At 37.4% G+C, this 126,172-nt stretch overlaps 4 protein-coding genes across 4 annotated transcripts; all 4 read left to right on the top strand.

Annotated features, from left to right (window-relative positions):
- Positions 1-5,192: 5,192 nt before the first annotated feature.
- Positions 5,193-19,064, top strand: LOC754160 (deleted in malignant brain tumors 1 protein). The gene is made up of 9 exons (XM_030991907.1): positions 5,193-5,399; positions 7,772-8,083; positions 9,134-9,445; positions 10,379-10,693; positions 11,639-11,950; positions 12,892-13,206; positions 14,775-15,089; positions 16,927-17,236; positions 18,044-19,064. The coding sequence occupies exons 1-8, from the start codon at positions 5,339-5,341 to the stop codon at positions 17,232-17,234; spliced, it is 2,250 nt and encodes a 749-aa protein (XP_030847767.1). The 5' UTR covers positions 5,193-5,338; the 3' UTR covers positions 17,235-17,236; positions 18,044-19,064.
- A 13,248-nt stretch (positions 19,065-32,312) lies between these two features.
- LOC373214 (scavenger receptor cysteine-rich protein) lies at positions 32,313-48,008 on the top strand. Its single transcript, XM_030991909.1, has 9 exons — positions 32,313-32,490; positions 33,827-34,138; positions 35,086-35,400; positions 36,381-36,692; positions 37,677-37,991; positions 39,121-39,444; positions 42,226-42,549; positions 46,041-46,350; positions 46,964-48,008. The coding sequence occupies exons 1-8, from the start codon at positions 32,430-32,432 to the stop codon at positions 46,346-46,348; spliced, it is 2,271 nt and encodes a 756-aa protein (XP_030847769.1). The 5' UTR covers positions 32,313-32,429; the 3' UTR covers positions 46,349-46,350; positions 46,964-48,008.
- A 12,628-nt stretch (positions 48,009-60,636) lies between these two features.
- Positions 60,637-72,326, top strand: LOC756727 (deleted in malignant brain tumors 1 protein-like). Its single transcript, XM_030991911.1, has 9 exons — positions 60,637-60,806; positions 63,175-63,489; positions 64,805-65,116; positions 66,041-66,358; positions 67,632-67,943; positions 68,873-69,175; positions 70,235-70,567; positions 71,159-71,468; positions 72,277-72,326. The coding sequence occupies exons 1-8, from the start codon at positions 60,746-60,748 to the stop codon at positions 71,464-71,466; spliced, it is 2,262 nt and encodes a 753-aa protein (XP_030847771.1). The 5' UTR covers positions 60,637-60,745; the 3' UTR covers positions 71,467-71,468; positions 72,277-72,326.
- Positions 72,327-87,153: 14,827 nt separating this feature from the next.
- On the top strand, positions 87,154-94,806 carry LOC582689 (deleted in malignant brain tumors 1 protein). Its single transcript, XM_030991910.1, has 4 exons — positions 87,154-87,376; positions 91,150-91,476; positions 92,819-93,134; positions 93,821-94,806. The coding sequence occupies exons 1-3, from the start codon at positions 87,316-87,318 to the stop codon at positions 93,130-93,132; spliced, it is 702 nt and encodes a 233-aa protein (XP_030847770.1). The 5' UTR covers positions 87,154-87,315; the 3' UTR covers positions 93,133-93,134; positions 93,821-94,806.
- Positions 94,807-126,172: the final 31,366 nt, after the last annotated feature.

Genomic DNA, 126,172 nt, shown 5'->3' on the forward strand with positions numbered 1-126,172 from the left:
GAGCATTATATAATAGGCTTCTTTAAAACAAATCGGGTTCTCCAATCTAGCCCTTCAAGTGCGTCATGTTGAAAGTTAAACCCTCAACTTAACCAACCCTGCATTCGTTATAGTTAATTTGTTAATCCCCCAAAGAATTGACTTCAATGAATGCGACACTGTAGAGCTTTCGGATGTTTCCTTAAACAACCGATAGCTGGAAACTCAAGACAGACTTCTTCTTTTTTGTAATAGGGCACGCGCACTTAAAAGTATCGATTCAGGGTTTAGAAGAAGAAAAAAAGATAATACATGGCTGAATAAATGCATTCGTAAAGTGACCTCGATCAACTACTGCTAAAACATACAGATTTTTAGCCTTTAAAATCAGCAATTTATTGATTAAAATAATTTTTGGTTAATCCACTTTCCAAAGTAATCAATACCACAATCGCATGATCTGTTCAAGGTTATAAACCTGCATCCGATATCCTTCCGGGGGCTCTTCAATTGGTTAAGATCATCATTCCTAATTATCTGCTGGTTCTTTCGCTTCCGAAGAGGTGATTCGTGTCCTCTCGAAAGCGTCCCGGAACTAAGCCGTCGACCGTTGATAGTTCACCTTCTACGCGGTGTAGAAGGTCAACTATATAGGGATAGGCCTAATAATTGGCGGAGCTATGGGCTTCATGGGACATGGCCCTAAAATCGGAAGGCAAATGGTGGGGAGGCGGGGGGGGGGGGGGGGAAAGAGGGAAAGAAAGTGAGGGGGAATGTAATTAAAGGATAGAAAAGAGGATATGGCCCTCTTATATAATTATATAAAACTCCTTCACGACGAGGTAGCCTCGTCCGCCTCCATGTACAGGCCTACCGACTTCATTCGAGCTCTTTGCCACGTAGAGAGATGACGCAAGATCGATGACGGAACTTTGGGCTGACCTGGGAACATCAGGAAAGACTGGAAAAAGAGAAAATTAGAAAGAGAGAGAGAGAGAGAGAGATATATATATACAGACAGAGACAAGCAGAGACAGAGAGAGGGAAAATAAGCGAATAAGAGGAAGAGCGAGGTAATTAAAACATTAGTACGAATGTACATGCCTAAGATAGTTTGACATGGGATACATATTAATAAGGAGTAAACAAATATTTAAAGAGAGAGAGAGAAAGAGAGAGAGACAGAGAAACAGACAGACAGACACAGATATATAGATAATGAGAGAGAGAGAGATAGAGAGAGAGAGAGAGAGAGAGAGACAAAGAAATTCGGACACATTTCCTTACGTATCTTACATGAAGCATTTCTTTAAGCTTAAATTTAAAGAAAATATCTTTTTGCTCATGGTCATATAACTATGATTAAAATACAAAATAAAGAAATACACACATATTAAACTGTAGATGCGTATGTCTATTTCTAAATTTGAAGGAATGCTGTTCGATACATTTTGTTTGCGATTTAGATGCATTTTGAAACACTTTAAGTCTTTGACAGAATTGCATATGTATCTGCGTGATCTTTGATGACTAATAATTTTAACTTTATTGATGTTACATGTTCTCTAAAATGAGTTTAATATTATTTTGATGTTTCTCAACATCTGGCTGATCTAATTCGTAATAATCTAAGATATATATGATCCAATGATACTAGTGGTGACTTCTGATCCAACGCTCATGTTCGTCACGCCGTGATGCTCTTGGCGCTCACACATTATTACCCCAAGAGTTTTGTCATCTTGGTTACAGTAAAGTCACAGTTTCATCACAGTTTCACATTTCTTTTACTCTGTGCTAGCCCCAACCATGGACCCTACTACAGATGGACTAATAATGAGAGTCTTTCTTTGATCACATCATGACCACCGCCACCTGATAATCATGTTGATGAGGACATTCATTTGACGCGACAACGCTGATTATGTAATCCCGCATCATCACTTCCAAAGGAACCTTTTACATTTCTTCAGATTCTTTTCGCTGGGCCAGGGCCAAGAGTGCCCATAGGAAAGAAATGAGCCTGCCGCATACTCCTGCGGCAGACTTGCCGCAGATCTGCAGCAGACCTGCCGCAGACAGTCATCTTTTTCACATGCAAATTAGTTTTGCCGCAGACTTGCCGCAGACTTGCCGCATACTCTTTCAGTATGATGAAGAGTCTGCGGCAGGTCTGCCGCAGACTTGCTGCAGACTTGCCGCATACTCTTTCAGTATGATGAAGAGTCTGCGGCAGGTCTGCCGCAGACTTGCTGCAGACCTGCCGCATACTCTTTCAGTATGATGAAGAGTCTGCGGCAGGTCTGCCGCAGACTTGCTGCAGACTTGCCGCATACTCTTTCAGTATGATGAAGAGTCTGCCGCATACTCTTTCAGTATGATGAAGAGTCTGCGGCAAGTCTGCAGCATACTCTTTCAGTATGATGAAGAGTCTGCGGCAGGTCTGCCGCAGACTTGCTGCAGACCTGCCGCAGACTCTTCGTCATGAATATTCATATCTCATATAGACCTGCTGCAGACCTGCCGCATACTCTTTCATTTCAAGAACCAGTGATAAACTGACTGATACTTCATAATCGATATTGGCAATATCGATATTACCAATTAGGTAATACCAATATATATATATATATATATATATATTACCAATTAGGTATATTCTATTCTCAATTGTATTAACTTCATCACATTGATCATATGAAGTGTATTCAAGAGTAACATTTAAAGTGACACAGGCTCGTACACATATATATATACTAAATATGTATATTGTTTCTTGGTTAGTAATCATAGTTTCTTGGTTAGTAATCAATATATCTATTGCTTAAACGTGAATGTAATTGTAACATGATCAGACAAAATAATCTATTGGTTAATAATGGCAAAAGGAAAATAGAAATCACAAAAATGATGTGAATTGTCTTAATTTGCTTAACAAATCATGATAAATGTATTTTTCTGTCACACGTGTAAAGTAATAATGAATATGCATGAGATGATTGGTTTCAATTGGCCCTATTAGACTTTAATGGGATTTCCTGTGGCAGACCTGCCGCAGACTGTTCCTGTGGCGTACTGGTATGCGGCAAGTCTGGAGCAAAGTTTCGCCCTGCCGCAGATCTGCCGCAGACTGTTCCTGTGGCATACTAGTATGCGGCAAGTCTGGAGCAAAGTTTCATCCTGCCGCAGATCTGCCGCAGACTGTTCCTGTGGCATACTAGTATGCGGCAAGTCTGCAGCAAAATTTCATCCTGCCGCAGATCTGCCGCAGACTGTTCCTGTGGCATACTAGTATGCGGCAAGTCTGGAGCAAAGTTTCATCCTGCCGCAGATCTGCCGCAGACTGTTCCTGTGGCATACTAGTATGCGGCAAGTCTGCAGCAAAATTTCATCCTGCCGCAGATCTGCCGCAGACTGTTCCTGTGGCATACTAGTATGCGGCAAGTCTGCAGCAAAATTTCATCCTGCCGCAGATCTGCCGCAGACTGTTCCTGTGGCATACTGGTATGCGGCAAGTCTGCAGCAAAATTTCTTTCTGCCGCATACTTCGGCAGGTCTGCTGCAGATCTGCGGCAGGTCTGCGGCAGGTCTGCGGCATACTTTTCACGTTCCTATGGGTGTAGTTTCAGGAAAAGCACCGTGATTTAAGACCCGTTAGAGGAGCAGTGAACCCCAAATTAGGAAAATGTGTGTGGTATTAGATTGCTTATTAAAGAAGTGGACACTGGTGGACATACATTTGGACTTGCCAAAGTTAGAAAAATACCTATACTTTACTGCCCTATTATACCTTCTTTTCTGGGAAATGGATAGGATAAGTTTTTTTAAAGGAAGCCTTTAAAATCATTGAATTACAGCCAAATTTACAGGTATCTCTTGTAAACTACTTCTAATTTTCTATTGAAAACGTCAATATTCACATGTACGCCACAACTGCACATGCATTTCCGTGATTTTAAGCGATTCAGTTTCTTTTGCGCAGGCATTTTGTTGATTCATAAAGGCACAGTTTGGGTTTTTATGGCTGACTGGCGTGGTCGTGATGTGATCAAAGCTTGGAAACATGTTTGGCATGTCATTATGATACTTTTGCCAGAGTCAGGTGCATGAATGTATTATGGTACCGATCAGTGTCCATTTGTAGTAGGTCCATGCCCCAACAAAGCGGTATTCGCCATATAAGGGAGTTTACAGATACAATCTGCGCATGGGCAGATAAAGGTCATTTGTACCAAAAAGGTAAAACCCACAGAGATGAATACTGGATATGCGCTCATGAAAGTTATGTAACATTATTCATTTATGCACCAACGGTACATTCTATGATACGCAGGTGGAAGTATTCTTTTCAAGAGGGCAAACAAAAGGTATTCATGAAGCACATCTAGGACTTTGGCAGTTATTATTCTAATATGCTCAAAGTGGAACTTCTCCATGACTTGTGTAAAAAATCTGTGGATATTTGGGGTCATGTGTACCATGTGCTATCTGTAAACTCCCTTATTGTGCCCAACTCGAACTGGATTGGCCAAATAATCAAATGGCTCTGATGGCTCCGGTCATTATAGTCGAGTGGCCAAATAGGTAGGACTTTAGCACACCGGGTACCCATTTACACCTGGGTGGTTTTAGTGGCAAATGTGGATAAATGTCTCACCGAAGGAAGTCAGTGCTGGTCTGGGATTCGAACTCTCAACATTTTATTTGAAGTCAAGTGAATGAACCGCTATAATACCACATCACCTCCATTTAATCAATAAATAATCCAGGGCCCTAGCTCATAGAACAGAATCAAAAAATAAAAAGTTCTTTGTCGTATTCTTTATGTTTTAGAGCATGGGTGTCGATACTTACGTAATACCTATTCATCAGGGGGGGATGAATGAATAGATCATCCCCCCTGATGAATAGGTATCAGTTACGGATCGACACCCATGTTTTAGAGGCTTCCTTGGTTATGTCAGTGAATGGAAAATCCCACCATATGCTCTTAGATACTTGAACTTAAAGCGCAAAATTAAGTGGTGTGTTTGTCGATTTCCTAAGGGCGCTTGATATATCCTGTTCTCGAAAGGTGATCCTTGTTAATCCTCTTACAAACATCAGCCTGCTGGTGGCTTTTGACCTTCAGATTTGTCTCAGAAAAAGTGTTCTAGCGGAGTCTGCTTCCCAAGTCTAACCGAAAAATCCCAAAGAAGATAAAATGGCGAGAACCGCGAGTGAAATCGGCACAGTACATCTGGAACGGGTCGAAGGTGTTAGCTAAAGTATCAGCGAAGAGCTTATCATCAACCGACTTTGAATTGGCGACTTCATCTTTCCAGCAGCGTGTATCACCCATCGCCATCTTAACATCATAATGATGTTCGTGGGTTATCTAGTAGTGTGCTTCTTAGCAACAGCGGTGAACGCTCAGACTAGTAAGTCAGAAGATAATATTGATTCAATTATCCTTATGATCAAAATGGTGTATCTATAAATTGTATTTCTTCTTTTGTTTCAAGTAAGGGTGTAGATTTGTCCTCGGCAATAATCGAGAGAAAGGAGCTGAAGCATCTTGTCTGAATATCAAATAGTTTGAGCAGAGGAGGATATTTTGAATGTATGTGTGTATGTATATGTGTGAGCGTGCATGTGTGTTTGTATCATGTTATTTTAAAGTTTTTAAACTGAATAATTTATGTGTAGTTTGTTTTTCTTTTTAAGGCCCCACCACAAGCAATTTGCTTCTAAGGGTGTCCTTTACCGTATTATGTTTACTATGTTACTCATTTGTATGTACATGTTTCATTTTATGGTTAAATAAACTTTACTCTACTTACTATCCTGTTTCTAAATTTGAGAGGGAGCAAAGCGAGCAAGAAAAGAACACACGCTTAACTACGCTAAAAAAGTTATGTAGTACTGAATCCATTGTTTTAATTTACAATGGCGCGATAACATACAATGGTTACATTATTCTGACATTTTGCTTCAATATGAGGATATCCGAGCACCTCAACGTCTGAAACCATTCTGTTTTCTTAATTATGTGAGTGAGCGAAGCGAGTGAGCCAAATGAAACGATACTTCATTATCTTTTCAATCTTATTTTATCACCCAAAACACGTTAAATAAAATGATTATGAAATTGTTTATTTTCTTGCACCTTGCTGCCCTTATAATTTAGAGCATGTTCCGGCACCTAGCAGAGGTGACGATTGCCCAAATATCGGAAATGTTAATGTCCGGGGGGGGGGGGGGGGGTTCTAAGCGAAGAAATGGTGCATTTTAATGAATGAAAATCTTCGCGGATTCGAGGATAATTTAGATTTGGCTTTTATACCAAGGTTTGAAAAACGACAAGTAGCTGGAATGTTCCCAAGGTGTGCAGAATGTGCGCGGTAATGTATAGAATTGTGTAATTGAATCAAAATGTGTCAAAGATAATGTTGGGTGTCCGGACACATAAAATCTTCTCCTTTGCCTTCGGATGTAACGGAAATATTCATCAAATAGCACTAACCATCATGAATATATTTTGTCCTTTCATGATATTGTCCAACATAAGTCTCAGAAGATTTATTAAATATTGCATGTGTTCTAAATTCATCAGAATGCTGTTTTAATTCAACTGTCCGGATACACAATCTGTCGGGAAAGCGCTTTGGTTGGTTAACTTACAAAGTGCTGAACTCAACTGCGATTAATCACCATCATTATTGTAATCATTATTATTATCGTAGTCGAGTGGTTTAAGCACTTGACTTGAAATTTAAAGGTCGTGGTTCGATCCCCGACACGCGCTAATGTCCTTTGGCAAGGCATTAATCTTTATTTGCCACACTCGAACCAGGTGAGGTAAATGGGTACCTTGCAGGAATCAATTCCTTCAAATGTTTGAACAAATGGGAAATTTGTCCGGGGCTATATCAGAGACATTACCGATTCATCATATTTTGAAATCCCCATACGTATAGTATTTCAACTTTCAAAAATTAAGCACTCTCTTAATTTTTTTGTTCGATTTCGTTTAAACTTTCACCAGTCTGCTTTAATAAAAAATTATAGTCTGCTTTCTTTTATAGTTGTTTGCTATTTATGTTGGATTTCCCCTTAATTGCCGTTTATTGCATATTACATAACGTCTCTATCCGATTCCAATGGAGTTGAATAATTACCCCAGCTTAATTTATAGACCAGTTCTGGTCATGCGATTGCATTGTGAAAGAAACGGTGTGGAATTGATCAAAACAGGTCGATCATCTAGCATATAAGTATTGGTGTGTACTACAAGGTTCTAGAATCATCAAAATGATTAAAAAAACTGGCCCAGTCTTGGTAAAGTTACAAGCACTGTACACAGAAAGATGATTATGGGACTACGCGATATCTATCCAGGCCGGATCGATATGATAATTTACCAAATATATTAATTAGTAGGCGGTTTCCCGGCAAAATTTGTATCATCATGATCATGTATTAGTCAAAACATATTCTTTCACACGATTGGTAATAAGAGCTTTCATTTCATTTTTTTTAAAGGGGGGCGTTTCCAAAACGGGTCTATACCTTTAAGCTTATAAGCATTATCGTCACCATCATCATGATAATTATTATTATTATGATTGATATTATTGTTCATGATAATGCATTATTATTAATGCTACTATACTATTATCATTATTATTATTATCATTATTTTTATTACTATTATTAATATTATTATTATTATTGTTATTGTTATCATCATTATTATTATTTTTGTTATCATTCTTGTTCATATTATTACTATTACTCTTTCGCATATTAGCTTTAGAAGTAAGACTAGTTGATGGAAGCGTTGCAAACGAAGGCAGAGTTGAGGTTTATTACGATGGAGCCTGGGGAACTGTCTGTGATGACTCGTGGGATGACACCGATGCTGGAGTTGTCTGCCGAAGTCTTGGATTCGCTTCTGGAACTGGGGTAGGAAACGCTGAATTCGGACAAGGTTCAGGGGATATCATCCTGGATGATGTATCATGTACCGGAACCGAAACAAGTCTTGGTGATTGTGATAATGCTGGTCTCGGTGTCCATAACTGTGGGCACTCTGAGGATGCTGGAGTACGCTGTTCAACAGGTAGAATGTTTGTCTAGACCTCCCATTTATTAATACTATATTCCTATAGCGCCGTACTCGAAAATAGTGATGTAAGATTTTACCATGGAGTTAGTAAAACTCCATGATTTTACAGCCCGTTGGAAAAATTTTAATGATTGGTTACAAATCTCCTTATTTTCGAGAATCACACAACGTACGGCATTAACAATATACTTTAAAATGTCTGTGATTTTTACTTTCTCTGCTCATGTATAATGTGTAAACCCTAGCATTCTAAATCAAACTATATCGCAAAACGTCACTGAAAGGAGACATCAATAAATTGTACAGCTGTGCAGTGTCAAACCTTGGCATCTTAACGGACAATTCAACCATTGTAACAAGTTCATTTGTTTGAAAGCAGAAAATTAAGAGAAACGGGAGGGCGAAAGATTGAATTAATCCCAGGTCATACATTAATAATTAAAAAAAAAAAATTAGTCATTTTTTGTGTTGGAACAAATGGAAAAGTTGTCCGGCGCTATATCAGTGAAATTACCGATTCATAATATTTCAAAGTTCCAATTCCTATAGTATTACCACTAACAAACATTCGCAACTCGCTTTATTTTTTGGTTCGATTTCGTTCAAACTTTGACCAGTCTTTTTCTTTAATTTTAGTCTGCTTTCTTCTATATTTCCAAATAAATGCCGTATATAGCATAATAAATAATGCTAACACGTCTCTATGCGATTCCAAAGGAGTTGGATAATTACCCCATCTTAAGCTTATAATCATCATCATCATAATGATCACCATCATCATTATCATTGTTATTACTTTTTTTTATTATTGCTACTACTAATGTAGCACAATGACCACTTAAACAACAGGTCGATAAAACTATGGTGTAGTTTAGGAAAGGATTTGTAAGATTTTCGATTGATTTATAAGGGGATTTGTTTATTTTTCAAAAGAAATTTCAGCACATATTAAATTATAAACAATAACAAATATTTGTGTGTGAAGTAGTTCGACTGCCTTACTAACACCGATTTCATCAAATGCGCTGTACTGTTCTGTTTCAGGTGTTCGTCTTTTCGATGGTATCACGCTAGGAGAAGGTAGGGTTGAGGTACTTTACAATGGAGAATGGGGAACTGTCTGTGATGACGGGTGGGACTTGACTGATGCCAACGTAGTCTGTGAGTCCCTTGGACTTGGTGCTGCAACAGATGCTTTCCAGTCGGCTTTCTTTGGTCAAGGCACAGGAACCATCGTTTTGGATGACGTCTCCTGCTCCGGTGACGAAACGAGTATCTTTGACTGTGGGAATGCGGGTCTTGGAATCCACAACTGTGGTCATTCAGAAGACGCAAGTGTACGATGTGAAAACGGAGGTATGAACATGGGCGTGTGCGGATTTCGCGATGAGGGGGGGGGGGGGGGGGGGGTGAAACATAAGGTTTTTGTTCCAAGAAGGTCAGAACCCTTCCAACCTTTGGGGCCTCCACCTCGAATGGACTTTCGACGGTTTCGTTGTAGCTCCAAAATGTAGCTACGTTAACTACCTGCATATACCCCAAACCACCAATTTAGTTTTTCGTTTTTGTTCTCATAAATATTTCATAATATTTCCAAAGGAAATGTTGAATAATTATTTTGTTAATTTCAGATCCACAGTTATTTTCACGACTTATTAAGCTTAAAATGGTAGCAGGGTAGGGTGATATTAGAGGGAACAGATCGATCAATTAAGAAGCTTAGAGATATACTGTAAAATTGTGGCAATGTAGATCATGGACGAGGCAAAAACGACTTATCAGCCCCCTTAATGATGGCTGGAAATGATATGGTTTCCACAGTTTTAAGTAAATCCGCATCAAAAAAGTGGCATGGGTGCGTAGCGAACTAATGACAAAATCTAGATTTTTTAATTTAGATTTGTTTGCATCTGCTTTTTTTGTTGATAGGGGCTCCAGAGCCCCCTCACATTTTTACCGTTTTAATACAGACAAGTCTGCTCTAATCCGATCAAATGAAACAATTTCAGTAGCTTATAACTGTAAGCTGTTATTGATAATAATTTCTATGATACAGGGCCCTCCATAGTTACGTCGTTGTTCTCTGCCGGTTTTCCTTGTCCTGTTTCTCTCCGTTTCATTTTTTTGTGAGTGTTTTTTTTATTACCTCCCTGTAACGATTTTTTCTTTTCTAATAATGACGTTAATAGAACACTGATGCTCTCCCTCATCTATCATTCTCTCTCTCTCTCTCTCTCCCTCCCTTCTCATTTTCTCTCCTCCTCTCTCTCTTTCACGAATAATGTATAGTACGACTGGTTGCTGGAAGCGATGCAAGCGAAGGAAGAGTTGAGGTTTATTACAATGGAGCCTGGGGAACTGTCTGTGATGATTCGTGGGATGACACCGATGCTGGAGTTGTCTGCCGAAGTCTTGGATTCGATTCTGGAACTGGGGTAGGAAGCGCTGAATTCGGACAAGGTTCAGGGGATATCCTCCTGGATGATGTATCATGTACCGGAACCGAAACAAGTCTTGGTGATTGTGATAATGCTGGTCTCGGTGTCCATAACTGTGTGCACTTTGAAGATGCCGGAGTCCGCTGTTCTCAGACAAATTTTGATGGTAAAATGTTCGTCTAAACATCCCATTTATTCTTAGAACTATCCACTCCAATTCACAGAGTATTTGGTGTAGCGCTCTTTACTTCCTTGTCTTGGAAACAACAACTGTGGAAACACGCGCGCCTAAGAATTCTGTGATTGGGGGTAATGGGGGGGGGGGGGGGTGGGAGGGGGCAAACATTCGAGAGGGCTCTCCTTTCAGGGGCAGTGTCGTAATGAGCAAAAATGTTTGGGGAGGCAGAAGAAAAATCTGCATCACCACCACTCTTATTTGTTACATACAAGTATTAACGATCAGGTAGAGCGTAGCGAGCGTAAATTGGCGTGGGGTCCAGAGGCTTTGCACCGTTGGGGCTCAAGGGGCGAGCCCCGAAAGCTCAGGTGTTTTAGGCATTTAATTATGGTCAGATAAGCGTATTTAGATCCCTTATTTGTGATACTGGCAGGTCACTTATTGGCATGGGGTCCAGAGGGACTAAGCCATATGAAGCTCAGGGATTGAGGTATTTAAATGCGGTCAGATGAGCATCCAGGGGCCCGCCTTAGGGCCTTGGTTGGGTCCAGGAGGAGGAGCCCCCGTATTATGCCACTGGCAGGTCACTGTTTTTTTTTCTTTCTCTCCTTCTTTCTTTTTCTCTTTAACGTACTTTTTTATAAGTGAAGGGGCTCGAGCCCGCCGTACCCCGCCGTTCTGCAGTCCCTGACCTGAAGATTAGTCATATTTGATTTTTTTAAAAAAGTAGTCTCTTTATTTTTTTTTGGATTTCGTTCAAACTTTCACCAGTCTGCTTTCTTATATAGTTGTTTGCTATTAATGTTGGATTTTCTTTGAATGCAATAATATCACATGCCATTCCAAAGGAGTTGGTTAATATTTGTGTGTGAAGTAGTTCGACTGCCTTACTAACACCGATTTCATCAAATGCGCTGTACTGTTCTGTTTCAGATGTTCGTCTTGTCGATGGTATCACTCTAGGAGAAGGTAGGGTTGAGGTACTCTTCGATGGAGAATGGGGAACTGTCTGTGATGACGGGTGGGACTTGACTGATGCCAACGTAGTCTGTGAGTCCCTTGGGCTTGGTGCTGCAACAGATGCTATCCAGTCTGCTTTCTTTGGTCAAGGCACAGGAACCATCGTTTTGGATGACGTCTCCTGCTCCGGTGACGAAACGAGTATCTTTGACTGTGGGAATGCGGGTCTTGGAATCCACAACTGTGGTCATTCAGAAGACTCAAGTGTAGTATGTGAAAACGGAGGTATGAACATGGGCGTGTGCGGATTTCGCGTTGAGGGGGGGGGGGGGGGGGGTGAAACATAAGGTTTTTGTTCCAAGAAGGTCAGAACCCTTCCAACCTTTGGGGCCTCCACCTCGAATGGACTTTCGACGGTTTCGTTGTAGCTCCAAAATGTAGCTACGTTAACTACCTGCATATACCCCAAACCACAAATTTAGTTTTTCCCTTTTGTTCTCATAAATATTTCATAATATTTCCCCCAAAAATGTTGAATAATTATTTTGTTAATTTCAGATCCACAGTTATTTTCACGACGTATTAAGCTTGAAATGGTAGCAGGTTAGGGTGATATTAGAGGGTACAGATCGATCAATTAAGAAGCTTAGAGATATACTGCAAAATTGTGGCAATGTAGATCATGGACGAGGCAAAAACGACTTATCCGCCCCCTTAATGATGGCTGGAAATAATATGGTTTCCACAGTTTTAAGTAAATCCGCATCAAAAAAGTGGCATGGGTGCGTAGCGAACTAATGACAAAATCTAGATTTTTTAATTTAGATTTTTTTTGCTTCTGCTTTTGTTGTTGATTGGGGCTCCAGGGCCCCCTTACATTTTTACCGTTTTAATACTGTCAAGTCTGATATTATCCGATCAAATGAAACGATTTCAGTAACTTATAACTGTAAGCTGTTATTGATAATAATTTCTATGATACAGGGCCCTCCATAGTTACGTCGTTGTTCTCTGCCGGTTTTCCTTGTCCTGTTTCTCTCCGTTTCAATTTTTTTGTGAGTGTTTTTTCTATTACCTCCCGGTAACAATTTTGTCTTCTCTAATGATGGCGTTAATAGAACTCTCTCTCTCTCTCCCTCATCTATCATTCTCTCTCTCTCTCTCTCTCTCTCTCCCTCCCTTCTCATTTTCTCTCCTCCTCTCTCTCTTTCACGAATAATGTATAGTACGACTGGTTGATGGAAGCGATGCAAGCGAAGGCAGAGTTGAGGTTTATTACAATGGAACCTGGGGAACTGTCTGTGATGACTCGTGGGATGACACCGATGCTGGAGTTGTCTGCCGAAGTCTCGGATTCGGTTCTGGAACTGGGGTAGGAAGGGCTGAATTCGGAGAAGGTTCAGGGGATATCCTCCTGGATGACGTATCATGTACTGGAACCGAACCCAATCTTGGTGATTGTGATAATGCTGGTTTCGGCGTCCATAACTGTGGGCACTTTGAAGATGCCGGAGTCCGATGTTCTGGGACAAATTTTGACGGTATAATATTTGTCTAAACATTCCATTTATTCTTAAAACTATCAACGCCAATTCACAGAGTATTTGGTGAAGCGCCCTTTACGTGCTGGTCTTAGAAACAACAACTGTGGAAACAGGCGCGCCGGAAGCAGTTTGGGATAGGGGGCTATGGGGGGGGGGGGGGAGGCAAACATTCCAGGGGCACAACTTTCAGGGGCAGTGTCGTAATGAGCAAACACATTTTTTTTTTTTTTTTTTTTTTTTTGGGGGGGGGGGGCAAAGTCTGCATCACCACCACTCTTATTTGTTACATGCAGGCCCCGCGGAACGTTTTTCAAAGTGAAGTATTATTATTGACGATCATGTAGAACGTAAATTAGCGTGGGGTCCAGAGGCTTTGCCCCGCTGGGGGTCAAGGCGCGGAGCCCCCGGAAGTTTAGGTGTTTTAGGCATTTAATTATGGTCAGATAAGCGTATTTAGATCCCTTATTTGTGATACTGGCAGGTCACTAATTGGCATGGGGTCCATGTGGACTAAGCCCTATGAAGCTCAGGGGTTTGAGGTATTTATATTTATATTTGTATTTGTATTGTGCAAATTGATCTATATGTATATAAATATGTGAATATGTTAAAATGTACCATCATACATTGTAAATATGAACGATTGAAAAAGGAAAAATAAATGAATTGACTTGAATTGAATTGAAAATTGAATTTAAATACGGTCAGATGAGCATCCAGGGGCCCGCGCTAGGGCCCTTTTTGGGGTCCAGGAGGAGGAGCCCCCGTATTATGCCACTGGCAGGTCACTGTTTTTTGTCTTACTTTCTCTCTTTCTTTCTTATGCTCTTAACAAACTTTTTTTAAAGTGAGGGGTGTTCGAGCCCCCAGAGCGCCGCCGTTCTACAGGTCCTGACATGAAGATTCTTCATATTTGTAGTTTCCAAAAACTCTGACTCTCTTTATTTTTGGATTTCGTTTAAACTTTCACCAGTCCGCTTCATCTTTGATTTTAGTCTGCTTTCTTATATTTGTTGTTTGCTATGAATGCTGGATTTCCCTTTGAATGCCATACATCGCACATTACATTATGATATAACGTCTCTATGCGATTCCAAAGGAGTTGGGTAATAACCACCACAAGGTCAGCGATTCGAGTCCTGTCGCGGCACTAATGTCCTTTGGCAAGACATTGATCTACATTTGCCACACTTAACCAAGGTGAGGTAAATGGGTACCTGGCAGGAATTAATTCTTTGAAATGCTAGAGCGCCGCAATGGCAGCACAGCTAAAGGAGGGGTAATAATCTCCAAGTTTGGAAGCGCTTAGTGATTCTAATAGGCGCTATATAACAACTGAGTATTATTATAATTATCATCATAATCATCACCATCGTCATTATTATTATTATTATTATTATTATTATTATGACTATTTTATTATTATAATTATTGCTATTATTATTATTATTATTATTATTATTATCATTGTTGTCATCATCATCATCATCATTATTATAATTATTTTAGTTAACATTTTTGTTCATTTTCTCTCCTCCTCTCTCTCTTTCACGAATAATGTGTAGTACGACTGGTTGATGGAAGCGATGCAAGCGAAGGCAGAGTTGAGGTTTATTACAATGGAGCCTGGGGAACTGTCTGTGATGACTCGTGGGATGACACCGATGCTGGAGTTGTCTGCCGAAGTCTTGGATTCGATTCTGGAACTGGGGTAGGAAGCGCTGAATTCGGAGAAGGTTCAGGGGATATCCTCCTGGATGATGTATCATGTACTGGAACCGAAACCAGTCTTGGTGATTGTGATAATGCTGGTTTCGGCGTCCATAACTGTTTCCACTTTGAAGATGCCGGAGTCCGCTGTTCTCAGGCAGTATCAGCAGGTATGTTGTTGATTTAATACTTTCCTATCTATTATTCACAGAATATTTGGTGAAGCACCTTTTCTTTGCTGGTTTCGGAAACAATCACTGTGGACATCATGAAGATACAAGCATGTGATGCCAAACTGGATGGATTCATATCCACTCCCAACGTGCACTGCCTGGAAAAAAATATTATCTAAAGATCATAACTGAGAGACCACGGGTGTGAGCAACCAGTGGCATGAATGGCCTGCCATAGTTAAGTCTAACTTAAATTCGATCTTAGTCTGTGTGAAACACTCTCCTGGACTGTTTGTCCATTCGTCATAGCGACGTTCCCGACCGATCACACATGCACCAGAGAATTACGCACGCAAGAGGATCATAATTATAGCACATTGAGAGAGGCAGTTGTGACTACGCGTATACAAGCGAGTGCGGTCATATATAGTTTAATCCATAGCATCTCAGAGTGTTGTTAATTTGTAAATGTATCAGTTTCCCTCCTCTAGTTAGCAACTCTCAACGTTATGTTTAACTCCTTCATAATTAGAAAAAGAATATGTTTATTAAATGAACCATAGTGAAAGGAGATTGAAAAATTAAATCCCAAAATTGCAAATTTGTAAGCACGAAAATAATGATTTTAGATTTTACACTTTACAAACTTTAGCGACTTGAATGATTAGTTACAATAAAATCGCTCTTATTCGAGAACCTCACTTCGTACTATTTTGAAAATGGCGGACTTTAAAATGTCTGTGATGTTTTGCTTTCTTTGCTCGTGTATAATGTGTAGATCCTAGCTTTCCAAATTTAAGGACATCGCAAAACGTCACTAAAAGGAGACATTAATGATACGGCTGTGGGTCAAATATTGACATCTTAAACTTAGGGCAATCCAACCCTCGTAATACCTTCATTTGTTTGAATGAAGAAAAATAAAAGAAACGGGATAGCGAAAGTTTGAAATAAATCTGTAATAAGAGAATTATGAATATTTGATATTTGAAATATGAGATCACTAAAGCTATGCGAATTGGCAATTTTATTGGTAAATAATTGACGTCGTGGACAGCTCTCTCGTTTATCGTGTATAAAAATATCACTCATTTATGTTTTTCTTCAAAGTAAATTCTTCTTTTATTTTCTTTGAAAAAGTAAATTCTTCTTTGGGGGCACTACTCAAAATATATTATCGATAGCTAATTGTAGGTCATCTAAGGAGAAAAGACCACCTCGAGTCATGCATTTTGAAAAAGATGTAATTTTAGTCATTCATTTTTGTGTGTTGGAACAAATGGGAAAGTTGTTCGGCGCTATATCACAGTGACATTATCGATTCATCCTATTTGAAGTTCCAATACGTATAGTCTTACAACTTTCAGAAATGTCTAATTTTCTTTTTGTTGTTGTTCGATTTCGTTCAAACTTTCACCAGTGTGTTTCTCTGATTTTAGTCTGCTTTCTTCTATAGTTGTTTGCTCTTAATGTTGGATTTCCCTTTAAATGCCGTATATCGCATTATGATATAACGTCCCAATGTGATTCCAAAGGAGCTGTAGAATTACCCTAGCTTAAGTTGATAATACTGATCATCATCATCATTATCACCATCATCGCTGTTATTTTAATATTATCACTATTGATAGTATTAATTATTATTAATATTATTTTTATTATCAGTATTGTCAATGAAAATATTATTATTATTGCTACTACTACAATTATTATCATTATTATCGTTATTATTATTATTGTTACCACTATTGTCGTCATCGTATCAACAATATCATTATTTATTGTTATTTTTTCGTATCATTAATATTATCTCTCTTTCGCATTATAACTGTAGAATTACGACTGGTTGATGGAACCTGCAACAGCGAAGGCAGAGTTGAGATTCTCTACGACGGAGTCTGGGGAACGATTTGTGATGACTTCTGGGATGACACCGATGCTGGAGTTGTCTGCAGAAGTCTTGGATACAGCTCGGGAACTGCGGTAGGAAGCGCTGAATTCGGACAAGGTTCAGGGCCTATCATATTCGACGATGTCGAGTGTACCGCTGGAGATACCGCTCTGGAGTATTGTCAGAGCAATGCTCCCTTCGAAAATAACTGCTCGCACTTCGAAGATGCCGGTGTCAGATGCACTGAGTGAAGGTAAATATACTAAGCATGACCGGGCACGATTCATAAAACCTATCATTAATACCAAGTTAAGATAACTGTTACAAGCTACATAAAGAACTATATCAGGGACCCGTTTCACAAAGCCTTTTTTCAATGACAAATTACAGAAATCAGTGACAAATCTGCTTATAACCAATCAGAAGCTAGGATTTCAGTAGCGTATAACAAAAACTGTCATTTGTCACTGATGACAAGTTTGTGAAATAGGGCCCTGATTGGCTGTCAGCGAATTTTTCATTGAAATTTGACACTTGTTATTGACGGTAAGTTTAATGAAACGAGGGGATAGGGGGAGGGGGCACAGCAGAGGGTACATTCCAATTCATCCAAATGTTAGGGTATATGTAGATATTAAATTCATAATTTAGACCTATTATTATTACTTTTTCTAGTTGTTGTTGTTGTTGTTGTTGTTGTCAGGGAATGCTTCAACCCAAACCAAACCTGGTTCCATTTTAGGGCCTTTTCATAGAACTTTCGGACTTACTTGTGCCGCCCCTTCTACTTCTCTATGATAAATCAGCGTAATCCATTCTTCTCATTCTCTGGTAGTTCTTTTCATCCATGACGTCATGGTGTGTGAAGGATGATAACAGTTTTTTTAGGACGTCTTGAAGTATATATCGCTAAAACCAAAAATATTTCTCATCATATGTCATTTTTATCATGCATTTTAACTTTTAAAATGGTAAATGAGTTATGTGAATGTTTTTAGAATCATTAACACCTGAAAATCATAGTAGCTTCTATTTCATTTGTATTCTTTTTAATTTTCAGACGATGCTGAGAGAACGTGTACACCTCGAGCGTTCCAGTGACCCGATAAAAAAAAAATTGCCACTCTCTTCCATCTGTACTCTTCTTCATGTTATCTATTATCAACGATTAACTCTTATATATCTATATTGCATTTGGTCAGCTGGTATTATAAAAACACATTGAGGTATAATGTTCACCATAGGTTTTAAAAATGCTAAAGTTGGCTTTGTGTAGTGCACAGCTGTCTCGTTTATTACCGGTTGCTCGTGCTTCTTATAATAATTGAAAAGTCACTATTCATAGAAGGTGTATGTTACGAAAGACGAAAAGATAGTACCTAGATAATTCCATAAACTGAATAAATATCAAGAAGTACAGAATGAAAACGAAATACGTCATATCACAATGATATTTTATAGGTATCACTCCAAGTAAAAATAAATAAATAAAAAAAAACCCAAACCAATCGAAATAACATATACATTGCTAAAATCAATGATAGTGATTAGTGGTAATGAAAGTCACATTTTCAAAGCCGATTTATTTCTGCCAAAAAATATACAGTCATTCTGTATTATAATGTCTTCAAGACACATATTATACAGAACTACGTATTATATGATGACATTTTTAAGTGTTTTCTTTAAAAGAAAATCCTAATCAAATCTAAAGTGGATGTAAATTAATTCTAATATTTCCCTACATTTATTAGATATTCAATCATCTTGGGGACGGAAATTTCGATATTGATCACCATGTATTTCAAATCGTAATTTTCTTGTATGATTTTGATAGATAATCAAAATTGGTGGGATAATGTGAAATAAAACTATTTAAATCGTAAAATCTGGGGGTCGTTCGTCGATATGCAAATGTTTTGTGTAAAACTGTTGGTGTTTTGGGTACAAAGAATTTGATAGTCAAATTGTTTTCACACCTCCCTTCAATTTGATTATGATTGGTGGTAGGGGTCTACTAACTGGATCCAAATTGAAATTATTCTCTGGTATCTTTGGGATTAAAATCTTTCTGCATTGCACGTTGTTTGTATCGTATGTTCCTTTGTCTACTGTCTCAAAGAATTTCAAGAATTCTACTCAAAGGCAATTTCAATACCCTATATATCATATTCAGACAACGTAATATGTCACCAGGTGATGGACAATGCGTTGAAATTGCCCGAGGTTGAATTTTTTGATAAATGTTGATAAATTATAATTATAGTTGATGGGGGTGGATTAAAAAACTCTTCGCTAAACTCAGGGAATTTATTACATAGGGAGTGAATGAGGCACAAGTGGGAAATAGAATGGAGAGAGAGAGAGAGAGAGAGATCATGTCTATGTATGAAAAGGAGAGAGATGTATGAGAACGAGAAGAGGAGGAAGAAATCAGGAAAAGAAAAAGAGATAGGGAAAGAAAGATGGAGACTGAATGAGATAGGGGAAGAGAGAAGGAGAGATTGAGACTGGAACTTATCAAGATATAAATAATTGTGAGATAGAGTGAAGTCTGGACGAGTCAGAGACAGAAATATACCCATTAATTGGTTACGCATAGAGTATACATGTACGTACATACGCGCACACCCAACATGGACCCAACCTTTTATAACTAAATTATTTATATCCTGCATCAAAAATTTGTTGGCTTTTGATTGGTTGAGAGCTCGTCACATGACCAGAAATATTTGACCTATTTTTAGAAAGTACTATATGAGAGTACTATTTTGGTTTACTATTTGGGAGTTGAGTTTTTTTTTTTTTAATTGAATCAATTTTTTTTCTTCAAATCTTAATTTAATGAAAACATTTTTTTAAAAATCTTCTGAGATAAAAATTGACATTTTGTTTGTTCTAAAAAAAAATTCCCCCCATTTAAAAAAAAAAAAAAAAAAAAAAAAAAAAAATGTTTGATGCAGGATATAAAACAAATATACCATGCCTTCTATTCGAGGTACTGGTTAAACTATGGGCCTCGGTGACTCCAAAAGTACCATTTGCTTCGGGGCTGCGCCCCTAAGCAAATAGTATAGGATTTCCCGGCCAAATTCGCGAGTTTGTCATTCAAATTAATTTGTCTTGCGTTCAAATTCGACGGTTTTAGTGCAGTCAGGTATATCTCGGGTTTATATTCCCTTTTCTAGTTTTCAAATCTATGGAATTTTCGTTAGAATCTACGTATGTTTCATTCCAATTAATGAAAAATGTGCTTCTTTCGCTATTTGGTCATTCGATTTGGCGCAACACGATTTTCTGACAACGCGACGGTGTACTTCTAGCATTCTAATTCATTTGTAGCATTCAAATAAGCACTTTGTGCACTTAAATTGATGGTCAATATACATTTCTCGTTTATTACACACTGTTTATAGCTCATTTTTTTTCTTTCAAGATTGTTTTTTCATGTGTATTTCATCATATTTCATTTTCTTGCATTTATACACTTATACTTATTAGATTTATCTCATATTCATCAGCATTTAAGTTTGATTGTTAAGAAGAAAAAAACGACTTGCATCTATGGACCTGATGGTCTCAGTATATTTGTAAATGTTCATGTAAGGAAGTTGTTTATCTTATGTTTCATCATAAATTTATCATAATTTCATCATAATTTCATTATGGAAGAAGGGTACAATATTGTGACTGGGGTAGGGACTAGAGTCAACAATTTGAACATTATTCATTATTTAGCCCTGTCTTTAGCCATCGATCTGCTGGTGGACAAGTGAACTATGAAACTTTTAAAGAAAAACAGAGGGGTGTGCTGGGTATAAGAGACGATGTGAATTACGTTTGTAAAATTCTGAGTCTGTAGTAAAAAGAGGCGATTGAGGGTACCCCCACCTTTCCCGGGTATATGAACATGTCCGTGCAGAAATGCCATATCCCTTGATTTCGCCCCTTCTTTACTTTATGTCTGACTACACCCATCTGCATTGTCCTGAAAATAAATAAATGGAATAACAGCTTAGACCCCAATGGCAAATCATGCATTTTAACTTGCTGCATTATTTAAAACTGTAAAAGTTTGTTGCAATTCTTCCCCCTAACATTCCTAACTTGAATAAAAATATTACGAATACGAATGACAGGTGTTAATTTGAATGATAACAATTACGCTTCGACAAGTGAATATTAATTTGAATGCTAGTTGAGCAGTTTCTAAATTGAATGACAGATCTATGAAACCCTTTGACCAAAATCCTAAATTAAATACAAAAACTGGAAAATTGAATGATAATTGGCATGGCAAAGCCAATCTGCGCTAACTTAAATGCAAAGTAAATGAATTCGAATGACAAACACGCGAATTTGGCCGGGAAATCCTATACTATTGGAGTCACCTCTTGCGCATAGTTTTAACCAGAACCTCTCAAGGCAGTGTATATTTGTATAATATGAACCAACAAATTCAAGATTTCCCGAATGATGTTTCATCGAGGCGGCACCTTCTTCTTTTCTTCTGTTGTTCTTCTTTTAGTTCTTCTTCTTCTTTTTTCCTCTTCCTTTTCGACTTTTGATTAATATGTGTGTGTGTGTTTGTTTGTGTGGGTGTGTGTGTATGTGCGTGCGTGTTTGCGTGTGCGTGTGCTTGTGCGTGTGTGTGTGTGTGTGTTTATGAGCGTGGGGGGTGGGGGGGGGTATCCCGCTCCTTGCCACTGTAGCTACCCCACTCAAACAGATATGTAATTTTTTCTTAAGAGTCTGTTTTAATTGATTTGCAATGATTGCAAATATATGCTCGATTGCAGATTATCTGCAATCGAGCATATATGCATTTTACAACACTAGGAGTAGGTATAGCACACCAAAAATAATTACAACAAACACAAGTTATTTGATGGTTGCAAATGATCAAGCTTCATAAAAGCTTCAAAAAAACAAAAAACAGAATTGAAATCGGTCAATGCGTTGTGATTTTATACCATTTTTTTGATATCGCAAAATTACCGAAAAACCTGCCAGAAATGGTCAAATTGTCAAAAATGGCATAATTCGACAAAGTTGACAACTTAATTATCACTTTCTTGGACTAAAATATATCATCTTTGTGGTAAAAAATACAAAAAAGATAATTCATATATCTATCACCGTTTTGAAAACAGAAGCCAACAAAATAAGTAATTTTTGCCATTTTTACGAATCTGCAGATATAAAAAAGTTGTGAAAATAACTAAGTCCGCCTAATTAATATGCGCATATGTAATCAAATCAAAACCGAACATGATACATCAGTGTAACCTATGTACATCAGACAGGTATGGAAATATATTTCATTTGTAATAAAATAAAACCATGAATATTCATCAAATATGCAAATTAGGTCATTTCAGCTAATTATATATTCGCGCACTCATTATGCAAATTAGGAAAGTCAAACTGTTCATTTTTGGGGCATTTTTTAAATCATATATTCATAGATCATATTTACACCAAATATTGACCTTAAATTCCTTATATTTTTGTAATGCCAATACAAAATAGCGGTGGAAATTACTTGGATCACCGTCACAGCTATTTCTTCATGTGTTTCACAAATAATTAAGAATTTGTAGACTTTCAGCTACATCACAGTATATCTGCCTTTTTCAAAGATGTCAGATTTGAGGATTTATGACGATTTTCCGAGATACCATTCAACAGGCCATAACATTCCACAGCGACTGAATTTCAGAGTGGCAGAAACTTTAGTGACCCCAGTACAGTTGTGGCTACCTTGAGTGTAAATAACAAATTAATTCAATGAGTGAAACACATGACGATATTGCATTTTTATAGGGGAGTTTTATACATTGAGGTGCATTTTTTTCACCACGCCGAATAGCAGCGCGAGTCAATGGGCGATCATGGGGCCATGTCACACATGGCTGAAAGACAATTTTCTAATTCAATAATTAACATATTTCCCACATGCCTATAACAATGAAACTACACAGAATTGTAGTTAAAGGTATGCGTGAAATGTATGTGAAATAAAAATTCAAAAATATTGGTTAGTTTTGTTTAAATACATTTACAAAAATTGCTATTTCTACCAACTGACTGCTGTTGTGTGTGTATGTTCGCGGGGCAGACTGTTTGCACAGGCAGTGTGATAACCCTATTAGGAGTATAACACAGATGAAAATCGTGCAAACAGTATAGCAGAACATAAGAAATAATTTGCAATAAATAATATGTAATGCTTAAGGTTTTTAAAATATTTGAATAACAGGTGGAGATACATCTAAAATGAACTGTCTCTATTTTTCTTTGATAGAAAATGCAATTGCAAAAAAGTCATACTCTGTGGTGCAATTAAAGAGCATTAACAGACTTCTTTAAAAAATTGGGTTCTCACATCCAGCCATTTAAGTGGGTCATGCTTAAAGTTAAACCCTCAATTTAACCAACCCTGACTTCGTTATGGTTATTTTTTTGACCCCCCCAAGGAATTGATTTTCATGAATGCGACACTATGCTTTGGGATGTTTCATTAAACAACCGATAGCTGGAAAGTCAAGACAGACTGTTTAAAAAATTTGTTTATAGAGCATGCGCACTTGAAAGTACCGATTCAGGGTTTAGAAGAAGAAAAAAAAGTTATTACATGGCTAATGCATTCTTCTTTTCTTCTTTTTCCCCTATCATTTATTAATTGAATAATACTTACATAAAAATCACATAATTATTATGATTAGAAAGAAAAATACATGACTTATATCACTAAATTAATTATACTTTTTTTCAACATAATTAATATTTTTTCCAGAAGTAATATTTTTCAACATTTGCCCTCCATAATATTTCGTTTAAAAATTCGAATATGTTTGTAAAATTACATTTTCTTTTTTTGTGTATATAAAACATAAGAAGCTAAATTATTTAATAGATTTTTAAAACCAGCATATTTTGAATGTAAATAATCACATTGCTTGCCTACAATTATATCACTGTAATCAATGTTTTCATTATCAAACAATACTTCTGTTTTTCTGAGAAAAATTAGGACCTTGTACCAAAATATGTTTGAGTAATCACAATAATAAAATGAATGATAATGATTTTCTGTGCATTTGCACTTCAAACAATAATCATGATCAGATTTTTTGAAACGATATAGATATTCTTGACATCTTAATAACATGTAAAATAATTTGAAATTAAACTGTTTTAAATCGCATTTCCTAAAGTATGCCAAACCCAGTTTCTATAGAATGGCCCAGGATAACTTTTTTCAAAAAAAATATTCCCAATAAATTTGAACATTCGGATTTATAAAAGTATATTTTTGTAACTGATATATCATGACATATTTTTGGTGTCAATTCAAAATAAAGAAGACGTGTGTCTTCATATGAACAAAAAAAAAACAACAGTTTCACATTTTAATTTTTTTCTTCCAGTCACGAGGTAGGCCTATACACTTCTTAAGTATTTTAACCTTACATAAATAATTATGTTTAATACAAAGTAATTATTTTGCCCGATCTATATCCACATCCCCTTTGGCGTCTATGATATCTCCAATAAATAATATTCCAGATTTTAGCCAATGTTTGCACCATAAACATAATTTGTTGTCTTGTATGTGTATGTATTTCCCCATAACAGCTGTATTCTAATATTAGTGACCTCATTGCATGACTTGTTTACACGTTGACATTTGTTTCCATGCTGAAATACTTTGTTGATAAAATAAAGGTATATCTCTTAGAAATTTAAATTCTTCGTCTTTTAAGAAACTCATCTTGAGCACTAAAAAGTTGGGACCAAGATAGTTTAAATAATAATGTGGGAGAATCTTTCATCTAAAATTGTGATCTTTATTTTCCATTAACTTATAAAGCCAATTTACTTTGAGAGCTAAACTTTGCAAAACAGATCTGGCATATTCAAACCTCCTTTTTCAGTTGACCCGATTATAGTTTTTTCTTTTTAATCTATCTAAACCATTCCATACAAAATTGTAAAGGAGTTTTTCAATATGCTTATTTATTTATAAAATCAATATTTGGAAAAACTGACATAATATAAGTTTTATTTGACAATACAAGTGATTTCAACACAGTTATCTTACCAAAGTATGTCAACTGTTTACATTTCCATTGTTTAATTTGGTTTCCAATTTGTTTTACCTTTTCCTTCCATGTTTTCTCATTCGCGAATTTCATGTTTCTACTAAAGTAAACCCCGAGTGTTTTTACAAACTGATTAGACCATGTGATTTCTTTTTACTGTTCTACATTAAATTTACCACAATGAAAACCTTATGGTTTTATTATATTTAAAGTAGGTCCTGCTACACAACCAAACGTTTTTTTCATTATACACATGCCATTTTTCACAGAAGTTTCTTTTGCAACAAAAATAGTTGTGTTAAATGCTAACAAGCTTATTTTCACTTGATTACCAGGCATACTTACTAACCCCGGTAATGCCTAGGTCACATATAAACTGGGCCCCGTACGATTTTCCCTACCCGGCGGCTTACCGTGGATTTAGAGACCGTACGGGAACCTTCCGATTTTCATTTCTACGGCATGTGTGGTCACATATTCTGCGGCGCCCGGGAGGTGCCTGGAGAAAATTGGTCGAGTGAAATGCAAGGCACCCGTAAGGGTGCCGGCCGAGTGCCGGCCGGTAACCTTACGGGCCCCGTCCGATGAGCAGGTGCACCAATGGCTCCCGGAAGGTACCCGGCCGGGTGCCGTACGGTGCACTGAACTACAGAGTGAGTCAGAAAAAAATTCCCACTTTTTAAAAGTTGTATTGTTTGAAGTATGAATATTGAATCATGGGTTTCATGATATATCTTGATAGAGTTATCCTCCCAGTACATTTAGGTATCATTTTCATATGAATCTCTGCATGCATGACTGAATATCAGACATTCTTTACACGACTGCCAGATCTCACTTGCGCCAAGTTACTGGGTGAGGAATAAAACAGTGCAATTGAACAAAGAAAGTCAGACACACACACAAACACACACAACACACACACAGTAACATTATTGTTTCATAATTAATAACCCCAACAATCTTCCCTTTAGTACACATTCACTACCACCATCATGTCATCATCATCATTATCGTCATCATCTTAATCTTCATCATCATCATCATTATCATCATCATGATCATCATCATCATCATGAAGCACAACATCCGCCAATAGGCACCAAGAGGACAGCGGCCACTCAACTTTTCGTACGATAAGAAGAATTCCCGACAAAAAGTAACAGTTTGGTTGGGCCTTGTCGGGAATGGAACGCTCATTGGTGTGCGTGTGCCTGCGCATGTGCGTGTGCATTTATTTGTGTGTGTGTGCGCTTGTTTGTATGTTTTTGTCTGTCTGGCTGATTGGATAATTTATCTTTGTTCAAAACATTATTTTATTACTCACCTAGCAACTTGGCGCTAGTGGGATCTGGCAGTCTTGTAGATTGTCTGATGTTCAGTCATGCATGCAGAGATTCATATGAAAATGGTACCAAAATGTACTGGGAGGATAACTCTATCAAAACATATCATTAAAGTCATCATTAAATATTCATACTTCAAACAATACAACTTTTAAAAAGTGGGACATTTTTTCTGCGTCACTCTGTATGTGTCCTCTGGCATCCGCACCTCCTGTAATTAAAGCTGCGTTGTACATTTCAAAATGCCGCAGTGAGGGACCCGCACGGGCAATATTCATTTTAAATAGCCCCTGGACGGCAGACGCCCGTTGTTGTGCATATCATCCAAGGCTCTTGAGGGGCCATGGGGGAGCCGTAGAGTACACGTACGCAACCCTTGAGCACCGCAAGGCGCCCGTAAAGATTTTCAGGAGAATTGACCCCCCAAAATCGTGAGGGGCCCGTCCGGGCACCGTCCGGAGCAAGCACGGGACCCGTAAGGTGCATTACGGGCCCTTTACGGGCTTTCTACGGCCTAACGGTCAGATAAAAACGCCGGGGGAATTGGGAGCAGCCAACTCACCACCACGGCGCCCGTACGGCTTAAAAAACTGTCCCGGCGCCCGTAGGAACTTTACGGCAACCGGCCGGACAACGGCCGAAAATTCCCAAAATGTCTGTTTTTACTCGCCGTACGGGCCCCGGAGTGTATATGTGAAAGCCCCATAATTGAACACCTTGAATAGATTCATCTGCTATCAATTGCTAATATTTCTATGAAAACTAAAAAACAACAGAGCGGACACTGGGCAACCTTGCCGTAGACCTCTTTGCAGAGAAAAAAATTATGATTGCCAATTATTATTATTTATTTTTTTATTCAAAATAGCATATTACATCATCGATCAAACGAATATTGTTCCCAATAAACATCCTTTAAAGGGACCTTTCAACATTGTTCAGATGAGAGAAAATGGTGCTAAGGAAGTGACTTTAATGCTTTGTGTACAATTAAAGATAATCTGAAAGTTTGAGTGAAAACAGACCATTATTAATGATAACAATTGGGAAAAATGATCTGATCGATTCCTTAATTCTCCCAACTATATAATTATAATTTAATTTAATTTTAGGTGAATGTAAATCGTCACAAAGCAATGAATTGGCTCCATATACCATCTTTGCATGTTAGAGAGTTAGAACAGTATAAATAATATTATAAGTAACATTTCATTAAAAAATAACGCATTTTTTTCATCAACCTTTCACAATGTTACCGGTTCACTTTAAGATATGCATTTTGATCTGAATCAATACAGATATTTTAAACACTTTTTTCAACCATCCTGCTTAAACAGATGCTATTATTTTATAGTCAGTATTTAGGAGACTCCAATTTGAAATATTTTCTTTGTCGCTTTTCTTATGTAGAAGGGTTATTACTTTAGCAAACTCATTTAACCATGCGGATAACAGGAAGAAGTAAATTCGAGACTGTACAACTACAAAGCATGGATAAGATTGTTGATGTGTAAATTCCCCTACCTTCAGGTTTTTTTTTAACTCTCTATATATAAATTTAGTTTTTTTTAAAGAGATTTGGTTACGCAAATAAAAAGCACCATTTCCATCTTTAATCATTCCTCCATTTTTGTCCTTTTTACAAGTCAGGACCGTGTTAAAGTCACCGGCTAAAACAACCCGATCTCCTGGAAGTACATGTTCATGAAATAAATGAAAAAAAATCCTTTTTGATGCTTAATACATTTGGTGAATATAAATTAATAAACCAGATAGATTAACCTGCAAAAGATACTTCTATTCCATTCAACCTCCCATTTTCAAAAGCAATCTTTTCCTGAACGTCGATAGCCTTGTTCCGCAGCTTTGCAAAGTGCCCACTGAATGAAAAGCACGACCTGACCAATCATATTTACCATGTTTCTTTACAATGTCATCTGTGAAATGGGTCTCCTGAAGAAATATGATATGCGCATCAATATCCTTATTCCATCTGTATATTTTCAATCGTTTTAGCGATAGTCTAGCGACACTATGCTAAGATACATCGAGCTCATGCATTCGTAAGTAAAGTGACCTCGATTAACTACTGCTCAACACACACTTCGGGTCATGTCAATGGCACTGCCAAAGCGGATGCAGTTTTTTAAAACCTTTAAAAGAAGCCATTTATTAATTAAAATAATTTTGGTTAATTTACTTTCTATGGTAAACTATAGCACAATCGCGTGATCTGTTCAAGGTGGTAAACCTGCATCCGATATCCTTCCGTGGGCTCTTCAATTGGTTACGATCATCATTCGTAATTATCTGCTGGTTCTTTTCGCTTCCGAAGTGGTGATTCGTGTCCATTCGAAAGCGTCCGGGAACTAGACCGTTGATAGTTGACCTTTTACGCGGTGTAGAAGGTCAACTATATAGGGATAGGCCTACTAATTGGCGGAGCTATGGGCTTCATGGGACATGGCCCTAAAATCAGAAGGCGAATTGGTGTGGAGGGAGGGGGGGGGGATTGCAGAAAGAGGGAAAGAAAGTGAGGGGAAAGGTAAATAAAAGAAAGAAAAGAGGATATGGCCCTCTTATATAACCCCTCCACTTGGTGGCCTCATCACACATTTATTTAGTCGTAAGATCATGCCCTATCCATGACTCCAGCTCGTCCTTCCCTCAATGACTGGACCCGAGCTGGGTTTAGGCCTACCGACTTCATCCGAGCTCTTTGCCACGTAGAGAGATGACGCAAGAACACGATGAAGAGAGAGGTAATTAAACACGTTAGAGAGAGAAACGGAGAGAGACAGACAAAGACTTGTGGACACAATGTCCTTTATCTTACATGATGCATTTTCTTTAAGCTTAAATTAATATATAATATTAATAATAATTAATATTAATTTTGCTTATGGTCATATATTAAGATTCATATAACAATATGGAAAGACACACATAATTAAACTGTTTTGAGGTGCATGTCTATTTCTTGATTTGGAGAATGCTGTACGATACATTTCGTGCACGATTTTGATGTATTTTGAAACGCTTAAAATCTTTGATAGAATTTCATATGTATCTGCGTGAGGTCCGATGAACAATACATTTCAATTTTCTTCATGTTACACGTCCTCTAAGTTCAGTTTAACACTTGACGTTTCTCAACATTAGACTGATCAATTATTGTTTAAAATACTTATTATTACTACGTAATCATCTACTATACCTTTGTATAAATTTACATTACTTTCCAAGATATATATGTTCCAAAAATAACAGTGGTGACTTCTTGAATAGCGCTCATGTTCGTTACGCCGTGACGCTCTTGGCGCTCACACATTATTACCCTAAGAGACATCTATGAACAGAGTTTTGTCATCTTGGTTTCAAGTCACAATTTCCAATTTCCTTTGCATTGCGCTAGCCCAACAAAGCGGTATTCGCCATATTGTTCCAAACTCGAACTGGATTGGCCAAACTCTCCTAATCAAATGGCTCTGATGGCTCCGGCCATTTATAGTCGAGTGGCTAAAAAGGTAGGGCTTTAGCACATCGGGTATCTATTTACACCTGGGTGATTTTAGTGGCAAGTGTGGATAAATGTCTAGCCGAAGGAAGTCAGTGATGGTCTGGGATTCGACCTCTCAACATTTTCATTTGGAGTCAAGTGAATGAACCACTATAATACCACAACACCTCCATTTAATCAATAAATAATACAGGGCCCTAGCTCATAGAACAGTTAACTGCTGACGAGGCCACCTGGCTAAAAAAAGACTCCATAAATACATTCGTGGAAGAAAAAAAAATATTGGGCCTACGTTGCGTTTATGGTCGTGCACATGAATTATCAATATACATATGACTTTTACTGAATGGTTGATTATTAATTTTGTAAATAGGAATAATACTGTATTGATTAACTAGATAAAAGGAAATAATTATCAGACGTGCCGAATCTTGCTTAACACAAGACACATATTTGAGGATATGAAACTACTACTTGGTCATGACATTTCATAACTTTAAGTCATATTCATAATCTGACAGATATTCAAGAGAAATATTTATCAGTGACTTACATGCATGGCAGTTGTTTAAACAAAGAGGGTAAGCTCAGGAGTCATCTGTTGCTTTTAGTATGGAAGATAAGAAGTTTGTATAAAGTACATCTTTAACACGATCACAACAATTTTCGAAAAATCTACTCAAGGGCAATTTCAATACTCTATGAAAATCATGTTCAGATTATGTAATACCTCATTTTCATGTTTGCACATTTTGATAGGTGACGCACAGGGCATTTAAAATAGCTTTTTATTGATATTTTGTTATTTACAGGAGTCTGCTGACAGTATAAATGGAGATGATAAAAAGGTAGCCAATATGTTGTTGTTGTTGTTTGGTATTATCGGCGTTTCATTCTTTTTTAGAATATTTACGCCTTTCACTTTATTTCTTTCTTTTTTTCTTCTATATTTTGGTACTATTTGTAAATTCATACTCATCTCTTTTTTTTTTTTGGATAATATAATCTCAGATCTACTGGTCCATGAAAACCCCTCACCGCAATTGGCACCTTCCTGCCAGACCGGCGCGGTACATTGCGCAATCTTCTCGGCCATCATTGGCCTAGGCAACTCTGGTGCCGGTGAGAGGATTCTGGGGTAGATCTCCAGAGTCTCTTGTTTGGGGTTTACCGTCCTCAATCCGTCTTTACTCTTTCTTACCTTTTCTCTTCTAGTATTTTTCCATTTTGTAAAACCTTATTTTTCTATCAAAGTAGGTATCAATATCTTAGGGCATTTGGTTGTCGTGCGATATGTGCAAAAAAAAAAAAAAAAAAAAAAAAAAAAAAAAAAAAAAAAAAAAAAATTAGGAACACTCAAAACGCCTCGTTCTACGAACGAAGCGGATCAGTGCTCTAGATAATCTCTCTTAGGAGTTTCATAATTTCGTTTGGGCTCGTTATATCACTTTCCATTATCAGCATTGCTCTTTCTATTGTATATGTTGGACATTCCATCAGATAGTGTGTTATTGTTTCAGGGGTGTTACAGTATTTACAGTTTTTGTTGGCTTGGCCAGGTTGGGTTGTTTGGGATACCCATACTTTTGAGGGGTCTGCGTTTAGTCCAATATGACTCGTATTTCCGTTCAGTAATAATAATCGTCATCTCGATTTATATTGCGCTTAATTAATACGATGTACCGTTTCTAAGCGCTTTACAAGATTGCAGATAATCATCATTCCCGGTCATCGAATTCATTCACGCACAATGTGCACCATCTCCACTCTCTGGTGTGTTTTCTTACCATAATAGTCACCGTGAGGGTATATGGCAATAACTAACACAAAGGTTTTCGTCATCTTATCATGTACCCATTTCTCTCCTGGATATGGAGTGGCGAATATAGATTAATACCTTGCCGAATAACTTTAGTGATGTGTCGAGGATCGAACCCACGACATTTGCATTTTAATTCAAGTGCTTTAAACCACTCGACTACACATGGACACAAATTAGTGGAGTCAAACAACATTTCTTGTTTGTAAAATCAAAATTTCTTCGTCGTATTCTTTATGTTTTAAAGGCTTCCTTGGTTATTTCAGTGAATGGAAAATCCCACCATATGCTCTTAGATACTTTAACTTGAAGTGCAAAATTAAGTGGTTTGTTTGTCGATTTCCTAAGGGCGCTTGATATACCCTGTCTCGAAAGTTGATCCTATCTTCTTACAAACACCAACATGCTGGTGGCTTTTGATCTTCAGATTTGTCTCAGAAAAAAGTGTTCTATCGGAGTCTGCTTCTTAAATCTAACCGCAAAATACTCAAGAAGATAAAATAGCGAGAACAGCGAGTTAAGTCGTCACAGTACATCTGGAACGGGTCGACGGTTTTACCTAAAGTATCAGCGAAGAGCCTATCATCAACCGACTTTGAATTGGTGACTTCATCTTTCCAGCGTGTATCACCCTTCGCCATCTCAACATCAAAATGATGTTCGTGGCTTATCTAGTAGTGTGCTTCTTAGCAACAGCGGCGAACGCTCAGAGTAGTAAGTCAGAAAAATTGATTTAATTATCCTTATGATCAAAATGATGCATCTGTAAATTGTATTTCTTCTTTTGTTTCAAGTAAGGGTGTAGATTTGTCCTCGGCAAAAATCGGGAGAAAGGAACTGATGCATCTTGTCCGAATTTCAACTATCCTGTTTCTAAATTTGCGAGTGAGCATAGCGAGCGAGAAAAATAAGAGCTTTTCTATGCTAAAACAGTTATGTAGTAGTCATTGAAAAAAATACAATTGCGAGATTATGGCGTTACATTATTCCGACACCTCGCTAAAATAGGAGGATATCCGAACACCTCACCGCCTGAAACCATCCTCTTTTCTTAATTTTGTGAGTGAGCGAAGCGAGTGAGCCAAATAAACGATACTTCCTATCTTTACAATCTTATATCATCACCAAAAACACGGTAAATAAAAAGATTATTAGAATGTTTATTTTCTTGCACCTACCGTAAGTCTGTAATAAGAGAATCATGAATTTTTGACCTAAAAGATCACTTAATCTTTGCGAATCTGATATTGACATTTTTTCAGTAAATTGAGACGTTATCATGGACAACTCTCTCGTTTGTCGGATACAAAAAAAAATCACTCATTTATGTTTTTCTCCCAATCGTTTCGCCCTTGGGGCCTCTCCTCAAAATATATTATTGATAACATATTATTGTTGGTCCTCTAAAGAGAAAAGACCATCCCGGGTCATACATTAACCGAAATAAAGATGAAAATAGTCATTTTGTGTGTTGGAACAAATGGAAAAGTTGTCCGGCGCTATATCAGTGAAATGACCGATTCATATTATTTTAAAGTTCCAATTCCTATAGTTTTACCACCATAAAACATTCGCAACTCTCTCATTTTTTGGTTCGATTTCGTTCAAACTTTGACCAGTCTTTTTCTTTAATTTTAGTCTGCTTTCTTCTATATTTCCAAATAAATGCCGTATTAGCATAATAAATTATGCTAACACGTCTCTATGCGATTCCAAAGGAGTTGGATAATTACCCCATCTTAAGCTTATAATCATCATCATCATAATGATCACCATCATCATTATCATTGTTATTACTTTTTTTAAAAATATTATTGCTACTACTAATGTAGCACAATGACCACTTAAACAACAGGTCGATAAAACTATGGTGTAGTTTAGGAAAAGATTTGTAAGATTTTCGATTGATTTATAAGGGGTTTTGTTTATTTTTCAAAAGAAATTTCAGCACATATTAAATTATAAACAATAACAAATATTTGTGTGTGAAGTAGTTCGACTGCCTTACTAACACCGATTTCATCAAATGCGCTGTACTGTTCTGTTTCAGGTGTTCGTCTTGTCGAAGGTATCACGCTAGGAGAAGGTAGGGTTGAGGTACTTTACAATGAAGAATGGGGAACTGTCTGTGATGACGGGTGGGACTTGACTGATGCCAACGTAGTCTGTGAGTCCCTTGGACTTGGTGCTGCAACAGATGCTTTCCAGTCTGCTTTCTTTGGTCAAGGCACAGGAACCATCGTTTTGGATGACGTCTCCTGCTCCGGTGACGAAACGAGTATCTTTGACTGTGGGAATGCGGGTCTTGGAATCCACAACTGTGGTCATTCAGAAGACGCAAGTGTAGTATGTGAAAACGGAGGTATGAACATGGGCGTGTGCGGATTTCGCGATGAGGGGGGGGGGGGGGGGGGGTGAAACATAAGGTTTTTGTTCCAAGAAGGTCAGAACCCTTCCAACCTTTGGGGCCTCCACCTCGAATGGACTTTCGACGGTTTCGTTGTAGCTCCAAAATGTAGCTACGTTAACTACCTGCATATACCCCCAAACCACCAATTTAGTTTTTCGTTTTTGTTCTCATAAATATTTCATAATATTTCCAAAAGAAATGTTGAATAATTATTTTGTTAATTTCAGATCCACAGTTATTTTCACGACTTATTAAGCTTGAAATGGTAGCAGGGTAGGGTGATATTAGAGGGAACAGATCGATCAATTAAGAAGCTTAGAGATATACTGCAAAATTGTGGCAATGTAGATCATGGACGAGGCAAAAACGACTTATCCGCCCCCTTAATGATGGCTGGAAATAATATGGTTTCCACAGTTTTAAGTAAATCCGCATTAAAAAAGTGGCATGGGTGCGTAGCGAACTAATGACAAAATCTAGATTTTTTAATTTAGATTTATTTGCTTCTGCTTTTTTTTGTTGATAGGGGCTCCAGAGCCCCCTCACATTTTTACCGTTTTAATACAGACAAGTCTGCTCTTATCCGATCAAAGGAAACAATTTCAGTAGCTTATAACTGTAAGCTGTTATTGATAATAATTTCCATGATACAGGGCCCTCCATAGTTACGTCGTTGTTTCTCTGCCGGTTTTTCTTGTCCTGTTTCTCTCCGTTTCATTTTTTTGTGAGTGTTTTTTCTATTACCTCCCGGTAACAATTTTTTATTTTCTAATGATGGCGTTAATAGAACACTGATGCTCTCCCTCATCTATCATTCTCTCTCTCTCTCTCTCTCTCTCTCGCTCTCCCTCCCTTCTCATTTTCTCTCCTCCTCTCTCTCTTTCACGAATAATGTATAGTACGACTGGTTGCTGGAAGCGATGCAAGCGAAGGCAGAGTTGAGGTTTATCACAATGGAGCCTGGGGAACTGTCTGTGATGATTCGTGGGATGACACCGATGCTGGAGTTGTCTGCCGAAATCTTGGATTCGATTCTGGAACTGGGGTAGGAAGCGCTGAATTCGGACAAGGTTCAGGGGATATCCTCCTGGATGACGTATCATGTACCGGAACCGAAACAAGTCTTGGTGATTGTGATAATGCTGGTCTCGGTGTCCATAACTGTGTGCACTTTGAAGATGCCGGAGTCCGCTGTTCTCAGACAAATTTGGATGGTAAAATGTTTGTCTAAACATCCCATTTATTCTTAGAACTATCCACTCCAATTCACAGAGTATTTGGTGTAGCGCTCTTTACTTCCTTGTCTTGAAAACAACAACTGTGGAAACACGCGCGCCTAAGGATTCTGTGATTGGGGGTAATGGGGGGGGGGGGGGTGGGGGTGGGAGGGGGGCAAACATTCGAGAGGGCTCTCCTTTCAGGGGCAGTGTCGTAATGAGCAAAAATGTTTGGGGGGGGGGAGGCAGAAGAAAAATCTGCATCACCACCACTCTTATTTGTTACATACAAGTATTAACGATCAGGTAGAGCGTAGCGAGCGTAAATTGGCGTGGGGTCCAGAGGCTTTGCACCGTTGGGGCTCAAGGGGCGAGCCCTGAAAGCTCAGGTGTTTTAGGCATTTAATTATGGTCAGAAAAGCGTATTTAGATACCTTATTTGTGATACTGGCAGGTCACTTATTGGCATGGGGTCCAGAGGGACTAAGCCATATGAAGCTCAGGGATTGAGGTATTTAAATGCGGTCAGATGAGCATCCAGGGGCCCGCCTTAGGGCCTTGGTTGGGTCCAGGAGGAGGAGCCCCCGTATTATGCCACTGGCAGGTCACTGTTTTTTTTCTTTCTCTCCTTCTTTCTTTTTCTCTTTAACGTACTTTTTTTTATAAGTGAAGGGGCTCGAGCCCGCCGTACCCCGCCGTTCTGCAGTCCCTGACCTGAAGATTAGTCATATTTGATTTTTTTTAAAAAGTAGTCTCTTTATTTTTTTTTGGATTTCGTTCAAACTTTCACCAGTCTGCTTTATCTTTGATTTTAGTCTGCTTTCTTATATAGTTGTTTGCTATTAATGTTGGATTTTCTTTGAATGCAATAATATCACATGCGATTCCAAAGGAGTTGGTTAATATTTGTGTGTGAAGTAGTTCGACTGCCTTACTAACACCGATTTCATCAAATGCGCTGTACTGTTCTGTTTCAGATGTTCATCTTGTCGATGGTATCACTCTAGGAGAAGGTAGGGTTGAGGTACTCTTCGATGGAGAATGGGGAACTGTCTGTGATGACGGGTGGGACTTGACTGATGCCAACGTAGTTTGCGAGTCCCTTGGACTTGGTGCTGCAACAGATGCTTTCCAGACTGCTTTCTTTGGTCAAGGCACAGGAACCATCGTTTTGGATGACGTCTCCTGCTCCGGTGACGAAACGAGTATCTTTGACTGTGGGAATGCGGGTCTTGGAATCCACAACTGTGGTCATTCAGAAGACGCAAGTGTACGATGTGAAAACGGAGGTATGAACATAGGCGTGTGCAGGATTTCGCGATGAGGGGGGGGGGGGGGTTGAAACATAAGGTTTTTGTTCAAGTAGGTCAGAACCCTTCCAACCTTGGGGGACCCCACCACGAATGGACTTTCGACGGTTTTGTTGTAGCTCCAAAATGTAGGTACGTTAACTACCTGCATATACCCCAAACCACAAATTTTGTTTTCCCTTTTTTTCTTCATAAATATTGTATAGTATTTCAAAAAGAAAATGTTGAATAAATATTTTTTAAATTTCACAGCCCTTTATGCACCACTTCATCCACAGTTGTTTTCACCAGTTATTAAGCTTGAAATGGTAGCAGGGTAGGTTGATATTAGAGGGTATAAAGCGATCAAATAAGAAGCTTATTGATATACTGCGAAATTGTGGCAATGTAGATCACGGACGAGGCAAAAACGAATTATTCTTAATTCTATTCTATTATTCTTAATGATGGCTGGAAACAATATGGTTTCCGCAGTCTTTAGTAACTCCGCATCTAAAAAATTGCGAGGGTGTGAAGCGACCGAGTGACAAAATTTAGATTTTTGAATTTAGATTTTTTTTCCTTGTGCCTTTTTTAGTTGTTGATAGGGGGTCCAGAACCCCCTCACATTTCTACAGTTTTAATACAGTCAAGTCTGCTATAATCCGATCAAATGAAAAAATTTCAGTAGCTTATAACTGTAAGCTGTTATTGATAACAATTTCTATAAAACAGGGCCCTCCATATTTACGTCGTTGTTTCTCTGCCGGTTTTCCTTATAATGTTTCCCTCCGTTTCATTTTTTTTGTGAGTGTTTTTTCTATTACCTCCCGGTAACAAATTTTCTTTTCAAAGTGATGGTGTTTATAGAATGCTGATGCTCTCCCTCATCTACCATTCTCTCTCTCTCTCTCTCTCTCTCTCTCTCTCTCCCTCCCTTCTCATTTTCTCTCCTCCTCTCTCTCTTTCACGAATAATGTATAGTACGACTGGTTGATGGAAGCGATGCAAGCGAAGGCAGAGTTGAGGTTTATTACAATGGAGCCTGGGGAACTGTCTGTGATGACTCATGGGATGACACCGATGCTGGAGTCGTCTGCCGAAGTCTTGGATTCGATTCTGGAACTGGGGAAGGAGGCGCAGCATTTGGACAAGGTTCAGGGGATATTCTCCTGGATGACGTATCATGTACTGGAACCGAAACCAATCTTGGTGATTGTTCTAATGCAGGTCTCGGCGTCCATAACTGTGCGCACTATGAAGATGCCGGAGTCCGCTGTTCTCAGACAAATTTGGATGGTAAAATGTTTGTCTAAACATTCCATTTATTCTTAAAACTATCCATGCCAATTCACAGAGTATTTGGTGTAGCGCCCTTTACTTCCTGGTCTTGGAAACAACAACTGTGGAAACAGGCGCGCCGAAGAATTCTGTGATTGGGGGTAATTTCGGGGGGGGGGGGGGTGGGAGGGGGCAAACATTCCAGGGGGCTCTCCTTTCGGAGGCAGTGTCGTCATGAGCAAAAATGTTTGGGGGGGGGCAGAAGAAAAATCTGCATCACCACCACTCTTATTTGTTACATACAAGTATTAACGATCAGGTAGAGCGTAGCGAGCGTAAATTGGCGTGGGGTCCAGAGGCTTTGCACCGTTGGGGCTCAAGGGGCGAGCCCCCGAAAGCTCAGGTGTTTTTAATAGGCATGTAATTATGGTCAGATAAGCGTATTTAGACACCTTATTTGTGATACTGGCAGGTCACTAATTGGCATGGGGTCCAGAGGGACTAAACCCTATGAAGCTCAGGGATTGAGGTATTTAAATGCGGTCAGATGAGCATCCAGGGGCCCGCCTTAGGGCCCTTGGTTGGGTCCAAGAGGAGGAGCCCCCGTATTATGCCACTGGCAGGTCACTGTTTTTTCTTTCTTTCTCTCCTTCTTTCTTTTTCTCTTTAACGTACTTTTTTTTTAAGTGAAGGGGCTCGAGCCCGCCGTACCCCGCCGTTCTGCAGTCCCTGACCTGAAGATTAGTCATATTTGAATTTTTGTTAAAAAGGAGTCTCTTTATTTCTTTTGGATTTCGTTCAAACTTTCACCAGTCTGCTTCATCTTTGATTTTAGTCTGCTTTCCTATATAGTTTTTTGCTATTAATGTTGGATTTCCTTTGAATGCCATATATCACATGCGATTCCAAAGGAGCTGGTTAATTACCCCCAGCTTACGTTTATAATTATCATCATCATCATCATCATCATCATAATGATTACCATCGTTATTATTATTATCATTATGACTATTTTATTATTATAATTATTACTGTTATAGTGTTTTTAATATTATTATTATTATTGTTGTCATCATCACTTCATTATTATATTTGTAGTTAACATTTTTGTTCATATCATTACTATTATCTCTCTTTCGCATGATAGTTTTAGTAGTACGACTGGTTGATGGAAGCGATGAAAGCGAAGGAAGAGTTGAGGTTTATTACAATGGAGCCTGGGGAACTGTCTGTGATGACTTGTGGGATGACGCCGATGCTGGAGTTGTCTGCCGAAGTCTTCGATTCGATTCTGGAACTGGGGTAGGAAGGGCTGAATTCGGAGAAGGTTCAGGGGATATCCTTCTGGATGACGTATCGTGTACTGGAACCGAAACGAATCTTGGTGATTGTTCTAATGCTGGTTTCGGCGTCCATAACTGTGGGCACTTTGAAGATGCCGGAGTCCGCTGTTCTGGGACAAATTTTGACGGTATAATATTTGTCTAAACATTCCATTTATTCTTATTCTTAAAACTATCAACGCCAATTCACAGAGTATTTGGTGTAGCGCCCTTTACGTGCTGGTCTTAGAAACAACAACTGTGGAAACAGGCGCGCCGGAACCAATTTGAGATTTGGGACTATGGGGGGGGGGGGGGAACATTCCAGGGGCACACCTTTCAGGGGCAGTGTCGTAATGATCAAACACTTTTTTTTTTTTGGGGGGGGGGGCAAAAGTCTGCATCACCACCACTCTTATTTGTGACATGCAGGCCCCGCGGAACGTTTTTTCAAAGCGAAGTGTTAACGATCATGTAGAGCGTAAATTTGCGTGTTGTCCAGAGGCTTTGCCCCGTTGGAAGCTCAGGTGTTTTAGGCATTTAATTATGGTCAGATAAGCGTATTTAGATCTCTTTTTTGTGATACTGGCAGGTCACTAATTGGCATGGGGTTCAGGGGGACTAAGCCCTATGAAGTTCACGGGTTTGAGGTATTTAAATACGGTCAGATGAGCATCCGAGGGGCCCGCCTTAGGGCCCTTGGTGGGGTCCAGGAGGAGGAGCCCCGTATTATGCCACTGGCAGGTCACTGTTTTTTGTCTCACTTTCACTCTTTCTTTCTTTTGCTCTTTAACGAACTTTTTGTTAAAGTGAGGGGTGTTCGAGCCCCAGAGCGCCGCCGTTCTGCAGGTCCTGACATGAAGATTCGTCATATTTGAAGTTTCCAAAAACTGCGACGCTCTTTATTTTTTGGATTTCGTTTAAACTTTCACCAGTCTGCTTAATCTTTGATTTTAGTCTGCTTTCTTATATTTGTTGTTTGCTATTAATGCTGGATTTCCCTTTGAATGCCATACATCCTATATTATAGGATTTCCCGGCCAAATTCGCGAATTTGTCATTCAAATTAATTTGTCTTGCGTTCAAATTAGACGGTTTTAGTGCAGTCAGTGCAATCTCGGGTTTATATTCCCTTTTCTAGTTTTCAAATCTATGGAATTTTCGTTAGAATCTACGTATGTTTCATTCAAATTAATGAACAATGTGCTTCTTTCGCTATTAGTTCATTCGATTTGGCGCAACACGATTTTCTGACAACGCGACGGTGTACTTTTAGCATTCTAATCCATTTGTAGCATTCAAATTAGCACTTTGTGCACTTAAATTGATGGTCAATATACATTTCTCGTTTATAACACACTTTTTATAGCTCATTCTTTTTCTTTCAAGATTGTTTTTTCATGTGTATTTCATCATACTTCATTTTCTTGCATTTATACACTTATACTTATTAGATTTATCTGATATTCATCATCATTTAAGTTTGATTGTTAAGAAGAAAAAAACGACTTGCATCTACGGACCTGATGGTCTCAGTATATTTGTAAATGTTCATGTAAGAAAGTTGTTTGTCTTATGTTTCATCATAAATTTATCATAATTTCATCATAATTTCATTATGGAAGAAGGTACAATATTGTGACTGGGCTAGGGACTAGAGTCAACAATTTAAACACGATTCATTATTTAGCCATGTCTTTAGCCATTGATCTGCTGGCGGGCAAGTAAACTTAAGAGGATTTTTTTTTTTTTGGTCCCAAAAATTTCGCAACGACTCAGCTTACCGCTGAATGAGCGGGGGGGGGGGGGGGGGGGGGGGTAAGAGGACACATTTTTTTAAATTTGGTCGATCGGTATTGGGGTGGGGTTAGGTCTGTCATTTTGGGTCACCAATTACCACAATTTTTTTAATTTTTTTTAAAATATATTTTATTATATTAAAACAAAACAAAAAAAACACTTCGAGGGGTAATTTTATATGAATTTATGAAAGAAACGTTATAATTTTGTACTTTCTAATCTTCATTTGTGGCTGTCGGCTGTGTGATAATTTTTTAAACGAGGCATATACAGTAAATATATCATACCAAAAAAAATTGCAGGGGGTGCTGTGCCCCCCCCCCTGGAAAAATTCCGGGGGTGCTGCAGCACCCCCAGCACCCCCGCTTCCCAGGGCCATGAATTCTTCCCCCTAACATTCCTAACTTGAATAAAAATATTACGAATACGAATGACAGGTGTTAATTTGAATGATAAAAATTAGGCTTCGACAAGTGAATATTAATTTGAATGCTAGTTGAGCAGTTTCTAAATTGAATGACAGATCTATGAAACCCTTCGACCAAAATCCTAAATTAAATACAAAAACTGGAAAATTGAATGATAATTGGCATGGCAAAGCCGATCTGCGCTAACTTAAATGCAAAGTAAATGAATTCGAATGGCAAACACGCGAATTTGGCCGGGAAATCCTATACATTATGATATAACGTCTCTATGCGATTCCAAAGGAGTTGGATAATAACCCCCACCTTAAGCTCACAAGATCCGCGGTTCGAGACTCGCCGCGGTACTAATGTCCTTTGGCAAGACATTGATCTACATTTGCCACACTCAACCCAGGTGAGGTAAAATGGGTACCTGGCAGGAATTAATTCTATGAAATGCTAGAGCGCCGCACTGGCAGCACAGCTAAAAGAGGGGTAATAATCTCCAAGTTTGGAAGCGCTTAGTGATTCTAATAGGCGCTATATAAAAACTGAGTATTATTATTATTATTATGACTATTTTATTATTATATTTATTGCTATTATTATTATTATTAATATTATCATTGTTGTCATCATCATCATCATCATCATCATCATCATTATATTTTTAGTTAACATTTTTGTTCATAACATTACTATTATCTCTCTTTCGCATGATAGTTTTAGTAGTACGACTGGTTGATGGAAGCGATGCAAGCGAAGGCAGAGTTGAGGTTTATAACAATGGAGCCTGGGGAACTGTCTGTGATGATTCGTGGGATGACACCGATGCAGGAGTTGTCTGCCGAAGTCTCGGATTCGATTCTGGAACTGGGGTAGGAAGGGCAGAATTCGGAGAAGGTTCAGGGGATATCCTCCTAGATGACGTATCATGTACTGGAACCGAAACCAATCTTGGTGATTGTTCTAACGCTGGTTTCGGCGTCCATAACTGTGGGCACTTTGAAGATGCCGGAGTCCGCTGTTCTCAGGCAGTATCAGCAGGTATGTTGTTGATTTAATACTTTCCTATCTATTATTCACAGAGTATTTGGTGAAGCACCTTTTCTTTGCTGGTTTCGGAAACAATCACTGTGGACATCATGAAGATACAAGCATGTGATGCCAAACTGGATGGATTCATATCCACTCCCAACGTGCACTGCCTGGAAAAAAATATTATCTAAAGATCATAACTGAGAGACCAAGGGTGTGAGCAACCAGTGGCATGAATGGCCTGCCATAGTTAAGTCTAACTTAAATTCGATCTTAGTCTTTTTGAAACACTCTCCTGGACTATTTGTCCATTCGTCATAGCGACGTTCCCGACCGATCACACATGCACCAGAGAATTACGCAAGCAAGAGGATCATATAGCACATTGAGAGAGGCAGTTGTGACTACGCGTATACAAGCGAGTGCGGTCATATATAGTTTACAGGCGTGGATCCAGGGGGGGGGCGAGCGGGCCTTGGCCCCCCCCCCCCGCAAAAAAAAAAAAAAAAAAAAAAAAAAAGAGAGAAGAAGGAAAAGAAGGGAGAAAGGGAAAAAGGAAAAAGGAGAAAAGGGGAAAGAAAGAAGAGGAAGAAGAAAAGTAAAGGGGGAAGAAGGAGATCGGGGGGGGGGGCCGAAAGGGCCTTGCCTCCCAGGCTGTTAACCCCCCCCCCCAATAAAAAAAAATAAGAGAGAAGGAAGGAAAGGGAAAGAAAAAAAAGGAAAAGAGGAGATACTGGCGTACTGATAGAGGGGGGGGGGAATCAAATTCAAACGTGGTTTATTTCTGATTCCACAACGGTGTATTACAAATAATGCTGAATGACATAATTTCCGAAATTTTTCCTCACTTTTTAGTAAATTATACGTTTGTATGTGTTTGTTGGCAAAAAATATGATTCTTGAGATTCCTACATGTCAGGGCCCGAGGTACGGCGGGGATCGAGAGTCTCGAGGCATCAAAATATGCTCATCTGACCGTGATTAAATGCCTAAAACCCCTAAGCTTCCGGGGGCTTTGCCCCCTGGATTCCATCTAGGGCCCTACGGCGGGCCCTTAGATGATCATCTGACGGTAATTTAATGCCTAAAACCCCTGATTTTTTGGGGCTCCGCCCCCTGGACCCCACGCCAAATAGTGACTTGCCAGTGTCACAAAATAATAAGGTATACACAAATATATGCTCATCTGACCTTAATTAAACGCCTAAAGCCCCTGAGCTTCCGGAGCCGGCTCCGCCGCCTCGACCCCACCAGGGGCCCTAAGGCAGGCCCCTGAATGCTTATCTGACCGTAATTTATTGCCTTAAACCCCTGAGCTTGCGGGGTCGGACAAGGTATCAAGATGTGTTTATCTGACCGCAGGCGCGTAGCCAGGGGGCGGGGGGGGGGGGGGCGGTCCCCCCTAATCGGGAGAGGACGTAGGAAGAAAAAGGAGCAGACAAAGAACATCTTTGAAATTCAGACAAGGATTAAGAGTATAGAGAACGGTACAGCGCATCGTTTTCTTTCTCTAATAATAAAACGTCAAAGCCTCGCGCAGGGGGGGGGGGGGGACTGAATTGAGACGAGGATTCAGAGGCGAGAACGGTAATACGAATCTTTAATTATTTAATGAAACGTAAAAGCTTATGCGCTTCGCGCGGGATGGAGGGGGAACTAAATTCCGATGAGGATTATTTTCGAGAACGGTACAACGAATCGTCTTCTTTCTCTAATGATTAAATGAAACGTAGAAGCTTCCGCGCTTCGCGCGGGATGGGGGGAAACTAAATTCAAACGAGAATTATTTTCGAGAACGGTACAACGAATCGTCTTCTTCCTTTAATAGTTTAATAAAACGTCAAAGCTTCCGCGCTTCGCGCAGGAGGGGGGGGGGGGGACTGAATTTAGACAAGGATTAAGAGTCGAGAACTGTACAACGAATCGTCTTCTTTCTCTAATAATTGAATAAATCGTAAAATTTTCCGCGCTTCGCGTGGGAGGAGAAAAACTAAATTCAGACGAGAATTATTTTCGAGAACGGTACAAAGGATCGTTTTCTTTCTCTAATAATATAATGAAACTTCAAAGCCTGGTAGGGGGAAACTCGCCCCCACCCCCTGCACCGATCCCCCCCGCACTACGTCACTGTTGGTCACCATAACGTACCACTATTTGGCTCGCATAATTTCAAATTTGGGCCCCCCCCCTAAGAAATCCTGGATCCGCGCCTGATCGAGAACCTCACTTCGTACTATATTGAAAATGGCGGACTTTAAAATGTCTGTGATGTTTTGCTTTCTTTGCTCGTGTATAATATGTAGATCCTAGCTTTCCAAATTTAAGGACATCGCAAAACGTCACTAAAAGGAGACATTAATGATACGGCTGTGGGTCAAATATTGACATCTTAAACTTAGGGCAATCCAACCCTCGTAATACCTTCATTTGTTTGAATGGAGAAAAATAAAAGAAACGGGATAGCGAAAGTTTGAAATAAATCTGTAATAAGAGAATTATGAATATTTGATATTTAAAATATGAGATCACTAAAGCTATGCGAATTGGCAATTTTATTGGTAAATAATTGACGTTGTCGTGGACAGCTCTCTCGTTTATCGTGTATAAAAATATCACTCATTTATGTTTTTCTTCAAAGTAAATTCTTCTTTTATTTTCTTTGAAAAAGTAAATTCTTCTTTGGGGGCACTACTCAAAATATATTATTAATAGCTAATTGTAGGTCATCTAAAGAGAAAAGACCACCTCGAGTCATGCATATTGAAAAAGATGTAATTTTAGTTATTAATTTGTGTGTGTTGGAACAAATGGGAAAGTTGTTCGACGCTATATCATAGTGACATTATCGATTCATCCTATTTGAAGTTCCAATACGTATAGTCTTACAACGTTCAGAAATGTCTAATTTTCTTTTTTTGGGTTGTTCGATTTTGTTCAAACTTTCACCAGTCTGTTTCTCTGATTTTAGTCTGATTTCTTCTATAGTTGTTTGCTCTTAATAATGGATTTCCCTTTAAATGCCAGTGGCGTTTTTTTTCTTTTTACCAAAAAAAAAAAAAAAAAAAAAAAAACTCATTAGGGGGGGGGGGGGGGGAGGGAAAGGGGTTCTCAAAAATCATACACATACAAAAAAACTGAAGGGGGGGGGGGTTAACCCAAACCTCCCTCCCTGCGTACGCGCCTGTTAAATGCCGTATATCCCATTATGATATAACATCCCCATGCGATTCCAAAGGTGTATAATTACCCCAGCTTAAGTTGATAATAATACGGATCATCATCATCATTATCACCATCATCACTGTTATTTTTAATATTTGCACTATGTCATTATTGTCAGTGAATATATTATTATTATTGCTACTACTACTATTATTATCATTATTATCGTTATTTTTATCATTGTTATCACTATTGGTGTCATCGTATCAACAATATTATTATTTTTTGTTATTTTTTCGTATCTCAAATATTATCTCTCCTTTGCATTATAACTGTAGAAATACGACTGGTTGATGGAACCTGCAACAGCGAAGGCAGAGTTGAGATTCTCTACGACGGAGTCTGGGGAACGATTTGTGATGACTTCTGGGATGACATCGATGCTGGAGTTGTCTGCCGAAGTCTTGGATACAGCTCGGGAACTGCGGTAGGAGAAGCTGCATTCGGAGAAGGTTCAGGGGATATCATATTCGACGATGTCCAGTGTTCCGCTGGAGATACCGCTCTGGAGTATTGTTCGAGCAATGCTCCCTTCGATAATAACTGCTCGCACGCCGAAGATGCCGGTGTCAGATGCATTGAGTGAAGGTAAATACTAAGCATGACCCGGCACGATTCATAAAACCTATTATCAATACCAAGTTAAGATAACTGTTACAAACTACATAAAGAACTATATCAGGGGCCCGTTTCACAAAGCCTTTTTTCAATGACAAATTACAGAAATCAGTGACAAATCTGCTTATAACCAATCAGAAGCTCATAATTTCATAAATTCATAATTTAGACCTATTATTATTACTATTTCTAGTTGTTGTTGTTGTTGTTGTCAGGGAATGCTTCAACCCAAACGGCAAACCTGTTACCTGGTTCTATTTTAGGGCCTTTTCATAGAACTTTCGGACTTACTTGTGCCGCCCCTTCTACTTCTCTATGATAAATCAACTTTATCCATTCTTCCCATTCTCAGGTAGTTCTTTTCGTCCATGACGTCATGGTGTGTGAATGATGATAACAGGTTTTTTTGGAAGTCGTGAAGTATATATCGCTAAAACCAAAAATAATTCTCATCATTTGTCATTCTTATCATGCAGTTTAACTTTAAAAATGTTAAGTGAGTTATGTGGATGTTTGTAGAATCATTAACACCTGAAAATTCAAAGTAGCTTCTATTTCATTTTTATTATTTTTAATTTTGCAGACGATGCTGAGAGAACGTGTACACCTCGAGCGTTCCAGTGACCCGATTAAAAAAAGAAATTGTCATTCTCTTCCATCTATACTCTTCTTCATTTTTATCTATTATCAACGATTTAACTCTTATATCTCCATTGCATTTGGTCAGCTGGTATTGTAAAATCACATTGAGGTATAATGTTCACCGTAAGTTTTAAAAATGCTAAAGTTGGCTTTGTGTAGTGCACAGCTGTCTCCTTTTTTACCGGTTGCTTGTGCTTTTTATAATAATTGAATAGTCACTATTCATAGAAGGTGTATGTTACGAAAGCCGAAAAAATAGTACCTAGATAATTCCATAAACTGAATAAATATCAAGAACTACAAGATCTTTTTCACTGATGATGAAGGAAAATGAAAACGAAATACGTCATATCACAATGATATTTTATAGGTATCACTCCAAGTAAACAAAAAATTAAAAAAAACCCAAACCATTCGAAATAAAATATACATTGCCAAATCAATTTTAGTGATTAGTGGTAATGAAAGTCACATTTTTAAAGCTGATTTATTTCGGTCAAGAATATACAGTCATTCTGTTTTATAATGGCTTCAAGACACATATTATACAGAACTACGTATTATATGATGACATTTATACGTGTTTTCTTTAAATGAAAATCCTAATCAAATCTAAAATGGATTTAAATTAATTCTAATATTTTCCCTACATTTATTAGATATTCAATCATCTTTGGGACGGAAATTTTGATATTGATCACCATGTATTTCAAATCGTAATTTTCTTGTATGATTTTGATAGATAATCAAGATTGGTGGGGTAATGTGAAATAAAACTATTTAAATCGTAAAATCTAGGGGTCATTCGTCGATATGCAAATGTTTTGTGTAGAACTGTTGGTGTTTTGGGTACAAAGAATTTGATAGTCGAAACTTTTTCACACCTCCCTTCAATTTGATTATGATTGGTGGTAGGGGTATACTAACTGGATCCAAATTGAAATTATTCTCTGGTATCTTTGGGATTAAAATCTTTCTGCATTGCACGTTGTTTGTATCGTTTCTTCCTTTGTGTACGGTCGCACAGACTTTCAAGAAATCTACTCAAAGGCAATTTCAATACCCTATATATCTTATTCAGACAACGTACTATGTCACCAGGTGATGGACAATGCGTTGAAATTGCCCGAGGTTGAATTTGTTGATAAATGTTGATAAATTATAATTATAGTTAATTGGGGTGGATTAAAAAACTCTTCGCTAAACTCAGGGAATTTATTACATAGAGAGTGAATGAGGCAAAGGTGAGAAATAGAATGGCGAGAGAGAGAGAGAGAGAGAGAGGGAGAGATTATGTCTATTTATGAAAAGGAGAGATGGAATGTGATCGAAAAACAAAGGGAAAAATAGGAAAAGAAGAAAAGAGAGGAAAAGAAAGATGGAGACTGAATGAGATAGGGGAACAGAGAAGGAGAGAGTGAGACTAGAACTTATCGAGATATAAATAATTGTGAGATAGAAAGAAATCATGACCGAGTCAAAGACAGAAATGTACCCATGAATTTGTTACGCCTAGAATATACATATACACACATACGCGCACACCCAACATGGGACCCAACCTTACTAATGCTCCGGCGGTCATTACAACTAAATATATGAACCGACAAATTCAGGATTTCTCGAATGATATTTCATGGAGGCGGCACCTTCTTCTTTTCTTCTGTTGTTCTTCTTTTTGTTCTCCTTCTTCTTCTTCTTTTCTTTCCTCCTCCTTTTCGACTTTTGATAAATATGTGTGTGTCTGCGTGTGTGTGCGTGCGTGTGTGTGTGTGTTAGTGTGTGTGCGTGTGTGTGCGTGCGTACGTGTATGGCTGCGATGTGTATGTGTGTGCGTGTTTGTATGTGTTTGTGTGTGTTTGTGTGCGTGGGGGGAGGAGGTATCCCGCTCCTTGCCACTGTAGCTTACCCACTCAAATAGATATGTATTGTTTTCTTAAGAGTCTGCTTTAATTGATATGCAATCTGCAACCGAGCATAATTATATGCATCTTACAACACTAGGAGTATAACACAGATAAAAATCGTGCAAAAAGTGTAGCAGAACATAAGAAATAGTTTGCAATGAATAATATGTAATGCTTAAGGTTTTTGAAATATTTGAATAACAGGTGGAGATACATCTAAGGAACTGTCTCTGTTTTTCCTTAATAGAAAATGCAATTGCAATAAAGTCATACTCTGTGATGCAATTAAAGAGCATTAATAGGCTTCTTTAAAAAATTGGGTTCTCACATCCAGCCATTTAAGTGGGTCATGCTTAAATTTAAACCCTCAATTTAACCAACCCTGACTTCGTTATAGTTAATTTTTTTATTCTCCCCCAAGGAATTGACTTTCATGAATGCGACACTAGTGCTTTGTGATGTTTCATTAAACAACCGATAGCTGGAAAGTCAAGACAGACTGTTTTAAAAATAGAGGATGCGCACTTGAAAGTACCGATTCAGGGTTTAGAAGAAGAAAAAAAAGTTATTACATGACTAATGCATTCTTTTTTTCTTCTTTTTCCCCATCATTTATTTATTGAATAATACTTACATAAAAATCACATAATTATTATGATTAGAAAGAAAAATATATGAATTATATTTATATCACTAAATTAATTATACTTTTCTTAACATAATTAATATTATTTCCAGAGGTAATATTTTTCAAAATTTGCCCTCCATAATATTTCCTATAAACAAAATTCGAATATGTTTGTAAAATTACATCTTCTTTTTTTGTGTATATAAAACATGAGAAGCTAAATTATTTAATAGATTTTTAAAACCAGCATATTTTGAATGTAAATAATCACATTGCTTGCCTACAATTATATCACTGTAATCAATGTTTTCATTATCAAACAATACTTCTGTTTTTCTGAGAAAAATTAGGACCTTGTACCAAAATATGTTTGAGTAATCACAATAATAAACTGAATAATAATGATTTTCTGTGCATTTGCACTTCAAACAATAATCATAATCAGATTTTTTGAAACGATATAGATATTCTTGACATCTTAATAACATGTAAAATAATTTGAAATCAAACTGGTTTAATCGCATTTCCTAAAGTATGTCAAACTCATTTTCTATAGAATGGCCCAGGATAACTTTTTTTCAAAAAAAATATTCCCAATAAATTTGAACATTCGGATTTATAAAAGTATATTTTTGTAACTGATATATCATGACATATTTTTGATGTCAATTCAAAATAAAGAAGACGCGTGTCTTCATATGAACAACAAAAAAAACAGTTTCACATTTTAATTTTCTTTTCCAGTCACGAGGTAGGCCTATACACTTCTTAAGTATTTTAACCTCACATAAATAATTATGTTTAATACAAAGTAATTATTTGCCCGATCTATATCCACATCCCCTTTGGCGTCTATGATATCCCCAATAAATAATATTCCAGATTTTAGCCAATGTTTCCACCATAAACATAATTTGTTGTCTTGTTGTCTTGTGTATGTATTTCCCCATAACAGCTGCATTCTAATATTAGTGACCTCATTGCATGACTTATTTACACGTTGACATTTGTTTCCATGCTGAAATACATTGTTGATAAAATAAAGGTATATCTCTTAGAACTTTAAATTCTTCGTCTTTTAAGAAACTCATCTTGAGCACTAAAAAGTTGGGACCAAGATAGTTTAAATAATAATGTGGGAGAATCTTTCATCTAAAATTGTGATCTTTATTTTCCATTAACTTATAAAGCCAATTTGCTTTTAGAGCTAAACTTTGCAAAACAGATCTGGCATATTCAAACCTCCTTTTTTTAGTTGACCCGATCATAGTTTTTTCTTTTTAATCTATCTAAACCGTATCATACAAAATTGTAAATGAGTTTTTCAATATGCTTATTTATAAAATCAATATTTGGAAAAACTGACATAATATAAGTTTTATTTGACAATACCAGTGATTTCAATACAGTTATCTTACCAAAGTATGTCAACTGTTTACATTTCCATTGTTTAATTTGGTTTCCAATTTGTTCTACCTTTTCCTTCAATGTTTTCTCATTAGCGAATTTCATGTTCGTACTAAAGTAAACCCCGAGTGTTTTTACAAACTGATTAGACCATGTGACTTCTTTTTACTGTTGTACATTAAATTCACCACAATGAAAACCTTATGGTTTTATTATATTTAAAGTAGGTCCTGCTACACAACCAAACGTTTTTTTTTTATTATACACATGCCATTTTCACATGAAAATGGTACCTAAATTTACTGGGAGGATAACTCTATCAAAGCATATCATTAAACTCATCATTAAATATTCATACTTCAAACAATACACCTTTTAAAAAGTGGGAGATTTTTTCTGCCTCACTCTGTATGTGTCCTCTGGCATCCGCACCTCCTGTAATTAAAGCTGCGTTGTACATTTCAAGATGCCGCAGTGAGAGACCCGCACGGGCAATATTCATTTTAAATAGCCACTGGACGGCAGACGCCCGTTGTTGTGCATATCATCCAAGGCTCTTGAGGAGCCCATGGGGGAGCCGTAGGGTACACGTATGGAATCCTTGAGCACCGCAAGGCGCCCGTAAAGATTTTAAGGAGAATTGACCCCCCAAAATCGTGAGGGGCCGTCCGGGCACAGTCCTGAGCACGCACGGGACCCGTAAGGTGCATTACGGGCCCTTTACGGGCTTTCTACGGTCTAACGGTCAGATAAAAACGCCGGGGGAATTGGGAGCAGCCAACTTACCACCACGGAGCCCGTACGGCTTAAAAAACTGTCCCGGCGCCCGTAGGAACTTTACGGCAACCGGCCGGACAATGGCCGAAAATTCCCAAAATATCTGTTTTTACTCGCCGTACGGGCCCCGGAGTTTATATGTGAAAGCCCCATCATTGAACACCTTGAATAGATTCATCTGATATCAATTGCTAATATTTCTATGAAAACTAAAAAACAATAGAGCGGACACTGGGCAACCTAGCCGGAGACGTCTTTGCATAGAAAAAATTTATGATTGCCAATTATTATTAAAAATACAACTTTGAACATTTGTACAAAGCCTTTTCTAGATCCAAAAAATAACAGCTCCAGAATCCTTTTTTTCTTCAAAATAGCATATTACATCATCGATCAAACGAGTATTGTTCCCAATAAACGTCCTTTAAAGGGACCTTTCAACATTGTTCAGATGAGAGAAAATGGTGCTAAGGAATTGACTTTAATGCTTTGTGTACAATTAAAGATAATCTGAAAGTTTGAGTGAAAACAGACCATTATTAATGATAACAATTGGGAAAAAGGATCTAATCGATTCCTTAATTCTCCCAACTATATAATTATAATTTAATTTAATTTTAGGTGAATGTAAATCGTCACAAAGCAATGAATTGGCTTCATATACCATCTTTGCATGTTAGAGAGTTAGAACAGTATAAATAATATTATAAGTAACATTTCATTAAAAAATAACGCATTTTTTCATCAACCTTTTACAATGTTACCGGTTCACTTTAAGATATGCATTTTGAACTGAATCAATACAGATATTTTAAACACTTTTTTCAACCATCCTGCTTAAACAGATGCTATTATTTTATAGTCAGTATTTAGGAGACTCCAATTTGAAATATTTTCTTTGTCGCCTTTCTTATGTAGAAGGGTTATGATAGCTCTAGTTTGTCAAATTGGTAAATTTCCTACTAACAATGATGTTTTTAATATATTTCAAATTATTCCAAAAAACATTGGTTAAACTCAAAAGTCAAACCATCTGAGCCTGGACTTTTTCCCTTTTTAGTCCAATTTAGAGCATCATTACATTCTGTAAGTGTTATTTCTGAATCACAGTGTTTTTCATTTAATACATTATCAACGATCATGTTTTTAAGTCATTTTAAATCATTCACTTCATTCTCTTTTCCTCTAGCCGAATACAAACGAGAACAATATTCGAGCTACAATTATATATTTCGTATTTCTGTATATTATTCCATTAAAATTTACTTTCAACATATTCTTTAATTTAGAGTTTCTTTTTTCTAACCCTAAACAAATATTACGCTCACTATCTTCATATTATTTGATTTTGGACCTATTTGTGCTGCACGTACTTCTTATTCATAAAATGAAGACAATTGTCTTCTAACATGAGACAATTCGGCATCTTGATCTTCATTTAATACACCAAGACTTGATAAATGATCTAACCGGTCTTGTAAGAAAAATTGTCCGCCTTTTCTTACCCTTGCCTCATTAATACAATAATCAATTAACTTGTCTTATTTTCTGTTTGAAAATGTCCCACGAAACCGATACATTCTCTTTTTTCAAATAATTTTTTCTTCGAAATTACATTTGCGTAACCAAATCTCTTTAAAAAAACTCAATTGATATATGGAGAGTTAGAAACCCTGAAGGAAGGGGATTTACACATGAACAATCATCTTATAAAAGTGAGTTAATCAGTTTCCAAATTCCTTTGCCTTTTATTGCCGCCTTAAATTCGAACTCTTAGTACACCGCATTATGGTCTGATATAAAGCGACCTACAATTACTATAACTTTATCAAACTCATTTAATCATGCGGATAACAGGAAGAAGTAAATTCGAGACTGTTCAACTACAAAGCATGGATAAGATAGTTCATGTGTAAATTCCCCTACCTTCAGGGTTTCTTACTCTCTATATATCAATTGAGTTTTTTTTAAAGAGATTTGGTTACGCAAATAAAAAGCATCATTTCCATCTTTAATCATTCCTCCATTTTTCTCCTTTTTACAAGTCAGGACCGTGTTAAAGTCACCGGCTAAAACAACCCGATCTCCTGGAAGTACATGTTCATGAAATAAATGAAAAAAATCTTGGAAAAAAAAATCCTTTTTGATGCTTAATACATTTGGTGAATATCAATTAATAAACCAGAAAGATTAACCTGCAAAAGATACTTCTATTCCATTCAACCTCCCATTTTCAAAAGCAATCTTTTCCTGAACATCGATAGCCTTGTTCCGCAGCTTTGCAAAGTGCCCACTGAATGAAAAGCACGACCTGACCAATCATATTTAGCATGTTTCTTTACAATGTCATCTGTGAAATGGGTCACCTGAAGAAATATGATATGCGCATCAATATCCTTATTCCATCTATATATTTTCAATCGTTTTAGCAATAGTCTAGCGGCACTATGCTAAGATACGTGGAGCTCATGCATTCGTAAGTAAAGTGACCTCGATTAACTACTGCTCAACACACACTTCGGGTCACGTCAATGGCACTGCCAAGGCGGATGCAGTTTTTTTAACCTTTAAAATAAGCCATATATTGATTAAAATAATTTTGGTTAATTTACTTTCTATGGTAAACTATAGCACAATCGCGTGATCTGTTCAAGGTGGTAAACCTGCATCCGATATTCTTCCGGGGGCTCTTCAATTGGTTACGATCATCATTCGTAATTATCTGCTGGTTCTTTTCACTTCCGAAGAGGTGATTCGTGTCCTCTCGAAAGCGTCCCGGAACTAGACCGTTGAATCTACGCGGTGTAGAAGGTCAACTATATAGGGATAGGCCTAATAATTGGCGGAGCTATGGGCTTCACGAGACATGGCCCTAAAATCGGAAGGCAAATGGGTGGGGAGGGAGGGGGTGCAGAAAGAGAGAAAGAAAGTGAGGGGAAAGGTAAATGAAAGATAGAAAAGAGGATATGGCGCTCTTATATAACTAATCCACTTGGTGGCCTCATCACACACTTATTAAGTCGTAAGATCACACCCTATCCATGACTCCAGCTAGCCCTTCTTTTATTGACTGGACCCGAGCTGGGTATAGGCCTACCGACTTCATCTGAGCTCATTGCGTAGAGAGATGACGCAAGATCGATGACGGAACTTTGGGCTGACCTGGGAACATCAGAAAAGACTAGAAAAAGAATAAATAACAGAGAGAGAAAGAGAGAGAGAGAGAGAGAGTCATATAGACAGAATATCAGAGACAAAGACTGCGTGAGCGATTTTGATGAATTTTGAAACGCTTTAAATATTTGATAGAATTTCATATGTATCTGCGTGAGGTCTGATGAACAATATATTTCAATTTTCTTGATGTTACACGTTCTCTAAATTCAGTTTAACACTTGATGTTTCTCAACATTAGGCTGATCTAATGATTGTTTAAAATACTTATTATTACTACGTAATTATCTACTATGCATTGTATAAATTTACATTAGTAACCAAGATCAGGCGCGGATCCAGGAATTCTTAGGGAGGGGGGGGGGCCAAAATTTGAAATTATGGGAGCAAAATATTGGTACGTAATGGTGACACCGGCAGTGGCAAAAACATTTGTGGGGGGGGGGGGGTGGACAAAAAAATATTCCCCATCACCCCACTCTTACGTACCCCGACGTACGTTATCACTAGCACTTTCATTGGAACCCTCATGTCACATTGACTTTTGAAAGTTCACCCACCGTAATTTGATCAAAATAGGTTACAAGCTCGTCATTGTCTATAATACACATGTGAAACAAGTCGAAGTTTGGACTCAGTTTGCCAAGCGATTTTAAGATTATAGGTCAAGCACATGAAGGATAAGAAGCATGAATTATCACAGATCACTTCTGCTTGGTTCATTATGTCCATATTATCCACCCCCCACCGTCATTTTTCCATTTAGTAACAGCAAACATTTTGCCGAGGTAAGCAAAAACATGAATATTCATGAACGGTCAGACAATACAGCCTTTTAGTACGTAACGTATAGTGAATGGGAATGGGCGATGATCCATCCAGGAGGTAGAGGTCAGTGGTTTGTGCTGGCAATGTTCCAGCTAGCGAAAATGAGACAACCGGAGCAATATGATACATTAAATTACCGTCAGATGAGCATATTTTGATACCTTATTTGTGACACTGGCAGGTCACGAATTGAGGTGGGAACCAGGGGACGAAGCCTCCGGAAGCTCAGGGGTTTCGGGCAATATATTACGGTCATATGAGCATATTTGGATACCTTATTTGTGACACTGCCATGACACAAATTGGTGTTGGGTCCAGGGGGCAGAGCCCCCGGAAGCAGGCATTGAATTACGGTTAGATGTGCATATTCTTATATCTTATTTATGACACTACCAGGTCACGAAGAGGCGTGGGGTACCGGGGGGGGGGGGGCGGAGCCCCCGGAGGCTCAGCGGTGTCAGGTAATATATAACGTTCAGATGATCATCCAGGGGATCGCGTTAGCGTCTTTGGTTGGGTCGAAGGGGCGGAGCCCCCAAAAGCTCAGGGGTTTTTGGCATTTTATAATGGTTAGACAAGCACGCAAGGGCGCCCTTAGGGCCACCGGTGGGGTCGAGGGGGCGGAGCCCCGGAAATTTAGGGGATTTAGGCATTTAATGTCAGATGAACATATTTTGATACCTTATTTGTAACACTGGCATGACACTAATTAGCGTGAGGTCCAGGGGGCCGAGACCCCAGAAGCTCAGGGGTTTTGGGCAATAAAGTACGGTCAGATGAGTAATTTTTATACCCTTTTTGTGATACTGACAGGACACAAATTGGTGTTGGGTCCAGGGGGCGGAGCCCCCATAAGCTCAGGGTTTTATACATTAAATAATCTTCAGATGAGCATATTTTTTTACCTTATTTGTGACACTGGTAAGTCAGAAATTGGCGTGGGGTCCAGGGGGCGGAGCCCCCGGAACCTCAAGGGTTTTGGGCAATACATTACCGTCAGATAAGCATATTTTGATACCTGATTTGTGACACTGGCATGATACAGATTGGTGTCGGGTCCACGGGTGAAGCCCCTAGAAGCTCGGGGGTTTTTGGCAATAACTTACTGTCAGATGAGCATATTTTATACCTTGTTTGTGACACTGGAAGGTCACGAATAGGCGTGGGGTACGGGGGGCGGAACCCCGGAGGCTCAGGGCTTTAGGTATTTAATTACGCCAAATGAGTACAATGATACCTTATTTGTGACACTTGCAGGTCACTAATTGGTGTGGGGTCCAGGGGGCGGAGCCCCCAAAAGCTCAGGGGTTTTATGCATTTGATAATGGTCAGAAAATCATGCAGGGGCCCGTCTTAGGGCTCCGGGTGGGGTCGAGGGGGCGGAGCCCCTAGAAATTTAGGGGATTTAGGCATTTAATGACGGTCAGATGACATATTTTGATACCTTATTTGTAACACTGGCAGGACACTAATTGGAATGAGGTCCCGTGGCCGAGACCCAAGAAGCTCAGGGGTTTTGGTCAATAAATTACGGTCAGATGAGCATATTTTTATACTTTATTTGTAACACTGGCAGGTCACGAATTGGCGTGGGGTCCAGGGGGCGGAGGCCCCGGAGGCTCAGGGGTGTGTAGGCATTGAATTACCGCCAGATGAGCATATTTTGATACCTTATTTGTGACACTGGCAGGTCACGGATTGAGGTGGGATCATTTTTTTGTTGTTGCTTTCTTAAGCACAAAAAGAAAAGTAAAAAATCTTTCCCTTTTTTCCCTTTTTTTTTGCCAGGGGGAGGGGGGCGGCTCCCCTGGATCCGCCAATGACGCACAGGGCATTTAAAATAGCCTCTGATTGATTTTCGTTATTTACAGGAGTCTGCTAACAGTATAAAGGGAGATGATAAAAAAAGTAACCAATATGACTCGATATTCCGTTCAGTAATATTTAGTAATAACAATAATCATTTGGATATATCGCTTAATACGAAAAACCGTTGCTTCGCGCTCTACAAATTATTATCATTTCCACCTGGTCATCAGATTTATTTACGCACATCTTCTACCATCTCTACTCTCTGGGGTGTGTTCTTACCGTAATGGTCACCGTGAGGGTATATGGCAATTACTAACACAAAGGTTTTCGTAATTCTACCCGGTCCCCATTTCTCTCCTGTGTATGGGGTGGAAAATATAGATTAATACTTTGCCAAATAACATAAGTGCTGTGTCGGTGATCGGCCCCACGACCTTTGCATTTTAAGCCAAGTTATTTAAGTCAAACAACTTTTCTTTTTTGTAAAATCAAAATTTCTTCGTTTTATTCTTTATATTTTAGAGGCTTCCTTGGTTATGTCAGCAGAGGCGGCGCAGTGCCCCCACTTTTTCAAGTATCCCAAAGTGCCCCTTTTAACACAGAAAAGCGCCCCTTTTTACATAAAACTGCCCTTTTACTTTGACAAGTGCCCCTATTGAGTTTTTAAAAGTGCCTCTTCCCCTTTCCACCTCTGATAGGCGCTCCTTTTATTTAGATACGTATCCCTTTTCCTTCGACAAGCTCCCATTTTCCTTTGCAATAAGTGTCCATTTTTTCCAATCTCATAGGTGCCCTTTTCATCTCTAGTAAGTGGCCCTTTTCAGGTACGAAGAGTGCCCCTTTTTCAATTTTGATAAGCGCACCTCCAACCCTAATAATTGCCCTATTCAAATCTGAGAGGTGCCCCTTCTACTTTGACATGTGCCCCTGTTTCTTTGTAAGAAGTGCCCCTTCCTCTTTTACATATGGAAACGTTGTATCATCCGCTCAATCTGACTTGCATGCATAGAACAAATAAGCATTTTTCCATGAAAAAGTGAAGTTTTCTCAAATGTGCGTTTCTTTTCAGCATTGGGGCGCCCGGGAGTCACTCAGGTAACATTTCATAAAGTATAATATAAAAAGACCATATGCAAATTTTCTGTACTTTTGTCGGAAAAAATACATTTATCCAATACAATGTCGTCTCTTTTTGCGTTGGAGAAGAGCAAATAGCGAGTTTCAATCACACTTTGGTCGCTCTCGCAAGCTCTCACTCGTTTCACTGTGGTCAAGCGACTTTGGGGCAAGCGGTTAATGAAAATACTAATTGTTAGCTTTCTTCTGGTATTAAACTTGTTTTTATTGATTGTATAATTTTGTCGGAATAAAGGAAACAAAAAGGCTCGACCAATAACTTATCAGCGTCTGAATTGACCTTTTGACCTTGAATTCCCTGATGAAAGCGCACTAATGACGTCATCTTCGCTAAGTCGGTGTCTTTTATCGTAAAATGCGACACTTTCACAATGTTTATACATCTTTTTTAATTATTAGTAAGATATAACATATTTTTTCTGATATCACTGAAGTTGTGGGTTTTATTTAACGAGTAATTTTAAAATAAGAGCCATTTTACTGTCTTAATGTACTGGATCATACCATTAAAGTCGCAGGGTAGAAAGATACATTTTCCAACCGCGCCAAATTTAATTTACGTTCCGACATTCTGTTAAATGGGTTCGTTTTGTTAATAATCCACTGCTTTCTGCTCCAACAAACGTCTACATGCGGAGTCGATTATCAACTAAATTATTCAAATTTATGGATGCTTCCTAGTTTCCCAGGTGTGTGTTGTTGAAGCATTTCATTCACCTGCTATCATTCTTTGTACTCCAATTGCCTGAACGCAAATTTCATTTTGGTTTTATAGTTTGATCGGAGTCGCTTATCAATTATGTATTCAAATTTATGAATGCTTCCTTCCCATTGTTTATGCATTTCATTCACCTGTTATTATTCTTTGTACTCCAATTGTTAGAATACAAAATGCATTTGGGTTTTAAAGTTTCATGCAATAAGTAAGTCAATACAAGAGAATGTTCTGCACAATAAAGATAATGTGTGTCCCTGTTGTACAATGTAATGTGTCCCCTCATTTTGTAATAGTTAATTTACCCACTAACATAATGGAACTACCTACCCGATGAAGCCAGTGGCCTTTGACCCCTAAGCACTCAACACCGTGTGGGAGTCAGTTTGGGTTTACTTCTTTTATGAGACAAATACAAGCAAACGTTTACATATGTAACTACCCCCTTTTTAACTCCGATAAGCACACCTTATACGTGCCCCTAATTTCAAGCGACTAAAAGCAATATCCCCCAAAGCTCGCTCGCTACGCACGCTCGCATTAATAACAGTTATGTTACTTATCAAAGGTCTTTTTAGTCTTTTGTTATGAGAATGTGCCTATAACCCCATCAGGATTCCTCTTTATAAAACGTAATTTTTCGCACTGAGACCTCACAAATCTTAATTTTTTTCCTCGCTCGCTTTGATTGCTCGCAAATGAATTTTCGGACCATCACACCCAACTGCAAAGTATGATGCTTTTAAAGCATATCTTATATGATGTTTAAAGATTAAAAAAATATTGAAATTATCCCTGATAATGTAATCACAATATAGGGGTATATACCAATGTCAAAAAATTTGTATATTTTCGCTTTGAGATTTTCCTATGTAGGTGCCCTGTTTTTCTCCAGAAAGTGCCCTTTTTTGTTGGTGTCCCCCCCCCCCACTTTGGAAGTCGCTCCGCCGCCTCTGTATGTCAGTGAATGGAAAATCACACCATATGCCATTAGATACTTGAACTTAAAGCGCAAAATTAAGTGGTTTGTCGATTTCCTAAGGGTGCACGGTATATCCTGTTCTCGAAAGGTGATCCTGATAAACCTCTTACCAACACCAACATGCTGGTGGCTTTTGATCTTTAAATTTGTCTCTATCGGAGTCTGCTTCTCAAGTCTAACCGCAAAATTCTCAAGAAAATAAAATTGCGAGAACAGCGAGTTAAGTCGTCAGAGTACACCTGGAACGGGTCGAAGGTGTTAGCTAAAGCATCAGCGAAGAGCCTATCATCAACCGACTTTGAATTGGCGACCTCATCTTTCCAGCGTGTATCACACATCGCCATCTCAACATCAAAATGATGTTCAAGGCTTATCTAGTAGTGTGCTTCTTAGCAACAGCGGCGAACGCTCAGAGTAGTAAGTCAGAAAAATTGAATTAATTATCCTTATGATCAAAATGATGCATCTGTAGAATGTATTTCTTCTTTTGTTTCAAGTAAGGGTGTAGATTTGTCCTCGGCAAAAATCGGGAGAAAGGAACTAAAGCATCTTGTCCGAATTTCAACCATCCTGTTTCTAAATTTGCGAGTGAGCATAGCGAGCGAGAAAAATAAAAGCTTTACTATGCTAAAACAGTTATGTAGTAGTCATTAAACAAAATATAAAATGGCGAGATTATGGCGTTACATTATTCCGACACCTCGCTAAAATAGGAGGATATCCGAACACCTCACCGCCTGAAACCATCCTCTTTTCTTAATTTTGTGAGTGAGCGAAGCGAGTGAGCCAAATAAACGATACTTTCTATCTTTACAGTCTTATATCATCACCAAAAACACGGTAAATAATATGATTATGAGAATGTTTATTTTCTTGCACCTTGCTGCCCTTATAATAATGAGCATGTTCCGGCACCTAGCAGAGGTGACGATTGCCCAAATATCGGAACGGTTGATGTCCGGGGGGGGGGGGGGTTCTCTATTAATTCTCTATTATTTTATGATGCATTTTAGTGAATGAAAATCTTCGCGGATTCGAGGATAATTTAGATTTGGCTTTTATATCAAAGCCAGTATTGTTTTTAAAAACGACGAGTAGCTGGAACGTGCCCAAGGTGTGCAGAATGTGCACAGTAATGGATAGAATTGTAATTGAATCATATGTGACCAAGATTATGTTGGGTGTCCGGACACATAGAGTCTTCTCTTTTGCCTTCGGATGTAACGGAACATATTCATCAAATAGCACTAACCATCATGAATATATTTAGTCCTTTCATAGTATTGCCCAACATGAGTCTTATAGAAGATTTATTAAACATTGCGTGTGTACTTCATCAGAATGCTGTTTTAATTCAGCTGTCCGGAAACACAATCTGTCCGGAAGCGTTACGTCTAGGCACTGAAGACGCTTTGGTCGGTTAACTTACAAAGTGTTGAACTGAACTGTGATTTATAAGAATCAATTGTTTGTATCATCATCATCATCATCATCATCACCATCATCATCGTCATCATCATTATTAGTCCAAAACTGTGGGCACTTTGAAGATGCCGGAGTCCGCCGTTCTGAGTTAAATTTTGAAGGTAGAATGTTTGTCTAAACATCCCATTGATTCTTAAAACTATCAAGTCCAATTCACAGAGTATTTGGTGTAGCGCCCTTTACTTGCTGGTCTTGGAAACAACAAATGTGGAAACAGGCGCGCAGGAAGCAGTTTAGGATTGGGGGTAATTGGGGAGGGGGAGGCAAATTTTAAGGGGGCTCACCTTTTAGGGGCAGTGTCATGCTGAGCAAAAGCGTTTTAGTGGCAGAAGAAAAAAATCTGCATCACGACCACTGTTATTATTTTACATGTGGGCCCCGCGGAACGTTTTTCAAAGTAAAGTATTAACGATCATGTAGAGCGAAGCGAGTGAAGCGTAAATTGGCGTGGGGTCCAGAGGCTTTGCCACCCTGGGGTCAAGGTGCGGAGCCCCCGTAAATTTAGGTGTTTTAGGCAATTAATTATGGTTAGATAATGGTATTTAGATCCCTTATTTGTGATACTGGCAGGTCACTAATTCGCATGGGGTCCAGGTAGACTAAGCCCATGAAGCTCAGGGGTTTGAGGTATTTAAATATGATCAGATGAGCATCAAGGGGCCCGCCTTAGGGCCCTTGGTGGGGTTCAGGGGGAGGATCCCCTGTATTATGCCACTGGCTGGTCACTGTTTGTTCTTACTTTCTCTCTTTCTTTCTTTTGCTCTTTAACGAACCTTTTTTTAATGGGGGGGGGGGGGGGGGGGGGGCTCGAGCCCCCCGAGCACCGCCGTTCTGCAGTTTCTGACATGAAGGTTTGTCATATTTGAAGTTTCCAAAAACTCCGACTCTCTTTATTTTTGTTTGGATTTCATTCAAACTTTCTCCAGTCTGCCTTTTTTAATATTTTAGTCAGCTTTCTTGTTTCTTTGTTTGCTATTAATATTGGATTTCCCTTCGAATGCCATATATCGCATATTACACTATGATATAACGTCTCTATGCGATTACAAAGGAGTTATGAAGCTATCCCCAGCTTAAGCTCAAAATCATCATCATCATCATCATCATCATTATCATCATCATCATTATAATGATCACCATCGTCATTGTAATTATCATTATGAATATTTTGTTATTATAATTATTACTATAATTATTACCCCCATTATTATTATTGTTGTCATCATCATCATCATTATTATATATCTTTAGTTCACATTTTCGTTCATATCATTATTAGTATCTCTCTTTCGCATAATAGTTTTAGTAGTACGACTGGTTGATGGAAGCGATGCAAGCGAAGGCAGAGTTGAGGTTTATAACAATGGAACCTGGGGAACTGTCTGTGATGACTCGTGGGATGACACCGATGCAGGAGTTGTCTGCCGAAGTCTCGGATTCCATTCCGGAACTCGGGTACTAGGAAGCCCTGCATTCGGACAAGGTTCAGGGGATATCCTCCTGGATGACGTATCATGTAATGGAACCGAAACCAATCTTGGTGATTGTTCTAATGCTGGTCTCGGTGTCCATAACTGTGCGCACTTTGAGGATGCTGGAGTACGCTGTTCAACAGGTAGAATGTTTGTCTAGACCTCCCATTTATTCTTATTCTATTCCTATAGCGACGTACTCGAAAATAGTGATGTAAGATTTTACCATGGAGTTAGTAAAACTCCATGATTTTACAGCCCGTTGGACAATTTTGAATGATTAGTTACAAATCGCTCTAATTCGAGAGTCATACAACTTATGGCATTAGCACTATACTTTAAAATGTCTGTGAATTTTACTTTCTCTGCTCATGTATAATGTTTAAATCCTAGCATTCTAAATCAAACTATATCGCAAAACGTCACTAAAAGGAGACATCAATAAATCGTACGGCTGTGCATTGTCAAACCTTGGCATCTTAACGGACAATTCAACCATTGTAACAAGTTCATTAATTTTGTTTGTAAGCAGAAAATTAACATATACGGAGGGCGAAAGATTGAAATAAGTCTGTAATAAGAGAATCATGAATGTTTGACCTAAAAGATCACTTAAGCTTTGCAAATCTGATATTGGCAATTTTTTCAGTAAATTGAGACGTTGTCATGGACAACTCTCTCGTTTGTCGGATACAAAAATATAACTCATTTATGTTTTTCTCCCAAGTGCTTTCGCCCTTGGGAACACTCCTCAAAATATATTATTGATAGTATATTATTGTAGGTCCTCTAAAGAGAAAAGACCATCCCGGGTCATACATTAGCTAAAAAAAGATGACAATTTAGTCATTTTGTGTTGGAACAAATGAAAAAGTTGCCGGCGCTATATCAGTGAAATTACCGATTCATAATATCTTAAAGTTCCAATTCCTAAAGTATTACCACTATCAAACAATCGCAACTCTCTCATTTTTTTTTGTTCGATTTCGTTCAAACTTTGACCACTCTTCTTCTTTAATTTTAGTCTGCTTTCTTTTATAGCTGTTTTCTATTAATGTTGGATTTCTCAATAAATGCCGTTGATCGCATATTGCATTATAATATGATAATACGTTGCTATGCGATTCCAAATGATTTGGATAATTACCCTATCTTAAGCTTATAATCATCATCATCACAATGATCACCATCATCATTATCATTGTTAACACTATTGTTATCATTGCTACTACTAACGTAGCACAATGACCACTTATACAACAGGTCGATAAAACTATGGTGTAGTTTAGGAAAAGATTTGTAAGATTTTCGATTGATTTATAAGGGGTTTTGTTTATTTTTCCAAAAAAAATTCAGCACATATTAAATTAAAAACAATAACAAATATTTGTGTGTGAAGTAGTTCGACTGCTTTACTAACACCGATTTCATCAAATGCACTGTACTGTTCTGTTTCAGGTGTTCGTCTCGTCGATGGTACCATGCTAGGATCAGGTAGAGTTGAGGTACTTTACAATGGAGAATGGGGAACTGTCTGCAATGACGGGTGGGACTTGACTGATGCCAACGTAGTATGTAGGTCCCTTGGACTGGGTGCCGCAAGAGTAGCTTTCTGGGCTGCTGTCTTTGGTGAAGGCACAGGAACCATCGTTTTGGATGACGTCTCTTGCTCTGGTGACGAAACGAGTATCTTTGACTGTGGGAATTCGGGTCTTGGAACCAACAACTGTGGTCATTCAGATGACGCAGGTGTAATATGTGAACACGGAGGTATGAACATGGGCGTGTGCAGGATTTCGGGATGAAGGGGGGAGATGGGGTGGAACATAAGGTTTTTGTTCCAAGAATGTCAGGACCCTTCCAACCTTGGGGCCGGGGATCCCACCTCGAATGGGCTTTCGACGGTTTTGTTGTAGCTCCAAAATGTAGGTACGTTAGCTACCCGCATATACCCCAAACCACACATTTTGTTTTCCCTTTTTTTCTTCATAATTGTTTCATAATATTTCATAAAGAAAATGTTGAATGAATATTTTTTTAGATTTCACATCTCTTTAAGCACCACTTCATCCACAGTTATTTTCACCACTTATTAGGCTTGAAATGGTAGCAGGGTAGGTTGATATTAGAGGGTACAGAGCGATCAAATAAGAAGCTTATTGATATACTGCAAAATTGTTGGAATGTAGATCACGGACAAGGCAAAAAACGACTTTTTCGTCCCCTTAATGATGGCGGGAAACAATATGGTTTCCGCAGTCTTTAGTAACTCCGCATCTAAAAATTTGCGAGGGTGCGTAACGACCGAGTGACAAAATTTTGTCTTTAGATTTTTTGTTCCTTGTGCCTTTTTTTGTTGTTGATAGGGGTTCAAAGCCCCCTCACATTTCTACTGTTTTAATACTGTCAAGTCTGATATTATCCAATCAAATGAAACAATTTCAGTAGCTTATAACTGTAAGCTGTTATTGATAATAATTTCTATGAAACAGGGCTCTCCATATAGTTACGTCGTTGTTCTCTGCCGGTTTTCCTTGTCCTGTTTCTCTCCGTTTCATTTTTTTTGTGAGTGTTTTTTCTATTGCCTCCCGGTAATTTGTTTTACTTTACTAAGTGGTGGCGTTAAAAGAACACTTATGCTCCCCCACCTCTATCATTCTCTCTCTCTCTCTCTCTTTCACGAATAATGTATAGTACGACTGGTTGCTGGAAGCAATGCAAGCGAAGGCAGAGTTGAGGTTTATTACAATGGAGCCTGGGGAACTGTCTGTGATGACTCGTGGGATGACACCGATGCTAGAGTTGTGTGCCGAAGTCTTGGATTCGATTCTGGAACTGGGGTACTAGGAAGCCCTGCATTCGGACAAGGTTCAGGGGAAATTCTCCTGGATGATGTATCATGTACCGGAACCGAAACCAATATTGGTGATTGTTCTAATGCTGGTTTAGGCGTCCATAACTGTGGGCACTTTGAAGATGCCGGAGTCCGCTGTTTTGAGTTAAATTTTGAAGGTAGAATGTTTGTCTAAACATCCCATTGATTCTTAAAACTATCAAGTCCAATTCACAGAGTATTTGGTGTAGCGCCCTTTACTTGCTGGTCTTGGAAACAACAAATGTGGAAACAGGCGCGCAGGAAGCAGTTTAGGATTGGGGGCAGTGGGGGAGGGGGAGGCAAATTTTAAGGGGGCTCACCTTTCAGGGGCAGTGTCATGCTGAGCAAAAGCGTTTTAGTGGCAGAAGAAAAAAATCTGCATCACGACCACTGTTATTATTTTAAATGCGGGCCCCGCGGAACGTTTTACAAAGTAAAGTATTAACGATCATGTAGAGCGAAGCGAGTGAAGCGTAAATTGGCGTGGGGTCCAGAGGCTTTGCCACCCTGGGGTCAAGGTGCGGAGCCCCCGTAAATTTAGGTGTTTCAGGCATTTAATTATGGTTAGATAAGCGTATTTAGATCCCTTATTTGTGACACTGGCAGGTCACTAATTCGCATGGCGTCCAGGTGGACTAAGCCCATGAAGCTCAGGGGTTTGAGGTATTTAAATACGGTCAGATGAGCATTAAGGGGCCCGCCTTAGGGCCCTTGGTGGGGTTCAGGGGGAGGATCCCCTGTATTATGCCACTGGCTGGTCATTGTTTGTTCTTACTTTCTCTCTTTCTTTCTTTTGCTCTTTAACGAACCTTTTTTTTAATGGGGGGGGGGGGGGGGGCTCGAGCCCCCTGAGCACCGTTGTTCTGCAGTTCCTGACTTGAAGATTTGTCATATTTGAAGTTTCCAAAACTCCGACTCTCTTTATTTTTGTTTGGATTTCGTTCAAACTTTGACCACTCTTCTTTTTCAATTTTAGTCTGCTTTCTTTTATAGCTGTTTGCTATTAATGTTGAATTTCCCAATAAATGCCGTTGATCACATATTACATTATAATATGATAATACGTCGCTATGCGATTCCAAATGAGTTGGATAATTACCCTATCTTAAGCTTATAATCATCATCATCACAATGTTCACCATCATCATTATCATTGTTATCACTATTTTTATCATTGCTACTACTAACGTAGCACAATGACCACTTATGCAACATGTCGATAAAACTATGGTGTAGTTTAGGAAAAGATTTGTAAGATTTTCGATTGATTTATAAGGGGTTTTGTTTATTTTTCAAAAAAAATTTCAGCACATATTAAATTATAAATAATAACAAATATTTGTGTGTGAAGTAGTTCGACTGCCTTACTTACACCGATTTCATCAAATGCACTATACTGTTCTGTTTCAGATGTTCGTCTCGTCGATGGTTTTATGCTAGGATCAGGCAGAGTTGAGGTATTTTACAATGGAGAATGGGGAACTGTCTGCGATTACAGGTGGGACTGGTTTGATGCCAACGTAGTATGTAGGTCCCTTGGACTGGGTAGGGCAATAGCAGCTTTCTGGGCTGCTTTCTTTGGTGAAGGCACAGGAACCATCGTTTTGGATGACGTCTCTTGCTCTGGTGACGAAACGAGTATCTTTGACTGTGGGAGTGCGGGTCTTGGAACCAACAACTGTGGTCATTCAGAAGACGCAGGTGTAGTATGTGCAAACGGAGGTATGAACATGGGCGTGTGCAGGATTTCGGGATGAAGGAGGGGGGGGGGGGAGGGGGGTGGAACATAAGGTTTTTGTTCCAAGAAGGTCAGGGCCCTTCCAACCTTGGGGCCGGGGACCCCACCTCGAATGGGCTTTCGACGGTTTTGTTGAAGCTCCAAAATGTAGGTACGTTAGCTACCCGCATATACCCCAAACCACACATTTTGTTTTCCATTTTTTTCGTCATAATTGTTTCATAATATTTCATAAAGAAAATGTTGAATGAATATTTTTTAAATTTCACATCTCTTTATGCACCACTTCATCCACAGTTATTTTCACCACTTATTAAGCTTGAAATGGTAGCAGGGTAGGGTAATATTAGAGGGTACAGAGGGATCAAATAAGAAGCTTATTGATATACTACAAAATCGTTGGAATGTAGATCACGGACGAGGCAAAAAACGACTCATTCGTCCCCTTAATGATGGCGGAAAACAATATGATTTCCGCAGTCTTTAGTAACTCCGCATCTAAAAATTTGCGAGGGTGCGTAACGACCGAGTGACAAAATTTTGTCTTTAGATTTTTTGTTCCTTGTGCCTTTTTGTTGTTGATAGGGGGTCCAAAGCCCCCTCACATTTTTACCGTTTTAATACAGACAAGTCTGCTCTAATCCGATCAAATGAAGTATTTTCAGTAGCTTATAACTGTAAGCTGTTATTGATAATAATTTCTATGATACAGGGCCCTCCATAGTAACGTCGTTGTTTCTCTGCCGGTTTTTCTTGTCCTTTTTCTCTCCGTTTCATTTTTTTGTGAGTGTTTTTTCTATTGCCTCCCGGTAATTTTTTTACTTTACTAAGTGATGGCGTTAAAAGAACACTTATGCTCACCCACCTCTATCATTCTCTCTCTCTCTCTCTCTCTTTCACGAATAATGTATAGTACGACTGGTTGACGGAAGCGATGCAAGCGAAGGCAGAGTTGAGGTTTATATCAATGGAGCCTGGGGAACTGTCTGTGATGACTCGTGGGATGATACCGATGCTAGAGTTGTCTGCCGAACTCTTGGATTCGATTCTGGAACTGCGGTAGGCAACGCTGAATTCGGACAAGGTTCAGGGGATATCCTCCTGGATGACGTATCATGTACTGGGACCGAAACCGATTTTAGACTTTGTTCGAATGCTGGTTTCGGTGTCCATAACTGTACGCACTTTGAGGATGCTGGAGTACGCTGTTCAACAGGTAGAATGTTTGTCTAGACCTCCCATTTATTCTTATTCTATTCCAGGGGCACAATTTTCAGGGCCAGTGTCGTAATGAGCAAACACCTTTTTTTTTGGGGGGGGGGGGGGGCAAAAGTCTGCATCACCACTCCTCTTATTTGTTACATGCAGGCCCTGCGGATCGTTTTTCAAAGTGAAGTATTAACGATCATGAAGAGAGAAGCGAGTGAAGCGTACATTGGCGTGGGGCTTTGCCCCGCTGGGGTCAAGGCGCGGAGCCCCCGTAAGTTTAGGTGTTTAGGCATTTAATTATGGTCATATAAGCGTATTTAGATCCCTTATTTGTGATACTGGCAGGTCACTACTTCGCATGGGGTCCAGGGGGACTAAACCCTATGAAGCTCAGGGGTTTGAGGTATTTAAATACGGTCAGATGAGCATCCAGGGGCCCGCCTTAGGGCCCTTGGTGGGGTTCATGAAGGGGGAGGATCCCCTGTATTATGCCACTGGCAGGTCACTGTTTGTTCTTACTTTCTCTCTTTCTTTCTTTTGCTCTTTAACGAACCTTTTTTAATGGGGGGGGGGGGGGGGGGGGGTCTCGAGCCCCCCGAGCCTCGCCGTTCTGCAGTTCCTGACATGAAGATTTGTCAAATTTGAAGTTTACAAAAACTCCGACTCTCTTTATTTTTGTTTGGATTTCGTTCAAACTTTCACCAGTCTGCTCTTTTGATTTTAGTCAGCTTTCTTATATCTTTGTTTGCTATTAATGTTGGATTTTCCTTTGAAAGCCATATATCGCATATTACACTATGATATAACGTCTCTATGCGATTACAAAGGAGTTGGTTAACTATCCCAGCTTAAGCTCATAATTATCATCATCATTATCATCATCATCATCGTAATGATCACCATCGTCATTGTAATTATTATCATGAATATTTTGTAATCATAATTATTGCTATAATTATTACCCCCATTATAATTATTGTTGTCATCATCATCATCATCATTATTATATATTTTTAGTTAACATTTTTGTCCATATCATTACTATTACCTCTCTTTCGCATGATAGTTTATGTAGTACGACTGGTTGATGGAAGCGATGAAAGCGAAGGCAGAGTTGAGGTTTATGCCCGTAACAATGGAGCCTGGGGAACTGTCTGTGATGACTCGTGGGATGACACCGATGCTAGAGTTGTCTGCCGACATCTTGGATTCGATTCTGGAACTGGGGTAGGAAACGCTGAATTCGGACAAGGTTCAGGGGATATCCTCCTGGATGACGTATCATGTACTGGAACTGAAACCAATCTTGGTGATTGTTCTAATGCTGGTTTCCGTGTCCATAACTGTGTGCACTCTGAAGATGCCGGAGTCTTTTGTTCCGGTCAGACAGTATCAGCAGGTATGTTGTTGATCTAATACTTTCCAATCTATTATTCACATAGTATTTGGTGAAGCACCTTTTCCTTGCTGGTCTCGGAAACAACCACTGTGGACATCATGAAAATGCAAGCGTGCGATGCCAAACTGGATGGATTCATATCTACTCCTAACGTGCACTACCTAGACAGTTTCTCAACGTTATGTTCAACTCCTTCATTATTAGAAAAAGAATATGTTTATTAAATGAACCATAGTGAAAGGAGATTGAAAAATTTAACCCCAAAGCTGCAAATTTAAACACGAAAAAACTTTTATACAAACTTTAGCGACTTGAATGATTAGTTACATTATTCTAGGAACCTCACATCGTACTATATTGAAAATGGCGGACTTTAAAATGTCTGTGATGTTTTGTTTTCTTTGCTCGCGTATAATGTGTAGATCCTAGCCTTCAAAATTTAAGGACATCGCAAAACGTCACTAAAAGGAGACATTAATGATACGGCTGTTGGTCAAATATTGACATCTTAAACTTCGTATCAACAATATTAATATTTTTTGTTATTTTTTTCGTATTATTAAAATAATCTCTTTTGCATCATAACTGTAGAATTACGACTGGTTGATGGAACCTGCAACAGCGAAGGCAGAGTTGAGATTTTCTACGACGGAGTCTGGGGAACGATTTGTGATGACTTCTGGGATGACACCGATGCTGGAGTTGTCTGCCGAAGTCTTGGATACAGCTCGGGAACTGCGGTAGGAAGCGCTGAATTCGGACAAGGTTCAGGGGATATCATATTCGACAATGTTGAGTGTTCCGCTGGAGATACTGCTCTGGAGTATTGTCGGAGCAATGCTCCCTTCGATAATAACTGCTCGCACGCCGAAGATGCCGGTGTCAGATGCACTGAGTGAAGGTAAATACTAAGCATGACCCGGCACGGCTCATAAAACATATCATCAATACCAAGTTAAGATAACTGTTACAAACTACATAAAGAACTATATCAGGAACCCGTTTCACAAAACCTTTTTTCAATGACAAATGACAAAAATCAGTGATAAATCTGCTTATAACCAATCAGAAGCTAGGGGTTCAGTAGCTTATAACAAAAACTGTCATTTGTCACTGATGACAAGTTTGTGAAATGGGGCCCTGATTGGCTGTAAGCGAATTTGTCATTGAACTTTGACACTTGTTATTGACGGTAAGTTTAATGAAACGAGGGTATAGGGGGAGGGGGCGCAGCAGAGGGTACATTCCAAGTCATCCAAATGTTAGGGTATATGTAGATATTAAATTCATAATTTAGACCTATTATTATTACTATTTCTAGTTATTGTTGTTGTTGTTGTCAGGGAATGCTTCAACCCAAACGGCAAACCTGTTACCTGGTTCCATTTTAGGGCCTTTTCATAGAACTTTCGGACTTACTTGTGCAGCCCCTTCTACTTCTTTATGATAAATCAACTTAATCCATTCTTCCCATTGTCTGGTAGTTCTTTTCATCCATGACGTCATGGTGTGTGAAGGATGATAACAGTTTTTTAGGACGTCTTGAAGTATATATAGCTAAAACCAAAAATAATTCTCATCAATTGTTATTCTTATCATGCATTTTAACTTAAAACATGTAAGTGAGTTATGTGGATGTTTGTAGAATCATTAACACCTGAAAATTCAAAGTAGCTTCTATTTTATTTCTATTATTTATAATTTTGCAGACGATGCTGAGAAAACGTGTACACCTCGAGCGTTCCAGCGACCCGATTAAAAAAAATAATTTGCCACTCTCTTCCATCTATACTCTTCTTCATTTTTATCTATTATCAACGATTTAACTCTTATATATCTCCATTGCATTTGGTGAGTTGGTATTGTAAAACACATTGAGGTATAATGTTCACCGTAGGTTTTAAAAATGCTAAAGTTGGCTTTGTGTAGTGCACAGCTGTCTCCTTTTTTTACCGGTTGCTCGTGCTTTTTATAATAATTTAATAGTCACTATTCATAGAAGGTGTTTGTTACGAAAGCCGAAAATATATACCTAGATAATTCCATAAACTGAATAAATATCAATAACTACAAGATCTTTTTCACTGATGATCAAGGAAAATGAAAACGAAATACGTCATATCACAATGATATTTTATAGGTATCACTCCAAGTAAACAAAAAAAAACAAAAAAAAAACAAACAAACCAATTGCTAAATCAATTTTAGTGATTAGTGGTAATGAAAGTCACATTTTTAAAGCTGATTTATTTCGGTCAAGAATATACAGTCATTCTGTATTATAATGGCTTCAAGACACATATTATACAGAACTACGTATTATATGATGACATTTTAAAGTGTTTTCTTTAAATGAAAATCCTAATCAAATCTAAAGTGGATTTAAATTAATTCTAATATTTTCCCTACATTTATTAGATATTCAATCATCTTGGGGACGGAAATTTCGATATTGATCACCATGTATTTCAAATCGTAATTTTCTTGTATGATTTTGATAGATAATCAAAATTGGTTGGATAATGTGAAATAAAACTATTTAAATCGTAAAATCTGGGGGTCATTCGTCGATATCCAAATGTTTTGTGTAGAACTGTTGGTGTTTTGGGTACAAAGAATTTGATAGTCGAAACTTTTTCACACCTCCCTTCAATATGATTATGATTTAGTGGTAGGGGTCTACTAACTGGATACAAATTGAAATTATTCTCTGGTATCTTTGGGATTAAAATCTTTCTGCATTGCACGTTGTTTGTATCGTATGTTCCTTTGTCTACGGTCTCAAAGAATTTCAAGATTTCTACTCAAAGGCAATTTCAATACCCTATACCGTGTGTCTCAAAAAAAACGTAACACTTTTGAAATGGTTGCCAAATTGAGCATATATAATTTTATGAAAAAATGTCTATATGTATGGAAAGCTAAAGGACCAACCTTTCATATGATATGAAAAAATTAAAAAAAAAATCATGCTTCGATGGACAGTGTTCACTTAAGTTAGAGGTATGAAAATGGGCCTGCGCAGGATTTTTCCTTCCAATTTTGGACAGGTAAATTACTTGTAACTTACAAAATAAGGTCGATATGAGATATTCATGATCGATGGATCAAAAGGATATTTTGAATCAAAAGGATATTTTGAATACCTCGAATACCATTCCTTTTTCAGTGTTATTTATCAATCCCGAAACACCACCGCCCACCCCCCCCCACACACACACACACACACACACACACTTCCACCCACTCCCATCTCATTGTATCATTGATCTGGTAGATGTGAACGGGATTAAGGAAGAATGGGAATTGGCTAAATTGAAATATTCCAAATCATAATTGACATTACGCAACCCACTGTCCTCCCCCTCCCACACACACACACACACACACACACACACACACACACACAACCTTCTTCCCATCCTCTCACCTACTCCTTGCTTTTTTATCAGTTTTCTTCCGAAAGTTTGGTGGATCATTTTTTCCATTAATAATCAAATTAACCAGTCACTCATTTTGATCATTGAAATCAATCGATAAATCACTGAAACATTAATTCCATCAAGCAATTGCTCAAACCAATTATCACACGCACACAAACCACACACACACGCACGTACACACACACACATATACGCGCACACACATACACACACGTGCACACACACACACACACACATTAGGGCAGACATGACAAAAAACAAGTTAAATCTTTTTTTAAAAGATTTTCATGTTTCTTTTATTTCTTTCTTATTTAAAACTGCTTTGTTCATCTTAAAATGAAAGATCTGACAAAAGTAATCAGTTCAGTAGTCCACATGGCTATCTTTTCTTCTTGATTGAATATCAAGGCTTTCAAAGTACCGACTGAGTAAGGGTACCGGTAAAGATAAAAGTCTTTCACATTAATGATCGACGTGTCCACCTTCTCTCTCGATACACGATCTTGCCCGTTTCAGCATGTCCAGAACAGCTCTCCTGACTGTGGCTCTGTCTTGACGAAGGACATCAATCTCATGGGTGATTCTCTCCTTGATATCATCCAGCGTGTCGGGAGGTGTGGTGTAGACCTTGGCCTTGAGCCATCCCCACAAGAAGAAGTCGAGAGGCGTCATGTCAGGTGAACGTGGAGGCCATTCAACTTCGCGGTTGAGGGATATCACTCGATCACCGAAGAGCTGGGTGAGGCGCTCTGTGACATCCCTGGAGCGATGGCAAGGTGCCCCATCTTGCGCCCACCATACGCGTTGAAACCGTCCATTCCTGCCACGGCGATACCTTGCAACTCTATCGAGGGCAGGGACAACATGTCCATCTATCATCTGGAGATAGGCTTCACCGTTGACATTGTTGTCAAAGAAGATGGGCCCAATGATGTCCCCTCTGCCAGTGAGACCGGCCCACACCGTCACCTTGGACCGGTTGTACTTCCTTTGGTAGTCGAACTCTTCTGGAGGATGCCCTTTATCCCGGTATGCCACAAGATTGTGCGTGTTGACCTGGGCATTGAGAGCGAAACCGGACTCGTCCCCTATCAACAAGTCATCTAAGAATCGCGCCGGCCTTCGGAGTAGCCACTCACAAAATCTTGTGCGACGCTGACGATCTCCTGGGAGAAGCTCGTGTCTCTTGATCATCTGGTAAGGGTGGTAGTGAAGATCAAGTAGCGTAATCCTGTTGAAGGTGGCGTGGGGTAGATCTGTAGGGTTTCGCCGACAGCTGATGTCTCCATCCTGATGATCCTGAATGGCTTGACGAACCACTTCAATATTCTCTGCCGATCGTCCAGTCCTGAGGCGTCCTGATCTTCCTCGGTTCAGATTATGGCTCGTCCCCGTTCCCTCGTACTTGGCGACATTGCGGTACACGGTAAGACGCGAAGGGCAGCGTACATCCGGGTAGACTTGTCTGAACCTCTGACAGACTGCTGTAACATTGTTAGTTCGATGATACTCAGTTACCATGAAAGCACGCTGCTGATTTGTGAATTGGGGTCGTTCCATACTGACAACATGGCATAAGATGGACTGTTTGAAGGCTATGTAACAACTTAATGCAGTTATTTTTACTCTTAAACCTGTAATGTGTAATACCATGTTTTTGCCTCTTTGTTTTAGTATTAAACAGTGATTTTGGATAAAGAGGATTATGTAACAGTTTCTGGCTACTCAGTGTTCAGGCCAATGAAGAATAACAATGCAATGTCATACGGTATTCCATGGACAGGTGATAACAAGTTCAAATGTGGGGAAAGAGAAGGGGTCTGGTATTTTCAATGCATAATGAATGATGTACTTAGCTATTACATGTTTGGGTCATTCATAAAACCTGAATAAAATGTGATTGATGATCCACCAAACTTACGGAAGAAAACTGATAAAGAAAAGGCAAGGGGTAGGTGATGGGATGGGAAAAGGTTGTGGGGGGGAGGAGAGTGGGTTGCATAATGTCAATTATGATTTTGAATACGGTATTTCAATTTAACATTTTCCCATTCTTCCTTAATCCCGTTCACATCTACCAGATCAATGATACAATGAGATGGGAGTGGGTGGAAGTGTGTGTGTGTGTGTGTGTGTGTGGGGGGGGGGGGGGGGTGGGCGGTGGTGTTTCGGGATTGATAAATAACACTGAAAAAGGAATGGTATTCGAGGTATTCAAAATATCCTTTTGATTCAAAATATCCTTTTGATCCATCGATCATGAATATCTCATATCGACCTTATTTTGTAAGTTACAAGTAATTTACCTGTCCAAAATTGGAAGGAAAAATCCTGCGCAGGCCCATTTTCATACCTCTAACTTAAGTGAACACTGTCCATCGAAGCATGATTTTTTTTTTAATTTTTTCATATCATATGAAAGGTTGGTCCTTTAGCTTTCCATACATATCAACATTTTTTCATAAAATTATATATGCTCAATTTGGCAACCATTTCAAAAGTGTTACGTTTTTTTTGAGACACACGGTATATCATATTCAGACAACGTAATATGTCACCAGGTGCTGGACAATGCGTTGAAATTACCCGAGGTTGAATCTTTTGATAAAAAAATGTTGATAAATTATAATTATAGTTGATGGGGGTGGATTAAAAAACTCTTCGCTAAACTCAGGGAATTTATTACATAGAGAGTGAACGACGCACAAGTATGAAATAGAATGGAGAGAGAGAGAGACTATGTCTATGTATGAAAAGGAGAGAGATGTATGAGAACGAGAAGAGGAGAAAGAAATCAGGAAAAGAAAAAGAGATAGGGAAAGAAAGATGGAGACTGAATGAGATAGGGGAAGAGAAAAGAGAGATTGAGACTGGAACTTATCAAGATATAAATAATTGTGAGATAGAGTGAAGTCTGGACGAGTCAGAGACAGAAATGTACCCATTAATTTGTTACGCCATGAGTATACATGTACACACATATGCGCACACCCAACCTGGGACCCAACCTTTTATAACTAAATTTATATCCTGCATCAAAAATTTGTTGGCTTTTGATTGGTTGAGAGCTCGTCACATGACCAGAAATATTTGACCTATTTTTAGAAAGTACTATATGAGAGTACTATTATGGTTAACTATTTGGGAGTTGAATTTTTTTTTTTTTTAAATTGAATCAATTTTTTTTCTTCAAATCTTAATTTAATGATAACAATTTAAAAAAAAAAATCTTCTTAGATAAAATTGACATTTTGTTTGTTCTAAATCCCCCCCCCCCCATTTAAAAAAAAAAAAAAAAAAAAAAATTTTGATGCAGGAATATAAAACAAATATATCATGCCTTCTATTCGAGGTACTGGTTAAACTATGGGCCTCGGTGACTCCAAAAGTACTATTGGAGTCACCTCTTGCGCATAGTTTTAACCAGAACCTCTAAAGGCAGTGTATATTTGTATAATATGAACCGACAAATTCAAGATTTCCCGAATGATGTTTCATCGAGGCGGCACCTCCTTCTTTTCTTCTGTTGTTCTTTTTTTAGTTCTTCTTCTTTTTTCCTCTTCCTTTTCGACTTTTGATTAATATGTGTGTGTGTGTTTGTTTGTGTGGGTGTGTGTGTATGTGCGTGCGTGTTTGCGTGTGCTTGTGCATGTGTGTGTGTGTGTTTATGTGCGTGGGGGGGGGGGGTATCCCGCTCCTTGCCACTGTAGCTACCCAACTCAAACAGATATGTATTTTTTTCTTAAGAATCTGTTTTAATTGATTTGAATCTGCTATTGAGAATATATGCATTTTACAACACTAGGAGTAGGTATAGCACACCAAAAATAATTACAACAAACACATGTTATTTGATGGTTGCAAATTATCAAGCTTCATTAAAGCTTTAAAAAAAAAAAAAAAAAAAAAACAGAATTGAAATCGGTCAATGCGTTGTGATTTTATACCATTTTTTTGATATCGCAAAATTACCGAAAAACCTGCCAGAAATGGTCAAATTGTCAAAAATGGCATAATTCGACAAAGTTGACAACTTAATTTATCACTTTCTTGGACACAAATAATACATTAAATTATCAGACACTAAAATATATCATCTTTGTGGTAAAAAAAACAAAAAAGAAAATTCATTTATCTATTACCTTTGTTGAAAACAGAAGCCACCAAAATAAGTAATTTTTGCAATTTTTACGAATCTGCAGATATAAAAAAGTTGTGAAAATAACTTAGTCCGCCTAATTAATATGCGCAAATGTAATCAAATCAAAACCGAACATGATACATCAGTTAAACCTATGTACATCAGACAGGTATGGAAATATATTTCATTTGTAATAAAATAAAACCATGAATATTCATCAAATATGCAAATTAGGTCATTTCAGCTAATTATATATTCGCGCACTCATTATGCAAATTAGGAAAGTCAAACTGTTCATTTTTGGGGCATTTTTTAAATCATATATTCATAGATCATATTTACACCAAATATTGACCTAAAATTCCTAATATTTTTGCAATGCCAATACAATATGGAGGTGGAAATTACTTGGATCACCGTCACAGCTATTTCCTCATGTGTTTCACAAATAATTAAGAATTTGTAGACTTTCAGCTACATCACAGTATATCTGCCTTTTTCAAAGATGTCAGATTTGAGGATTTATGACGATTTTCCGAGATACCATTCAACAGGCCATAACATTCCACACGGACTGAATTTTAGAGTGGCAGAAATTTTAGTGACCCCAGTACAGTTGTGGCTACCTTGAGTGTAAATAACAAATTAATTCAATGAGTGAAACACATGACGATATTGCATTTTTGTGGGGGTTTTATACATTGAGGTGCATTTTTTCCACCACGCAGAATAGCAGCGCGAGTCAATGGGCGATCAGCGGGCCATGCCACACATGGCTGAAAAGACAATTTTCTAATTCAATAATTAACATATTTCCCACATGCCTATAACAATGAAACTACACAGAATTGTAGTTAAGGGTATGCTTGAAATGTAAGTGAAATAAAAATTCAAAAATATTGGTTAGTTTTGTTTAAATAAATTTGCAAAAATTGCTATTTCTACCAACTGACTGCTGTTGTGTGTGTATGTTCGCGGGGCAGACTGTTTGCACAGGCAGTGTGATAACCCTACTAGGAGTATAACACAGATGAAAATCGTGCAAACAGTATAGACGAACATAAGAAATAGTTTGCAATAAATAATATGTAATGCTTAAGGATTTTAAAATATTTGAATAACAGGTGGAGATACATCTAAAATGAACTGTCTCTATTTTTCTTTGATAGAAAATGCTATTGCAAAAAAGTCATACTCTGTGGTGCAATTAAAGAGCATTAATAGGCTTCTTAAATAGAATGGGGTTCTCACATCCAGCCATACAAGTGGGTCATGCTTCAAGTCAAACCCTCAATTTAACCCACCCTGACTTCGTTATGGTTAATTTGTTGATCCCTCCCACCCCCCCCAAGGAATTGATTTTCATGAATGCGACACTAGTGCTTTGGGATGTTTCATTAAACAACCGATAGCTGGAAAGTCAAGACAAACTGTTTGAAAAATTTGTTATAGAGCATGCGCACTTGAACGTTTAGGGTTTAGGGTTTAGAAGAAGAAAAAAAAGTTATTACATGGCTAATGCATTCTTTTTCTCTTCTGTTTCCCCCATCATTTATTAATCTAAATAATACTTACATAAAAATCACGTAATTATTTTGATAAGAAAGAAAAACACATGAATTGTATTTATATCACTAAATTAATTATACTTTTTTTAAAAACATAATTAATATTTTTTTCCAATACTTTTCAACATTTGCCCTCCATTAAATTTCCTTTAAACAAAATTCGAATATGTTTGTAAAATTACATCTTCTTTGTTTGTGTATATAAAACATAAGAGGTTAAATTATTTAATAGATTTTTAAAAACTGCATATTTTGAATGTATATAATAAATATGATATCATTGCTTGCCTACAATTACATCACTGTAATCAATGTTTTCATTATCAAACAATACTTCTGTTTTTCTGAGAAAAATTAAGACCTTGTAGTAATATATGTTTGAGTAATCACAATAATGAAATAAATGATTATGATTTTCTGTGCATTTGCACTTCAAACAATAATCATGATCAGATTTTTTGAAACGATATAGATATTCTTCACATGTTAATAACATGTAGAATAATTTGAAATTAAACTTATTCATCGCATTTCCTTTAAGTATGTCAAACTCATTTTTTTATAGAGTAGCCCAGTAAAAATATTCCCAATAAATTTGAACATTTGGAGTTATAACAGTTCTTTCAACTAATACCTAATATATAATCTTTGACATTGATATTTTTGTAACTGATATATCATGACATACTTTTGGTGTCAATTCAAAATAATGAAGACGTGTGTTTTCATATGAACAAAAAACAGTTTCACATTTTAATTTTCTTTTCCAGTCACGAGGTAGGCCTATACACGTCCAGAGTAATTTAACCTCACATAAATAATTATGTTTAATACAAAGTAATTATTTTGCCCGATTTGTATCCACATCCCCTTTGGCGTCTATGATATCCCCAACAAATAATATTCAAGATTTTAGCCAATGTTTGCACATAAACATAATTTGTTGTCTTGTATGTGTATGTGTTTACCCATAACAGCTGCATTCTAATATTAGTGACCTCATTACATGACTTATTTACACGTTGACATTTGTTTCCATGCTGAAATACATTGTGGATAAAATAAAGGTATATCTCTTTGAACTTTAAATTCTTCGTCTTTTAAGAAACTCATCTTGAGCACTAAAAAGTTGGGACCAAGATAGTTCAAATAATATTGTGGGAGAATCTTCCATCTAAAATTGTGATCTTTATTTTTAATTAACTTATAAAGCCAATTTACTTTCAAAGCTAAACTTTGCAAAACAAATCTGGCATATTCAAACCTCCTTTTTACTTGACCCGATTATAGTTTTTCGTTTTAATCTATCTAAACCATCCCATACAAAATTGTAAATGAGTTTTTCAATACGCTTATTTATAAAATAAATATTTTGGAAAACTGACTTAATATAAGTTTTATTTGACAATACAAGTGATGTCAATACAGTTATCTTACCAAAGTATGTCAAATTTCTACATTTTCATGGTTTAACTTGGTTTTCAATTTGTTCTACCTTTTCCTTCCATGTTTTCTCATTAGCGAATTTCATGTTCTTACTAAAGTAAACCCTGAGTGTTTTTACAACCTGATTAGACCATGTGATTTCCTTTTACTGTTCTACATTAAATTCACCACAATGAAAACTTTTGGGTTTTATTATATTTAAAGTAGGTCCTGCTACACAACCAAACGTTTTTATGTTATACACATGGCATTTTTCAAAGAAGTTTCGTTTGCAACAAAAATTGTTGTGTCAAATGCTAACAAGCTAATTTGCACTGGAGTACAAGGCATACCTACTAACCCCGGTAATTGAACACCTTGAATAGATTCATCTGATATAATATTAATTGCTAATAGTTCTATAAAAACTAAAAACAATAGAGCGGACACTGGGCAACCTTGTCGGAGACCTCTTTCTGAAAAACAAACAAACAACATGATTGCCAATTATTATTAAAAATATAACTGTGAACATTTGTGTAAAGCCTTTTCTAGATCCAAAAAATAACAGCTCCAGAATTCATTTTTTCTTCAAAATAACATTTTACACCATCGATCAAACGAATGTTGTTCCCAATAAACGTTCTTTAAAGGGACCTTTTAACATTGTTCAGATGAGAGAAAATGGTGCTAAGGAAGTGACTTTAATGCTTGATATACAATTTAAGATAATCTGAAAGTTTGAGTGAAAACAGACCATTATTAATGATAAAAATTGGGAAAAAATGATCTGATCGATTCCTGAATTCTCTCAACTATATAATTATAATTTAATTTAATTTAAGGTGAATGTAAATCGTAACAAAGCAATGAACTAGCTCTATATACCATTTTTGCATGTTAGAGAGTTAGAACAGTAGAAAGAATATAATAAGTAACATTTCATTAACAAATAACGCAGTTTTTTCATCAACCTTCCATAATGTCACTTTGAGATACATGAGATGCATTTTGATCTGAATCAACACAGACATTTTAAACACCTTTTCAGCCTTCCTGCTAAAACAGATGCTAATATTTTATAGTCAGTATTTAGGAAACTCAAATTTGAAAGATTTTCTTTGTCGCCTTTCTTATGCAAAAGGATTATGATAGCTCTAGTTTGTCAAATTGGTAAATTCCCTAATAACAATGATGTTTTGAATAACTTGAACAGAATATATTTCTAATTATTCCAATAACATTGGTTAAACTAAAAAAAAAATACCATCTGAGCCTGGACTTTTTCCTTTTTTAGTCCCATTAGTCCCATAAGGGTTATTTCTGAATCACAGTATTCCTTTTGTTTTTCATTTAATACATTATCACGATACACGATCATGTTTTAAGTGAATCATTCACTTCTTTCTCTTTTCCTCTACCCGAATAAAAACGAGAACAATATTCAAATTCAGCTTCAATTATATATTTCGTATTTCTGTATATTATTCCATTAACATTTACTTTAAAAATATTCTTTAATTTAGAGTTTCTTTTTTCTAACCCTAGCAAATATTTGTGATTTCGCTCACAATCTTCATACCATTTGATTTTGGACCTATTTGTGCTGCATGTATTTCTTATTCATAAAATGAAGACAAGTGTCTTCTAACATGAGACAATTCGGTATCTTGATCTTCATTTAATATACCAAGATTTGATAAATGATTTAACCGGTCTTGTTAAAAAAATGTCCGCCTTTTCTTATCCTTGCCTCATTAATACAATAATTAACTGACATGTGTTTTATTTTCTGTTGAAAATTTCCCATTAAACCGATAAATTCTCTTTTTTATAATAACTTTTTCTTCAAAATTACTACTAAGAGAAATTCCATTTTTCTAATTAACATCATCTTGCAAAAGTAAGTTAATCAGTTTTGAAGTTCCTTTGCCTTTTTTGCCGCCTTAAATTCGATCGTTAAGTACACCGCATTATGGTCTGACATAAAGCGACCTAAAATTACTATATAACTTTTGCAAAATCATTTAACCATTTGGATAACAGGAACAAGTCGATTCGAGACTGTACAACTACAAAGCATGGATAAGATTGTTCATGTGAAAATTTCCTTCCTTTCAAGGTTTCTAACTCTCCATATATCAATTGAGTTTATAAAAAGATTTGGTTACGCAAATAAAAAGCATCATTACCATCTTTAATCATTTCTCCATTTTTGTCCTTTTTACAATTCTGGTGCTTAATACATTTGGTGAATATAAATTAATAACCAGATAGATTCACCTGCAAAAGATACTTCTATTCCATTCAACCTGCCATTTCCAAAAGCAATCTTTTCGTGAACATCGATAGCCTTGTTGCGGAGTAAAATGCTTGTTCCGCAGCTTTGCGAAGTACCCACTGAATGAAAAGCACGACCTGACCAATCATATTTATTTTGTTTCTTTACAATGTCATCTGTGAAATGGGTCTCCTGAAGTAATATGATATGCGCATCAATATCCTTTTTCCATCTATATATTTTCAATCGTTTAAGCGACAGTTTAGCGACACTATGCTAAGATACATCGAGCTCATGCATTCGTAAGTAAAGTGACCTCGATCAACTACTGCTTAACACACTTCGGGTCGTGTCAAAGGCATTGCCGAAGGGGATGCATTTTTTTTAAACCTTTAAAATAAGCCATATATTGATTAAAATAATTTTGGTTAATTTACTGTCTATGGTAAACTATAGCATAATCGCGTGATCTGTTCAAGGTGGTAAACCTGCATCCGATATCCTTCCGGGGGCTCTTCAATTGGTATACGATCATCATTCGTAATTATCTGCTGGTTCTTTTCACTTCCGAAGAGGTGATTCGTGTCCTCTCGAAAGCGTCCCGGAACTAGACCGTCGAATCTACGCGGTGTAGAAGGTCAACTATATAGGGATAGGCCTACTAATTGGCGGAGCTATGGGTTTCATGAGACATGGCCCTAAAATCGGAAGGCAAATGGTGGGGAGGCGGGGGGGGGGGGGGGGGGGGAGAAAGAGGGAAAGAAAGTGAGGGGGAATGTAAATGAAAGATAGAAAAGAGGATATGGCGCTCTTATATAACTAATCCACTTGGTGGCCTCATCACACATTTATTCAGTCGTAAGATCACGCCCTATCCATGACTATAGCTAGTCCTTCCTTTATTGACTGGACCCGAGCTGGGTATAGGCCTACCGACTTCATCTGAGCTCTTTGTCACGTAGAGAGATGACGCAAGATCGATGACGGAACTTTGGGCTGACCTGGGAAAATCAGAAAAGACTAGAAAAAGAATAAATAAGAGAGAGAGAAAGAGAGACAGAGAGAGAGAGTCATACAGACAGAATATCAGAGACAAAGACAGTGAGAGGGAAAATAAGAGAATAAGAGAAAGAGTGGGGTAATTAAACACGTTAGAGAGAGAGAGAGAGAGACAGAGAGAGACAGACAAAGACGGGTGGACACAATGTCCTTACGTATCTTACATGATGCATTTTTTCTTTAAGCTTAAGTTAAAAAGAATATTCATTTTGCTTATGGTCATATATTATGATTAAAATTAAAATAAGGAAAGACACACATAATTGTATAAGGGCGCATGTCTATTTCTTAATTTGAAAAATGCTGTACGATACGTTTCGTGAGCGATTTTGATGTATTTTGAAACGCTTTAAATCTTTGATAGAATTTCAGATGTATCTGCGTGTGGTCTGATGAACAATATATTTCAATTGTCTTGATGTTACACGTTCTCTAAATTCAGTTTAACACTTAATGTCTCTCAACATTAGGCTGATCTAATGATGGTTTAATATACTTATTACACCGGCAGTGGCAAAAACGTTTGTGGGGGGGGGGGGGGTAGACAAAAAAGTAATCCCCATCACCCCACTCTTACGTTTCTCGGCTGGGGTCAAGGTGTGGAGCCCCAAGAAGCTCAGGGGGTATAGGCATCTATGGGGTGTGTTCTTACCGTAATGGTCACCGTGAGCGTATATGGCAATTACTAACACAAAGGTTTCCGTCATTCTACCCGGTCCCCATTTCTCTCCTGTGTATGGGGTGGCAAATATAGATTAATGCCTTGCCAAATAACATAAGTGCTGTGTCGAGGATCGAACCAACGACCTTTGCATTTTAATTCAAGTTCTTGAACCACTTGACTACACATACACACTAAAGTCAAACAACTTTTGATTTTTTGTAAAATCAAAATTTCTTCGTTGTATTCTTTATATTTTAGAGGCTTCCTTGGTTATGTCAGCAGAGGTGACGCTCCTCGGGGGCCCTTTTTACATAAAATGTGCCCTTTTACTTTGAAAAGTGCCCCTATTGATTTTTTAAAAGTGCCTCTTCCCCTTTCCACCTCTGATAGGCGCCCCTTTTATTTTGATATGTACCCCTTTTCCTCGACAAGCTCCCATTTTCCTTTGCAATAAGTGTCCATTTTCCAATCTCAAAAGTGCCCTTTTCATCTCTAGTAAGTGGCCCTTTTCAGGTACGAAGAGCGCCCCTTTTCAAATTTGATAAGCGCCCCTCTACCTCTGATAATTACCCTATTCAAATCTTAGAGGTGTCCCTTCTACTTTGACAAGTGCCCCTGTTTCTTTGTAAGAAGTGCCCTTTCCTCTTTTAATAACTACCCTCTTTTTAACTCGGATAAGCACACCTTATATTTTCACATGTGTCCCCTTTCCTTTCTGAAATGTGCCCCCAATTAAAAAAATAAAACCCTTCCCCTTTTCATAAATGCCCCTTTTCACCTATGGAAATAGTCCCTTTCAACCTCATAAGTGCCCCTTTCATCTCTGGTAAATGACCCGATTAAATTCTGAGAGGTACTTATTTTACTTTGACAAGTGCCCCTTTTCCTCCTGATAACTGCTCATTTCATCTTCAATAACTGCCCCTTTTTATTTTGACATGTGTCCCTTTTCCTTCCGAATAAATGCTCTTTTTCCCTCTCATAAGTGCCCCATCCCCTTCTCATAATTACCCTTTTCTTTTCTGTTAAGTACCCCTTTTTATTTTAGCATATGCCTCTTTTTAATTTTTTTTATAAGAGCCACTTCCCCTTTTTATAAATTCCCCTTTCACCTCGCGGTCAGTGCCTCTTTTTCGTCGACAAATTCCCATTTCTCATTCTCATAAGTACCTTTTTCATCCCTAGTGAGTAGCCCTTTTTTTAGGTGTAAGAAGTGCCCAATTTTCACCTCTGATAACTACCCGTTGTACTTTGACACGGGCTCCTTTTCTTTTTTAATAAGTGTCCCCTTTTCCTCTCATCATTAAACGTGCCCCCAATTTCAAGCGACTAGAAGCAATATCGCCCAAATCTCGCTCTCTACGCGCGCTTGCACTTATAGATGTTATTGTTATGTTACTTATCAAAGGTATTTTTAGTCTTCTGTTATGAGAATGTACTTATAACCCCATCAGGATTGGGTTTTTCCTCTTTATAACATGTAAATTTTTCGCACTGCGACCTCACAAATCTTAATTTTTTTCCTTGCTCGCTTTGATCTCTCGCAAATGAATTTTCGGACCATCAAACCCAGCTGCAAAGTATGATGCTAAAGCAATATCTTATATGATGTATAAAAAAAAATATTGAAATCATCCCTGATAATGTAATCACAATATAGGAGTATATACCAATGTCTAAAAAATTGTATATTTTCGCTTTGAGATTTTCCTATGTAGGTGCCCTTTTTTTCCTGAAAGTGCCCTTTTTGTTGGTGCCCCCCCACTTTGGAAGTCGTTCCGCCGCCTTTGTATGTCAGTGAATGGAAAATCACACCATATGCCCTTAGATACTTGAACTTAAAGTGCAAAATTAAGTGGTTTGTCGATTTCCTAAGGGTGCACGGTATATCCTGTTCTCGAAAGGTGATCCTGTTAAACCTCTTACCAACACCAACATGCTGGTGGCTTTTGATCTTTAGATTTGTCTTAGAAAAAAAGTGTTCTATCGGAGTCTGCTTCTCAAGTCCAACCGCAGCGAGAACAGCTAGTGAAGTCGTCACAGTACATCTGGAACGGGTCCGAAGGTGTTAGCTAAAGTATCAGCGAAGAGCCTTTAATCAACCGACTTTGAAATTGGCGACTTCATCTTTCCAGCGTGTATCACCCATCGCCATCTCAACATCAAAATGATGTTCGCGGCTTATCTAGTAGTGTGCTTTTTAGTAACAGCGGCGCACGCTCAGAGTAGTAAGTCTGAAATTAATTGATTCAATTATGCTTACGATCAAAAGGGTGCTTCTGTAAATTGTATTTCTTCTTTTGTTTCAAGTAAGGGTGTAGATTTTTCCTCAGCAACAATCGGGAGAAAGGAACTGAAGCATCTTGTCTGAATATCAACTATCATGTTTCTAAATTTGCGAAAAAGCATATCGAGCGAGAAAAAACACACGATTTACCAGGACCTACGCTAATTTTTTTTGTAGTTATCCATTAAAAGCAGTTACAATGTATAGCATACAATGGTAACAATACTTCGCTTAAACTTCGCTTTAATATAGGGATATCTGAACACCTCACCGCCTGAAACCATCCCGTTTTCTTAATGTTGTGAGCAGGGGCGTACGCAGGATTTTTTCGAGGGGGGGGGGGGGGGGGGGTTCGACCCCCCCTTTGTACGCGCCTAAATCTAAATATGTTAAATAAAATGATTATGAAAATAATTATTTTCTTGCTGCCCTTATAATTATGAGAGGTACAAGGAAAGTATTAATGATCTTCGTAATAAAAACAGGGCAACAGTGCAATATTCTAATATTAATCATCTGGGTAAAGACATATCTGATTGCAAGGAAATTGTTGAATTATATAATGATTATTTGTTACAAATATTGGATTAAACATAGTTCATACATTGCCTCATACTGTAAATACTTTTGATAAGTTTTTGCCTCCTAGGAACTTGCTCAGCCCCATAGAACCTAGTGGAATATTGAAAATTGTGTCTGAACTTCAATTAAATAAAAGTCCTAGGTATGATAAAATTGAAAGCAGCGTTCTTTTAAGCCTATTCATTATATAGTTACACCTCTATGTAGTATTTTCAATTTGTCAATAGATAAAGGGATGTTTATATTCCATGAAATTAGCCAAAATTGTATATAAGAAGGGGGATAAGTTCATTTTTTATCTAACTATAGATCCATTTCCATTTATCTGTATTTGCTATAACGTATAACGTATATTGTCATATTATTGTCATAATGATATTATATCTAAAAAGCAATTTGGTTTTAGACCTACATGTAGGTACTCAATCTATATGCCATTAATTGATTTTTGTGATAAAATAGCTAATGCGTTTGAGAATAAACGATTTGTTATCGGCACTTTCCTTGATCTATCCAAAGCGTTTGATTGCATTAGCCATGACATTCTTATACACAAATTGAAATACTATGGTATAAGAGGTATTGCCTTAGATTGGTTTAAGAGCTATCTTCACAATCGCAAACAGTATGTACATACACTGTTGGTCATAAAGGTGGAATAATTATTTTTATCCCAATTAATGGAATGATTTTGACAATGATTTATTCCTAATATATCTAAATAATAGTGTAAATTATCAGCTATTATTGAATAATAATTTGCGAGTGTTTATTTTGCGTGACTGCTAAAGCATGCTACTTTGCTAATCAACTAGGGGACTTACGTCATTAAGTCATAACTGACAGATATGAGGATTAATGCCTCACAAAAGGGCACTAATATAGCTAATCGACACGGTTTTTATTCTAGGGCCTCAAAGTAACGAGGCCACTGCCGTGTCGATGTGCTATATTAGTGCCTTTTTGTGAGGAATTAATCCTCATATCTGTCAGTTATGACTTAAGGACGTAGGTCCACTAGTTGATTAGCATAGTAGCACACACATGCTTTAGCAGTCACGCAAAATAAACACTCACAAATTATTATTCAATAATATCTGATAATGTACACTATTATTTAGATCTATTATGAATAAATTATCAATCATTGTCAAAATCATTACAAACATTTGGGTATATATAATTATTCCACCATTACGACCAACAGTGCATTAATGGGTATTCAAATTTCATCCCCTATACAAAATATCAATATTGGTGTTCCTCAGGGATCTGTTTTAGGCCCTTTGCTTTTTTATTATGTATATAAATGACTTACAGTTTATCAGCAATATCTTAGATTTAGTTTTTTCACGCAGATGATAGCAATTTTTTTTTATAACTGAAATAATATACAGGATGTCTGTGCAATATTAGATAAGGAATTATGCAAGATAAACCAGCAAATTGAAAATACATACTAATAAAACATCATGCATGGTTTTCCACACCAAAAATAATATATTAATATAAATAGCATGAATGTAAAAATTCCTGGTTTTGATATTCCAGTTGTAAATACAACTAAATTCTTAGGAGTAATATAAGATAATCATTCCAATTGGAAAATATCAAGTACATAACATATGTTGTAAAATATCAGGAGCAATTTGTGCAATCAGTAGAATAAGTGCAATTGTACCAACACATATCCTTTTAAATTTATACTTATATGATCTTGCCTCACCTTATGTATTGCAACATTGTATGGGGACATTGTGCAAAATATCTTTTAAATCGTATTCATATTCTTCAAAAACGTGCAATCAGGTTAGTCACGAACTCTAAGCCTTACACTCATCCAGGTCCTTTGTTTAAACAAAAATGAAATTAGTAACTATATTTGATATTGATAAATTTCATTCCTATTTTCACGAAGTGACGGTAGTGAAGAAAATCCGCACGCAAATTGTATGCGATTTTCATTCACTACCGTCACTTCGTGAAAATAGGGACGATTTGTAACCTGCACATTTATGTATTAATATATCAATAACTCCTTGCCGAAATTTCTAGAAAATGGTTTCATAAAGAAAAAATATATATACGATATAAAGACAGAACAATAATTTGTATGTTCCTGATTAGATATACTCAATTACTCAGGGCCGATCATGTGGAATACTCCATTGAATACCTTGAAATGCACCAAAGTTCTTTCAGTTTTTAAACGAACATATAAAATTCATCTTTTAATTTTATGTTAATTTGCCTTCTCGTTCCTCTCCCATTCCTTTTCCCCACTTTTTTATTTTTTTATTGTAATCGCTGATGTTGTATTGTTAGTTACTGAGTTCATGTTTTGGCTAAATTTGACTACCATGTATATACTTAAAGGTAATACAAAGTTTTGGGAAATTTTGAAAAGTGGGTGGATAGCGATTTAATTTGGGTATATTTGGGTGCCCCTGTGGATGTATTATAAGCACTAGAGAATTAGCCCCTAAAAGTCTTATGCTTTCGAGAAAAATTGTATATACAAATTTACCGGTGCTCCCGGTAATTTTGATGAATTTCAAATAGTGCTACGGCCGTACAAAATGTAGCTGCGACAATGAAAATCTCAGAATATGTTGCTATGATATTATTAACGGGAATAGCTAATCAGTCGATTGTAGTCAAGAAACATTGTTTTATGGCTGAATTAAAATCTCGACCTTGAGAGGGAGCTATACAACATAAAGAGTTTGTTATTTAAAATTTTTTATAACTTGAGACTCGATTTCAACCGTGACAACGATCAGTGAATATTGTAGGACCGCATATGCTTTCAATATGTTCATTTGCACGAAATGCATGACCCCATACCAACATTTTGTATTACCTTTAAGGGATTGACCATAGAAAGGCCTGTAAGCCTATTGTCGATCCCACCATTATCTGTTATGTATATTTTTCTTGTTTGTATTTTTATCAGATTGTGGAAATAAATTTGAATCGAATTATTATTATTATCATTAATATTATTATTATTATTATTATTATTATTATTATTTTCATCATCATCATTATTGTTGTTATCATTATCATTATTAGTGCTTTTGTTATCATTTTTGTTCATATCATTACTATTATCTCTCTTTCGCATGATAGATTTAGAAGTACGACTGGTTGATGGAAAGGATAGACGAGAAGGCAGAGTTGAGGTTTATTACAATGGAGCCTGGGGAACTGTCTGTGATGACTTTTGGGCTGACACCGAGGCTACAGTTGTCTGCCGAAGTCTCGGATTCGAGTCTGGAACTCTGGCAGCATTCGCTCATTTCGGAGAAGGATCAGGAGAAATCGTCCTGGATGATGTATCATGTACTAGAAATGAAACAAATCTTGGTGAATGTTCTAATGCTGGTCTCGGCGTCCATAACTGTGGGCACTCTGAAGATGCCGGAGTCTTCTGTTCCGCTCAGACAGTATCAGCAGGTATGTTGTTGATGTAATACTTTCCAATATATTATTCACATAGTATTTGGTGAAGCACCTTTTCCCTGCTGGTCTCGGAAACAACCACTGTGGACATCATGAAAGTGCAAGCGTGCGATGCCAAACTGGATGGATTCATATCCACCCCAAACGTGCACTGCCTGGACAGTTTCTCCATTCGTCATAGCGACTTGCGCGACCGATCACACATGCACAGCAGAATTACGCACGTGAGAGGAATATAGCACACTGAGAGAGGCAGTTGAGACTACGCGTAAGCGTGTTTAATCCATAGCATCTCAGAGTGTTGTTAATTTGTATTGCAAATGTATCAGTTCCCCCCTTTAGTTAGCAACCCTCAACGTAATGTTCAACTCCATCATAATTAGAAAAAGAATATGATTTTTAAATGAACCATAGTAAAGGAGATTGGAAATTTTAACCCCCAAACTGCAACTTTGTAAACGAAAATAATCATTTTAGATTTTAAACTTTACAAACTTTAGCGACTTGAATGATTAGTTACATTACAATCGCTCTTATTCGAGGACCGCACATCGTACTGTATTGAAAATGGATTATAAAATGTCTGTGATGTTTTGCTTTCTTTGCTCGTGTATAATGTGCAGATCCTAGCGTTCAGAATTTAAGGATATCGCAAAACGTCACTAAAAGGAGACATTAATGATACGGCTGTGGGTCAAATATTGACATCTTAAACTTAGGGCAATCCAACCCTCGTAAATACCTGCATTAGTTTGAAAGCAGAAAAATAAGAGAAACGGGAAAGCGAAAATTTGAGATAAGTCTGTAATAAGAAAATTATTAATGTTTGAAATATGAGATCACTAAAGCTATGCGATTCTCAAATTGGCAATTTTGTCAGTAAGTAATTGACGTTGTCATGGACAGCTCTCTCGTTTATCGTGTATAAAAATATCATCAATTTTTGTTTTTCTTCCAAGTAAATTCTTCCTTGGGGCACTCATCAAAATATTTAATTGATAGTTGATATTAATATTGTACATGTAGGTCCTCTGAAGAGAAAAGACCTTCCCGAGTCATACATTTTGAAAAAGATGACATGTAAGCCATTTTGTGTGTTGGAACAAATTGGAAATTTGTTAGGCCCTATATCACAGTGACATCACATTGATTCATCATATTTGAAGTTCCAATACGTATAGTCTTACAACTTACAGAAATCTCCAATTTTCTTTTTTCGGTTGTTTTATTTCGATCAAACTGTCACCAGTCTGCTTCTCTGATTTGTCTGCTTTCCTCTTTTTTGTTATTTTTTCGTATTAATTAATATTATCTCTCTTTCGCATCATAACTGTAGAATTACGACTGGTTGATGGAACCTGCAACAGCGAAGGCAGAGTTGAGGTTTTCTACGACGGAGTCTGGGGAACGATTTGTGATGACTTCTGGGATGACACCGATGCTGGAGTTGTCTGCCGAAGTCTTGGTTACAGCTCGGGAACTGCGGTAGGAAGCGCTGAATTCGGACAAGGTTCAGAGGATATGCCAATCATATTCGACGATGTTCGGTGTTCCTCTAGAGATACCGCTCTGGAGTATTGCCCGAGCAATGCTCCTTTCGATAATAACTGCTCGCACGCCGAAGATGCCGGTGTCAGATGCACTGAGTGAAGGTAAATACTAAGCATGACCCGGCACGGTTCATAAAACCTATCATCAATACCAAGTGAAGATAACTGTTACAAGCTACATAAAGAAATATATCTGATTGGTTGTCAGCGAATTTGTAATTGAATATTGACACTTGTTATTAATGGTAAGTTTAATGAATCGGGGGAGAGGGGGAGGGGGAACAGCAGAAGGTAGATTCCAAAGTCATCCAAATGTTAGGGCGTGGTGGCGGGAGTCTCCCGCTTCGAGCTGGTGGGATGGCGGGAGAATGAGCGTGGTGTCGTGAGATTCCATCCAAATGCGGGAGGGTTTACAGCCCTGTATAGGCCTATGTAGATATTAAATTCATAATTTAGACCTATCACTGTTACCATTTCTAGTTGCTGTTGTTGTTGTTGTTGTCAGGGAATGCTTCAACCCAAACGGCAAACCTGTTACCTGGTTCCATTTTAGGGCCTTTTCATAGAACTGTCGGACTTACTTGTGCCGCCCCTTCTACTTCTCTATGATAAATCAGCTTAATCCATTCTTCCCATTATCTGGTAGTTCTTTTCAGCCATGACATCATGTTGTGTGAAGGATGATAACAGTTTTTTAGGACGTCTTGAAATATATATCGCAAAAACCAAAAATATTTCTCATCATAGTAGCTTCTATTTCATTTTTTTAATTCTTTTTAATTTTGCAGACGATGCTGAGAGAACGTGTACACCTCGAGTGTTACAGTGACCCGATTTAAAGTTTTCTGCCACTCTCTTCCATCTATACTCTTCTTCATGGCACGATGACCAAGGATTTAACTGTTATCTATCTCTATTGCATTTTAAAGCTGGTATTATAAAACACATTGAGATATAGCGTTCATCTTTAATGATAGGGACCCGTTATAAAGATGCTTAAGTTGGCTTTGTGTAGTGCAAAGCTGTCTCATTTTTTTACCAGTTGCTCGTGCTTTTTTATAATAATTGAATACCAGGGTAGTCGTTTTTCATAGAACTTATAACGGTGTAAGTTATAACAAGCCGAAAAGATAGTAGATGATTCCATTAACTGAAAAAATATCAAGAACTATATAATCTTTAACACTGACGATCATGGACAATTTTATCACAATGATATCGAAATAACATATGGTATGCATTGATATAATCAATTTTATTAATCAGTCATAATGAAAGTCACATTTTAAAAGATGATCAATATCGGTCAAGTGTCATTGTGTAATATATCATGTCTAAAAGACATAAATTATACAGAAGTACGTATTATATGATTACATTTTTGTGGGTTTTCTTTACATAAAATTTCAAATCTAAAGCGGAAGTAAATTAATTCGAACATACATTTTTATTAGATATCCAATCGTTAAGGGGGACGGATATTTCAATATTTAAAATCGTACTTTCCACATGATTATGATATTGATAGATAATCGCAATTGGTGATAAAATGTGAGATAAAACTATTTTGATTTGTGAAATCTTGGAGTTATTCGTCGGTATAAAAATGCTTTGTGTTGGACTGTTGGTTTTCTTAGATGCAAAGAATTTGATGGTCGAACCTTTTTCACGCTTCCCTTCAATTTGATTATGATACGTTGCAGGGGCCTACTAACTGGATCCAAATTGAAAGTATTCTATGGTTTCTTTGGGATTAAAGTCTTTCTGCATTGCACGTTGTTTGTATCGTATGTTCCTTTGTGTACAATCACAAAGACTTTCAAGAAATCAACTCAAGGGTGGCAATTTCAATACTCTATAGATATCATATTCAGATTACGTAATATGTCACCAGGTGATGGACAAATCGTTGAAATTGCCCTAGGTTGATTTGTTGATAAATGTTGATAAATTATGATTATAGTTGATGGGGGTGGATTAACAAACTCTTCACTAAACTCAGGGAATTTATTACATAGAGAGTAAATGAGGCACAAGTGGGAAATAGAATGATGAGAGAGAGAAAGAGAGATTATGTCTATGTATGAAAAGGAGAGAGATGTATGAGAACGAGAAGAGGAGGGAAAAATCAGGAAAAGAAAAAGAGATAGGGAAAGAAAGATGGAGATTGAATGAGATAGGGGAAGAGAGAAGGAGAGAGTGAGACTGGAACTTATCGAAATATAAATAATTGTGAGTTAGAGTGAAATCTTGACCGAGTCAGAGCAATGCACCCATGAATTTGTTACGCCTAGAGTATACATGTTCACTTTTTTTATATTTTAAACAATTTTGTTTTATTTCTCCAGATGTGTAATACAAACCATGACATACAATTGAATAAAATAAACGTGTTCAATATTGATGTGCGTATATACACATACGCACACACACGCACGCACACACGCGCACACGCACGCACGTACACACGCGCACACACACATGCCTATTCCTCCCCACAACCACTCACGCCCCGTATGTCTACATGTACATTGTGAGTCGAAAACAAGTTTACAACTACAAAAAATTGCTAATTATTTTAAAAATCATCTATGAACAGTAAACTATTATACATCTATTAAAAGAGTGTTTTATCCCAAATCATTTGGTATAATTCGTATGTGGGGTGTTAACGCTTGGATGAACAGGAGACATTGTTTGGAGAGTGCAAAAATCGACTTACACCAGTAATGCTTATGTGATGTTTGAAGAAAAAACAAACAATTGGGATTTGGGTATTAATTCGGTCTTTGCAGATCCAAATAACATCCTTAACAAAATTTATCATGCCACACATATAAAAAATAAAAGAACATTTGTGCCCATGTGTGTGCGCGTGTGTGTGTGTGTGACTTTGTTTCTGCTTAAAGCTTATGCAATGCATCTCAGATATATTCATTATCTTACTTTTATAATTTTGTACGAGTCGATTTTTGCACTCTCGCAAACAATGCCTCCTGTTCATCCAAGCGTGAACACATACTACATACAAATGATACAAAACGATTCGGGATATAACACTTTTTCAAAACATGTATAATAACCTTTCGTTTATTGCTGACTTTTAAATCAAATGATTTTTTTTTGGTGTAAACTTTTTTTCGACTCGCACGCCATATTAACAGGCAAATAATGTTGTCACATGATAATATTTTAGGCGAACCTTAGAGATTTATGAGTCTTAATGCCCTTTAAAGATACCAGTTTTCAAAAACAACTCAGGAGCAATAAGGAAACCTTCCAGGAAAACACGCCTTGCTGTATTATTTCTTTATTAGTTACACATTTTATTGAAACATTAATGAAAGCTTCAGTCTCTTATATCGAGAGCTATTCCTCTGAGACTAAGACTATGCCTGACTCTGACCGCCTCTACATGTGTATGGGCAAGCTAGGTTGACAAATGTCAGTTTGAATTCCCCATACCAGACGGATAATTCGGAATTATTACAGAGCAGCCATTAATAAACTAGCAAGATATAGCACAACAATTCAGCAGAGAACTACAATAACACATGGTGGCAATGCAGACATGAATGTTATTGATATCAAGTTTTGATATTTTTTCTGAAACATTTTATATTTAATAGGAAAATGAGTGTCCATAGCACAGTTAGAATCGTAAAGACAATCTTATTAGATATAACAGGAAATAAATTACAACGTTGATTATGATAGATGTGCCATCATTTCTTCTGCAGATTATTACATATGCCATTACAGGTACTTAAATTACATATATCAATTGTCATGCTTTATATACACGCCTAAAACAGGAGAGTCACCACCCTTGCACGTTAAGAACCCATTGCACTTTTCGTATAAGAGTAGGGGGAAACCTCGGTGTAATGGTCCACCTGCACACCCCAAATCAGGCCGAGTATACGGCATCTGCAAGAATCTTCAGTATTGAAGGAGGCAGATTATCTTGAAGAAGAAGAAGAAGAAGAACATAATACCGTTCTGTCAGGAAATAGAATTTTCATTTTGTGTTGCCTGAAACAAATCCCTTCATAATAGAAATGTATTTCGGTATACGGGCCTACAATCGGACAAATGTCATGTCTGTAATAATTCAGAAGAGTTCTCAGTGAAGAACGCAGCAAAATCAAACAAGCCAAACAAAATGACCCTTCACTGAAACCAAGGTACAACTTTTTGAACAGAGAGATAAAGAGGAAGACTAGGGGCTGTAAAGAAGCGTGGCTCAACGACCTTTGCAGTAGAGTAGAAAATGCACACCAAGCTGCTAAATCAAAGGAGGTTTATGCAACAATTAAGAAAATCACCAAATCAGCATCAAAGAGAATGCAATCAGTTAAGAGTAAGACAGGAAGAACTTTAACAGATCAATCAGAAGTAAAGAAGAGATGGAAAGAAAACTCTGACGAACTATATAATGAACACAACCCCCAAAACGACACAGTAGCAAACAGTCTACCCAACAGCTCTTCAGATAACCCAGAGTCAAACATACTGAAGGAAGAAATTAAAAGTGCAATACAAAAACTCAGTGAGGATAAGGCACCAGGATTTGATACAGTCACTTCCGAGGAAATCAAAGCAGCTGGAGAAACAGGAACCGACATTTTTCACTATCTTTGTAAACAAATATGGGAATCTGAGAAATTCCCGAAGGAATGGGGAAGAGCAGTAATAACCCCAATATACAAGAAGAAATATAAACTAGACTACGGGAACTACAGAGGTATCAGTCTGCTGTCCCATGCAGGAAAAGTACTGACCATAATCCTACAAAGGAGAATTATCAAAAGAACAGAATAAATCCTCTCTGAATCCCAGGCAGGATTCAGACCAGGCAGGGCTACGACGGACCAAATATTCACCCTGAGACAAATATCTGAAAAATACCTGGAAAAGAATAGAAGCCTGTACTGCTGCTATATCGACTTTCAGAAGGCCTTCGATTCGGTATGGCAGAAGGGTCTGTGGAAGGCGATGGGATGTTTTGGCTATCCTAGCAAGCTGATACGACTGCTACAAGCACTGTACGAACAATCCGAGAGTGCGGTCAGAGTAAGTGGAGAGCTGACAGAGTGGTTCAAGACAACCGTTGGAGTCAGGCAGGGGTGTGCCATCTCCCCACAACTTTTCAACATACTCCTCGAGCTAGTAATGATCATGGCAATGGACGAAGTCCAAATAGGAGCTAAAATCCAAGGAACCTGCATAAATAATCTACGTTTTGCAGACGACATCGTCCTAATAGCAGAGATACCAGAGGAACTGCAGACACTTGTGGACAAAGTCTACAGGGCAAGCTGTGACCTTGGACTCAAGGTAAACATAGCGAAGACAGAAGTGCAAGTTATCAGCAAAAGAAAGTGCAACCTTGACATTGACATAGCAAACGAAAGACTGAAACAGGTGGAAGATTTTGTGTACCTGGGGGGGGGGGGGAATAGCTGAAAACGACTCAAGTTCAAGTGACACCAAAAAAAAAAATCCAAAGGGGAGGGGGGGGGGGTTTAGGGGGGTTATGGGGGGATTACACACGCAAATCTTCGGTGAAAATTTGCCTATATATAAAACTCTCGGTGCTGTTTTTGCACATACCAATATTTACATTCTTGTCTCCTTCAGCTCAAGATGTGTCTCTTTACACTTCTATCTGTTTGTCCTTCTGCAAGTTTGTGTTTCGCCACACGCGAGTAAAAGCCGAAGGTCCATTTTTCAGGGGAAATGTAATGTTCTCAAACAGTCAAATTTATGCCATTGCTGGCGGAAAATCATTTCCATAGGTCTTGTAGAATAGGATATTTACAAGAGCAAAACATAAAGGGGGGTATTTTTCAGAGCCTGATCAAACGTCTACAAAAAAATCCGTGTGGATGAATTGGTATGTTTGGGTGAAAAAGGCATTTCTCTATTCTCTCTCCTCTCCTTATCTCCTTCTCTCTACATATTTTGTCTTTAACTGACGTTCTCATTTGCATTCCTCTCTCTGACACACACACACACAAACACGTCCACACACGTAAGCGCGCGCCCACTTTCTCAACTCTGCAATATCGCATGGTTCTAATAATGTATATGTATTGCCGGAATACAGTTATTTATATATATATATAATATTTATATAGGTTTGAAGTATTCGTTAACTCTGACAATCAATTTTTCAAGAAAAGAGAATAAAAGTTGTTAAAAAAATCCAAAAAAGTGTATCTGGTTTAAGTTTATTATCACTCAAACTTGTGAATAGAACATTATTATTTTGATTAACCGTTGATGAACTGTTAGGGTAACGTTTAATATGATCTGGTATTCAACTGTCCTTAACCCATAGCAAATTTATAGTATCACCGTTCAGTGACTTGACACAAAAAATCTTTTGATCCAGGATTCTAAGAAGTATGGACTGTACAGAAACAGAAAGTGCAAAAAATTACAGATAATTTTGGAACGTCATTATTTAGTTATGTGATCATTGCAGTTTCTAAATTGGCAATGCGGTGTGAAATTTATAATCACTTTTTTGCGAACAACTTGCAATTTTTGGTTGAATTAAGTGATTTACATTCACCGCAGTTTCAAATCCATTTCTATTTTTGGACCTTGTAAGAATCGTTCATTGAAAAGTGGAACAAATTTGAGAAAATTGTCCATTTATTTATAACTTCAAAATGCTATGAACTATTATGAATTTATTTTCTTTATCCCAGTAGTGATCACAGTGTTACTTGCACAAACTGCTAATTTTGTAAATAAAAAAAAAAGCTTACAAAAGTAAAAGATTTTTTAAGATTAGATATATTTATTTTTTATTCAAATTTACATCAAATGATAATAAAATTATTATCAGTATAGGAACAAAAAGAACGCAATGAGAGATATTTGGTTGCATTTCGCATTTGGTATGTCCATTATTTTTCACAATGCCACGAATAATTTTGTTATAATAAATAGTAGAGCAATTGAAAGTACGAACAATGAACAAAATTATAAAATGTTTTTTTTTTTTTTTTTTTTTTTGTTTGCCAAAAATTATATTATACTGTCGACATTAAAGAATTCATTTTTTTTTACACCAGTGTTTTAAATTGAACATTGACTTAATAAATGTAGTTTGAAGAATTCATTTCAAAAGCGTACCCGCTTTCGTTTGTTCCTTTTTTCACAAGTGTTTTAAACTGTACATTGACTTAATAAATGTGGTTTGAACTTTTCAAAAATTTAAAGTTTGCATAATAATCATAGAACTACAACTATTCATATGCGGCGCATTCCAAAATATACAAACGAAAAACAGAGTATCACCTTTCCTCTCATTTATAGAAACATAAAATGCATATTATAGTGTACCATAGTAATTGTCACATGGACAATATTTGATTGGAAGTCTAATTAGACTTATTTGGTATCAAGAAATATAACAGCACGATAATCGGAAATGCGCTTCTATCTCCTCATTCAACACTTGCTGATGCTAATACTAATTTAGCACAGTGATACAAGAACAACACACACACAAATTTGTAAATCAAAATGACCTAAAACTGGACTGTAGGACAAGTAGTTTGTATCTCTTGGTTATCACTATTGTGTTTTGTATCCCTTACCTGAATCAAGTTTTGAGTGTGTTGACTTTTTTAATCATAATGTCCATTATGAAAATCACCAATGAAAATATAATCAAATATATTTACATAGAATCTTCTTTTGTTTGACTAAATTCACTGTCAGTAATGTCAACAAGCGTCATTACCGTGGTCAAGATCCGGACTACATTTTAAAGATGACCACCATTGTTGAGGTCGGTCAAGGAGGTGTCATTCACACTCGCTCTCTTTGCTGTCATACCATCCACTTTCGATTTTGTTCTAACTTGTTCAGCTTTTTTCTTGTTTTCGATATAATTAACGAATGTGTACAGTACAGGATTAATTGATGAGTTGATAGGGATGATGAATATCACACTCCAAGCATAGAGGGATGTCGGTAGGTCAACCAGACCGGATTGAGTAAGAATACCCATAACTATGATGGGCATCCAGCAGGCAAAATCAGTTCCAACGATAAACGCCATTTTTCTAGCTACTTTGATTTCTCGATTACGTAAAGCAGCATTCGCTACAGATTGGGTGGATCTCTTTACCTGTATGAACATCATTATATAGCATATTAAGATAATAATGAATAGAATCATGTTAATACCGATAAATGTTGCAACGGCGTAGAGCCAGGATGGACGAAAAGTGCTCTCGACAACTACATACTCAATAAGGTATTCACTATGTCCTTTATCCTCTGTAAACTGAAGCCTTCCTATCTCTTCAGACTCGGCGTGTAGTGGCAAACCAACGCAAACATCGGATAGTCCGTAAAACTCGGGAAAATCCGATGGAACCAAATTAGGTATGACACTGAGTATGCACATGACTAACCATAATAACATCATGATAATTCTGGCTGATTTCACAGTCAAACGATACCCACTGAAAGGAAATATAATACATACGAATCGATCGACCGTCATTAGGGCCAATGTGAAAACAGAACATTCGCTGGATAGAAAAGCGAGGAAACTTGAAAATTTGCACAAATGCGATTCACGCCAAATGGGTGCACTCAAGAAATAAATACTGCCGAAATAGATATCTGCTGATGTGATGATTATCATATAGATACCCATGAGACAGTCTGCCACGGCTAAGTTCATGATTAAGAGTGTTTGGACGGTGAGCTGCTGCTCCTGGCGAAGGCGAAGTACCAGGACAGTCAGGTTGCCGATGAGAGATGTAAGTCCTATGACCCAGCCGGCGATTCTTAAGACAACGCTCGGATAGAGCCGGCCACAGGTTTCCAGAGGGCTTGTAGGAGACGTCCTAGCGCAAGTGACGTTTTCTCTTTGATCAAGAAGACAACACAGCCTGTTATCAGAAGTGGATCTGAAAGAGAAGCGAAGATGTTTTTTGTTAATAGATGCTATTTCCTTTTAAATGTGCCAAGTATCTCATTCCTTTCTTAATTATCTGAATGAAATCAGCTATTCATTCTAAAAGACCTAAATACCAAATGCCAAAAAGAACCTGCCGAACAAAGGCAACATTCATGCACGAGAAATGTTTTGCGGGCAGGGTGGTTTCCAAAAAATAATCAAATCGTAAATTATATTTCTCTAAAGTTTTGCAAGGCATTATAAAATATTTGTTTTGACCCAAATGAGCTACTCAAGACATCCGCTAATCGGCAAAGGGGTACATCTATTAATAGAAATATACTTACATGGCTTTCAAAGATGTTAGGCCTGTCAGTACGTTTCCCCGGATCGATTGTAGTTGTAAATCCAGAAGGAAACTGTTCACGATTACGCAAATAAATATATACACAGTGTTGAGTTTTTTTTGTATTATTAACAAGTTAAATTCATTTACAAATAAAATTAAATATTTGATATTTTCATCACAAGTTATGATATATATATAAATTAATGTTTGATCCTATCGAAAGAGTAAAATATTAAACAAACATACTGTTTTTCGAGGAAGAATGTCAATGGTTTGCGTAAATACATAATCTAATACTGCATATACATACATATCATATGGGGTTAAATATACTTATACAGCAAATCATGTAATATATATTGCGTACACTCTAGACTCCTATATAGTTACCCTTATTTCTATGACGTTAGAAAAATTACCTTACAGAACAGAAGGCTATTATTATTCTTGTACTTACATATACTCCAGACTTATGGTGTTAACGAATACGCCAGGATCGATGCGAGTGATTGGATTGTTGCTCAAATCACTTCGGATGAAATTAATATTCATTAAAATATGATTTTAAAAGTTGTTTCTATGTTTCCAATGATATCATATTGATCTCTTTTAATAACAATGATACAAAAATACTGTCATACTACAATATTATTATTTAAACTATAATGATAACAATTCGATTCAGTGTTCAAAATATCGGTATTTACCATATACCAAAAGATCTACAAGATATTTACAGATGAAATGTAGATATTTACATCATTTGTCTGGGCCCGGGAATTATGTGATCAGGTTGTTAAAGGAAACTTATATTGATTTTAATTATACCAAAAATGGTCTTCCAATTCACTAATTATTTTTCATAAATCATTTGCCAATCATAAATTAAGTGAACTTTAACCTGTTGACTACTGAATTGTTTAATTCCCATAGGCATAATACAGGGACTACCCGGTTCCAGTAGGCGATGGGTTAATTGCCCATGAACGCTTCACGTTTTCGTCTCAAATCTACCCACTGATATCCCATCATTAAAAGGCCATTAAATTGTAGAAAGGAAGGAATCAAATGGGGAAAAGGCGCTGAAATGTAAATGTAAAAATTGCAGAACTTACAGAATTAAGAGGCTAATTTGGTCCTGGAAGTCACCTGTAGCTATGTGTTTGATGTCATTGCTGGAGAGGTTCCTAAAAATGAATAAGACATAAGTCTGTTATTATACAGTCGGTGGCGTGACAGGGTTGATTATTTTATGGATCCTTCACCAATAAACAAAGACAACGACAAATAGACCTTAACACAATTCATATTTACTGCCGAGGTAAAAGTATTAGGACCACCTGTAGTAGTAGAAGTAGTAATAGTAGTAGTAATAGTAGTAGTAGAAGTAGAAGTAGAAAGTAGTAGTAGTAGTAGACGTATTAGTGGTGGTAGTAGTAGTAGCAGAAGTAGTAATAGTAGTAGTGGTGATAGTACACTCTAAAAACTGAAATGTTAAATGTCAAAAATTTCAAAATGTCACATTGTTTCTTTTAACCTGCTAGATTTAACATATAGTGTTGGATCCAGCATGTTCAAAGTGCTAATCTACCATTTTAAAAGAGTGGTCACTCCTCGGCCCTTTTAAATGGTGATTTAACATTTCAGTTTTTAGAGTGTAGTAGTAGCAGCAGCGTAGCCAGGATTTGTTAAAGGTAGGCGTTTAAGACATTGGAGGATCCAGGATTTTCCAATAGGGAGGGGGGGGGGGGGGGGGGGTAATGAGCGCTATTGTTTTGCCCCCCCCCCCGGAAATGTTAAAATCGCGCCGACCGATATTTCGCTTTATGTGTGCACTAACATTCCAGGGGGTGTTTGAACATTAACAACACCCAATGTTTGCCAAGGGGAGTGCTTGACCATCATAAACACCCCCACTCGCTACGCCCTTGAGTATAGTAGTAGTAGTAGTAGTAGTAGTAGAAGTAGTTTTGAGTATTGTTCATCATTTTCTTTAAACGTTACAAGTTTAAGTGTTCAATTTTTTTCTGGCAATATTTTTACACAGCAATCTCTCACAATAACAATGATAACTTCAGAATTAATTACGTTATTTAATTCACAGCTGATGGCGAAGTATATATATATATTTTTTTTATTATAGCGACAACTAATAGGTGACGTAATAATTTTTTTTTACATTTCATCAAAGTAATCAATTGATTGCTGTAAATTCTTACAATCTTTCCAGTTCAGGTAGTCCGTCAAATATTCCACTCAATGTAACGAGGTTGTTGTTCTGGAGTCGCCTGTGTTACAAAAAAAAGTTTGGAAAATAATACCTTTTGAATGAAAAGCATCGATATTTTCCGATGAATGACGCATTGTCATATTTAGTCAATACAACTTTCATTGTTATTACGTACTTACTTAGTTTATCGGTTTACGGTCACCATTAGAACAATGTTCTAGTTGATATTCCATATTAAGATTGTTATTATGATACAAGACATACAAAAGAACCCTCTTCTCGAATACTTACAATCGATGGATGTCCAGACCGTAGAGGGACCTGTTCTCGATCATACGTATCCGATTATTCTCTATGTGTCTACAAAAGAAATTATATAATGTGGAAATATACAGCTGAATAACTATAGCGTAAGTTTCCATGTTATTTTCCGCTATAATTTACACCCCTTTTCAAATATAACAAACAGCATTTGCAAGAGTAGTAATAAATTGACAACCTCTGGAAAAATAAACGATTAATTGAAAAGATAATGATAATAAAGATTCATTGGTGTGATATTATTTGTTGGCTCTATTCTATTTGCAGATATTGCTCTTTGACTAGTGTATGATAATTTCTGAAATTTAATATACCTGTATATGTGAACAGATAAGCACTATCGAGCTAATGTACTAAACCAAGTCTGGATGGTATATCTCTTTCTAAACTGGCATTCAATTAGTTACTTATTAGGGGTCTTGCCGTGCATCCCACGTGCCCTCCATGTATAGTTTATTAAAATGTATAAATGTTTTTGTATATATTGAGTTTTATTGATGTTTTAATTCATGTTTTGTTTTTATGTTTTATGTTTTTGTTTGTATCATTTGGAGGGCTTCGTTATAAAGCAGTTTATTTCAACTGAATCGGATTACCCTCCACTGTTTTGCTCAATTGTAATAAATAAAATATGCATAAATAAATAAATTAATAAATAATACTACGCAACAGCAAGGGTATAATTTGGGAATTAAGATATGTAATGATAGACAAACTTACAAGACATCCACAGTGCCAGAGAATACATCTTCTGTTATCATGGTGATATCGTTGTCGTTCAGATAACTGGTATAAAGAAAAATACAAAGAACAGATTATCAAGCATCATCTTAAATTGATAATTAATAAGCGATAATGGATAATTGATTTCTATATTATCTTTTCAAATCTACATATTCATGTGAATTGAACACACATAATTTGAATAAATAGTTCCTAATGTTATGGATCCCATGATTGGTTCTTTATTTGGTTGCAAACATAAACACTACAAGAAAACGATTTTATAACTTGATATTATAAATCTGAAAGTTCGTTAAATATTTCTTCAGATTTCTCTCTATCGGACGTGACATATTTAATTGTATTATTTAATTTTCTATAGATTTTTGGCAGAAAAACACAGGATTTTTACTTGAATTTAAAATTCTTTTTACTTCGTGTAATTATTCCTTCGGATTAATTGCTGATTGCTAATTATAATACTAAATTCTTTTTTGTCCTGATATTTGTTTTATGTCATCATGTTTACTTTTAGTATATTTCGCTGTTATGTGTTACTATGTTATGAATTAAATAATTCCGTTATAAGTATAAAGGAAATTTATGTTTGAAACAGATGGGTCAATAATTTCCAAAGTCCATTTCACGATTTCTGATTCAAATTACAATTTTAATGAGTCAATAACTTTTTAATTTTGATAATACTCACAGGTTCTCCAGTGATGGCAGTCCATGAAATGCTCCGTTATAAATTTCTACTATGTTGTTGTACTCCATGCTCCTACAAAATTAGACAATAATCTGTAGTAATGCCCTCAGTAAAACCATGTAGAAGCCTTACTGAAAAGGCTGCTGATATATTCATTCGTCAAAAGAACCTGCTTACTGAGCATTTAGAGTAATTGTGGAATACATATAAGGGAAAGAAAAGAACAGGTGATAGTGGATTGGAGTTTTATTAAACACTTACACGAGACTGGTTTTGGTTTTTTTGTCGGTGTTGTGTACACCAATAAAATGAACTGAAATGGAAGGAGGAAAGACAGGGGAAAGAAATCTGAAAATGCTTCCATGAGCTCACGTACAGCTTTCCATCCCACGCACATCTTTCCATCCCACGCACAAAAGAGACGCCCACATACATATAAACCAAGAAATGGAACTAGCTTTAGATAACAGTGCACTTAATATTATCACTATAATTATTATACATCCAAAGCAACGCACACATTGGATTTCTAAGTGATCTTCGAAAAAAATTAATATATTATGTACAATATATTATATATTGTGAAAATAGGGCATATTAGTAGCGCAACCGAATACAGAGATTTATTCCCTCTCCCAAAAGAGAATGATATATTTGACATTTAACATTATATCATGAAATAAAAATTTGGCCAGGTGTGTATATTGTTTTTAACCAATATGCCCCCCCCCCCACCACCACCGAAGAAAATCAAATACAGTTGGCTGAAATTCACGAAGAAAAATAAATAAATTTGAAAGTGTAAATGACAGAAGTATCTTAAACATTAGTGTTAAACCATTCTTGTGACTGGACCTCGAGGTCCAGATTATACTAGCTCAGATCTCAGAACGGAAAAGATATCCTTGTATATGTGTACTTACAACGTAAGGAGTTTTGGCAAGTTGGAAAACAGCTTGGCAGAAATCAATGTGACTCGATTGTATGATATGTCACTGAGTGAAAGATAAGAGGAAGGGTTAGGCTTGATGTATTTAATGATTATGAATAATAAATACTATCCAACAAATTTCCAGCACTTACATAAAACACGCTCTCTGATATTACGGAAATAGCATTTCATCCAGATTTTTAAAATCATAATTTCGTCTAAAAGATCATACATAACTAAATTACTCATTATAGATGATAAAAGTCGGACAAGTCATTATTTATTAATTATTTATTTACATCGATGACAAGGTATACTATACGCTTTTCCTTGTGCTTAATGTGATACGTAATTAGATTCTATCCTTAAAAAAGTGAAAAACTACATCTCCACAACAATTTTCCAACGATAAACAAAATCTTATTTGTCTTAATGATATCAGATGATATTTGTTAATTTTCAGTCGAAACAAAAACGGCTGTGTCTATTTCTTATCTCAAATCTTCGAAGTAATTTCCCTATTGGTTGCGATAGATGAGCATTGACGATGAAATGGAATAAATGAACCGAATATTTGAAACTTACATAAATTCCAGCTTCTCAAGTCCTTCAAAGATACCATCGGGAACACTTACAATCATGTTTGAATCAAGGATCCTAAGATATATGATTCAAGTAAAACATTTAGAATAGCCTATCAGATGCGCCAGAATAAAAAGTTTCCCACATCCCAAGGTTTAGGACGAATTCATATCTTCTTTAGATCATAAAATCTTGGCTTTGTTTAATTAATTTGTAATAACAAAACTAAATAATTATGATTATCATTATTAGAAGTAGTAGTAGTAGTAACGTCAATAATATTGTTATAATATTAATAAAAATAATAACAATAATAATGAAACATCTTAAAAGCAATTACATTATTAATGATAATACTATTATTACCACTTCCACTGCTACTACTTCTACCACTCTACTACGGACTATTTTTTTCTCGATATATTTATATAATATTGACTGGCCTTGAGGGGTATATCAGAAATATTGACCAAGCTCAGATCATATTGCCCCGAGTCGAAAGACGAGGGCAATATGGTCTTAGCGTGGTCAATATTTCTGATATCCCCCGAAAGTAAAGCCAGTCAATATTTTTATTGTTATCCAAATCAGACATCTAGAGCAAATACAGACATCCACCATGACAATCTCAAGAACTGAACAAACTTTGTCAAACCAACACTGTGCATCCAGTGCTTGACAAAATTTTCGATACACTACAAACAATGTGTATTTGGTGTGATTATTACGTCACAATAGAGTGCGCGCAAAGTGCGCAGGTTCTCGTACGCATAATATTAATAGATGCGCAATGAAAATGCGAGACCGTGGAAAATACCAAGGTATATTTTCACTCGTCTCTACACGCAAAGTCAATACGCGCAGGGAGACCAAGGAAAATACAAAGAATATACCCCTCCGTTCCCACTGCTAGTGAAAACTAGGGCAATACGGTTTTGTAAATGACCAGCTCAGATGTCTGATACGGGTAAAACTAGGGCAATACGGTTTTGTAAATGCCTGGTCATTTACAAAACCGTATTGCCCTAGTTTTCACTAGCAGTGGGAACGGAGAGGTATATTCTTTGTATTTTCCTTGGTCTCCCTGCGCGTATTGACTTTGCGTGTAGAGACGAGTGAAAATATACCTTGGTATTTTCCACGGTCTCGCATCCGGGCATCTCGTATTGACCGCGCCGTATTTTGTCATTTTCATTGCGCATCTATTATGCGTACGAGAACCTACGCACTTTGCGCGCACTCTATTGTGACGTAATAATCACACCAAATGCACACTGTTTGCAGTGTATCGAAAATTTTGTCAAGCACTGGATGCACAGTGCTGGTTTGACAAAGTTTGTTCAGTTCTTGAGATTGTCATGGTGGATTTCTGTATTTGCTCTAGATGTCTGATTTGGATAACAAATATTGACTGGCTTTACTTTCGGGGGATATCAGAAATATTGACCGCGCTAAGACCATATTGCCCTCGTCTTTCGACTCGGGGCAATATGATCTGAGCTTGGTCAATATATCTGATATACCCCTCAAGGCCAGTCAATATTATATAATTATTTTCTATTTCATGAATAACATTTGTTCATAAAAAAAATTTCTTAGAAATATTTAATGTCAGTAGTGTTATTCAAATCTGTTGTGAAAAATGGAATCTGTTTATTTTTCTTTCCGCGCACACCTGAAATTATTTTCATTATGATATGGATTTTGCCTTTCAAGGTCAATGAAAATAATGTACTTTTGAGCTTTTCCCTGAGATGTTTCTGTCTAAATGACAATTGAAAATAAAATTTGAATTCAGTCAAAGTCTTTTTTATTAAAACTAGGAAGCATAATTATTACAGTAAATTTTCAAATTATTTGATGTAAGTAGAGAGAATAACAACTCACAAAATTACTAGGTTCTTCATTTCAGAGAAAGCCGCCTGTGCCAACAAAGTGATGTTGCTCCTTCTGAGAATACTGTATATGACCTCAAAACAAATTCGGTTAAAGAATTTACTGGATATACACAAGAAATAAGGGCAAAAGGGATATTGCAAAGAACCTGATATTAAACTTAGTTTCTGTAATTGTAACTTCCATTGGTTTATTATAATTCATAAATGAAAATTGTCTCTCAAAATCATTGATACCGAATGACATTTATAATACGATAATGATGGCCTTATATTGATCAAAACTAATGCAAAGATGCCTATTATAATTTAGCAACCAACTTTCTGCATTAAGAGGATTACGAGATTTGATTAATAACTCTTCTCGTTTACATCACGTTATTTTTTTGAAATGAATAAGGGCTGGTGAGATCCGCTAAGAGCGCTTGTTTCCTGACGACTCGATCAATATCTCCCCATCGTCTTCAGGAGAATGAATAGAACATTGCCAAATCATGCCAGTGAATGCTTTTTATTGCCCGCGAAGTGATCCAATGCGCAGAAAGCTCATTTCTGATTGGCGTCCTGTGAAAAATTCCCGATATTTCCCTCAATCCAAGTGGATCAGTCCGAAGATGTAAAATATAAATCAATATCTTGCCAAAGGACGCTAGTGCGATGTCTAACAGTGCCGTCGAACTAGTACCCCTTGTGATTCACAATCCATTGTCATATGGAACAAAATACAACACTTCCCCTTTTCACCTTATCCGGAACCCCCTAACCTTCTAGGACAACTAATCCCTAGGATAATCACCTACCAGAATTCTACCAACTGATTCTTAATTAAGATTAGGAAATTAACAGGACTGAAGCAGAAATATAATGAGACTACTGAACTTACACGCGTTTTATTTCCCTCTGACACTCCAGGATCTGTCCAAATGAGAAATTAGATGATCCCTCCTCTACTGATGATCTTATGGAGAAGAGAACAATTATTTGATGATAAGGTTAAAGAGAAGGTTGATTTCTTTTTAAAGTGAAAAATAATGTGTGTGCTTTCTCGTTATTTGTACGTCAGTTGGAGAATATCATAGTAGAAAATGTTCCCCGAAAAAAATTGCTCTGCAAATGCCCTCATATTCTAAATAATTATGTTCATTACTAGTTTGCACCAAACATTTACGCCACATGCGTGTAGTAGCATATACTCACTTCTGTGTGCAGCGCTTATGGTTTTCTACAAATTACTGATTTACTGATATTTACGCGTCGCACAGGAGCATAGCTGAACAAACATACATTGGACGTGTCCATTATAGCAAATGGGGGTGTATGATGTGAGGCTCGTAAGCCTGTGTACAGTAGAAACTGGGACTCAGACCGTCGGTATAAAATATTATTAATTTGTTGGAACGAGACTTATATCAGTGTTTTGATCACATGTTAACATGCTGTATTTTTTTACAAACATAATAATTTGTCAAGTCATTTTGACGGACATAATGACTCTAGTATCTCATGAAAGCTGATGAATCCACGTGTGTTCTCGAAGTGGTATGACGTTTTTAGCTTACACCGTTCCTGCGTAAATTAAATGGAAAAGTCGCCCAAGGGGGGGGGGGGGGCGTGAACAAGCAAATTTCTTTGAAATTACGCTTAAATCTCTTCCAAAAAATTTAAGTGTTTTGAAGTCTTTAAAAAGACGGAATTATCTATTTTCGAAAATTATTAAAACTTACATGATTGAAAAGAGGAAATATCAGGCATTGTAAAGATGTTGGTATCTATTTGGGGCAGGCCCCACAACTAAGGCCTAAAAAGATGTTGTATTGCCCTTTAGGTGCCAAAACATGGGTCGGTAGGTCGGAAATCTTCTTCTTCTTTTTTCCATTTTTTTTAAATTGCCTTTCCGTAGAAAACTCTAAACAGCGACCGTCGCCTTAAAAAATATAAACCGGGAACGTCACCCAAATCTCCCTGGTTTCTAGCTGGGCAGTGCATACACGTATATGACACTGGGGTCTACTTGCAAGTTTACGCTAGCAGGATTTTGAAACTAGGGCAGAAGACGAGTGAGAATTTGAGAATAATTTGATGATTTTATGCATTTATATCCCAATTAAACAAACAAAATACATAATTTTGTATTCATTAAAAAAAATAAAAAAATAAAAAACGGTGAAAAAAATACTTTTTTAAAAAGCCGACTGTAGATTTTCAGATTGTTGGGTCGGTCGCAAAGGGCAATACAACATCTTTTTTTATAGGCCTAATGCTAAACCTATCAAACCCGGCCAAAGTATGATCTCTCTGATGCCATCCCATGGCTTTATAACGGGCGCTGGAAATCCCTTTCTTTGTATTGCGGACGGATGAACGCTTAACTGTCCCATGAAATTGACATGATTGGTATATTAACCCAAGCTTTATATCTCTACAATGCAAGAGCAGTTTATATCACGACTTTATGAGACCATAATATGTTGATTATACTCACAGACATTGTAAGCCAAAAGGTCCAAGTCCACTGTTCTTGTTTTCATAATTAGCACATTGACCTACATGCGAAATAAGCACAGTGAAAAATTTGACAATTGAGTTTTAGTCTACAAGATGATATGTTGAATTGGAATATCTCTTTCCTTAAGCATCGTTAACGATGGTTGTATTAATTTGCGACAGGCAGGAGTTTTAAATTGTTATTATAGATGAAATTTTGTTGATCCGGAATATAAATGTAAGAAATTGACGACTGTACAATGAAACATTTCAATTACATCTGGGCATGAGATTTAATGAATAGCAAAGTAAAATGCTGTCCATATCAGTAGATACGGAATTAAGGTAGAAGATCTTTGTGCGTATACAGTGCGTCCCAGAAAAAACGAAACAGAGAATTATCGATATTTTATCATAACTTAATCACAATCATAATTAATAAATGACACATATTTGGTAAGCTTAGATCGTCCTCTTTCATTTGATGGAACTCATATGATTCATATCTCACGCATGAGTGATTAAAACCAATTTGAAGAAAGAAAACCAAAAAGTCATTTGGCGGGCGGTATCTTAATTCAAAGAGAAAATCACATTTATAAAAAGTTCAATTTCTACCCTTTCATATGACACCTCAATCAGGAAAAATGAGACGGGAATAACAAAGTTATGTTTGTTTAAAGTAATGCTTGCATTTCCATAATTTGATCAAACGAGTTCGTTTTCACTGGCTGATCGCCGTAGCAACGAACATAGTTGACAAAAGACTTAACTTCGTTTCGTTGACGATCAGCCATGCACAAGGAAGACAAAAGACCTGACGAAGTCGTTTCCACTGGCTTCTTGCCGTAGCAACACACTTAATTGGCAAAAGACTTAACTCCGTTTCGTTGACGATCAGCCATAGACGAAAGACTTCATGCATGGCTGATTTTCAACGAAACGGAGTTAAGTGTTTTATCAATTCTGCTTGTTGCTACGGCAGGAGGCCAGCGAAAACGAACTTTAAAATCAAATTATGGAAATGCAAGCTTCACTTTAAACAAACAAAACTTTGTTATTCCTTGCTCAATTTTCCTGATTGAGGTATCATATGAAAGGGCAAAAACTGATTTTCCTAGAAATGTGATTTTCTCTTTGAAAATCAGATACCGCCCGCCAAATGACTTTTTGGTTCCCTCTCTTCAAATCCATTTTAATCACTCATGCGTGAAATATGCATCATATGAGTTGCATCAAATGAGAGAAGAGGATCTAAGCTTTACAAACATGTGTCTTTCAGTAATCAAAATTGTGATTAAGGTATGATGAAACATCGATAATTCTCGGTTTCGTTTTTTCTGGGTCGCACTGTATATTTATGACATGTTGATCTAGACTTCATTTAGCAAACTATAAATGTGTATACTTCCTTTTACCTGATCCTGTTGCCGAAATCGATTCTATGTAGGTGCATACGGTTCCTATTTAATAAAAGAGAAAAAATGGCAGCATTACCCTTTTATCAGACCATTAGATAATGTGAATCACAACTGCGTTCACTCCAGTGAAATTTATATCCATTAACCCACTACCAACAATAGAAAAATGATAATTCTTTTGTATTCTGCTAGCGTCCATATCTGTCGCACACTGTCTCTTCATGTCTATTCCGTTGCTCCTGTTATATTTTATCTTTTGATGATTGAATATAATTATGTCCAGTATATAGATAATTTACTACATTTACTGCTAGGTGCCATATTTATTATGTTATTTTTTAATAACATGTTTTGGTATGAGTGTTTTGATTACGATATCATAGAATCATTATCATTATTATTATTGGTAGTACATGTATTATTACTACATGTATTACCTTTATTATTATTGTACTTATCATTTCAATTTCAATTATTTCATTTCCAACCAGAGAGATAAACAAACATTATTATCATGATCAAAGCTAAAAAACATTCAATACTCTCATACCTTGGGAATCCATTTCAAGAGGACACAAACCTAAAACACACACGTTTCCTGCAATCAAAGATATAATCCACGATTGTTACTCACAGAATTTCCCCAACACTTGCCATGTTTCTCAAATACATGAAACACGTGATCAATAGTGCAAATTAATAATGCGTAAGTATCATAATATGTGTTGTAACTGAATGAGTCATCATAAAGAGACTCATCCCATATACTGATCTAGAACGTGATGATGAAAAATCAGTGACGGTACTATTACTTAATGAATCAAAGCTCTCAAATAAAATGATAACATCAAAGCGATATACATGTAAGTATGAAATCAGTTGCAGTTTAACCGTAGAATACCCAACCATGGATCCATACAATGTATTCGGTTAACATAAGGCTAGGGTCGTGATCAGGGTTAGGGTTAAGGTTAGGGTTGCGATTAGTGTGGCTGGTGTTAGGGTCGGCATTGTGGATATGGCTATTGTCTGGGATATATGCAGATATAGAGTTGTTCCTCAATTGCATATGCAACTATTTTTTAGTGTGGACGGATGAGCTCGCAAGTACATACCTCCAGAACATGTGACTCGAGACACCTCTGATGCATTGCAGTTCTTATGAGATCCAACTCCTACCCCCGGACAGTCGAAAAATCTGGATTCATTCCCCGTGCACTCTACACGGTCGAGTGTGACCTCAACATGGCTGTCATCTGAAATATGAGATGTAGTAGTGCTTCGCGCGCTTCCCAGTCCCAGACTTCTGCAGGCAACGTCAGCGTCGGTATTGTCCCAAGAGTAACTACAGACAGATCTCTGTTGGCCGTTGTAGTAGTACACGACTACGCCATCTAAGATGCTGGTTCCATCAGTCAGATAAATGACTTCGTCTTAGGGTGGAATGAAGAAAACAAAAATAACACATGGTATAGTACTACGAGTGGTGCCGTCTAATAATGGATACGGCCGTCTAATGAATGAATGATATACTACACAGCCTACCATTCAATATCTGGATAATATTTACCTTCTTGTGAACACTGAACACCAGCACCGTCGTTGATGCAGTTATCGATCCTTTCGGATTTCGCATCTGGGCAGTCGAAGATGTTGTTTTCTCTCCCCGTGCAATGTGCATCCGACAAATGTATGTTATTTACAACATATCCGAATTCAGGCTTATCAAATGCTTTCAATGCACCAGCGAATCCTAAACTTTTGCAAATGACGTGTGCATTGTTAAGGGTCCAGTCTTTCCCACAGGTTATTCCCCAGGTTGACTTTGCGAAAACCTCTACTCTCCCTTCACTGCTATTCCTTCCCCCGACCAGACGAACTAGGATGGAAAGTATGAAGCATTAATTATGTTAAATGTTAAAACCTTTTATTATTCTCAAAAGTTATAGTTGCATTGTATCTACGATACCCATTTATTACACGATGCTTCGAATTTTGAAGGACGACTATCAACATGTGCAGAGTTGGAAAATATTATGTAAACTATGGGTGATATCAAAAGACCAAACATCTTGGACTTGCCCGTAAGTGTCAACTACAATATCTAAAGATAAATGATACGTATATGCCATAAGAATGAATGAAAACAACTTACTCCCAGTTGAACATCGGACCATGGCGATATGGGTCGAATTGCACTGGTGATCACGAAGCCTGGACCACGAACATTTAAGTATACTGGATTCATTGCCATTGCAACTTATGCCATTTAAGATATGTTCTGGGGCTCCCTTGGAAGTGATATCCTGTTGGTCGGTATCTAGAGCTGTACCTATTCCCAGGTATCTGCAGACAACATGACCGCTGTTGATGTCCCAGCGATCATCACATACTGATCTCCAAGAGCCATGGTAGAACACCTCTACGATACCCTCCCAAGGATAACGGCCTCCAGTCAGACGAACTATAAAATATAATTGAAATGGTTACATCAATATACACTTTAGCTATACATTGCTCTTTTTATAAATACCACTTTTTATGTCCTATTGAAATTATTTTGACAATATGGTTTATTCTTGATAGATACGTTTATGTCATCTGCGATCTTTCTTGATCAATCTAAAGAGTCATAGGGATGTATCAATACATTTCTGAGAATATATAAATCTTCCATGTGAAGAATAAACCCTACTGCCACATTCATTTCATGAAAAAAGTTTGAATAAATTAGTCCAACTTAATGATCAACATTTTATATTGGAATAGGCCTACAGGAAGTGAGATTCATACATCAGTTACATCGCCAAACCAACTCAAAACCAACAACAAACACATTGATTCTTGGGCATGGAGGGGGCGGGTGTTGAATGGGGTGCTCCTCGATATTGCAATTATCATTTCTATTCAAGAAGGCTTATGAAGCTATTGTTTGCAGTGGTTCGTAGAAGGTATTATTCGTCTTAAAGAAAGTTGATTCTTGAGAGGGTTAAATAAAACAAAAGGTACATAGTGCTTAAAAGATACAGTAAACATCTTAATTATTCATACCCTTACCAGGTTTGGTACTTTTTCAATACGTGAAAAATTGATTTGTACCAATTTATCTTTCTTGAGAATATTACATATCAAATCTTACATCTAAAAGTATTCAACAAAGGCCTTCATTCAACAAATCCTCCTTCCATTCTTAAGTTACAACAAAAACACCAGAAACAACCAATTTACAAATAAAGATGTTGTTAACCATATGCTTACCAAGATTTTTTTTCTTCTTTTTTTCGAAACAGCTTTAAGATAAACTCACTTCTGAATAAACATTTATTTTTTGGTAAATAAATATTAAATAATTAAATGAAAGTAATGCAACACGCCTTACTTGTTGAATTTAGACATGTAGCTGACGCCCTAATCGGAATTAAGCACTCATTGAATTCGTCAGCGAAACTGTGCGGACATTCCTCGAGAGAGGACTCGTTCCCCGAACATCTGACATCAAACAGAACGTTCGTCGTAAATTTTTGAAAGGCATAACCATTATGAGAATGAAAGCCGCTGAAGCCCAGACTGCGGCAGGCTACCTCGCCATCGAGGGCATCCCAATTATAATGGCAGATATTTCCCCAGGTTCCGTTCAGAAAGACCTGTACTCTTCCTTCAATCGGCAACACGTTGTCTTCATGGTCGACAAGTCGCACTGCCCATTCTGTAGTAGGATATCAAAGCAGAAATAACTCTGTGATCCGCTATTTGCTCCGGCGACCATTGCACTGGGCTCCAATTCGTCAGAACTATAAGTTTGGGGTAGCATAAGGGCTTTATCTAAGGTTTGGACATAGGATTAGGGTTACGTTAAAGTTACTTCGTGTTGAAGTTAGGAATTCCGTCAGTGTTGGAAATAAAGGCGGGGTAATTATTCGAGGAGCATGTCTCATACACAAGGTTCGATGTTCAATCTTGAGGTCTGAAACCAAACGGCACTAAGGATTACACACGGGCATAGTCAAGGTGAGGAAGATCACCCCATTCCCGCTCCCCGGCTCCATATTGATCTTGGATCATTTTGTCTGCAGAAAATAACTTAAAAATTGCCCCCCCCCCCCAAAAAAAAAAAAAAAAAAAAAAAAAAAATTGACGAAATAATAGGTGACTCAATCACAGAAATAATGATAGGAAAAAAAAAAGATCTCCAGTCTGAAGCAAAATGCAATGTTATTCATTTCAATCTGTAGGTCAATTTAGTTGATATATATAGCTCTAGATCAATGGTTCAAATTATTTCCACTTTCTCATATGACAGACATAATCAAACATGAACAAAACAAAGCAGTGTATTACAGAAATCGGTACCAAAATAATTTTGCAATTATCAAATGATGTACATACTTCTTTAGTAAAAAAAATACACATTGCATCATTATTAAAGAATTATAGAAATTGAAGTTTGGTTGAAATTTCATTGAATCAACACATTGGTGAACATAGCAACAGCAGCAACATCCTACTTATTGTACGTGTTCATATAGCAAATATGTAGGATGATCTGTTATTTAAATGCACCTGTCTCAGTAGCTCATCCACCTTTCCAGTATGGGTTGGGGTGGCCAAATTTTACCCACCGTAATCAGGTTTAGGTTGCATGGAACCCCGGGGAGGGGGATACTCAGATTTGGTTTGGATGGGGGTGAGCGGCTAAAGCGTCTAAACCCATATCCATTTTTAAGGGGCATTTTGGCAAAAAAATGGTACCCATTATTAGGGACTTCCATTCAAAACGCAACCCTTGTTTAAGGTTTCCTGCTGCTTTCAGAAAGTTGTACCCGGATTTTATAGTGGCATAGGCTAAGTTCTGATCCTTCGTTTACTGCTTACACAGAATTTTGTTTTGCGTACACTCGAGGAGGGGGGGGGGGGGGGGGGAGGGGATTACCCGTTTATAAATTAGTCCGAAGCGGAACTCAAATTAATGATATTGATAAATCTGTGCGAGTGCGACCACCGGCGAGGACGTTGGATGAAAAAGTGAAATGATTTCAATTATTTTTGCGGGATTCTGCATCTGGAATGTTCACTTTAGCGAGATTATGGGTGATATATTATCCTGAAAAAAAATAATAACCCATGTTTAAGGCCAAGATCTGTAAAGTGGGGGCACTTTTAGGGATTTAGCAGCACAAAATCAGACCCCATATTTAGGGATTAAAAATAAAAAATACCATAAGAGCGGCACATACCCGTATCAAGCGAGTACCCAAATCCCCTCCCCCCCCCCCGGCATGGAACGCGTGTAATCATGAGACATTATGCATTCATCTACATTATTAGAAGATGATGAATACATCATACTGGTAATAATGTAAATTATTAATAATGATAGTAACTATAACAAAAAATCTAGCTGAGATAAAGACCCTCTGTTGATTCAAGGTAAGAAAAGTAAGGATATTGGAACTTATAAAAATGAAGATACATGGAACATAATAACGAAACTATATTGATATTTCAGTGTTACTATGGTAATCTCAACCTTTTCTCCATTTGCCGTCTTCTTTTAAAATTACGTTTCCTTGTTGATGAATTGTATATACCATTACGTTTTCATATTTGATCCTTGTATGAATAGATAACATAATAAAAAAATTTTAATCTGTACATTCGACTTCATAGGAAATAAATGTAGGCAAAAACTTACCAGCAGTGGTATTTCGATCAGATGGAAATGCAGCCGTTCGTTTTCCAAAGGTTAAAAATACAACGATTGCATAAATCAAGCGAACTGAGACTGTTTTGCGGAAATCCATGGCCATCGCCAATTTTTGTCAAGTATCTTGGAGCTCAAGCTAATAAAGAGACGTTGACGAGCCCAAATTCAGTATGAGGTTTAAAGGAAACCAAGTACGAGGTACATGTATATATGGATGCTACACCACAACCTCTAAACTTATTAGCAACGGTATGGTCAAAGAACATATTCGCTCCAATGTACAGGATCCAAAGTGTCAAAGCACCTCTATTACGCTTTTAATTGATCTTGCTAGATGGCAATGTGATGAATAATTGACCTCCATACAACACTTCTGACAAATCACCACAACTGTACTTGGTAGATATGTTAATACCAGGTTCGATTTCGTCTATTTTTCTCTAAGTGATGATGATAGGTTGCTGTAAATCTGTAAACCAACTATAGTTTGTTTCAGCCAACTCAGAATCGTTCAATCTTCAAGATATATTGCTTTTCCAAAGTCTCCACGCGGACACGAATACCTTTTAGAGTTTTTAAATATTTCACCAAGAAATATTGCTAGAATGGATGACCATCACTTTAGAACAAATAGTATATCTATAGATATGAAATAGAGTGATGGGGAAGAAGATGTGACGAACGAGATTTCAGTCAACATACTGACAGACATTATTGTGTGTGAGAAAGAAAGAGTCGGAGAGAAAGAGAGAGAGAAAGAGATCGAGACATGTCCGAATTTCAGATATTGAGAAAGATAAGGGCTGAGTGCTAGGCATAATAAAGGACAGTTCTAGCATTTGTCATTTCTATTTAGTTTGCTATCGCTAAAATCCATCGCGTGATAACTACCAATCTTCATACCAACGGCTGAAAAACCATTAAGGTTACGAGAAAACACTCGTTTTGAAGCAAGAAGCGAAACGAAACAAAATCAATAAAGGATGTCGTAATAAAATGCAAAAAAAGGGATCGACGTATTAAAACGGCGACGGTACTCAAGAAAGATAAATGGAAAATACTTCAGGTGGAAGAAAAACATCGTTGACCAAAAATTGATCCAATTTCGTGGGTAAGGAAAAGGATTTTCAATTATATCTTTCAGAGAAAATGAACTAAAAGTTGTATTGCGTACATTTGCCGATATGTGATCGCGGTCTTGAGTCTAAATCAATGAAAAATACTTCTTGTGTGATATATTATCTTACAGTATTGTTAACAGGTCATATCGACCCATCAGTTATTCATGCGCTTAGAAATTCAATCATGCGTCCATCCGCACACTCCTCACTCACGCACCCACTTACCCACCCACTAACTCCTTCACTCCATTAATCAATCAATCAGTATGTTTACGCAATTGCTTTCTTTACATTATGTTTGTCAAACTCTTGTAGGAATTCAAACCGGTTAAAAAAATATTAAAAAATCAGTGCAAAACTTTTAATGATATACTTCTGATTACTTAATTATTGCATATTGTTATGTAATAAATCACGCACTTCAATAGTCTGTATGCTGGTGTTGACATAACACTTCAAAGCTAATATATTTCAGAATAGGTGGAGGCAAATTGTGTAGCCATATAAAAATAGCTGACCCTACCAGCATAACCACTATCAAAGTTTCAAGCTATATTCCGCAAGAGTTGATTGGAATACAGGAAACACTTTCTCTGCTGAAAATATTTCTTCAATATTAATAATATTGTAACGAAATGACTTTGCAGCTGTTGTTTGATGTCTGCCAGACTTGCATACCTGGTTGACTGACATAGCATCCAGGCATATGCATTCATTTGGTTTCTTTACCTATTATTTATGTGATGCAAATGTTTTGTACATTAAGTTTAAGTACAACAGGCCAATAAGATGCATGTCTATTTTATCGTTCGACTTGACTTTTCGCATATTGTGTATCGTCGTGAGAAAACGAAAGAGAAGGAAATACTTTGAAAGAAAAATACATTATCACCACTTCTTGTGTTTACCTCTTAACAAACAGGAAACTGGTGTGCATATATCACGCTTTCATGTAAAGAAACATTGTCAATTTTAGGGTGCTTTTAAAAAGCATTTTCGATTTGTATGTGTTTAAATATATAGTTTGAAATGCCAGCGACAGGAAATGGTCTTAAACACTCTAATACAATTTTTGAGTTGCACTTGTATGCATCATTGTATGTACATACTTCACTCCATTAAAGCTGTCCTTGAATATTTTTGGTTAAGAAGAGTACTGGGTTTTATCCAACATGTCCAAGGACCGATGTTAAAAGCAAATAACATTGTGCATATATGCATAAAAATCGGAAGAGATGTTTCGAGAAAAAAAGTTAATGGAAGATTGGGCGATCGGGGGTGGGGGGGGGGGGGGGGGTGGGGGATACTATTCGGTGGGTAGTGGAGATGAACAAAACTGCTGAGGGCAAGCGAAAAGGACCTGTGGAAGTTAATATCAATCACGCGAAACGGCAATCTTCATAACCCCTGAAAGACCTTAAAATTATACAAGATCGCCAGTTAAAATTTTTTTTTCGGTACCCTTGTAGACAATAATCTTGCATTACTGGGTTTCACAGAGACCCAGATAATTTTTCAAGTGATAAATGATATCAGATTTTTCTCATGATTGAATAATTTTTGTAATTTATACATGTATTGTATTTTTGCAGTATCCTGGCATAAAAGCAATTTGCCTTGCGGTTTGTCAAATGACCGATACAAAGGGAAACCTGAAGATGGTGTAATACATAAAAGGAGAAGGGGGTTAAAATTATAATAGTCTAGCGAAAGGGTTATTGGTAAAGTAAATGAATAAATGTGTTTTTGGAAAGGGAGATGGCGAGTACGTATGTGTTTTGTCTATGCGTGCCTGCATGTATTAAAAAAATAGTACACACAGAGAGGAAGAAAATGAATCTACTATATACATGTACAAGCAGGATATTACAAAAGGGGTGAAAATGGCGAGGTTCAGAAGAGCCTATGGACACAAAATACGTCTATTGAAATACAGCTTGGAGGGAAAGATATGTTTTAGATGTTGATATGTGTCCACTCTCAAAAGCGCTGGGTGAAATTGTCCAACATGAAACAAATTATGTGTCCAATAAATTGTTAGGATATTATATTCTCATCTACGGTGATGTTGCTTAATATGATTAAAAGGTGATCGTAACTGGGCACATAGCACTTTTCAAAAGCAGAACGGATACAAAATAATCCCCATGTTGTGCAATGTTTACCCTACATTTTTACAGTATATTCAAATGATATTATAAGATCAATTGAAGATTATACAAAATATAGATATTTTATTCCCCTTACAATATGACGTCGAGAGAGATTTACCGACATGCCAATAATATTTTGACAACTTGATTCATTTTATTATTATTTAGGAAACGCTTTTGACGTAATTGTATCAATTTACATATTAGTCTCTGTTCAAACATACAACTTTGATTATAATATGTCTTGAAACCAAGTTGGTGATTTCCAACTGCGGGAGCAAATATAGAATAGTTTAAACCATGCCTATTATGGGTTCTTTCATAAATAATTTCAGTGCCTTTCACATACATAGATAATAAGCAGAGATTTTCCATATGATAAATCATACATAATACATAGATACATACAGACATGAGGGGATCATGGGGATCATGGGGATCAATCAATCTCATACAAAATAGATTTTCTGAACGTAACGGTACGTGAAAAAAACTTAAATTTTAATCCATTTCTCTCTAATATCTGTTTACGTTTACATCGTCGCTGGAAAGAGTGGGACATAATATGATACAAAATGTGTCCTCGAAACTTGAAGCATTTAGTTATCTCACTCATCATGTTGATATGAACAATATATGAAATTGAAAGCACTTTGACCTAAAATAGTGAAATACAAGGAGAAGACAAATAAAAGCTTTTTTAAAAGTATTGTTTATGGTTTACTGCAGCTTGAGCATGATGCATATTGAAATAAGTAATAGTAACGGAGTGAAATATGAACGCACCTTGTGTGTTTTCTTTCTTCCGATAATGGAACTTATATTTGTCCAAACACCATGTAGAGATATTTGTTCAGTGTATGTGAAGATAAAATGTTTGGTTCGTGTACGTGGAGCCTTTTCTATAATCGTTGTTGTGTTAAGCGCAACCCGCTTCCAAATTTATGGAAAGATTTACCACTTGAGCACGGACCGCTCCGATTCTCGCCATGCCTCTGTCGTCATTGATCCGTCTTTATTTCAAACTGTTGTTTACAAAGTATAATATTCTGATGTAAGTTCTTTTGCAATGTCACTCATAGGGTGGGCGATTTGCTGAAATCTTTTTCTCTCCCCATCGCTTTTATCACCCTCCTCATCATCTCTCTCTCTCTCTTGCTCTCTGTCTCTCTCTTCTTCTCTCTCTTTACTTCCCAGCTTTCTCTCTCTCTCCTTCTCTCTCTATATATATCTTTATATATATATATTTTATTCCCTCTCTCTCTCTCTTTCTCTTTTTACATCACTCTCATTCTTTCTCTCTCTATCATATTTTCTTGCTCTCTATGTCTGTCTTTCTCTCTCTATCATATTCTCTTGCTCGCTCTGTCTATCTCTGTCTCTCTCTCTCTCTTCTTTCTCTGTCTCTTTAATTTACTTTGTTTAATTACAAATCGACCGGCTTTTCCTTCTTGTCAACATTTGTGTTAATCAAAACTTGAATTGTGTTAAGAGTTGTCAGGGATAGTGCGACTTGTATAAAATATTTTTTTGTTTTTATCTCACACCTCAAAGCAAATATAAGACTAAAAGAATATTGTGTGCGAGCGTAATTTGAGCTATGAATGACAGTTAATTCATTGATTATGAATCATTTCATGCACAACAAGCGGATGCTCACATTCATGTTCTCTGTATTATCTTTCAAAAGATTTCTCTTGCAATCACAAACAAACCCAAGTATATGTGTTGTTGTATAAATGATGTAAAGGTGATCGCATCTGCATCAGTGAAGGAGAAGATGAAACGCTGAATATTAAGAATTTGACTCTAAAGGTTCGCGATCGGGTGCGGGTGAGCACATTACATCGATCATTTCATATTAAATTCTTTCTTTTTTTCTTCGTAAAAGAGTTGGTTGTTTCAATTTTAAATTCCCCATGTATATTACATACATGCAAATTGAGATTCACTGGCTATTTTTTAATCTAAGGTCGGCGTTTCCTACTCGACGGAAATCTAAAATCATAGAAATTGATAAGTATATATGTAAACCCCAAAATCAAGATTGCAATTTATCAATAGCCATATTGTATAGCCATCCAATATTAAAAACCAGAAGCGCATGAGGCGTTCTTTCACGACCGCTAATTACGAAAAATGATTGCTGTATTAAATTGAATTCATACCAAAACAAGCATTGTACATTAGGCCCCTACGTATAATGATGGCTGCGCCCCGGATTGTCTCACACATGTTCTGTAGGCACTCTCTTGTTTGTGTAGATTGTTATGCCAATTTTCCGTCGATTTTTGGACTAATTTGAAATCTTGTGCTAGGCCATCGCACCCTGCTTCAATGGGCTTGCAACGAACAGTCACGTATCACGTATCACGTATCACGTGTCACATTCGCGTTTTGCGCTGTTTCGTAAAAATAGGTGACTCTAAGTTACGAAGTATAGGGCCGACCATTCGTTGTTTTCCACGCCGTTAAAACACGAATGATCAGTCTACCAAAACGTGACGTGAGTGTTTAATCAATATTTTTAAAATTACAAGCGCTTGTTACTATAAGACTAGTCATGACGTCACCGTAATACGTATGATTTGTGTATGTACGTACGTACAGTATACGTATCGCTTGCCCCTAGCTAGCTGACAACGCGTCGCGACGATATCGACGAGGACGAGGCCGGCACGGTTTGAAGACATGGCGATCGAGGCTAGCCAGCGCTCAGCGAGCCGCAGATTATCGATGATACAAAATGAGAATGTAAGTATACTTTGGGATGATTATAAGTATAACCGTTTTATAGACTCTGTTGGTCCCCTGTTACACCCACAAATTTAATAACGCCCACAAATGTAATAACGCTCTCAACACAAATGTCATAACACTTTACCCACAAATGTAATAGTTTCACCCACAAATGTAATAACCACTTTACCCACAAATGTAATAATTTTGAATCACCCACAAATGTAATAATTTTGAATCACCCACAAATGTAATAATGACTTTACCCACAAATGTAATAAATTTGAAGGGATATTTTGTCGAATTTGTTCAAAACTAAAACCCTGTAATAAAGCATGGGTATAGCTAACTACCCCCCGGACATCTACCCCAAGTCAACTACCCCCTCCCCGGACATCTACCCCCATCCAACTAACCCTCCGGACATCTACCCCCAAGCAAATTAAGGTAGTTGGGGGTAGTTGCCCGGGGGTAGTTGGATGGGGGTAGATGTCCGGGGGTAGTTTTCAGGGTGGGGGTAGTTGGCTGAGGGTAGTTGGAAGGGGATAGTTGGATTGGGGGGGGGGTAGATGTCCAGGGGGTAGTTGGCTGGGGTAGATGTCCGGGGGTATTTGACGGGGGTAGATGTCTGGGGGTAGTTGCACGCACACACACACACACACATATATAGTTTTTCATAAATTGTCCCATTCTCCCTCTCTTTCTCTTTCTCTCCCTACCTATCTTTGTCCCTCCCGTCCCCATGCAGCTTCTCCCCTTCCTTTATCTTTTGGCTGAAAAGGTGCCACGGGGCACTTTACAATTCTTCATAATGTTCACAAGCGTGCAATGTAACGACCT

This window comes from Strongylocentrotus purpuratus, unplaced genomic scaffold, assembly GCF_000002235.5.
Source record: "Strongylocentrotus purpuratus isolate Spur 01 unplaced genomic scaffold, Spur_5.0 spur5_scaffold_2, whole genome shotgun sequence".
In the NCBI taxonomy this organism is placed as follows: domain Eukaryota; kingdom Metazoa; phylum Echinodermata; class Echinoidea; order Camarodonta; family Strongylocentrotidae; genus Strongylocentrotus; species Strongylocentrotus purpuratus.

Excerpts from the sequence above, each read along its gene's own strand:
- LOC754160 (XM_030991907.1), top strand. The coding sequence starts at position 5,339 with ATGATGTTCGTGGGTTATCTAGTAGTGTGCTTCTTAGCAACAGCGGTG. Across the intron at positions 11,951-12,891 it reads TGTAGTATGTGAAAACGGAG|TACGACTGGTTGATGGAAGC; the intron begins GTATGAACATGG and ends AATAATGTATAG. Across the intron at positions 13,207-14,774 it reads TTCTGGGACAAATTTTGACG|TACGACTGGTTGATGGAAGC; the intron begins GTATAATATTTG and ends AATAATGTGTAG.
- LOC373214 (XM_030991909.1), top strand. The coding sequence starts at position 32,430 with ATGATGTTCGTGGCTTATCTAGTAGTGTGCTTCTTAGCAACAGCGGCG. Across the intron at positions 32,491-33,826 it reads AGCGGCGAACGCTCAGAGTA|GTGTTCGTCTTGTCGAAGGT; the intron begins GTAAGTCAGAAA and ends GTTCTGTTTCAG. Across the intron at positions 37,992-39,120 it reads TTCTCAGACAAATTTGGATG|TTTTAGTAGTACGACTGGTT; the intron begins GTAAAATGTTTG and ends TTCGCATGATAG.
- LOC756727 (XM_030991911.1), top strand. The coding sequence starts at position 60,746 with ATGATGTTCAAGGCTTATCTAGTAGTGTGCTTCTTAGCAACAGCGGCG. Across the intron at positions 65,117-66,040 it reads TGTAATATGTGAACACGGAG|TACGACTGGTTGCTGGAAGC; the intron begins GTATGAACATGG and ends AATAATGTATAG. Across the intron at positions 67,944-68,872 it reads TGTAGTATGTGCAAACGGAG|TACGACTGGTTGACGGAAGC; the intron begins GTATGAACATGG and ends AATAATGTATAG.
- LOC582689 (XM_030991910.1), top strand. The coding sequence starts at position 87,316 with ATGATGTTCGCGGCTTATCTAGTAGTGTGCTTTTTAGTAACAGCGGCG. Across the intron at positions 87,377-91,149 it reads AGCGGCGCACGCTCAGAGTA|ATTTAGAAGTACGACTGGTT; the intron begins GTAAGTCTGAAA and ends TTCGCATGATAG. Across the intron at positions 91,477-92,818 it reads CGCTCAGACAGTATCAGCAG|AATTACGACTGGTTGATGGA; the intron begins GTATGTTGTTGA and ends TCATAACTGTAG.